At 44.9% G+C, this 143,167-nt stretch overlaps 5 protein-coding genes, 1 long non-coding RNA gene, 1 other non-coding gene and 1 pseudogene across 9 annotated transcripts in view; 3 read left to right on the top strand and 5 right to left on the bottom strand.

The window, feature by feature from the left end:
• The window catches only part of SLC20A1 (solute carrier family 20 member 1), a 15,619-nt gene extending 15,450 nt beyond the window's left edge, over positions 1-169 (bottom strand). The window contains exon 1 of the mRNA XM_057558063.1: positions 30-169. The gene's annotated coding sequence lies outside the window, so the exon portion shown is untranslated. The remainder of the gene's footprint in view (positions 1-29) is intronic.
• A 13,448-nt stretch (positions 170-13,617) lies between these two features.
• Positions 13,618-13,689, top strand: TRNAA-CGC (transfer RNA alanine (anticodon CGC)). The gene has a single exon. It is a non-coding gene; the product is annotated as a tRNA-Ala (tRNA).
• Positions 13,690-27,578: 13,889 nt separating this feature from the next.
• Positions 27,579-31,188, top strand: LOC103018843 (cleavage and polyadenylation specificity factor subunit 5-like; annotated as a pseudogene).
• A 15,223-nt stretch (positions 31,189-46,411) lies between these two features.
• On the bottom strand, positions 46,412-50,816 carry LOC103018576 (axin interactor, dorsalization-associated protein-like). The gene is given in 4 exon segments (XM_057558676.1): positions 46,412-49,813; positions 49,858-49,982; positions 50,196-50,315; positions 50,798-50,816. Coding segments are annotated over 4 exon segments (1,215 nt in total). The 3' UTR covers positions 46,412-48,862.
• A 2,558-nt stretch (positions 50,817-53,374) lies between these two features.
• CHCHD5 (coiled-coil-helix-coiled-coil-helix domain containing 5) lies at positions 53,375-58,275 on the bottom strand. The gene is made up of 4 exons (XM_007197388.3): positions 57,984-58,275; positions 56,642-56,782; positions 56,380-56,545; positions 53,375-53,549 (listed from the first exon to the last, which is right to left on the bottom strand). Coding segments are annotated over exons 1-4 (333 nt in total). The 5' UTR covers positions 57,986-58,275; the 3' UTR covers positions 53,375-53,525.
• Positions 58,276-58,278: 3 nt separating this feature from the next.
• On the top strand, positions 58,279-81,827 carry LOC130709366 (uncharacterized). Its single transcript, XR_009009893.1, has 2 exons — positions 58,279-58,797; positions 81,219-81,827. It is a non-coding gene; the product is annotated as an uncharacterized LOC130709366 (long non-coding RNA).
• On the bottom strand, positions 70,330-95,062 carry POLR1B (RNA polymerase I subunit B). The gene is made up of 15 exons (XM_007197390.2): positions 94,808-95,062; positions 92,667-92,834; positions 91,926-92,072; positions 90,260-90,392; positions 87,580-87,716; positions 86,455-86,678; positions 85,707-85,878; positions 82,542-82,713; positions 81,506-81,787; positions 80,258-80,391; positions 75,985-76,155; positions 75,256-75,412; positions 73,046-73,242; positions 72,371-72,624; positions 70,330-71,756 (listed from the first exon to the last, which is right to left on the bottom strand). The coding sequence occupies exons 1-15, from the start codon at positions 94,982-94,984 to the stop codon at positions 70,874-70,876; spliced, it is 3,408 nt and encodes a 1,135-aa protein (XP_007197452.2). The 5' UTR covers positions 94,985-95,062; the 3' UTR covers positions 70,330-70,873.
• An 8,868-nt stretch (positions 95,063-103,930) lies between these two features.
• Positions 103,931-142,597, bottom strand: TTL (tubulin tyrosine ligase). Of its 3 annotated transcripts, none has more exons than XM_057558313.1 (7): positions 142,203-142,594; positions 138,736-138,814; positions 132,494-132,726; positions 122,341-122,476; positions 121,060-121,329; positions 113,754-113,897; positions 103,931-107,382 (listed from the first exon to the last, which is right to left on the bottom strand). In XM_057558313.1, exons 1-7 carry the CDS (start codon positions 142,357-142,359, stop codon positions 107,268-107,270), a joined length of 1,134 nt encoding a protein of 377 aa, XP_057414296.1. In that variant the 5' UTR covers positions 142,360-142,594; the 3' UTR covers positions 103,931-107,267. The 3 variants fall into 3 exon arrangements, with proteins under 3 accessions (XP_057414296.1, XP_057414297.1, XP_057414298.1); XM_057558315.1 differs by lacking the exon at positions 103,931-107,382 and adding an exon at positions 114,573-114,645 and having other exon boundaries at positions 113,767-113,897; positions 142,203-142,597; XM_057558314.1 differs by lacking the exon at positions 113,754-113,897 and having other exon boundaries at positions 142,203-142,597.
• Between the last annotated feature and the right edge of the window lie 570 nt (positions 142,598-143,167).

The raw sequence follows: 143,167 nt of genomic DNA, 5'->3' as shown, positions 1-143,167 counted from the left end.
AGCCTTTCCAAGGTGGCGCCGCCACTCACCAAAGAAAACGAGGGGCCGAGCGGGAGACGAGGTCCAGGCTGCGGCGGCGGGCTAGGGCCACGGACGCACGCACCTGCTGTCAGCGAGCACACGGCCTGGGGCGGAGGCTCTAGGGATGGCTCGGCGGGGCTGGCGACCCACCCAGGAAGCAGCCGCGGACGCCTCAGCAGCCGAGAAGGAAAAGCACTCAGCGCGCACCGGCAGCCATCACTCCAGCAGCGAGCCCCACCGGCCTCTACTTATAGCCGGCGCCGCGCACCGCGTGACCGGCCGCGCCTCGCGCCGCCCAGGAGCCCCGCCCCCGGGCTGACGCAGCCCCAGCCAACCCGGAGGGCCGGCCGGATGAGCCCGACCGCGGCGATCATTGGCCCGCCCAGCGCCGGCGGCCACGCCCCCAGCGGGGAGCCTGTCCACGTGGGGAGGGCCAGCCCCCTCCCTGCGGCCTTGCCCTGGCGTCCTGGCACCTTCTGGCCGCGCCTGCTGGTGAGCGGCGGAGGCCGCGGGGCGCCCTCACCCTGCCGCTGGAGGTCGTCAAGCGGGGATTGTAGAGGCCGCGACCAAGGTCATAGTTCCTCCCGCGCGAGCCCAGTTTTAAGGAGCTGGCCGCGCCTTACGCCGCACTTTCAGCGCACTTGTGACCTGCCGCATCCGGAGGCCACACCTGGCCGAGTTCCCTCCCTCCCGTCCTCCCGGTGACGCTGCAGGAGAGCTCGCGCCCCGGGGCTCCGAATCCAGTCCCGGCACGTTGTCGCACCTGTGACTTGCCCTTGGCCAGACAGGCACTGTCCCTCGCCGGGGGAGGGAAAGGGCTCACGTGGTCGCTTTACTCCCGCAGTCATGCACTTGGGTGAAAACAGACTGAGCAGTCACGAGAACCAGGTTGTCTCCCAGTTATGGCGCAGAGCCCCAGGACGGCTGCGAGTCATCAGTTTCCCCGCGGCAGACCTGCGTTTTCTGCGCCGCAGCTGTGGCGCGTGGGGAAGGACGCTGCTCCGGATTCAAATCCTGACTCCTGCTTGCTGCAGTGTGTCACCTTGAGCGACTTCCAGATCTCTCTGACTACGTTCTCAGGAATGTAAATTGTTAACAATCCCTACCTACCTGGTAGCGGGGATTAAGTGAGTTAACGTGTGTGAATGTGACTAGAACTCAGTAGGAGTTCAGTGAATGCTAATTTCCATCTTGCTCTTTCCGTGAATATTCCTGTTTTAGAATGTAGAAAAGGTTGTAAGGGTGTTCTCTTTGCATCCCGGAAGCTTTCCTATTTTGAGATAGATTGATTTCTGGCTCCCCTACATGGTATATAATGTAGTTTTGACATTAGTAAGATTTGCTCTGCACATTTAGGGGCATTTCACTCTTTGGCTTAAGTTCAAGACGAACCAATCATGCCAAGGGAGATTAAGGTCATCGTCTCTTGTCAGGGTTGTAGTGAGATTAAAGAATTCCCAACAGAAATATTTACCAGGCTTAGAATGTTCTGGAGCCCTCCCCGCCGTTTGCCATCTCTAGCAGCTGGGCACTGAATAGCAGGAACGAAGACGTTGTAAATCATTGCTATGTCCGGGTCATCTATAGAGGGTTAAACTCCACCGGAGTATCCTCTGACCTGCCTAGAAAATCTGGTGGAGTTATATGAGTAACTTACAAAGCTCTAAGTCCCAAGGTCATGTCCAAAAAAAAGAAAATGCATGTCCGGGAGCACTGACCCTGGGGTGCAAATCTGATGTAATTCTGACATCTTAAATTGTACTCCTCCCTCCACCTTTACTTCATTTCCAGGTTATGAAAAAAAAATAAAGGACTGGTCTGTTAAAGGTCCTTAGTGTTCTGCCATTGAAAACAATAATTTTCAAAGCAGTTATTAAGGCAATTGCCTGGAACTTTTCCCAGTATGTGTTTTTTTTCATTCTGTCTGTTCTGTCTACTTTTGCTGGTCTGTGGTACTAGCTCTTTAAGTTGGCAAACACTTGCTGGACAGTGTCTGTTGAAGGCCGTGGGGCAGCCATGGTGCATATCTGTCAAGGCAAGGGCACAGTCCAGGCCTGCGGGGGTGGGTCTGAGGAGAGGGCTGGGGCAGAGATTCAGGAAATTCCCCTTGCGACACACATGAATGCTGTGAACATCTTCAGGCTCTAGAGGGGTTCTACCCTTTCTCCTTAGGACGACACTCAGAGTGAACTGGGCTGTAAAGGGACGTGGGGGGTTGCATTGGGTCCTGGCCGCCTCACCTGGGGAGAGAGGATCAGTGGGGTACAGCCCTTAGAGACCTGGACTTACCATGGTTGGGACGCCTCATCCTCCCACTGGGGAGGAGAGCTAGGGCTCTGCCTATGGAGAGAAGTTACAGTGCCTTGGAAATGGAAAAAGATGGAAAAAATGAGGACCACCAATTCACACACAAACGGCGCTGGTTCTGACCTTACGGCTGAACACAGGAAAGAGGGCAGAGATCCCGAGGATGGTGTTTCTCTGTTAGAATCAAGGTGTTGGACACACTCTTTTGGACCCTAGCAAAGCCAGTTGGTCTAGTGGTTAAACGTATGGACAATAAAGCTGAACTACCTGCTCTGCTACTCACTAGTCACATAACCATGGGCAAGTACCTTCTATGCCTCAGTTTCCTCATCTGTAAAGGGGAGAGATTAAGAGTTGCTACTTCCTAGGGCTGTTGTGAGGACTCAATTAATGTACGTAAAGTCCTTTGAAAGGATGTCTACTCCGCGGCTGGTGTGATCTCGGCGCTCTTACTGAATTCCATGTCTAGCTGAAGGCCTACTGTGCAGCGCTCATGTTTAAAAGGAACTGTGTGTCACATGTCCGAGTTGCCATCCAGGCCAAGCTCTTTCAGACTTCTCCCATTGCTGGTAAAGAATGGGGGGCCACGAGAAACTAGGGTCCACTGCTGGGGCCCTGGCGGGGTAGGATGGGGTATGGTGTGTGCCTCAGGGCACATGAGTGGGCTTGCTGACCTAGGAGTGAGAGGCCTGGCCTGGCTCAGACCCTGACTGCCCCCAGGATCTTTGGTGAGTCCCTGCCACAGAGCCCGGGAGCTTAAGGGTCCCTTACCCACCCTCACCTCAAAGAGAATTGAACAGGGAATTCCCTGGCAGTCCAGTAGTTAGGATTCTGTGCTCTCACTGCCGAGGACCCAGGTTCGATCCCTGGTCGGGGAGCTAAGATCCCACAAGCCAGGCAGTGCAGCCAAAAAATTAAAAAAGAATTGAACAAGACAGCCTGCCGTGTGCCGCTGAACACCAACCTGGGCACTATGGGTTTGGAGTTTTCTTGGAGATGCTTCCATCTCTCACTGACTCCATGGGTGGAGTTAAATTGTAGAGAGCTGGGAAAGCTGACCCACCAGCCCCTCCAGACCTGCAGAAGCATGGACAAAAGGAAGAGGCAGTACCACTTCTGCACTTTCTGAGCTCAGAGACCCTTGCAGTCAGAGAAATGCATCTGAGGTCACCATTCACTGAGCAGGAAGGAAGCATCCTGGAAAGGGTCTGCTTGGAGGAGGGGGCACTGCAGTGGGGAATGGAAACATTGTGGAGCCAGACCAGGATCCAAGGCAGTTTCAGAGGCCATCCATTCGGACTTGGATGGGAGATGGGAGAGGAACATTCAGGGAGAAGAAGGTGGGAGCCTTTGAGTAAAGGAAAACCACCTCTTCTCTACCCACCACTCCCCTCCGCTTGACTGCAGTCACAAATGAATGAAGTAGTGGTAATATCGACCATGTTTACTCTGCGCCAGACACTGTTTCAGATGCTCTACATGCATTAGCTCACGTGATGCTCTAATAAACCTCTCTTGACGTACTTTTACCTTATTTTACAGACGAAGAAACTGAGGCACAGAGAATGAAGCAACAGTTAAACCAGTGAAGAACCCCACAAACTTCGAGTCTGTAAGTGCTTTTTCCCTGGCTGTCAGTAAGTGCAGAGGCAAATAGGATGCCCTTAGGTGGTAACTATTCTTTGCACTTAACCCGTTTACTTCCCCCTTCTTTCCTCTTTATTTTTGTTAACTCTGTTGCCTTTACAGCCAGTATTTTAAGCCTCTTCCAACCCTGTCAGAATAGAAAAGGGCATTTCTAGGAGACCTGACTTCACGATTGCCCTCCCTTTCTCCAGAGTAAGAAGAGGCAGGAAGTCAGAGCACATGTTCTTCCCAAAAAGAAAGTTGATGCAATGGCCTGACCATGTCTTAGAGTTGCTGAAAACTCTGTTCTCTTCAGACTTCTCAAGAAAGGAAACGTGGGGGAGTTCCCTGGTGGCCTAGTTGTTCGGATTCTGGGCTTTCACTGCTGTGGCCTGGGTGCAATCCCTGATCGGGAAACTGAGATCTCATGCAAGCTGCGTGGCGCAGCCAAAAAAAAAAAAAGAGAGAAAAGAAAGAAAGGGAACCTGTCTTGTACCCAGCTGTAGTCAATGCCTACAGAAATAGGTTCAAAATAACGATTCAAGTAAGGACCACACATCACCATCCCACCACCACACTCCCACCTGCTCTGGATGTGGCTGGCTTCCATCGTCAAATATTTCCTCACTCCCCATCAAACAGGACTGGCCACCCAGTATCCGTGGCTCTGCCCCCACAAGGTCCAGGGACAGTTCCGGAGAGAGAGGGAATGTAGGGGAGGGACGCTTTCAAGCACCCACACAGCCAAGCTCTGATGTGGAGAGCTGCCTCAGGCTAGCATCCCACAGCCATAAAGAGCTGGATTTTGTTTGTGCCAGACAAACGGGTCAGTCTGTTCTTCTGCCAACACAAGGGGTGGGGGACTAGCCCACCCACTCTGGACTTTATGTGCCTCCTTCCGACTGCTCATCCCTGGTCTCTTCCCTTTGGTTTTGAGTTCACACACTTGGGCGTGATGTGGCATAGGACCCAGACAGAGGGGGCAGCACCGAAGACCCAACGCAGCCAAAAAAAAAAAACCAAAACGAAACAAAAAAAGAAAGAATTCATATTTATCAGATTTGCATTCTGACTATTTAGTTCACAAACTGTGGTCACTAAAAAAACGATCAAGCCCGTTGTTCCTGGGCACTTCTTCAGAAAGGCCTCTCCGGAGACCTCAACCAGGACTCCATTTTCCCCAAGGCCCAACTTTCTCAGCTCTTACCAGGGAAGCACGGAAGAAAGGCAGCTCGCTGGCAACTCAGGAACCGTGTGTGATGACACTCCTGTGGCAGAAGGGACAAGGGGTCAACTCGCCGTCCCCGTGCCCCTGGACACTTGGCTTTAGGCCAAGAAAGTGAGTGGGCAGCAGGATATGAGTCATCCACACGGCCCTCCCACGGGCTGGGTAGAGGGTAATGGCCTCAGGCACTCTATTGCTTTCCCAGCTCTTCATTCTTTCACTTGTTGAACGAAAGTCTAGTATGGATCTGGCAGAGCAACAAGATTGACCAGCCCTCGCCCTCACAAAACACAAACTCCTTACACCCAGAATTTCACACCGAGAACCAGCCCTGAGCACAACAGCCAAGAAGGCAAAGTCAACCTTCCACCCTCCTCAGACCTGCCACTCCTGTTCCGGCCCACACAGTTCATCATCCAGGTCACTCTGATTCATCGTTCTTCTCTCAGCAAACATTTCCAGAGCACAGGAGGCTGCCCCCTGCTCTCCGTGGGCGTCCCCCCAGCTGGCTCAGGGTCCCTCACTCATCTGATCCCCTCAGCAAGAGAAAGCTCTCCAAGAAGAGCCCGCCAGGGCTCAGTGGGTAAAGCTGGAGAAAAAGCTGTCTGTTAGGGGGGCGACCGGCCCCCGCAGGCCCAGAAATTCAGATGTTTGGGGGCTCAGAGGGGCTTCAGCTGTTGGGAACTGCCTCACGGGAGACTGAGGTTCTAACAGAGCCCAGTTTCTTCATTTTCAGTGGGGAAATCCATTTCCAATTTCCCTCTTGCCCTCTGCCTAGAGCCTTGCTCCTGCTAGTGTGGTCTGCAGAGCAGCAACAAGGGAGCTGGCAGAACCCCAGGCCCACCCCAGACCTGCAGAATCAGAATCTGCATTTTTAAAAATGTGTTATTGAAGTATAGTTGATTTACAATGTGTTGATTTCTGCTGAACAGCAAAGTGATTCATTTATACATACACATACATTTTTCATATTCTTTTCTATTATGGTTTATCACAAGTTATTGAATATAGTTCCCTGTGCTATACAGAAGGACCCTGTTGTTTATCCATCCTATATAATAGTTTGCATCTATTAATCCCAAACTCCCAATCCTCCCACCCTGCTTGGCAACCACAAGTCTGTTCTCTATGTAGAATCTGCACTTTTTTTTTTTTTTTAATTTATTTATTTTTGGCTGTGTTGGGTCTTCGTTTCTGTGTGAGGGCTTTCTCTAGTTGCAGCAAGCGGGGGCCACTCTTCATCGCGGTGCGCGGGCCTCTCACTGTCGCGGCCTCTCGTTGCGGAGCACAGGCTCCAGACGCGCAGGCTCAGTAGTTGTGGCACACGGGCTTAGTTGCTCCGCAGCATGTGGGATCTTCCCAGACCAGGGCTCGAACCCGTGTCCCCTGCATTGGCAGGCAGATTCTCAACCACTGCACCACCAGAGAAGCCCGAATCTGCATTTTTAACAAGGTCCACATGGGACTCATAGGCACGTTACAGTTTGAGAAGCAATTACAAGAAGAATAATGATTCTTGTTATCTGGAAAGTTTAGAAACAATATGTTAATACCTTCTTTTTCAGTCGGATGTTGAAAAGCCACCACTATTTTCTATTTTAAATCTGATCTTCCTGAGCAAGCACTCCAAGCATTTTAGCTAAGGGGTAGTTCAGCACCTAGGCTGACTATCTGCAATGAGAATCCTGCTCTACCATTTCCCTGCTATGACCTTAGGCAAATTACCTCACTTCCCTGTGCCTCACATTCCTCCTTTGTAAAGTGGAGATAATAGGGTTGTTATAAGGATTAAATAAGTAAAGTGCTTGGCTCATACCTGGCATTTAGCGAACACTCAATACACTTGGATACTAATTGGATTTGGGTGTCCCCCAATTTTCTGTATACTGCACTTACCATCTGTTAAGATGAAATGCTTCTGGAGTTGGTGGTCTCATCCACTATGCACAGATGCTTCCCAGTTTTCTTTCTTTTTTTAAAAAAATATTTATTTATTTATTTATTTTGGCTGCACTGGGTCTTTGTCGCGGCTCGCGGGATCTTAATTGCAGCCTGCAGGATCTTTTAGTTGCAACCTGCGGACTCAGTTGCGGCATGCATGCGGAATCTAGTTCCCCGACCAGAGATCGAACCCGGGACCCCTGCATCAGGAGCACGGAGTCTTACCCATTGGACCACCAGGAAAGTCCCTGCTTCCCAGTTTTCTTTTCTAAAAGTGACTTTATTCCTGGGGGCAACCTACTGTTACCCCCGAATAGATTCATTTCAGGACTGTCCATTTAATTTATTCCATACCCGCCATCTGCAGGGAATTGAACTTTTTCACTGTGACCTTGGATAATGCCTCTGACGATGATTTCTGAAAACCTTGAATATTTGTGTAGGGCTCTTACCCTCCAGGTACCTTCAAAAGCATTGTTTCATCTTCACAACTGTGTGATGTAGACAGAACAAGTATTATTACCCTGCTGTACAGGGAAATGAGAATCTGAGAGCCCATGGCCACACGGTAAGTGGCGGAGCAGGGCATGGAATGCTGTCTGGTACAGGATGCCCTGGCAGGCCTTGGATGAATGACTCAAAACCCAGCGTTCTTCCCACCACCCAGGGTTGCCTCCAGTGTAAACCAGAGGAGCGACTTTCAGGGGTGAGGCTTTCAGGCCAGATAAGGGAGAGAGAGCAAAAGGAGAGACCTCAATTTCAAATACTCTGTTCCATTGTCCCCATAAGAATTCATATTTGGACTTCCCTTGTGGCTCAGTGGTTAAGAATCCACCTGCCAATGCAGGGGACACGGGTTCGAGCCCTGGTCCAGGAAGATCCCACATGCCGCGGAGCAAGTAACCCCGTGCACCACAACTACTGAAGCCTGCACGCCACAACTACTGAAGCCCGTGTGCCACAACTACTGAAGCCCGCGTGCCTAGAGCCCGTGCTCCACAACAAGAGAAGCCACCGCAGTGAGAAGCCCGCGCGCCGCAACGAAGAGTAGCCCCCGCTCGCCGCAACTAGAGAAAGCCCCCGCGTAGCAACGAAGACCCAACGCAGCTAAAAAAAAAGAATTCATGTTCGTATTTATCAGATTTGCATTCTGACTATTTAGTTCACAAACTGTGGTCACTAAAAAATCTATCAAGCTAAATAATACGGGCAGATGTTAAAAACTACACCATACATGGTGGGAGTGTAAATTGGTGCAGCCACTATGGAGAACAGTATGGAGGTTCCTTAACAAACTAAAAATAGAGCTACCGTATGATCCAGCAATCCCACTCCTAGGCATATATCCAGAGAAAACCATGGTTCGAAAGGATACATGCACCCCAATGTTCATTGAAGCACTGTTTACAACAGCCAAGACATGGAAGCAGCTTAAATGTCCATGACAGATGAATAGATAAAGAAGATGTAGTACATGTATACAATAGGATATTACTCAACCACTAAAAAGAATGAAATAATGCCATTTGCAGCAACATGGATACCTGAGATTATCATACTGAGAGAAGTCAGACAGAGAAAGACAGATATATGATTTCACTTATATTCGGAATCTAAAAAAAAAAAAAGTACAAATAAACTTATTTACAAAACAGAAACAGACTCACAGACCTAGAGATGAACTTATGGTTACCAAGGGGGAAGGATGGGGCGAAGGGATAGATTGGGAGGTTGGGATTGACATACACACATTGCTATATTTAAAATAGATAACCAACAAGGACCTACTGTATAGCACAGGGAACTCTACTCAATATTCTGTAATAACCTAAATGGGAAAAGAACTTGAAAAAGAATAGATACACGTATATGTATAACTGAATCACTTTGCTGTACCAATACAACATTGTTAATAGACTATATTCCAATATAAAATAATTTTTTTAATTTTTAAAAATTAAATTAAAAAAATATACACCATACAAAAGAGTTTCAAGTTAAAAGTGCCCCTACTTAGAACCCCAATTTTCTAATCTAACCCCCAAAATAACTGCTATTAACAGTTCCTTGTGAACTCATGACATCATTTAATATAATTAAATATGTACAGATTTTTGTATGTCAATCATACCTCAACAAAGTGGTTTCTTAAAAAATTCCTGTGATACACACATAGAAAGTATTTATGTTTTTCTATAATATAAAATACATACTGGGCTTCCCTGGTGGCGCAGTGGTTGAGAGTCTGCCTGCCAATGCAGGGGATACGGGTTCGAGCCCTGGTCTGGGAAGATCCCACATGCCGCGGAGCAACTCAGCCCGTGAGCCACAACTACTGAGCCTGCGCGTCTGGAGCCTGTGCTCCGCAACAACAGAGACCGTGACAGTGAGAGGCCCGCGCACCGCGATGAAGAGTGGCCCCCGCTCGCCACAACTAGAGAAAGCCCTCGCACAGAAACGAAGACCCAACACAGCCAAAAATAAAAAATAAATAAAATAAATAAATAAATTTTAAAAAAAAAACCCACTTTTAAAAAAAAATACATACCATGTTTCTTTTTTTAATCAAGTGAAATCCTACCACGCAGTTATACAACTGGTTGTTTTCACTTAACATTTTTAGATACCTTTGCATATAGAGCTCCCTGATTCTTTTCTCTTAACATTTTTAGATACCTTTGCATATAGAGCTCCCTGATTCTTTTCTCTTAAAATCTGCATAATAGTCCATCATAAGGTGTATGTGTCCGTGCATGTGTGTCCGTGCATGAGTGGCGTAGCTGGATCATAGGCTATGTGAATGTTCTCATTTATAGGGTATTGCCAAACGACGAGTTAGGTGCCCACCTGTAAGCCTATAAGAGAAAATGCCAGTTTCAAGGCTCAGGATGTTTTACATCTCCTTCGGGTCACACGTGGTCAGTGGCCTAATGGCCCACCTACGTCTCCTTCATCAATATCAACCTCCCTCTTTAGCATCTCTGAACTCTCTGTCAGAATGAGACCTTTTTTTGGGGGGTTGGGGGGGCGGTTCCCAGTGCACATAGAAGTTATATTTACGCTGTACTGTAGTCCATTAAGTGTGCCGTAGCACTGTGTCTAAAAAACAATGTACATACTTTAATTAAAAAAATACTTTATTGCTAAAAAATTCTAGCCATCATCTGACCCTTCAGCAAGTCATAATCCTTTTGCTGGTAGAGGGCCGTGCCTTGACGTTGGGGGCTGCTGACTGATCAGGGTGGTGGCTACTGAAGGTTGGGGTCGCCGCGGCAGTTTCTTAAAATAAGAAGACAATGAAGTTGGCTGCATCAATCAACTCTTCAAGAACAATTTCTCTGTAGCGTGCCGTACTGTTTGATAACATTTTACCCACAGTCAGAACTTCTTTGAGAATGAGACCTTTGGACCCTCATCCCCAGCAGTAGGCTTTTTTTTTTCTCCTTCCAGCTCTTTACTTGTCATTTGTCAGACTTGACAAATCTGTCTTCCCCTTCACACGGTGCCTCGCAGTGTAGACCAAGACCACTCTCCTTCCTCCGTCCGTCTTCCCTTCCTGCCCTGCACTCTCTAGAGCAGCCTTCCCAGCCCAGCTGTGGTCATGCACCTCCTTCCCCCCTGGGGGTGTATGTTTGCTTTTCCAGTGAGGTCATCCTGGAAGTCACCTCCTTGCTTGTTGATGTTCCTATATCCACAGGGCCTGTTGGCCTGGTGCTCGTTAGGGGGTCAGCGTGGGTAACCAGATCCTGAAGAGACACGCTCTGCCACTGAGAGGACTTTAAATCTGTAGTTACTCGCCACCTCAGCAAAGGCTGGCTGAGAACTTGCTGCCAAGAACTCTGATGATTAACCCCGGCCTCACCCCGCCCCCACTTCCTCGTGGTTACCCACTTCTACTTCCTGTCTGTCTGCTTGTGCCTGGGGAGCCTAAAATGGGGGCCAATCAGAGGGCTTCACGGACGTTTCCAACCCTCTGGACAACAGCTACCAGTTCTAATGGGGGCCTCTGCTAGAGAAAGGAGAGTGGAATCCAGGGCAAGAGGGAAAAGGAATTGATGCTGGTGCTCCGGGCCCCAATGCTGAGCTAAGAACACCCTCGCCTTTCCCCAAAAGTGCCTCCCCTGGCCAGCCGCCCGACTTCCCTCTGCTGCCCAAGCCCAGGAGTGAGGAGCACAGACAGTGGGGGGACCCAGGAGCGGGCCCGAGATGAGGGGTGAGGGCGTGCACCCTGTTGTGAAATCCAAGCTTAGCATCTCCATCCACCGCCTCCACCACGTCTGAGCCCTTTCTTCATTTTATCATCTCTCCGTAGCAGATTCAGTACTTTTCTCACCACTATCTCCTTCTGCCTTCAAACTTCCGGGAATCTCCTTTTGTTCTTACTGTCACTGAAACCGAGCAGGACCCTACGGGGCTCTCCCAGATACAAAAGCCCCTCCGTGTCCCCCCTTTCTTGTTTGTAGAAAAAGGCTTTAGTCTCCTAGAACTTCCCTGAGTTCCAGAGCAGGAACAAGGAGTTACTTAGCAGGGAAGTGAGGGAATGCAGAAACAAAGGAAAAGCAGTTAAACAAGAAAAGTAATGACAATAGTTCAGCGGAAAAACAGAGTCCTGGTTCTATATCCCAGTCCTAGCCCTATATCCCAGAGTCCTCAAGGGATACACATCACAATGTGACACTATCTTAAAGTTTTCTGCCCAAACTAAGACCTCCACCGCCACCCCCCCACCCCCCACCCCACTCCCCCTGCCACCCAGGTACTGGCGCCCTGCAGATGAATGCTGTACCTTCCTTCACCACAACCCGGTGTCGGTATCGGTGACATCACTTGTATCTACCACGCGCTCCTTGAGATAAGGAGCCTCTTCTCCACCCGTGGCTGTCTCTCTGATTGTGAAATACGTGGCCTTCTTCTCCACACCTGCCAAAACCTCTGCCACTCCCTGGCTCCAAGCCCCAGCCTTTGCTCTGCTCTGCTTTTCCTGAATCCTCTGCACCTGATGATGTCAGTGGACCTCTTTCTTAAGGTTGTCCTCTCTGCTGACATCTGTGTGCTCTCCCTCTCCGATTCCACGCCCGTCTTCTTCCCCAATGCCTCTCTCTCTCTCTTCTCTTTTTTTTTTTTTTCCCCTCCACATTTCCCTTGGGATTCTTGCTCTAATCCACTGCCGCCCTAAATCACCACCTCCATCTCTGGGCCCACAGTTCTAAATGCCTGCTACCTATTTCATCCATCAAATGTAACACATTTCAACCAAAATTTCTCAACTTCTCGCCCCACCCCAGGCAGCTGCCTTCTCACGACTTCCCCATCTCCATGATTCAAGAGCTTTGTCTCTGTGCTGCTCTGAAGCTTCAAGCTTAGTGTCCTTGGATCCTTCAGCTTCCACACTGCCCAGTCTTTACATCCTTCAAACTTCCTCCCAAATTGGTACCTCTTTCCGGCTCCCACCCACATCCCCGCCCCTGCTACCTTCCCTGGATTGTTCTGTGCCTTCCTCATTGCTCCCTTATGCAAACACCTCCGAGGTGCCCCCCTGCTGCGTGTGGAATGAAGCCCAGCCGGGTGAAACTTCTCCAGGCGTCCCGGTCCCCTCCTGGCCTTCCCCTTCCTGGAACATTCCTCCCTAGCCTCCATCCCAACATTCCTCTTCCGGGGAGGCTCAGTGTGCAACTCACCTCTGTACATTCCTCTATCATGACCTCCGTGGGAGATCTCTCGTCTAAACTCCAAAAATAGGATGTCTGTCCCACACACTGGGTCTGGCACGCTCAGTCCTCTTGGCCTGTATGTTTGTCTTATTTTCCCAGCCATGTCAGAAGCTCCTGGAGCATCTTTGTGTTTCTTAGGGTGGGGTTGGTAAATTCATAAGCTCAGGGGCGAGACAAGGAAGGCAAATACAGGAGGCAGAGAGGGGACAAGGGAGATGTGTAAGAGAGTGAGAGGGCCTGTGTGGGCCAAACAGAAGCCATCTGCGGGGGGGATGGCCCTGTGGGCCACCAGTTTGACACCCTCACCCAGGTACCTTGCCCTGGCCAGCTAGTCCGTGAATATGTCTTTGATGCCCCAGAGGCAGCAGTCAGTGCCTCAGCATCTAGCAGAGGGAAGAGGGGCAGGGTGACCTGATTTCCTTGGCCCTGAGTGGAAGGAGCCACCGGCCTCAGCAGCCCAGAGGTGTCACCTCCCCTTCTCACCCAGCCGGCTGTGCCGCACCTGACGTCAGGTGCTACCCTTTGGCTCTAGCTTCCTGTGAGGTGTAACCAGCACGAGCTTTTCTCACTCAGACTAAAGAAAGGGTGGCATGCCCCTCCTGCTCATGACCCAGTCAGAGCCAGCCCGACCCCCCTGCACCCAGGGAGCACCCACTGGGCAGCAGCTGCGTTGTCTGAAGCACTGGCTGAGCCTCACGTACGCACTGACCTGGGCGGCAGAAGGACACACAGGGCGGATGTGGGGAGTAGGGGTGGCGTGGAGACAGAAGGACCCTGAGGAGGACTTCCCTGGTGGTCCAGTGGTTAAGACTCTGCACTCGCAATGCAGGGGGCTGGGTTCGATCCCTGGTCAGGGAACTAGATCCCGCATGCCGCAGCTAAAAGATCCTACATGCCACAACTAAAGATCCTGCATGCCGCAACTAAGACCCGGTGCAGCCAAATAAATAAATAAATGAATAGTTAAAAAAAGAAGGACCTGGAGGAGAAAGGCAAAGACAGAAAGCAAGACTTGGGGGCGGGAGGGGGGAGGGGGCTGACAAAGAGCACAGGGAAGCCCAGTTTTGAGTCCTCCCGTGGCCACCCTCTCACACCTGCCCCTCCCCTCACTCTCTCCTCCCTCAGTGCAGCCACTCGCCCCTACTCCCCAGCCCGCAGCCTCACCCCACTTCCAACCGAGCTACACAGGTGCCCAGACTAATCTGTTAGGCCATGACTTTCACGAAGGCTCCCCGCACGACCAATGCCAGGACACACTCCGGACGGTTCTGGCTGGCCGGGGCCCTTCTCTGTCCATCCAGCTCTCTTTTCCACTGATTCACCACGGGAAAAATCCAGTTGGCCCAGTCTGGCTCTTCGCTACCACCTTCCTTCCGCACGCGGAAGGCAACGGGCTCCAACGTCACCCGAGAAAGTTACCAACTTCTCACAAACCTCAGTTGCTGCCAGCTATATCCCCTCGTTTCCCTCCTCCCAGCAGGCCTGGGTGCAGGACAGTCATCCTAATTCCAAGGATGAGAAGAAGCTGGGGCTCAGAAGGTGTCAGTCACTTCCGGAAACCACAGGGCTGAGACCCCTCTGTGCTTCTCCCCTGGAGGCCTTCCCACTTTACCTGTCTTTTTTTTTTCTTTTTTTTTTAAAATTTTATATACTTATTTATCTTTGGCTGTGTTGGGTCTTCGTTGCTGCGCGCGGGCTTTCTCTAGTTGCAGCGAGCGGGGGCTACTCTTCGTTGCGGTGCACGGGCTTCTCATTGCAGTGGCTTCTCTTGGTGCAGAGCACGGGCTCTAGGCACGTGGGCTTCAGTAGTTGTGGCTCGCGGGCTCAGTAGTTGTGGCGCACGGGCTTAGTTGCTCCACGGCATGTGGGATCTTCCCGGACCAGGGCTCAAACCCGTGTCCCCTGCATTGGCAGGCGGAGTCTTAACCACTGTGCCACCTGGGAAGCCCTTTACCTGTCTTAAACGAATGCCATGAGCTCCTGAGGAACAAGGGCCAGGTTCTCTTTTTTATGTGACAAACAAGGCAAAAACGAGAGGACGGAGCTAGGTAAACAGTTAAGAGGAACAGTCATTAGTTCTGTGTCTGTTTTTAATCTATCCTGTTGCTGAAATTCATTTTAAAAAAAACTGAACTTCGTCCCCCTTGGCAGACGGCGCGATGCTCTCCTCCTAAAAGGCACTGAAAGAGCAAAGACACAAAGCGATTGGGGCCCAGACACAGGCAGCAGCCAGCTGGAATGTTCTGGGATGTTCTCACCCCGGTTCCTTCCTGAGGTGGCGAACCCTCTACGGAGCGGAGCTCTGTGTTTGTTGTTTCTTTCTGCGTGGAAGATGTGTGGTTACCACCAGCACAGGACCAGCAGAACCGTGACTTACATTTTCCGACATAATGTGATGTATGTACTATTTATGTTTCATGATCTGGGTCATTCCTGACCGTTCCAAAAACACTTTCTACCCGGAATATTGGTACATTGGCATGGGAGGTGGAGACACTGCACTGACTGCCCTCCCGCACAGTTTTATACTCATCATCTGCTCAGAGCGAGGCACAGCAAGAGACAAGAGGAAGCTCCAAGGCCCCGGGGGTTGACTTTACCAGCAGCGAGTGACCTGGGTCACATTCAGACTCTCAGTGCCAGGCCCTGAGTCGGTGGTCATCCACCATTGTAATCAGGGCTCCAGGAACCCCAGTCCTCAGAGCCTGCCTCAGCACCAAAGTTCACCCTAAGCTCAGATTGATCGTCTTGATTTCTTCAGTTGTGAGGTTTCTGGACAAAGTGAAGAGATAACCGAGTTTTGGAAATTCACTGTTGAATTCCAGCCACTGCCCCTGGGCAGCTCCTGCCACCCTGCTCATAGCAGCCTGCGCTGGCCTGCCGTTCCTGCGGCAGCTCGGAGCCTTCGGCCACTCCCGACCCAGCAACCATGAGGAAGAGGTGACACCCGCGGACTCCCTGAGAGCAGTCCTTCATCTCTCCTCATTCACACGAGGCAATCCTGTTGGGTGGCTTTCCCAGGCCAGGAGGCCTCCAGGCACCCAGGTGAGCGGCCAGCCGCGTGAAGAGGAATTGCATCACAGGCCAGTGTGATAAGACCAATCACAGAGGTATGCACAAAATATAGGTGATGCCCCAAGCCGCGTGAGAGGAAGTCTTTGTGAGGTGGAGGTGGCCCTGTTAAAGGAATGAAGGAAAGATAGAAAAGACTGAACGAGAAAGCTGCAAAGCGCACGCCCAGGCCCAGGTACTGCCCGGAGTGTGACGTCCAGCATGTATCCACTAACCCTACCTGGGCCTCTGCTTCATAATGAGGCCAAGACCCTTGTCTGCACATCAGAGCTGGCTGAGGCCCTCATTTGTTTACACTTTAATCCTAATCTGATCCTGGCTGGAAGGGAAGCTCTTCTCCTTTCATGCTTTCGGACAGTGGCTTTCCACCTGCCAAGTCCCAACAAAGCATTTAGGAATAAAACGAAATAAAAGAGAAAATAACAGAGCGCATCTAACATAGTAAGGATTATTTCTTGAAACTCTTGTTTCAGTTATATACATGTGTGGATGAGTGTGTAAATTGGATCATAATGTAAACAATATTTCTTACTGAGGTTGTGGTTTTAAGAAACATTGCTTTAAGGGAAAACATCCATCAGCTATTAAATACTCTCAAAAACTGTATCTTGTTCTAGGGTAGAGAAAAAAGCAAGACTTGGTTCCTGCACTTAAACTCTGGATCCGGGGTTGAAAAGACAAACACACCACTAGGACAGGATGTGAAAAACCACACTGACAGAGGGGTGTGCCCAGCGCCTGGCGAGCCACCGCCTTGCCCAGGGTCCCAGTGCTCCCAACTGGGCATTAGGATGTGAATACAGAGCTGCAGGGGTTGGTGTGGCCACCCCGGGGCCAGGGGCTTCTCAGCAGGTGCTGGGGAAGGACGCAGGGGCAATGGTGCCAGGCAGGAGTGGAAAGATCAGAAGCGGCCAGCTGAGGATGTTCCCCTGGGGGAGATGTGGGATTATTCCTATTGTTTCAAAAAGGGGATGACATGGGGCAGGGGCCGGGGCGGGGTTGGGGGAGGGCAGGCAGCAGCTTGAGAACCAGATGTTGCGTTGGTCCCTGGTTCAAGGATTCTTCAGGTTTGAACGTTGGTCCTGATGCAAACTTAGAAATCCAGTGAACTGTTCATAAGTCTGATAGGAATATCCATATTTTGCTTTTCTTCACGTTTCTGCCTTGCTGTCCAGCTAGACCCAGTGTTGGTGTCTGCCCACCAGGCTCATTACCAGCCTGCTTTCCTCTCATTATCCCTGCTGAGCACCAGTGCCTTCCCCTGATACCTCTCCTTACACCCCTGGAGGGCTGCCTGCAAGCTGGCTGAGAAAGACACAGCAGGGCTGACAGTCTGATTTTCAGCTCAGCAAACAGGGAGTGACCTCTCTTTCTGCTTGTAAAAGTAGAAATGGAAGAGAAAAGCAAAAGCAACCAAAAGAGCTAAGATTTTATTTCCCCTTTATGCAAAAACAGTTTTTGTCTGAATATAGTGTCTGCCTTTTCCTAGTAATCTCTCTGAGCCCAGTAATTGGAAAGCAACTAGGCAAATATCGATATGCAGCTAACCAAAGGGCTAACTTTTTTTTTTTTTTCCTTGGAGTATAGTTGATTAACAATGCAGAGGGCTAACTTTTAGAGGCTGGGAATCTGCTTTCTTTCCATGATATTCACCTTGACTTTGAACTCTTTTATTTATTTATTTATTTTTTGGCTGCAACACTTGGCATGCGGGATCTTAGTTCCCTGACCAGGCATTGAACCCGCGCCCCCTGCAGTGGAAGCACGGAGTCTTAACCACTGGATGGCCAGGGAAGTCCCTGAACTCTTTTTAAGATGTACCCAGGAGAGTTATAATGTGTCCTTCTGTGTTGTCCATTCTTCTGCAAAGGCTCGTCTCCTTGGCTCTCCACACATCAAGCCCCTCTCTACACCTCTGCTACCAGTGTGTTCTGCTGCCTGGAATTCCTTTGCCCATGTACTACACCTACCTGAATCCTACCTACAAGATGTGGTTCAAATCTCATCGCCTCCAGGTTGCCAACCCACAGGGAGGACTTAGAATTCCTAAAATCTTTATCCTTTTAAATTGTTATGAATAAGGGACTCATTCATTTCCCTATTTTTATAGCCTCATCGTGTTAAGTGTTTATCACTGAGACTGTAGATTCCTGGAACCCAGAGACACTAACTCATACTTCTGTGCCTGGCACGGAGCTGAGTACATAATAGGATCTCAGGATTGATCTAATGCAAATATGATACAAAATATGAGTTCAAGTCTCTGGGACCTTGGGAGCTTCCTTAATGCCGCTGGGCTGTAACTTCCTCTCTTGTAAAACTAGGATAGTAATAGTACCTACAATTTAGAGATGTCGCAGGAGTTAAATGAAACTATAGGAAAATGTTTAACACACAGCACAGGGGTCTATTATTTACTAGAAATTGGTAAGACAGAAGTCAAAGGACATTCTCTTTTATTTGCTTATTTCTATATCTAATTTTAGGGTTTTCCGCATCTTTGGGAGTTTTATTATATTTTTATTTATTTTTGAAATTTGAAATGTTACAGTGGTTCCAAAGGCAAGTCAGAACAAAAAGCTATTTCAGAGAAGTGTCATTCCCCTCATTTCCTTTATTCTTTCAATCCTGTTCCCACTATGCAGTGCAGGTAACTAATCTCATTAGGGTTTTTTTGTTTGTTTGTTCCTTTTTCTGGTTCTTTTTCCTTGAATAAATAGGTTATTGAAAGTTATTTGAGTGAAGGTTATTTCCTCCACTCAAATGATATTCTTAAGACCATGTTCTTTTGAGACCAGATTCTCAGGACCCTAGTCATCTTTGCACTTCAGTTTGGGAGATGTTGCAAGCAGGAGCTCCATGACAATGGGGTCAGTTGGTGCTAATCCTCAAGGGATTAGTCACGGTGAGAATGAGCTGGCGTAAATCCTTGCCCTGCTGCTCGGAGGCTGAAGCGAAAGTTTTGTGCCCTAATGAAGCATCCCCACCGAGCCCACCGTGGCCTGCCGATTCTCCTGAGAGGGCAGCAATGCCAGGTTGCCTGAATAAAAAAATATAAGACTGGATTTTTAGAAAACCGTAGGACCTCATGTCAAGGAGTAAAACCGGAGTAAATAAAAGTGCACAGCCAGGGGGAGATGGCCAGAGGAAGCGAACGCCACAGCTGGAGGTATTCATTGGAAAAAGCAGTAGGAGGAGAGGATCCTCACTCGGAGTCAGGCTGTCTGCAAGTCAGCTCCGAGGCTGTGACTCACCGCGAGGAAAAGGACTGCCCTGTATTCCCGGCGAGACTGCTTGCTCCAAACAGGGGATCGGTGGCCAAGGAAGGAAATGAAGCAATCCAAGACTAATCAGCAGCCGCGGGGCAGGGCAAGCTGGAAGCCCAAGTCATCCCCAGCTACTGGAGCTTGATATTGACCCTGTGCCTCCAAGTGACAAACAACACGAAAGAGACGGGATTCGGGTGAGAAAGGGAGTCGGACCCTATCCTGGGCAAGTAGTTCCCCCCGCCCTTTGCGCCCCTTAGTTTCTCACTGTAAGATGAAGGGGCGGACCTGGCAGTCAGGGCCCCAACTCAGCCCAGGGCCATGTTTTATTTTTTCCCAATTAGAAAAACAAGTGAACGGAGGTGCTTTTGCACAAGGCTGGGCTTCCGGTTCACCATCGCCACTGTAATTCCCCACCGTCTCTCGCCCTAAATCGGCATCACAAATTGAGGCTCACCGCCTGCCTCTGAAGTTATTTGAAATGGCAACTCCTGGACAAGCAGCCCCCCGAGGTTTTTTTTTTTTTTTTCCAGCTCTGGGGCTCTAGGATTCTATGCCCTGGAAAAAAACAGATTTTTGAATAGTGAGTAGAAACGGGGCAAGCAGGCTGCCCTGGGATGAGAAGAAAATGATCCTTCGCCCCAGCATGCTAGAGAGGGCGAGCGTGGCAGGGCGCCAGGGCTGAGCATACGCCAGGCAGAAGCGACACAGCTTAGAGAGAATTCAAAACAGCATTTTTTTACAGCCTCCTGGTGCATCCTGTTTCTCTAGGGCTGCCACCGCCGCCAGCAAGTGGGCATCACGCCCAAACTGCAGTGGGCAGTGAGGGATAGGTACCCATCTGTCCGGTTTCCTGAGCAGGTGGCTGGGATCCTGGTGCCCAGGCTCCGGCTGCCCTCTGCTGGGCAAGCACAGAAGCTGCTTCCCAAGGGAAGGAGGCGCCCCTCTCCTGGAGTCCCCGCCTCTGGGAGGTGGGAAAGGTCTTCCGCTTTTCTGCCACCTTCCCAGGAAGGCTGGGGAAAGTATCAGTGCCTCCTACAAAGTCTCCAGTAAGACAGTCTCAGGTCTCTTAAGTCTTCTGCATTTAATGAGAATGATTTTTCTGACCTAGGCTCTGACCCAATGATGTACCCAATAAATATTAATGGAATAAATAACTAGCTCAGCAGTTACCCAAGGTAGAAACCGCTCCTGGCTTTGTTCGGGAGAACAGTTCCAGTTTATTGTCCCTCTTTTTGGAAATTCCTGTCTCTAGTAGGTCCTTCTCCCTGGCTCTCCCAGTTCCAAGCTGCTTCTACTGGAGATCCAACCTGGCCTTCTTCCTTCGGGATCCTGGAGGCTTCTCTCTTCTAACCCCTCAACCCAGCTCCCGGTTCCCAGTGGAGATGCTTACAAATCACGTCGGATCTCGTTCACAGCTTCTCCCCTTTCTCTCTCTCTTTAAATGTTTCCTTCTGTGTCCCTTTTGGACACCGGGATTCTCATCTGGCCTATAGTTCCTTGGACTTAGAGATTTTCTCTTTTTCCCCCGAAGCAACCCCAGGCCGTGTTCTCTTTCCCTCATTAATTATTAACTGTTGTTACTTGACACTTGCAAATAATGTGGGCCTGGAGAAGGGGCTGGAAAGGACCTGTGGGACCCCCTGGAGTGAACCTGGGAGAGGGCCTGGGGTAGGGCCTCAGGTCCAGGCCACTTATGGGTATGATCAGTGAACACAACTTTTCTTCAAGCCTGTCTCAGGTGTTAACTAACCAAACCATACTTAAGTGTGTGTGTGTGTGTGTGTGTGTGTGTGTGTGAGTGTGTGTGTGAGTGTGCTCCTTACGTTTTTTCCTATTATGCCTACTTCTCTTACAACTTGTTCTTCCTAATCAATAATAGGGATCTAACTTTTTTTTAAGCTAGGTGACATATGTGGTGTTAAAAAATAAACTGAGGCATATTACAATTTTTAAGAATTTATTTGAGCAAAAATCGATTCAAATCAGGCAGCACCCAATCTGGCAGATAGAAAGGAGCCCCAAGTAGCTGTACAAAATGAAAAACTTGTATAGGCACAAAGGAGCAGGAACAAGAAGTTATATCGGGCAAAAAAGTAGATTGGTTATTGCAAGGTTACTTCCCTTTAGGGGTTGGCAGAGGTCTACTAGGCAGCTGACCTCCCTAGTGCTGGTCAGGCAATTCCTGATTGGCTGGGCTAAGATTCCACTTCAGGGAGAGCCAAAAGTATAAATAAGTTTCAGTATGGTGACGTAGGGTTTAGCATGAGCAACTCCATCTTGGGCATGTCATCTTGTTTGTTTGTTTGTTTTTAATTTATTTTATTTATTTGTTTTTGGCTGCATTGGGTCTTCATTGTGGTGCGTGGGCTTCTCATTGCAGTGGCTTCTCTTGTTGGGGAGCACGGACTCTAGGCACATGGGCTTCAGTAGTTGTGGCATGCGGGCTCAGTAGTTGTGGCTCACAGGCTCCAGAGCACAGGCTCAGTAGTTGTGGTGCACGGGCTTAGTTGCTCCGCTGCATGTGGGATCTTCCCAGACCAGGGCTTGAACCCGTGTCCCCTGCGTTGGCAGGCGGATTCTTAACCACTGTGCCACCAGGGAAGCCCCTGTCATCTTGTTTTTAACAATTGGTAGGAAAAATTCAAAGGACTGAACAGAGTCAGTAGAAAGTTGTGCTCACTGCCACTCCTTTCCCCATGTCCCTTGCCCACAGAAAGCCTGCTGCCATTTTCTTGTGCGTCCTTATAGAAATAGTACTATGAACATACAGACATATGGGTATAGTCAGTCAATATTTACTGAGTACCTGCTATGATCCAAACACTGTTGTTGCCCAAAGTATACCAAAATTCTTGCTCTAGGGAACTTGCATTCTGATGAGAGGTGAGGGGATCAGGCAACAAATGCGATAAACCAGTCAAATCTATGATATGTTATATGTTGATAAGTGCAATAGAAAAAACGTAAGCAGGGTCAGAGAGCTGGGATGTGGTCCTGACTGCCCTTCCCCTCTGCTGCCCCGGCCACACCCTGAGAACCTGGGGCTGCCCTGGGCGGGTCATGCCTTCACCACACTCCTCGGTGCTGGGGGGTGTGCCCTGCATGACCAGGTGGGGCTGTAGCAGGTCCTGGGGGGTCAGCTGGAGAGCCTCCAAAGCAGGCTGGGGGCTGCTCATCTTCATTTATCCTGGGTCACAGTTTACGAATATTTTTCTGGCTTTAAGTAAATGTTACCAGAATTCTCTACATCAGTAGTTCTCAAAGTGTGGTCTATGGTCCAGCAGCTTCAGGACCAGCATCATCTGGGAACTTGTCAGAAATGCAGATTCTTCAGCCCCCTCCCCCAGTCCCACTGGATCATATACTCTAAAGTTGCAGTCCCGAAATCTGTGGGGTTTTTGTTGTTGTTGTTTTGTTTTGTTTTTTGGCCGCATCACACGGCTTGTGGGATCTTAGTTACCCGACCAGGGACTGAACCCAGGTCCTCAGCAGTGAGAGCTCGGAGTCCTAACCACTGGACCACCAGGGAATTCCCACTGAAATCTGTTTTAAATAGCCATAACATCTGCTCTACAGAAATGCTTTACCAATTCACATTCCTAACAGCTATGGTCATAAGCACACATTTTCTAGAGTTCTGCATTTTTTAAAAAATCTTTTCCAAATTAAATCCTAGGGATAGAGATTATATATTAACAAGTAAAAGATAAATCTACTTTAAATGGAGTATAATCTATAAAAGTTTTGAATCATAAACATAGAAGTAAAAGATAAATCTTATAGCTCAATTATTTGAAAATAAGGATCAATTCATGTGATTCTCGAGGACTTAATCTATCCAATCTGTCATGTAAGAATATTCCTTCAACTTGATGGGTGACCTAATCCTAAATTCCTATCCCTAAATTCTATGTTATTAAAAAACAACAGAAGTTGGAAATAAATGAGGAATAATTAAAAACTGACAATGTGGGTTGTTAAAATACAAATAAATGTAATATACATTTCTATTCCTCTTTACACTTTCCAGAAGAAGAATCGAATGGTATTGATGGTCGTTAGGCTGTATTCTAGGCAGTGTGGAAAGCACTTGGTAGGTAATTTTATCACAGCAGCACAAACAAGAAACTATCAGAAGAATATTTTTGGCTTTAATTTACAGATGAGCAAACAGGCTCAGGAAGCTTAAGGATCTTGCCTGGTATACACCTAGCAAGTGAGAGGATCTGGAATTGGATTCTTTAATCTCAGTCTGTGCTCATTTTACTGAAAGCCACATTTGTAGATAATGGTGCTTATCTGAGCCTAATCCCTGGAGTACTAGGATTCTTTGGACAGAGAGGCTTAGGCAGGTCAGGAGGAAGATAAGTCTTGGCCAGAGTCCATCTCACAGAAGGTCAAGTGGGATCCCAGACACACCTTGTGGCTATTTTGCCAGTCTTGCTTCCCTTACCAGAGGAATAATGTCTATTATGGCAGGAATGGCCAGTTGGAGTCCTGGAAAGGGCCTCCTACAGCCAAGATAATAACCTAAGAACAATTCTGTGCCCCGGAGGACATTGCAGAAATTAGTTCCATAAAGATTTGAAAGATGCAGGGCTAGTGATTTCTACAGCATCTGCATTTACCTTACCTGTCTGGTCAGTGTCACAGGCCAGCGGTGGTGGGGAATAAAGGTAAGTCAACACAGACATCCTATGGGTGTGGGATTGCCTACTCCGCCCACAGCACTTCTGCCAGGAGAGAGGGCACCCACACTCAAGGGGAGGGAGTTACACAGGGAAGGCATGTACAGCAGGGGGTGGACTCTTGGGGGCCCCCTTGGAATTCTGCCTGCCACCCCTCCTCCCGCTTAGAGCACGGCTGCCAGCTCTAAGCTGTTTAGCTGCGTCACAGCCTGGGCACCAGACATCATCCGTGGTACCACGCTGGACCCCTTTTGTCTTGGTGTCACCCTGCACAAGGACCACAAGGATCTGGCACCTCTGACTTTTCACTTTCACTCTCTGTGTGAGTCATAAACTGCCTAATCTGAAAATGGGCTCGTTCTTTCTTTTTTTAAATTCTTATTGGCCAGAGGCCATCTCACAGAGGGTCAAGTGGGATCCCAGATACACCTTATGGCTAACATTTACAATGTTGTGTTAGTTTCTGCTGCAGAGCAAAGTGAATCAGTTATGCATATACATATATCCCCCCTTTTTTAGATTCTTTTCCCATATAGGTTATTACAGAGTCTTGAGTAGACTTCCCTGTGCTATACAGTAGGTCCTTATTAGTGGCTTGTTCTTTCAGCCAGGCCTGATACTTCACAGCTGCTTAGGGACGGCTTGCCACTTGACAAGAAAATACTGGGCCTGCCGAGGGGGGAAGGAATTGCCCACCAAAGGAACTGCAGGTCATAGCCAAAGTGTCCAGCAGGAGCTGGGGAACAGACACGGGACTGGATTCGTCTTGTGCTGCATCAGGTGTGACAAAACATAAAGCTGGATAAAGAAGAGCTCATTGATTTGGGAGCACTACCGTATGGTACAGAACTTACCACCCTAGCAAGGAGCTGGAGAGGGTGCTGACACTCTATTTCATTGGTTCATGGAAGCTTAGAAAAGCCATGGCTCCCAGTAAGTGAAATAGAACTGCCAGAACCACCATGGCAAATAACAGGTGAAGGGCTCAAAGGCTCCGAGAAGTGGGCATGCTGGAGTAGATATACTACTGAGGACAGAAAACCCACAGGAGGACCTGGAGAACATCCTGTTTACCCAAGCGAAAAGGATGCGCTAGTGAGAAGGGCCACCAGCATCGGGGAGTAGCTCAGAGGTGGCTTCTCTAGGCAGGGGCTGGTAGTGGGAGATGCTGTTACAGACGGAACTGCGCTTCTCTGCTAGTGGGGGTGATGGAATCCTGAAATAGAGGCCAGGCGACAACACTCCACTGCCCCAAGCAAGGTGGTGAGGTGACTGAAACACATGACAAGAACAGACATAATACATGGCAGCCAGAGGAGTCTCTTCCCAGAGAGAATTGCAGAGATGGTAATAGAGCATAGTATTCCCACGGGGCAGGATAGAGCCTACTTTACACAACTAAAGGGAATCAGGGTAGATGATAAAGGCTCAAAGCAGCTGTCCCAATAAGAAAATGTGATCTCCTGCCCAGTTTTCAGACCTTTGATTGAAAGGGAGGCCGGACTGCTTATGGAAGGATCCTACAGTATCATGGCAAATACATCTAGTAATGATCCCCTGGTCCTTCTCCAAAGGGACCTGGGGGTCATGTGCTTAAGTCACTAGAAACTGAGGATAGGGGCATAACCAGATATTTCAAGGACCGTTGGATACAGGATCTGAGTTAACACTGAAATCCTGAGGTTTGGGATTTTACGATTGTATTGTGGTTATCTAGGAGAATGTCTTTGTTCTTACTATACATATACTGAAGTATTCAGGAGTGATGATTCATGATATCATCAACTCACTCTCAAATGGTTCTGAAAAAGTCATGATTACATTAATATGTGCATATTTATGGAGAGAGAGAAATTATATGCGTAAAACGTTAACAATTATTGAATCTAGATGAAACATATATAGGTATTCATTGCCTTATTCTGTTTTTTTTGTACTTAAAAAAATTTCAAAATAAAACACTAAACTATAAAAGAAAGAAAGAAAGAAATCCCGAGGTTTAGGAGTTCCCTGGCGGTCCAATCATTAGGACTTGGCGCTTTCACTGCCATGGGCCCAGGTTCAATCCCTGGTTGGGGAACTAAGATCCCACAAGCCTCGAGTTGCAGCCAAAAAAAAAAAAAAAAATCCAGAGGCTTGAAACGTCCTCATTACAGGGGCCAGGTAATAATGGAGTCCTGGACCAGGCCTCCTTAGTGAGCCTACCATGTCCGTGGATCCACCTGATGGTCATTTCCCCAATCCACAAATACAGAATTGCAATGGACATGCTTGACAGTTGGAAGAACCCCTACATGGTCCTTAGCCTGTGGGGAAGAGCTATGGCAGTGGGCAAGGTCAAGTGGAAATCTCTGAACCTGCTTCCCCTGACCAAAATCATAACTCACAAATAATCCCACATCCTGGGCGGGGGGAGAGGAGTTGTGCCACCCATAAAGATGAAGGAATGCAGAGGTGGAGGTGCCTCTCAGACCCCTCTTTAATCACATCCACTTCAAGCACAAACCAGATGTATCCTAGCATAAGACGGTGGACAACCGCAAAGGCGGCCAAAGAACAGCCCCAGTGTTTACAGCTGCCTCACAAGAAGAGGTACCCAGGTGTCTTCCTTAGGCAGACGAACAGCATATCAGGTATGCAGTATGGGTCAGTGACCTGGCAAATTGCTCTATTTGCATCCTTATCAGAGCCATCTGTAGTCTTGCCCCAAGGCATAAATCTCCCACCTTCTGGTTCTGGTCAAAGAGGGCTTGGGGTGGAATTAGGATCCCTGAGAGCACATCAGGGTTAGGTTAAAAAAAACTATCATGCAGTGTCACAAGGAGGGGTAGCAACCAAAAGTGTTTACAAGGAACTGCATTCACGTGCAACCCTTTTGGAACGCAAACTCTGGGGATTTGTGTTCACTTCTGTTACCCCTTCTCCTCCCTCAGGACGGACTGGGCAAGAGACCGTGACAACAATGAAAGGGGTTAATTCTGCAGGCCTTTCAGTCTATCTCCCAAGACCCAGCTTTCTCTCCTGCCCTGGGGCCTGATCACATCCTGTAGATATTTGCATTTATAATGTAAAACTTCCTCCCCAGCCTTTCTAAACAGGAAACCTGTTCCTTGCAGCCTAAAATTAAGCTGGGACCTCCAGCCTTTTCCCGTCTCCCCACCTGTTGGCCCTTAAGCTCCCCTCCCACCACCGCCAGCATTCCAGGCGTCCTTGACCCTCAGCCTCTAAGGCTCAGCCTGTGCCTCCCACATTGAACCTGCCCTGAGGCATTACTGTGAGTCCTGCAGACACAGGCAGATGCTTCAGAGCTGCCCAATTTCCTCTAAAGAATATTTTAACCTTTCTTCCTGAAGACAGCTTCTTGCTCATTTTCAGGCGTGAGTAATCTTTCAGGCAGTCGGGTCATGAGTCATAATAAGCAGGAAAGTCTCTGGTTATTTAACAACCTAAGGTCTCCTCTTACTGTGTATTCTCTTTCTCCGTCGTTTGTGCACAAGTACTTCGATCGGCAGTTAAGTCTGCCCACACGGGAGTCGACTGTATTCACTGTACTACACCATTTTATATAAGGGACTTGAGCATCCCCAGGGGCTCCTAGAACCAGTCCCCCAAGGACACGGAGGAAGGACTGCAGAGGGTGTGTCCCCAACAGAACTTCAGGAAATTCTAAAGAATGTACTTTGGACAGAAGGAAAGCAATCCAGAAAAAAGATCGGAGATGCAGGAAAGAATGAAGAACATTGACAGTGTAAAACAATAATACTGTCCGCTGGGCTTAAAACAGCAAGATGAACATGTAAGAGGGAGAGGAAGTGAGGTTCATATATTCAAATATCCTTGTGTGGTTTGGAGGACCGTAAAGCTATTCATTTTAGATTTTACTAAGTTAAATATGAATGTCAAAATATCAGGGTAAAAATTATTAAGCTAAAAATATGTCCCATACTTGTAAAAATTAAGAAAGTAATTAGAAAAAATATTTAATTGATCCCAAAAAAGCCAGAGAGGAATAAAAATAGAAAAGAAAGCAATATAAAGCCCAAAATAAGATGGAAAAAATAATCCAAAGAAAGCGCTGATTACCATATAAATTGTAAAAGAGTATATAAAATACAAATAACTAAAAATATTAATTTAAAAAGGACAAAGAGGGAACTCCCTGGTGGTCCCGTGGTTAGGACTCGGTGCTGTCACTGCAGGGACCGGGTTCGATCCCTGGTCAGGCAACTAAGATCCCACAAGCCACTCAGCCAAAAAACAAACAAACAAACAAAAAACAGATTGTCAGAATGGATTATAGAAAATACAGCGTTATATTGCTGACAAGAAATATCTAAAGGTTTAATTTTCAGAAAGATCTAAAGTAGAGGAATGCAAAAGGATATACTTGTATTTAGACAAGCTACAGGAAAGAAAGCAGATGTAGCCATGTTATTATCAGGCAAAATAGAATTTAATGCAAAAAGCATTACTAGAGATAAAGAGGATCACTCCATTATGATAAAAGGTTTATTACGCCAGGAACATAAAACAAATACAAACTTGTGTGAACCTAACTAAATAGTCAAAATACTGTATATAAATGAAAATGGACAGAACTACACAGAGAAATTCACAATGCTACTCTCCATGGATTTTTTTTTTTTTTTTTTTTTTTAATAATTTGGCTGCCCTGCGTGGCTTGTGAGATCTTAGTTCCCCGACCAGGGATTGAACCCATGCCCTGGGCAGTGAAAGCGGGAGTCCTAACCATTGGACTTCCAGGGAATTCCCTCCATGAGGTATTTTACACATTACTTTCTGCAATATTCAGATCAAGACGTTACTCTATTGACTAATCTCTGCAACCAAGAAGCTTAACTTTTGGGCAGAAATAGAACAGCAGTGAATCTCATAGGGAACTTTTATGAAAAAAGATCCCACAAGGTTATTTTCATCAGATCTTTTTTTTTTTAATTTTTTTTCTTTTGTTTATTTATTTATTTTTATTAATTTATTTATTTTTGGCTGTGTTGGGTCTTCGTTTCTGTGCAAGGGCTTTCTCTAGTTGCGGCGAGCGGGGTCCACTCTTCATCGCGGTGCGCGGGCCTTTCACTGTCGCGGCCTCTCTTGTTGCGGAGCACAGGCTCCAGACGCGCAGGCTCAGTAGTTGTGGCTCACGGGCCCAGCTGCTCCGCGGCATGTGGGATCTTCCCAGACCAGGGCTCGAACCCATGTCCCCTGCATTGGCAGGCAGACTCTCAACCACTGCGCCACCAGGGAAGCCCCATCAGATCTTTTGAGATCTCAAAAGACTGATTCACTCTCTGGTTCAGTTAAATTAGAAAGTATTAACCAGCTCTTGCGCTCTCCTGTTAGTGAAGGGCGGCGGCTGTTCAGTGGAATGCAGATAACCTCTGCCGGCACAGGGAACATCTCCCAGCCTCTCCCTTTCCCCTTGCCTCCAGTGCCCGAGCTCGCCAGCATATCTGTGGTGCCACAAATCACTCGCAGACCCGCTGGCCCCGGTGTGGGGGGGGGGGGCGGGGGGGGTCAACCAGGTCAGCAACAAGTACATCCAGCAGACCAAGCCCCTCACCCTAGAGCACACCATCAACCTGTACCCTCTCACCAATTACATTTTGGTACAAAAGAGCCCCTTTATGAGAAGGACAGCTCAGGCCTTTTGGTCGGAACCACCATCTTCCAGTAATTCGCCAAAATGACCAACACAAAGGGAAAGAGGAGGAGCACCTGCTGCGTGTTCTCTAGGCCTTTTAGAAAACATGGAGTTAGTTGTTCCTTTGGCCACATACATGCAAATCTACAAGAAAGGTGATGTCGGGACTTCCCTGGTGGTGCAGTGGTTAAGAATCCGCCTGCCAATGCAGGGGACACGGGTTCGAGCCCTGGTCCGGGAGGATCCCACATGCCACGGAGCAACTAAGCCCGTGCGCCACAACTACTGAGCCTGCGCTCTAGATCCCGCGAGCCACAACTACTGAGCCCGTGCGCCACAACTACTAAAGCCCGCGTGCCTAGAGCCCGCGCTCCGCAACAAGGGAAGCCACCGCAATGAGAAGCCCATGCAGCACAACGAAGAGTAGCCCCCGCTCACCGCAACTAGAGAAAGCCCCTGTGCAGCAACGAAGACCCAACACAGCCAAAAATAATTAAATAAAATAAATTTAAAAAAAAAAGAAAGGTGATGTCGACATCAAGGGACTGGGCACTGTTCAAAAAGGAATATCCCACAAGTGTTACCATGGCAAAACTGGAAGAGTCTACAGCGTTACCCAGCATGCTGTTGGCATCGTTGTACACGAACAAGGGCAAGATTCTTGCCAAGAGAAGTAATGTGCCTATCAAGCATATTAAGCATGCTAAGAGCCGGATTGCTTCCTGAAATGTGTGAAGGAAAATGATCAGAAAAAAGAAGGAAGCCAAAGAGAAGGGTACTTGGGTTCACCTGAAGCGCCAGCCTGCTCCGCCCAGAGAAGCACACTTCGTGAGAACCAATGAAAATGAGTCTGAACTGTTGGAGCCCATTCCCTATGAATTCATGGCATGATGGGTGTAAAGAAAATAAAAGACTTGGACTCTACAATGCTTCTCTTAATTGACTGGAAATGTCGTGTCCCCTCCCCCAAAGAAATATTTCAAGCACATTTTAATTGTGTTCAAATTCAGTGGGTGACGTCTTTACTTTCCAAATGTAGTGGTTTTGCTTCCTGAAAAATGTGAGGTAGTTTGTTGTGCAATACACTCCATTGGTTAATAAACGGCCAGATATTACTTATAAAATAAAATAATAATAATAAAAAAAAGAAGTACAGCTCTGTTGCAGCCAGATTTCAGCGCATGAGGGAGGAACTTGATAAAATTGGCAAGAGGAGGACTGTAGAAGGGGTTTTGACTGTCCCTGAGCACCGGCTACCCCATGTGTTGCTGCTACAGCTAGAATTTCTTCAAATTACCTGGTGGTAGCTTAACCCAGGAGAAGATGAAGTCGACGGACAAAAATGCTTAATGACAGAGCTATTGGGTCGTCAAGATGGAGTCCTGCAAGACGGGGACATTGATGACCGCACTAGTAACTGGTGGAGACCAAATTCTGAGCCTCCTCAGTATCCATAGATTCCTGCACATATTACAAAACCTAAGGAACATAAGAAGTTGATTTTGGTTCAACTTCAAGAGAAAGCCTTGTTTGCAGTCCCTAAAAATTACGAGCTAGTAGCTGCACCACTGTTTGACCTGTATGACAATACACCCAGATATCCAGATATGGACCCATCATATCTAGCCTCCCCCAGCTTTTGAGCAGGTTCAATTTTATACACAACTGAATTCCTGCGCAGCAGAAAAGTAAGAGAAGCCGTCTTGGTGGGGAGGGATAAACTGGGAGATTGAGATTGATATATACACATTATTATATATAAAATAGATAACTGGGTTTCCCTGGTGGCGCAGTGGTTAAGAATCCGCCTGCCAACGCAGGGGACACGGGTTTGATCCCTGGTCCGGGAAGATCCCACATGCCGCAGAGCAACTAAGCCTGTGTGCCACAACTACTGAGCCTGTGCGCCACAACTACTGAAACCCACACACCTAGAGCCTGTGCTCTGCAACAGGACAAGCCACCACAATGAGAAGCCTACACACCACAACGAAGACCCAAAGCAGCCAAAACAAAAAAAGATAACTAATAAGGACCTACTGTATAGCACAGGGAACTTATATATTTATTTATTTATTTGTTTGTTTGTTTGTTTGCACTGGGTCTTAGTTGTGGCAGGTGGGCTCCTTAGGGAACTCTTCTCAATACTCTGTAATAACCTATATGGGAAAAGAATCTAAAGAAGAGTAGATATATGTATATGTATAACTGATTCACTTTGCTGTACAGCAGAAACTAACACAACATTGTAAATCAACTATACTCCAATAAAAAAAATAAAATAAATTTTTTAAAAAAAAGGAGATGCTGTCTTTGTGAGCACAGCTATACACAGTGTAGAATAAACATGCTAGAAAAGTCTTTTTGGTTTTATGTCTTTCCCAATCCCTAAATTACCACCTACTTTCTGTTGTTTGAATAGTAAAGTTAATATGAAAAACTAGATTGTGGTGTAAACAAATGTGATAATGTTTATTTTTGGTTCTACACATACTTTCTGTACAACATTAAAGAAAGTAGACTTCTTTCTTAATAAAGAAGAGAAAAGAAAAGAATTAACCAAAAGAAAATCAGAAAAATACCATATTTGGAAACTCATGAAATAACTTCTAAATAACTGATGTGTTAAAGAAGAAACTCTTGTGGAAATCACTTAGTATGCAGAAATGAAAAATAATGACAATATACTACCATATCACAAACACTCTTTAGATATTTATAGCCTTAAATGCTCGTGTTAGAGAGAAATAAAGGCTGAAGATTCAAGATCCATGTAAGTATCCTACTTAAGAAGTTGCAAAAAGGACAAAAGAAATCCAAAGAAGCTGAAACCTTACTTCATCCGCTGGAACAAGCATTCATTTTCCGTGAACCAGGCCCTTGGATCCAGTAGAGCCTCAAGTTGCAAGCTGGCAACCTACTCATTGTGAGTCAATGTGAGAAAAGGCACTCTTCATTCTACCCCTTGATTCCAGAACCTGTATATTCTGGTTATTGGTACAATGCGTAGACTGCATCCCCGGAGGAAGAAGAATGTCCTATCCCTGAATGTTGTTCCCAAGATGGTACCAGGGCTGAGGTTTCCATGGGGCATTCCAAACATTTACCTGGCTGACTACTTTTGGATGGTCTGGTATATGGTAGAACTAGTGGGTTCCGTCATTAGGTACCCATGGTTATGTGTCATTCAAACTCAACGAAAATCAGGCATTCAGTGAGCCTTCACAGTGGTGCTGGCAGAGACCCTTCAGGCAGTGAATTACAACCACGTGTGGAGTTAGGCTTAAACTTTAGTAAGAATGAATCACTGTCCCCTCCAGAATAGAAGAGATCAGATGTAATCAATTTGCCACCAAGAGGCTGGCTGTTTTCCTCCAAGGGATGGTACCACGTGGCACAGTTGGTGACATGGTAAATGTTAAGTTAGATCAGCCTTGGACAGACGGAGCCCATACTGTGAATCACACAAGCAATGGAGTTATAAGAGACAGAGCCTAGCTGATATCCACCAGATATGTCATTCCTGTCCACACGGCTGCTGAGTGCATCTTCTGATGTGGATGCTTTTGGTGGGGCCTGACTTGAAACACAAAGATACACACATCTTGTGCTCATGCACACAGGTTCATCCTCCTCCTCAGGCCCCTTTGTCTCTAATCTTCCCATCTTACTCCTTCTAGGTCCCTGACCTACTAGACAAACTACTCATCACAGCTCACGAGTCCATACACATACCTACTTCAGACCTCTTCTCTTGAAATACAAAGTATATGTGGACAAAACTTGTTTCCTGCCATTCCAGTAAACTAAGAACGTTGCCTGCCATCAGGCCATCACCCTCTGCACAGTGCTCCCTGAGGGGAATTCTTCAGGATGGAGCAGAATAGACACTGGCTTTAGATAGTTAAGATGCATATCAAACGAATGATTTCAATGATGCAGACTCTTACATCTTCCCATACATAGAAAAGCACTAAATTCATTAAGTTGTCTGTTTTTTTGTGATTAGCAGTAATTTTTTGATGTTCAGCTACATGGGTTTGGTTTTCTTTTTTTTTTTTTCTCCAACAAAAACTCCTAAATATCCTGGCTCCTCTCTTACCTCATTGGAACAGTTGCTCAGAGCTATCTGCGAGGCTGTCTCCTGTGTTATAGTCCTCAGTATGGCCCCCGAATAAAACATAATTTCAGGTTGTATGTTTTGGTTTTTGTTGTTTTTCAGTGAATATACACTACTCACAGCTCTGATTGCTGGGAAGATTTCTCCTCATTGCTTTTTTTTTTTTTTTTTTTTTTTTAAAGAAGTTCAAAGGTGTAAGCGAGATGGAAGTTGTCTTTTTTTTTTAAACTTTGGGTTTATTTATTTATTTATTTATTTATTTATTTATTTATTTATGGCTGTGTTGGGTCTTCGTTTCTGTGCGAGGGCTTTCTCTAGTTGCGGCAAGTGGGGGCCACTCTTCATCACGATGCGCGGGCCTCTCATTATCGCGGCCTCTCTTGTTGCAGAGCACAGGCTCCAGACGCGCAGGCTCAGTAGTTGTGGCTCACGGGCCCAGTTGCTCCGCGGCATGTGGGATCCTCCCAGACCAGGGCTCGAACCCATGTCCCCTGCATCAGCAGGCAGATTCTCAACCACTGCGCCACGAGGGAAGCCCCTCATTGCTATTTTTAAGGCCACCTTGAGTAGAGCTGTAATGTGGTAGCTGTCCATTTCAGCTCACACTAAGAAGGCCCAAGATTTTCTTTTGTCAGTGGATCATACAGATCCCCTGAGGTTATATGCATGAGCTGAGAGAATGGTGTCAGTGCAACAGAGGTGGATGACATAGGGATCTGGACCATTTATCCATTTAACTTACTTGTGTTCTCTGGACCTGTTCATTTCCCTTATATGATGAACTGTTGCTGCAACTTGAAAGGCAGCTCCAGTTGCAAAGTCATCGGATGCCCCATGATCAATTTCAAAGTCCCTTTTAGGGCTCAGCGGCATTACAGGAGCTGCTTCTCAAATGAATGGCAAATAGTTCTTTGTTACAGAAGGTAGAACTTCATTCCAGATCCCTAGAGGTCTGTGCTGTAGACCTCCTACTGGACCTTCCTGAGACTCTGCATGGCATCTTTACCTATCAAGGATACCTGGGCACCACAGGTCCTGCTAAGTTGCAGTGGCCAAGGAGCAGGCAATTTGCCCAATGTTCTGGCTCTACTGCAAATCTCCTCTGGCTCTGGACATTATTTGAACTAGGAAATAAATGAATCAGTGCCGTATTGCCAACGTGGTGTATAATGCCTCAAATCCAAAGAGCTCCAAAAAAATACTATTTTCTGTTTTATACTATTTGCCCCTTTCATAGTGATAGGGGGTACATAAGGTGCAGCATCTTGTCCCAAACCAGTGGACCTCTAAAGATTTCACCAATGTGACAAAGACTTTGAATTCTGAGGGAGTCTTTTTTTCCCACTAGTTGGCATCTGGGCATCCAGAATACTTACCATATTTTGTTCAACAAAGTTCAGTTAGTATCATGTTCTGTAGAATATCAAGATGATCAAGGTCTCTGTGGATAATATTGTAACAGAAAGCAGGAGAGTTAATATAGCACTGGGGCAAGACAGTCAATGTATTCTGCTGGCCTTCCCACATATAAACAAAATGCCTTTGAGCCTTTTTAATGATGGAGATTGAAAAGAATGCATTTACCAGAGCAATAGCTTCATACCAAGTGCCAAAATCTGTATTGATCTGTTCAGGTAAAGATCCAGCTCAGTGGGACTTCCCTGGTGGTCCAGTGGCTAAGACTCTGCGCTCCCAATGCAGGTGGCCTGGGTTTGATCCCTAGTCAGGGAACTAGATCCCACATGCTGCAACTAAGAGTTCACATGACACAACTAAAGACCCTGCATGCCGCAGCTAAGACCCAGCGCAGCCAAATAAATAAATAAAAAAAGAAAAGATCCAGCTCAGCAACTACAATTGGGACTGTCACTTGGTTAAGTGGATGGAAATCCACAGCCATCCACCATAATCTATCTGTTTTTTTATATTCATGAGAACCAAATAGGTATATGATAGGGAGTCCTGCATCTTTTAGTCTGATATAGGTGCTACTCTCTGCAATTCCACCCCTGATAGGATATTATTCTTTATGTACTGTCTTGTCACTACACCCTAGGCTTTCCCTAACATAATTGGTGAGGGAACCAATATGTGAGTTCTGCTAGCTGTTAATCCATTACAGTTAGGAGATGTAACAGCAGGATGGATCTGTGGGCCCACTAGACCCACAGTGAGACAAACATGAGTCAGGATTTCATTTATTACCTTTCATCTCTCAGCCTCATTCCAGCCACTGGAACCACAATGGCATTTCAGATCCCCTGGTATTGGTGTCACCTCAGAACCCAGTATTTCACAGCCCTCGAGAAATCTAGGAATTCCCTTTTCCGTAGTGGACAGTTTCTCTAGAAAATTGCCATGAGTCCCTTTAAGGAGGAACTAGAGGAATATTGTGCATATTTGCAGTGGCCTTTCCAAGTCCTTCCCCACAGGGAACTGGACTGCCCATCTGTCAGTCTGAGAACTGACTCAGATCTAGAAACTGGGTGAGAACTTGTGATTTTCCACTGTAGTGAAGGCCATCAGGCTTCAGCTCCCCAGTTCTCCATGTTTTCTGGTTATACAACCAAACAATACTCTATTCAGATGCCGTCATATCTCTTTCCCTAAGACACTATGGATCATTAGTCATTGCCACAGATCTCTGTGTATCAAGATACCCTGGTTGCTACCTCAAGCTTGCTGCCCATTCCAGTAATTATGTCCACATTTCTGACAGTTAAGTAACCCCACCTGCCTCTGCTTTTTCAGAATCCTGTTATTCCCAGTAACACAAGACAGTCCAGTTCAGTGGTACCATGTCTTACCATCATCCCAGCCTATGGAGGACCCCACCACTGAATTTCTCATTACTACCAGAAGCTCCCTCACCAGTGCGCTTTGTATTACACCAGGAGTTAAAGGCCATGATGTTTGCAACTTATTCTCAAATTGTTCAGGGGAAAAAAAAGTTAAGAACATACAGAGAGAGAGAGAGAGAGAGAACAAGCAATAAAGCAAATGAGGCAAAATGTTAGCAATAAGTAAATCTGAGTAAAGGGTATATGGGTGTTTGTTTTGTTTTGTTTTACTTTTTGGTATGCAGGATCTTAGTTCCCCGACCAGGGCTCGAACCCATGTCCCCTGCATTGGCAGGCGGATTCTTAACCACTGTGCAACCAGGGAAGCCCAGGAAATTTTTGTAATAGAGTGGCACACAGTAGTTTCCAGACAATTTCTGGTTACATTTCCTTTCTAATTTTTAATGCATCTCTTTTAACTTTTTACTTTCTTTTTCCTTAATCAGGCTCCTGAAGAAGTAACTTGGAATTCATCCTTTTAAGCCTTTTTTTTTTTTTGCTTTTTTATTTCCTGTTTCATTAACATCAGATTTTAATTTTATTTATTCCTCCTTTCTGCTTTTTGTACCTCAAGAGCTCAGACTTGGACCAAGCAAAATCTTTTTTCCATAATACTGTCATCACTATTCTATGCGTGGCCTGCTTTATTTATTTTGTTATTTAAAATATAATAGAATAAACCCATGCACACAGCCTGTGTCCAACTTCAGAACTAGAAAGAATAAACTATATCTCTATGATCTTGAGCCGTTTAAGTTAAGGTGTTATAAACTGGATTGTACTTTAAATCATTAAGTTGTGTCTCAGATGTTTTTTTTTTTAGAAAAGTTAATCTTTTTTTAAAAAGTTCATTTATTTAATTCATTTATCTTTGGCCGCGTTAGGTCTTTGTTGCTGCACGTGGGATTTCTCTAGTTGGAGTGAGCAAGGAGGGTGACTCTTTGTTGCCGTGCGTGAGCTTCTCATTGCGGTGGTTTCTGTTGTGGCAGAGCACGGGCTCTAGGCTCGTGGGCTTCAGTAGTTGTGGCACTTGGGCTTCAGTAGTTGTGGCTCTCTGGCTCTACAGCTCAGGCTCAGTAGTTGTGGTGCATGGGCTTAGTTGCTCCGCGGCATGTGGGATCTTCCCGGACCAGGGCTCAAACCCGTGTCCCCTGCATTGGCAGGCGGATTCTTAATCATTGCACCACCAGGGAAGCCCAGAAAAGTCAATCTTTTTGGACTGTAGATGAAAACAAAAGGATGACAACATGGCCTGAATGACTGTTATCAAGAAGTTCTTCCCCAAAGCTTTTTATACTTTACATGTTCACTGATTTTCCTCCAATTTTTTATTTTGGAAAACTTCAAACCTACAAAATGTTGCAAAAATAATACAGTATATCCCTTACCTTGATGTATCAATTATTAACCTTTTGACACATTTGTTCTCTCTAGATAGATAGATATAGATATATGTTTATATATAGTATGTATATATGTGTACATATGTATAAATATACATATGTGAATGATAGGTATAGATGTATATGTAATACTTATAGTTATAGGTATATACATATATACACTCACATTTCTTTTCTGAACTGTTTGAGAATAAGTTGCATTTATTATGAGACTTCACCCCTAGACACTTTAACGTGTATCTCCTAAAGAATTCTTATATATTATATAATTCTCATATATTAAGCAACTTTTTTTTTTTTTTGGCCACACCACACGGCTTGTGGGATCCTAGTTCCCCAACCAGGGATCAAACCCGGGCCCAAGGCAGTGAGAGCTTGGAGTCCTAACCACTGGACTGCCAGGGAATTCACTATAATTCTCATATATTAACTCAATATCATTATCAAACCCAAGGCACTTAACATTTATTGTCTAATATACAGTCCATATTCAAATATCCCCAATTATCCCAAAAATGGCTTAGAGATGGATGGCCCAAGTAATGTCTCTCTAGCACCAGTCCCTGGACTTTTTCTGTCTTTCATGACACTGATTTTTTTTTAAATTAATTAATTAATTTATTTTTGGCTGTGTTGGGTCTTCGTTTCTGTGCGAGGGCTTTCTCTAGTTGCAGCAAGCGGGGTCCACTCTTCATCGCGGTGCGCGGGCCTCTCACTGTCGCGGCGGCCTCTCCCGTTGCGGAGCACAGGCTCCAGACGCGCAGGCTCAGTAGTTGTGGCTCACGGGCTTAGTTGCTCCGCGGCATGTGGGATCTTCCCAGACCAGGGCTCGAACCCGTGTCCCTTGCATTGGCAGGCGGATTCTCAACCACTGCGCCACCAGGGAAGCCCGACACTGATGTTTTTGAAGAGTCCAAGACACTCATTCTGCAGACTGTCTCTCCATGTGGATCGTCCTGAGGTTCCCTCTTTCAAGTGGGGCCACAAGTGAGATGCTTATGGCACTGCTGTGAAAACATACAGAAGTGGAATCTGGCCTCTGAGGAGGGCAAGGACAGAGCAGACCCCCTAAGGGACTCTGGGCTGAGCTCAGGTCTGAATGATGAGAAGGAATTAACTAAGCACACTGGCTGTGGCGAGCAAGAGCCCTCCAGGCCCAGGAGCAATGACATGGCTGTGAGAAAGAGCGAGGGGGCCAAAGGAAATGACAGACAAGCTTGGGAAGATGATGCCTTTAGTTCTGGATGGTGAGTGTTCCCTTGGAAAATCTGAGAAAAATCCATGTAGTCGGCGGGAAGCCTGTGGCAGAGGCCTGGGCTGAAGGAAACCATCTGTGACCCAATGAATTGTTTGCAATTCTCTATAAGAAATTATATCACTGCAGAGAGTAGAGAATAGAAGAGGCCTGGTTCAAGCCTTGAAGAATACCGCCAGGGGTGGGAGTGGGTGGAGGGATGGCCAGAGAGGCAGGAGGAGGCCTGAAAAGTGTGTACAGAAAGACAAGGGAAGAGGAGTTTCAGGGAATGGTTAAAAGAGCAAGGTTAAAGCTTAATACTGACACTTGTTAAAATGGTAAAAAAAAAAAAGGCTTTCCTCAGGACTGTTGCAATAGGAGTACTGCAGTAGGGCAGAGAGATCTGACTCAACACTGAATACAACAAGGACAAGGGAGATTTAGAGCCAAGGGCAGCGTGAAGGGCTCAGTGGATGGAAACTGACTAAGAGGAGACTTCAAGGAATTCTTGCGAAACTGACCTAACAGAATTCTTGCTCAGGCAGGTGGAGGACTTAGACGTCAAAGGTGGGGCATGAGGAACTTGATCAGATGTCAAAGATGAGGGAATTCTTCCTAAACCAACTTAGCAGAATTCTTTGCTGAGACTGGGTTGTGCAGGCCAGACACAGGATGGCAGCCAAGGTTGAGACCTAATCAGAAAGAGGGCCTGGGGAAAACTGACTCAAGTTTGATCAAGCAGAGTCTTTGTCAGAAGGCAACCCATCAAGAGCGGCCAAGAGGAGGACTGAAAAGTGCTCACTGCATGTGGAGGTCACTGTGGCCTTAGCAAGAGCTGTGAAGAGTTTGAGGATATTTTGCATATAGTTCTATGTATATATGGGCTGGAAACACTTAATTTTAAATATAACTCATTTTTTATATCCATAAAAGGAAATATTATGTAGCCATAAAAAGAACGAGAGAATTATTTAGGTACTCATAATGGAATGATCAAGAAGTTAAATTTTTAGGTGAAAAAAGACCTAGAGATGATCATACTAAGTGAAGTAAGTCAGACAGAGAAAGACAAACATCACATATCACTTATATGTGGAATCTAAAAAAAAATGATACAAATGAACTTATTTACAAAACAGAAATAGACTCACAGACATAGAAAACCAATTTATGGTTACCAAAGGGAAAGTTGGGGGGAGGGATAAACTAAGAGTTTGGGATTAACATACACACACTACTATGTATAAAATGGATAAACAACAAGGACCTACTGTGTGGCACTGGGAACTATATTCAGTATCTTGTAATACCTGAAATGGAAAAGAATCTGAAATACTCTTATATAACTGAATCACTTTGCTGTACACCTGAAACTAATACAACATTGTAAGTCTATACTTCAGTAAAATATTGTTTTGAAAAAACATATGTATCGTAAGTTAGTATTTGCATAAAAAAGGAGGATCAAGATACACATACATATGTGTGGGAATGTGCCCACATATGTATGCCTTTGCTGGTGTATACATAAGATGCTCCTAGAAGGATATACAAGAAACTGGTAGCATAGGTTGCCTGTAAGGAGATGAACTTGATGACCCGGAGCAGGGGTGACAGGGAGATTTTTCAGTGGATAGCCTTTTCTACCTTTCGAATTTTTGTACCATGTGCAAATACTATGTATTTTAAAAATGAATGTATAAATATTCTTCCTGAGATCACACTATAATTACAGTACAATTTGCATTTTATTGGACATCAGTTCAGATGACAATATAAGAAGATCTGTCTTTGTTTATTTGTTTTTGGCCATGCCACGTGGCATGTGGGATGTGAGTTCCCCAACCAGGGATCGAACCCGTGCCCCCTGCAATGGAAGTGCAGAGTCTTAACCACTGGACTGCCGACGAAATCCCTGTCTTCGTTTTTAAATGACCTGTAACCCATTTTTTTGTCCAATGTTTCCAATTTTTATTACTGTGAACTGCATTGCTGGATGCGTTCTTGTACACTTACATCTGTACACTCATGATTCTGTAGCATAAATTCCTACAAAGGGAACAAGATTCTTCCACATTGCCTTCCAGAAAGGCTGTTCCAGGCCACACACCTCTCCCATCCACACCAGTGTGTGCCTGGTACTCTACTTATTCTACAGCCCTGAGTATTGTCCCCGGATTATGCAGGGTACCTATGTGGCAAAGACAGTGCTGAGAGCTTACTTGCTTTGCCTCCGGAGCACACAAGTAGGCTACATCTCTCAGCATCCCTTGCCGTGAGGTGGGGCCGAGTTCTGGGTGGTGGCAGTAGTGATGTACACCAGCACTTCCAGAACTGGCCCCTAAAAAACCTCTCCATGATCCTCGAGCTCTCTCTCTTCCTTCATCTGCTTGACGTGTGCAGAAGGTCAAGTGGAGGTCTCTGAGCCCTAGAGCATTACTAGGTTGAGCGGAGAAACAAATTTTTACCATATCTTGTTGCTGCCCCCTCCCCTCTCTCTACACTGAGATTCGATCCCGTGCCCTGGACCTGGTAGCAAGTCTTTGCTCAAATGTCATCTTCTCAGAGGGCATTCCCTACCACCTGATTTAGCACAGCCTGCCTACAGATCTGAGCAACTTGGAGGGATCTGGCTGTCTTTCAAAATAAGATGATACTTGCATTTCCAGTGAAACTTCTTCCCCAGACGATGATGCAACCTTGATAAACAGGCTAGAGCCACTTCGGGCAGAGGTGAGGGAGCGCAACGGTGAACCCCTGGGCCCTGAGGCCTCAGCCTACCTTTTCACCACCACTCTGGGGCCCCAGACCTCACCACGACAGCTCCAGCCACACTTCCCAGGCCGTGACCTGAAGAGAGCATGGTGATCACCTCCTTCGTTCATTCCAAAATATATATTGAGGGAGTTCCTGCTGGTCCAGTGGTTAGGGCTCTGAGCTTCCACTGCAGGGGGCACTGGTTCGATCCCTGGTGGGGGAATTAGGATCCCGCAGGCCACGCAGCACGGCCAAAAATAAAATAAAATAAAAAAATAAAATATTTATTGAGCACCTATCAGACACTATCCTCAAGGCTTTGGTTATACCAATGAACAGATGAGACAAAGATTCCTGCCTATTCGAGTGGGAGAGACAGACCGTAAGCAATAATACTAATAAATAAGGTAGGCGAAGAGGTGATAAAAGGAAAAGAGCAGGTTATCCGAAGCGCAGGGCAAGAGGTAGGTATCTGTGCTAAGTAGGGTGGCAGGAAGGTGACATTTGAGAAAAGACTTAGAGGTGACAGTCACATGTTTCTCTGGGAGAAGAAGGTTCCCAGCAGAATTAAGCAAAGGCCCTGAGGCAGGGCCACTCCTGGAGTGTTCGAAGAGCAGGAATGAGACCACGTGGCTGGGAACTTGGAAGGAAATGAGGTCAGAAGGAATGAGGAGGAGGGTGCCCAAAGGGCGCAGGGCGTCACAGGCTACCCTACGGACTTTGGCTTTTGCTCTGAGATGATATACCTTTGCACAGTTTCAGATGGAGAAGTGACAGATATTCTGACTTACATATTTAAAAGGATCCCTCTAGCTTTTGTATTGAGAACACACTCAGGGTGGGAGGAAGGAGACGCTTGGAGAGCAGGGACGAGGCTGTGCAGAAACCCAGGTGTGAGGGATGGTGGTTCCTGCTGGATTTGGTAACAGGAGGTACTGAGAGGTAGAGGGATTGTGGATATATTTTGAAGAAGGAGCCAATGGGATTTCCAAATGCACTGGATATTGGGTGTGAAAGAAAAGCGGGGTTAAGGAGGCTCCCAAGGTCTTTGGCCTGAGCAGCAGGCAGAAGGGATCTGCCTGAGTTAGGGAAGGCAGGGGTGGAACAGTTTTAGGAGGAGAATCAGAAGCTCAGCTCTGAACACGGTAATATTGAGATGTTTCAAGACATCAAAATAGAAATGTTGGGACTTCCCTGGTGGCGCAGGGGTTAAGAATCCACCTGCCAATGCAGGGGACACGGGTTCGAGCCCTGGTCTGGGAAGATGCCACGTGCCACGGAGCAACTAAACCCATGTGCCACAACTACTGAGCCTGCGCTCTAGAGCCCGCGAGCCACAACTACTGAGCCCGTGTGCCACAACTACTGAAGCCCATGTGCCACAACTACTGAAGCCCGTGTGCTACAAGCCCACACGCCTAGAGCCCGTGCTCCGCAACAAGAGAAGCCACTGCAATGAGAAGCCTCAGAACCTCAATGAAGAGTAGCCCCTGCTCACCACAACTAGAGAAAGCCTGTGGGCAGCAACAAAGACCCACTGCAGCCAAAAAATAAATAACTAAATAAAATAAAGTAAGTGTAGTAATTAAAAAAAAAAAGAAACGTTGGGTAGGCAATTGATATGCAAGTCTGGAGTTTGGCAGAGAAGTGTGAGTGGAGATTAAATTTCAGAAGTTGACCACCTGCCTTTTTTTTTTTTGGCCGCGCAGCACGGCTTGCGGAATCACAGTTCCCTGACCAGGGATCGAACCCGGGCCCCCTGCAGAGGAAGCGCGGAGTCTTAACCACTGGACCGCCAGGGAATTCCCTGCCATTGCTGTTGTTGTTTTTCTCCCAATCTATAATTTGACTCAGAGTATTGAATCCTCCATCGCTGCATCACTCTGAATGATGCAACTTAAATGTGTAACAAGTACATTGTAGTTGTATGTTAATACTCTGTCTCTGTGGATTAACTGTTGTACTTTGGACTGGGACAGTGATAGTTTAATATTTAACATTGTGAATATCGTGACTTTGTTTTCTAGGAGTTCAGATAATGAAAATGAGAATAATTATAGTATCAATGCCAGCATGATCCAGATAACACATAAAACACAGACTAAATGTTTATGTTATTTTAATGACAAATGGAAGGACATATATAACTGGATTAGGAACGTAAGTAACCAAAATAGATCATACTGCACACTATGCAGAAAAAAATTGGGGATTGCACATGGTGGAAAAGAGTATATGAAAGCACATGTGGAGATTGAATCTCACAAGTTCAGGATGAGACAGGCAAGTACTTCTAAATCTATCAAAAGCCAGTGTGTTGGGACTTCCCTGGCTGCGCAGTGGTTAAGAATCCGCCTGCCAATGCAGGGGACACAGGTTCGAGCCACGGTCCGGGAAGATCCCACATGCGGCGGAGCAACTAAGCCAGCGCGCCACAACTACTGAGCCTGCGCTCTAGAGCCCGCGAGCCACTACTACTGAGCCTGCGTGCCACAACTACTGAAGCCCGTGCGCCTAGAGCCAGTGCTCTGCAACAAGTGAAACCACTGCAACGAGAAGCCCGCGCACCACAACGAAGAGTAGCCCCCGCTCACGGCAACTAGAGAAAGCCCACGCACAGTAACAAAGACCCAACGCAGCCAAACATAAATAAATAAATAATAAAATAAATTTATATATATATAAAAAAAAGCCAGTGTGTTTGTTTGCTTGTTTGTCTCCCCAAAAGACACCAAAGCTCAGCTGAAAACAGCAGCCATTGAATTGACACAAACATGTAGGATTAGCGTATTGTTCCCTTGACTGCTCTATGAGACTGAGTAGAATTACATTTCCTCATTCAGATATTGCAACTAAAATGTCTTGTGGGCCAACAAAAGGGTAATCTCTAGAGCATAACAGATGTGTTGGCCCCTTAGAGTGCAAAACTGACTCCGTCGGATCTCACCAATGATCATACGTTCTACAGTGACTCAACTGAGGCGTGGCAGCCAGAACAAATGTTTCCCTTAGCTCTTAGGTACTTTTTTTATGAAAACTGGAGTTTCAAATCATTTCTTAATTTCTATGAAGGTTGCCTTGAAGTTGCAGAAAACATAAAACAAAAAATTGCTGATCTCTTATACAAATACAAACTAGACTTTGCTTATTTATCTGCATATTCGGCAGAGAGTGCACATGTAAATTGTGGCAAATCCCATTCAGTATATAAGCTCCTTACCAAAGAAAATGAAAAGTTCTTACTTGCTAAGTGTCCTGTACACATTTTGCTAAAAAGAGATGTGATTTACTTACCTGTGATATTGAGGCTTTCATAATGTGAATTTTGGTCACTTTTCCTTTTCTCGAAATGTAAAGAAGAATTAAATGAGGATTTTTTTGTTTGTTTTTTGTTTGTTTGTTTTATTTTACTTTGTCACTTTTACTCTATTACGTAAAATTCACTTTGCCTTGAAGTTCACTCTCAGAAGGCACACATCACACTGATTCCTGGTGTCAGGCCAATGTGATGACATCAAGCTAAACATTCTCTCAACAAAAGCATTGAACACGGAATCATTAGGATTCCCAGTTTTACCACTAAATGAAAGAAAATAAGACATCCTAAAGACTGCAGGCAGTTTAGAGAATTATTACTGGAAAAGGAAACAGAAAAAGCAAAACTATTTTACTGTATCATCAGACAGGAAGAAACATGTCATTGTCATTTTTATTCTGTACAGGTTATATCCATTTAAATTAGTACCATTTTATTTGCCGTCTTCTTTTTTAAAGTCTTGCCTTTACGTGTCTTAAGAACATATGTAAACATGCTTCCCTGGACTTGGTTCCCTGGGGCTCACGCTCTGCTGGGTACAGAATCTTTGGAGTTGTTCTCTTTCTCCATTTTTCCGATCTGCATTTCCCCCCTTTTTCTCGCCAGCACCTCACACTGCTGTATCGAGGTCACCGTGTTATCTTCAATGTCTTCTCCTGGGAAGTAAGAGATTTGACTTTGGACATGCTCCGCAGCCAGCACAGTCCCAGCGGCAGTGTCCAGGCCTCTGGCCTTGGAAAACTCAGGAGGGCAGGTCCCCTTATTGCACAAACTTGTCCATGTCCTTGACATTTTTGCTGCTTAATGCTTTTTAGAGTGACACCCTTTCCTTCTGTCCAGTTGAACTGACACACCTTGCATCCCATAATTTCTGGCCCATCAGAGAAGGAGGAAAGGATGTAAATTACTTGGATCTGACCTTGTTTCATATGTCACCACCTCACTGGTAAATATTCATTGGGTTAGAAAGAAATACTATTGTGACACTCATAGGCTCCCAGACTCTGTAAATTCTAGATCATCAGGGGCTTCAGAAATAGGGTCAACAACTTTCAGAACTTTATTTCCAAACAAGTTAATATTACAAAACGCAGTCAACCAAAAATGAGGAATTCTGCCAGGGCAGTGGTTCTTTGTTGCATATTGAAATAAAATTAAAAGTCGGTATTTTATATTTATTTATTTATTTATTTATTTATTTTTGGCTGTGTTGGGTCTTCGTTTCTGTGCGAGGGCTTTCTCTAGTTGCGGCAAGCGGGGGCCACTCTTCATCGCGGTGCGTGGGCCTCTCACTATCGTGGCCTCTCGTTGCGGAGCACAGGCTCCAGATGCGTAGGCTCAGTAGTTGTGGCTCACGGGCCTAGTTGCTCCGCGGCATGTGGGATCTTCCCAGACCAGGGTTTGAACCCGTGTCCCCTGCATTAGCAAGCAGATTCTCAACCACTGCACCACCAGGGAAGCCCCCTAAAATCGGTATTTAAAAAAAAATACCCATGCTGGGTCTTACCCCAGGAGATTCTGATTTAACTGGTCTAGGGTGTGGCAGCAGGACTTTTGAAAAGCAGCACACTTTATGGTAAAAGCTAGCTTACTTTCTTTCAAGATTATTAATTTCTTTAGAGATCTGGCTTCTATTTGCACACATTCTGCCTGAAAGTTTCTGATGGTATAAATGAGGTGCTTACCCTTTGAAGGTAAGTGCTGACTGAAATATTTATTACCATTAATATAGTGATTATCTTTATCATCCAAGTCAGTATGTTCAGTGACAAGCACAAAATCCTCAGTTCAACCATCAAAGGTGAAAATGATGACCCTCGAAGACTCTGCTTTCTGGTTCACATATCCCCGCTCCTCACCTCCACACACCTTTGACTGGCTTTTTTTTTTTTTTTTTTTCTTCCAGTTTTGCTACATTTTAATGGTAGGTTTTTTAAGGGATTAGTTTTAGGTCTTGTCAGCAACATCAAACAGAAGGTACCGAGTACTCCACAAGGTACAGAGTGCTGCCAAGCACCTCAGAAAATGTACGTGACATGGCGAACATGTGGTTCTTACCCCCTGAGGAGCTTACAGTCCGGGGGTTAGCAGGTGGGCTGGCAACTCACAGTCTAAGAGTTGAGTGAACAACAAAGTAATTTATTAAGGCAAATTCTTCATCCCCTCAAGCTACTGTGGATGGAATCATTTTGGAATTAAACTAATCAAGAGAGAGGCAAGACTAAATTTGGTTGAGAATTCTTCAGGCTCATATAGTTTTTTAACATCCATCGTAGTAAACAGAACTGACCTAACAGACAACTGAAAGTGGAGACTAGACCTCTTGAAGTGCAAGGGCTAGAACTTAACTGTGGTTACTTACTTTAAAAAGCAAACATACTGAACTGTATGACTAGGCTTATTACACTAGTTTAAAAATAGGCCAAGTACTGGCACTGCGTTCCCCTCATGCTAGCATTGGTCATTTAAAATAGTGAATATTAAATATGTGGGCCCCACATCTAACCCACAGAATGCCCACCCCAAATCTTAATGTTCTGTGTATCAAATATCCACCTCGTGTGTACTATGAAAGTTTTATTTATGCCCCATTATTAAGTCGAAAGAATGTAAATAGTCAAATTTTAAAAAGCTAATGACCTGCATATTTCCATATGGATTAATGGCAGTATATCTACATAGGAAATAAATGGCAATCCTATCTACCTATATAAAAAAAAAATAGAATATCTCCAGATTTGCATACTCACCACTATAAGAAGAGGTAGGCGGGTTTTAAGGTTTCACAGTCAGTTGTCAGAAAAACAGCAGTTATCCCTGCGGTATCTTGTTAGCATCTGACTCAAATTATTTTTAGATTACATGATTTAGAAGACATTATAAACCCACCAAGAATTCGTAATTATTCTGAGATGGTTCCGTCACTAACCCCAGAATCACTATCAGAAAGAGTGATGTACGATGTGATGTAGAAAGAAGCTAATCAACATGACTAAAAATACGCTCACTTTCAGAAAAACAATCTGGTCATCTGGAAAAATCACAGCTACAACCTGCGAACACGCCCATATGGGATACTGATTTGGCCAAGGCACACTATTTCTAAGCAGGAGAACCATGAGATCAGGGTGAATCAAGGCCGTCTCCAAGGAGCAGCCTATAAATTTCCAGGCTGACCTTGGGCAGCATAATTGGTCCAATTCCTCTCAAAGGCAGTTTCATACTATCCTACCCACATCAACCCAAAGTCTGACATTAACTCGAAAAACCGAAAAGCATGTTGGAGCAGAAGTGGACAGGTGTGCAAACTCTAGCACACTCTTATTGCTGTATTAAGTGTGAAGGTGAGCACATTCCACCCACAACAGTGTCGTTCCAGGAAGCAGGGCAGGGGTAGTGGCAAATTAGAAAAGAGGCTATTCATTGCACAATTAATAGAAAAGTGAAAACGTTTCAAGATCTACAATAAGCCTGTATCCAAAGGAGTCTTTTACATCAGTGACGTGCTGGACTTTGAATTCTGTGCTACAGCTCTGTAATGGACTCACTCTGGCCTGCTGGCCTGGGTACGGCTTGCTTCCTGCCTGTTGAAGGGTGAATAGGCTACACAGAGCTAGGATGGTTTCTACTGAGTGGTAAGATTCACAGAAGTTCCAGGGTATTCATGTCACGATCATTCCTTGTGCAAAGTTTGATGCAGATGAAGATAAAGTGGTTTCCTGGTCAGCAATTGCAATTTGTTTCTTTTAAAGTCAGTGGGTTTCTTGTATAGTTCTATTACAATTGGCCCAGGTTTAATTTCATCCATCTCCATGAAAGCAAAACACTTGGTGCTGGTAAACCTTTTTTTAGGCTTGTAGTGTTTGAATTCAAAGAAAATAGCTGCACCTTTGGTTAATTTTTCAACATGCTTCTGGAGCTCCATGTCCACATTAAAATGAACATACATATCTTCTTCTCTTGAAGTCACCGGAGTATCTTGCACAGGAGTTAAATCTATGCCATTCAGATCTTTTACACTAACTGTGATATAGGGATCAATGCATTGCCCAGCATCTTTCAGGCCAATTGTCTCAATTCTGATAGTGAGTAACGTCACTCCTGGTTCTGATGGCAACCTTGGTCATAAAGTACGGGGAACTCTAGCAGGAAAGGCATCAGGAGACCCTGCTCTAGCACCACCCTCTTCTTCATCTTCTTCAAATTCCAAATTCTCTTCTTCACCAGGTGCTAAAATTCTTCTTAAGGGGACAGGCTGAACATCAAATGGGAATTCTTTATTATATGTAAGAATATTCTTTAGGATTGGTTCTAGCTTCTTCAGACCCTCCAGTTTAAATTCTTCTTGGGACCGTGTGGATTGTAAAGCTGCACTTTGTAATTCCAAGCATGTTGCCATTTTGCCCATGATTCTCTTTTGTTCTTCGGTGAATTCAGAATTACTGTGCTGAGCTTGGGCCTCTTTTTGTAGGTGTCTTGCTAACATCTGGTACTCCTCTATCGCCTCCACCAGCTGGCCCCAAGAGTCGAAGTCGGAGCCTCTCCTAAAACTGGCACCCCAGCGCTGCAGCAGACCTCGGGTCACCTCCGACGTGGCCGGTCCCCACCCCGTCCCCTCCCGCCCCTACCCCAGCGAGGCTGGGCTCTAGAGCGCCATCCTCCCCGGACCTGGCCCCCGATGTTCACAGGGCCAGGAGGAACCGCTAGGCCACCGCTACCACCCGCCAAGGAGCTGCCCAAGCCCCTTTGCCGCCAGAGCCGAACTTTGCGGCTCCGAAGCCTTGACTGGAATTCTGCCTCCTCAGAATCCTGACGTTATCAGCTCACTCAACCCCTTCAGCACCCACACACGTCCCCCCAACACTGCCGTCTGGCCCTCCCCACACTCTTCCCAATGCTTCCCCCGCCTTCATGCCCACCACTTCTCATCGGCCTCCCGGGTTGAATGTAGCCATTCCTTGCGCACGGAGTCAAGCATTTTGAAGGCATTCTTGTTATTTTAATACCTCCACCAATGGTGGCTACGGTGGGAGGTGGTGATGGCATCAGTAGCGACAGGCAGCAGAGGTGGCCAGGATGACGCTGGCTGCTGCTGAGGCAGCCGTGACAGAGGGCAGCAATGGCAGCTGTGGGCACAGGCGGCGGCCACAGAAGTGAACCCAGTGGGTGAAGCAGGCAAGGCAGCTGATCTTTGCTGGAGAGCTTCCTCTCCACCGGAGCCCACTCTGCCTGGTGTGTGGCAAGCGGGAAGTGGCAGGGAATTAAAAATCCATCCCCTTGGGACTCCCCTGGCGGTCCAGCGGTTAACACTCTGCGCTTCCACTGCAGGGGACACGGGTTCGATCCCTGGTCAGGGAACCAAACTCCCACAGGCCAAACTAAAAAAAAACAAAAGACCCCACAAAAAACAAAAAAACCCATCCCCTTAAGTAGCCCTCAACCAAATGAAGGGTGTACAAATGCCCTCACCACGAGAGTGGGAAGCCTATTTCCACTGCTTCCCAGAGTTGCCCAGAGAATGAAGCTGTTTCCCACAGTGATACCTTGTTTGCAAATGCACCTCTGATGTGCTGCCTTCCCTTCCCTGCCTCACTTCCCACAGCTCTACCAGTGCTTTCTGGGATCATCTCCCAAACCCTTGTCTCAAAGTCTGTTTCTGGGGGAATCCAAGCTAAGATGATGCATCATGAGCCAAGGATTCAAGCACATATGGTACATTAACAAAAACTGACCATATGCCAAGCCAGAAAGTCTCAACAGATTTCAGAAGAATGAAATCATATAAAATATGTTCTCAACCCAATTGCAATTAGGCAAGATAACTAGAAAAATCCCCATATGTTTAGAAATTTAAAAATACAGTTTTAAACGTCTAAATAATCTGAGATCAATGAAAAAAGCAAAACAGCCATGCTTTGGGGAAAAAGTGCATATATTAGAAAAGGGAAAAGGCTGAAAGTCAGTGAGCTAAACATTCAAAAAGGTAGAAAACAGAAAATTAAATCCAAGAAAAGAAGGTAATAATAAAGAAGAGATTTAAATTAAAAACAAATATAGGAAATAGAGAGCACCAACAAAGCCAAAAGCAGATTCTGTGAAAAGATGAATAATATTGATAAACTCCTGTCAAGACTCATCAAGAAAAAAAGGAAGAAGACACAAATAACCAATGTCAGAAATGAAAAAGGGGGCAATTCCCTGGCGGTCCAGTGGTTAGGACGCCACACGCTCACTGCCGAGGGGCCGGGTAGGAACTAAGATCCCACAAGCCACATGGCTCAGCCAGAAGAAAAAAAGAGAAATGAAAAAGGGGCCTTTGTTACAGGTTTGACAGACCTTAAGATAATATGAGGATATTAAGAACAAATTGATGACAATTTAAAAATTCAGATCATGTGAAAAATTCTTAGAAAAATACATTTTACCCAAACAGACGCAAGAATAGAAACTATGAAGTTTTTATGGGTAAATATGGGCAAAAATTCTTTGCAGGCAAACGCCATCAAGAGGTGGAGTCCCTTCCCCGCCAAAAAAGAGGCAGAGTCTCCAGGGCCTTTAATCTGGGTTGGCCTCATGACTTACTTCAACTAGTAGAATGTGGTAAATGCGGTGACGTTGTTTCCATTTTTGCTCTCGTGGACCCCTGAGACCCACCATATAAGGAAGCTGGTCTAGCCTAGTGGAAGACAGGCCTGTTAGAGATGTTCTAAAACATAGTCTCCACCTCCATTTTGTCTGCTCTTATCACTTCTTTCAGTCACATGGAGAGAACCCCACCCTAGCTTACTCAAGTAAAGACAGGTTGGCTGAAAACATACACAGAAGTCTGAGGACTCAATCCACAGCCCAAGGAAACTGGAGCTGGGAACAGAAAGCCACCAGGACCCAAGCAGCCCTTCCAGGGACCACAGGAACTGATGACAATCCTCTCTCCACAACCTGGGTTTTCTTGTTTGGGCCACATGGCATCCAAGGGCCCCTGCAACCCTGACTGCATAGGACTCCCACCCTGGCTGCTGAGCCAACCAACAACTTCCTTTGTTTTAGGTGTCAAATCCCCAGGAGAGACTCCCAGCTCATTTTTCCAAGCCAGAGCACAAGCCTTAGATTTCAAATGGCCAGTCCGGTCGGCGCTGACCAGTCACTTCCAGTTTCTGTAAGTCTGGATTACGCTCCAGGGCAGAGCAACTTATCTGAAGGGTGAAGCTGGGTGCAGGGCTCTGGGCTCTCTCTCTCTGCATACTTGCCTGTCTACCCTCCGCCCTTTAGGACCTGCCCCTGCAGGAAGACAGCTCAACCAGCTACGCCCACGGAGCCTGTAATCCTGCAGAGAAACATTAAGAAGCTGCAGCAGCCACTGCTGGTACCTACCCGATCCACTCAGCACCCTCTCCTGTGTGCTGAAGGCTGCTCACTTGACTTCCCACTGCTCTCTGCTCAGGGCCCTCTCTTGATGGCAGGAGGGCACTTGACCACGCATAGGGCAGTCAACGCCCATGAAAACATCCCTCAATGTCAGATGGGGAGTTGGTGTACATACACCCCAACTTCCTTGCCCCTGGGATGGGAGAACTGAGGTATGTTCTGTGCCGTCTCCCAGAAGTCCCAGGTGGGACTGAGCCTCAGTTGCCCACAGCAGTGACCGGCTTGGTAATGCACCTTTTACTGGCTGCCTTCCTCTCTGTCACACCTCTCCACTTCCCTACGAGTGCTCCTGGAACCATGCCCCCAGATACTACCTGTACTCAAATTCTCCGGGTTGGACTCTGGAAGGATGCAAACCAAGACAGAAGAGAAGCCCAGTGCAGCAAACTCTAAGCCACATCCGTCAGTGCAGCTCTTTTCAACACAAAAGCCAGTGTTTTCACCTGCACTGCCTCATGCCCATGCCTATTGCTCAACTGGTTCTGAACTCAGGAGGGAAGGAGGTGTGTTATTTATTGCCCCCTAAGCCTCCAGGAAACACTCAACGAAGACTTGTAAATGCTAGAGTTAAAGTGAGAAGGAGCCCTTCTCCGTATCCGTGCGGCAAGAGACAGGAGATTGATGTTGGCAGAGCTGAGGGGGGAAGAGGGGTCGCCTTAACCCTGGTGAACAGACAGAGCAGCTTGCCCCATGCCCCAGGCCCCTCCTTGGCACACTGGTGAAGGTAGGGCCCCGCAGGTGCTGAAGGCAGGAACCAAAGCCTGGTATAGTCTTTATTTATTGTGAGTCTTGATGTCCAGGGAAGCCAGGCCCATGTCCACAGCCCTCAGGACGCCACCTGGCCATTCTTCAGGGGTGGAGGCATCAAGTGCAGTCACTCATGTCCAGTTCTCCTACGGTCTGAAGGGTCCTCAGGAGGCAGGAAGTGGCTGTGCCTGCAGAAAAAAGCCACATGGACATCTACTAGCACCTCTTGTGTGCCTGGCACACACAAGAAAAATTAAAAACAAATCTATGAAATAAAGAGCACCAACAAAGCCAAAAGCAGATTCTGTGAAAAGATTAATAATATTGATAAACTCCTGTCAAGACTCATCAAGAAAAAAAGGAAGAAGACACAAATAACCCATGTCAGAAATGAAAAAGGGGGGGCTTCCCTGGTGGCGCAGTGGTTAAGAATCCGCCTGCTAATGCAGGGCACACGGGTTCGAGCCCTGGTCCGGGAAGATCCCACATGCCGCGGAGCAACTAAGCCCGTGTGCCACAACTACTGAGCCTGTGTGACACAACTACTGAAGCTCACGTGCCTAGAGCCTGCGCTCCGCAACAAGAGAAGCCACCGCAATGAGAAGCCCGCCCACCACAAGGAAGAGTAGCCCCCGCTCGCCACAACTAGAGAAAGCCCGGGCGCAGCAAAAAAAAAGAGCCAACGCAGCCAAAAATAAATAAATAAATAAGATAAATTAAAAAAAAAAAGAAATGAAAAAGGGGGGAATTCCCTGGCGGTCCAGTGGTTAGGACTCCACACGCTCACTGCCGAGGGCCCAGGTGGGAACTAAGATCCCACAAGCCACATGGCTCAGCCAAAAGAAAAAAAAGAGAGAAATGAAAAAGGGGCCTTTGTTACAGGTTTGACAGACCTTAAGATAATATGAGGATATTAAGAACAAATTGATGACAATTTAAAAATTCAGATCATGTGAAAAATTCTTAGAATTTCCTGGCAGTGGATGCAGCAGACACACATCTCTGACTCTAGGGAGGGACAGACAACCAGTGAACAAAAACGTGTCAGCGGGTGAATCCTATGAAGAAAACTACATCAGGGTAAAGAGCAGAGGTGTGCAGAGCGGGAGGTACGAGCAGCACTTCACGCTGTCAGCTGCGTCAACGTGAGACGTCTTTATACCATGTTTTATGAGATGAGCCTGTGTGCTTGCTATCGTGGAGACTAGAGAAGAGAGGAGGCCTGAATCTCACGGCCCCCAGTCAGAGAGGGAAAGCTGCGGCTGGGATGCCGTCACCGGGAAGGAGAAGACAGTGAGGAGGAGCCGGGTGTGGGCTTAATGACTCCGAGGGCACTGGAAAACCACAGGCTTTGAAGGGGACAGATGTGACCCAATTTCCCTTTTTAAAAGTTCCTTTGGCTACCAGCGGGGAGACAGAGAGTAGCAGGGGGGCAGGGCAGGGGTGACCCCAGGAAGACCAGGGAGAGCCTTGGTTGCTCATTCTAGGAGGGAGGGAGCAACTGGCCCTAAGATAGGAAGGTGGGGTCTTTGTTCAGATGCTCAAAAAACTTGCAAGAAGTATCACCAAAATAGAATTAATAAACTAGCGTGAACAGTATGCAATCATTACTGCATATTTTCTGAAAAGAATTAAAAGTCCATCTCACTGGTGTCTGCTCTTGGAACCTGAACCTTTCACTTATCTGTGCCTTATTAAAAAAAAAAAAACAACCCAATGTCTACAGGGCCTGGTAGAAGGGCATTTCCCCAGTCTTTAGCCAAGAACGCCTCTGAAACAGGCGATGGGAGGGAAGCAGTTACAAGGCAGTAAAATATAAGCCATAGTGAAGGGAGCACAGGCATCTTGGAGGATGGAGATGGGCCATGACGGGATTTTCTGAGGGAGGTGACATCGAAGCTGGAATAAGAACTAGCCAGATGGAATAGGAAGGGCAGTCCCGGCAGAGGGAAACAGTGAGATAAAAGCCTGGCAGCAGGAGAGACCGGCATTCGAGTAATTGCATGTTCACTGGGGCAGGAAACACAGAGCTTGAGGTGGATGTTGGGTAGAGGCAGGGCCAGAGGCCATATCCTGCAGGGCCCGAGAGGCTGTGCCGGAGTGTAGACTTGGCCTGGTCAACGCGAGCCATGAAGCAGTACGCAGTCAGAGTTCCTTTGGGATCACTCTGGGACCTTCACGGAGAATGGACTGAATGAGGTAAGACAGACAGCATGGAGGTCCAAGAGAAGGCTTCCCTTCTGGGTGCGAACAGAGAAGATGGGGCCCCAGGAACCGAGAGAGGGGCAAATGAGAGGGGGTTGAGAGGGAGCTGGTGAAAGATGTGACTTTTGCCTTTGGAGCCTGCAGGACAGTGGGGGAGACAGTAAACATCTAAACCAGCATTTCTCAACCTTTTTTAAAAAAAATTATTGCCCCCCCAAGGAGTCTTTTTAGACATTTTTTAAAAATTGCACCCATCCATAACATTTTAATACCATAGATATACTGTGTATCTGTTTAGGTACTGTATACATTAAAAACAGTTAAGACTTTTTTGCCCCATCCTTACCCCCATTGCCCATACAGCTGAGAGGCAGTGAGGAAGAGAAACGGAGAGTGGGTAAGGGAGGAGGGGGATCAGGTCAGCCTGGGGAAGAACACAGAGAACCAGCAGGAACCTGGGATTCTGTTCTCAGTGTGGATGAGAAGTCACTGAAGAGCCTTAAGCAAAGGTGTAATATGACTAGTTTTCAGTTCCTAAATGTTCTCTCTGGCCACCGCACGGAGGCAAGGTAAGAGGGGATTCAGGGAGACCAGGGAGAAGGCTGGGGCAGGTATCTTGGCTGTGGAGGGGTGGAGGAGATGGCTGGACTAAAGCAGGGACTATGGAATGGGTAAGAGGGGAACACGTTCTGATGTTCTGGAAGCGGGATGCATGGTAAAGGTCTGCGTGGGGCTGAGGCTGACCCCAAGGTCTTTACTCTGAGCAGCTAGAAAGATGAAGGGGTGGGATGAGATGCTGAGCCGCTGTCTTACCTCTGCGGTAGAGGGTGTGTGTGTCGGCTGCACCTGCTCAGCACACTGCAGGAAGCGGCGCACATGTTCTGCGCAGTTGCCCACGGCTGCCTCGTTCTGTCTAAGACATTCCTCAAAGGCCTCAAAAGGCTCCGCACAGGCCTGGCGGATCTGCCGGATGACTGGGCTGCAGGGGCAGGGCATTTCAGGCCCAGGGAGACTTCCACCCCATTGCCCACCAAACCCCCCCTCCCCAACCTGCCCCGTACTTGCCCACACTCACTGGGCGGACGTGCACTGAGCAATGCTCATCTTAAGGTGGTGACAGTCTCGTTGCCATGACTCAGGCTTGGCTGCCACACACTGGCCATACTGCTCCAGCTCCCGGCCACAGTAGCGAGCAGTGATCTCCAGGGCTGCCTGCCTGTGGGACGTGACAGTCTGAGGATAATTCCAGGCAGTAGGCAAGAAAGGGAGTTCTGATCCGAGTCTGGGGTGTAGACTCACCCCAGAGTGAGTATACAGTATATATACTTTTAATGTATACAGTACCTAAACAGATATACAGTATACCTATGGGGTCTTGGGCAAATCTCAGAGTCTGAAGGGTCCTGGGATAAGGCCAGGGAGGTAGAGAGGTAAGGCATGAGCCTTGGGGGTTGTGGAGCAGGCTGGAAGCTTCTGGGGAGATAGTGGAGGTCCTGAAAAAAAGGTCTGATTATTCCAAGGCAGGCTGTGGAGGTCCTGGAAGAAGGGTCTGGGACTCAGGGCATCCCCCAGTTTAGGCTTGGGAATCATGCAGAGAAGGCTTAGGGCCTTAGAAGTAACACCTAGAGTTTTCCGAGAGAACCTGGGAGCCCTAAATGAGTTCGAAGGCCCTAAAAATGAGGGTTAGAGGTCCAAGGGGTGAGGTCTTCGGTCCTGGGGAAGGGTCTCTTGACCAGAGGGTCTTAGAGATGAGACCTGAAGACAGGGGTACTGAAAGTGAGACTTGAGGCCCTGGGGCAGGTTTGGGGGTCCTGGGGTGGGTCTCAGGGTCCTAGGGGCATGATCTGGAAGCCCTGGGTGAGGCTGGGGCTGTGGGGTAAATCTGGAGGGTCCTACAGATAAGCTCTTCAAGTTCTTGGGAACAAGGTCTGGAACTCCAGCGTGAGATCAGTGGTGTCTAAGAACAAGTCTGTGGGCCCTATAGGTGAGGTCTGAGATACTCGACAGACCCGGAAGTTTCAAAAGGTAAAGTCAGATGATCCAGGGGGAAGAACCTGGAGCTCTAAAAGGACGGCTCTAGGAGTCCTAGAGGTCCTGGGAGAAGTCTGGAGTCGTAGGGTTGCAGGGTCAGGGACGAGACCCGGGGTTTTGGGTGGCAAGTCTTCGGGTGTTGAGAGCCTGGACCTGAAAGTCCTTCCTTATCACCCGAAAGAGGGGCGGAGCCTAAACGCTCAGAGGGCGGGGCCTGAACACGCGGAGAATTGGGGCTCGTGAAGGACAGCGCTGAATCCTAAGGCTCGGATCTCCAGGGAACAGAGAGGCCAATCCTTCTTCCCGGAGTCCTGGCCTAAGTCCAGATCACTGGGGAAGAGAAAGAATACGGGGGCAGGTACGGGGTAGGGGCTCCCGCTACTCACATCTTGAGGCCGATGCCGGAGGAGGATCAATGAGGGAGAATAGCCCCGCCTTTTCCGGTATCAGGTTGTCATGGCGGCGCCCAGCCCAGCCCTCCTTGCCTCGTATTTTCCCGGTCGCAGAGCAGACAGGCAGCCCCGTTCCCTTTAGGCTCAACCCGTCATGGCGGCGCCCTACTTCTCCTTCCGGCCCCGACCTCTAATGGTGGCGCCTTGCGTAGCCACTTTCCGGCCCCAGCCGGCTCGGTACTTTGTCCCCTTCCATTTCCGGCTGGCCCTGGCGGCACCAGGAATTCACCGGAAGTGCTAGGAAGAATCGCGGTACCTCCGCTCTAAGGGGAGTCCGGCGCCGCCGTGCGCCGCTGCTGTACTTGGCCGCAGTCGCACGCGCCTTTAGCCGCCTTACTGGAGCTGGTGGCCAGCGGCCGCCGCTGCTGCGACCCCTCGACATGCTGCCGTTCGCGGCTTGGTTGGGCGCTCTGGCTGCGGGCTGCTGGGCGCCCGGACACGGAACCTGATACCTGATGCCCCTCTGCACGTTCTGCTCTGCGCGTGCGCTCACTAGCCCCTGGGGACGCTGGTTGTACGCGAGGCGGAGCGGGCGGGAAGCGGGTCACCCCGGGAGCAGGAGAAGGAGGCCTGGACCTCTCGTCTACTCAGCCTGGGTCACCCAGACCGTGTCCCCTACCCCTTGGCATAAATTATGAAGCCAGGACGGACGTGAGTTTTAGTCTTGGCTCCCTGCCACCTTGGGGAAGTTAGTTCTCTGTAATTCTTCATCATATGACAGCGTTTCCGCCTCCTCGGCTGTCTTCAGGTATGAGGCTCCGTGTGAGTATCCCTTGGTCAGATAACTGAGCGTCAGTCCTGCTGTCTTGTGTGCAGAGGTTTTTCCAGACCCAGGGTGAGCCAAAGTGAACATAAAATGTAGTTAATCATAGTGGCTTAGAGGAACAAGAGCCATTTGTGAGCAAGTGACAGTTGCTTGGAGTCTCCGTATGTTACCGAACTGAAACAGCACAGCTCAGATGGGACTGGACCCCATGGGCTTGGACTCGAACCCACTGTCTTTTAATGGAGATCGCACACCTGGTCTCAGGACTTAAGGAAGCTCAGGTTTTTTCTGTCTGGTTGCCGAAAGAATTCAGTGAGACACAAAGTGATAGGAAAGAAGTGGATTTATTTAGAGAGATACACTCCGTAAGCAGAATGCAATCCATCTCAAAAGGGGAGAGTGGCCCGGAAATATGGGGTGGTTAGTTTTTATCTACTGGGTAATTTCTTAGGCAAGTGGGAGGAGCATTCTAACTGCTTAGGGGAAGGGGCGGGGATTTCCAGGAATTGGGTCCCTGCCCACTTTTTGGCCTCCTGTGGTCAGCCTCAGAACTGTCCTGGCACCTGTGGGCGTGTCATTTGCATATGCTTGTGTATAATGAGGTTCAAGGTCTCCTGCAAGTTGAATCTTCCTCCATCTTGGGCCTAATCTGTTCTAGCCAGTTTTTTTCATACCTGCAACGGCTCTGTCATTCTTTTATTTTTTTATTTATTTGTTTTGGCCACGACACACAGCTTGAGGGATCTTAGTTCCCTGACCAGGGATTGAACCCGGGCCCAGGGCAGTGAAAGCACCAAGTCCTAACAACTGGACCGCCAGGGAGTTCCCAGGGAAAGGTTTTTAAAGACAGGGTGAGGGAGCGGGGTTGTGGCGTGTGTGATCAACTCCAGACATTCTTCTCATTGGCTGGTGGGAGTCAGCATCGTCAGCTTTCTGGTTCCAACCAGTCTGGGGTCTACGTGCCTCCATCTGGTGAGGGTCTCAGTATGTGCAAAACAGCTCAAAGGACACGGCTCAGAATATTATCTGTAGCCCCTGAGAAGCAGCTAAAGGGCCTTGACTTTGTTTAATGGCTAAACTATTATTATTTTGTCTTGTTTGAGTGTTTTCCTTTCTGCATTTTCTCATTTCTCTGATTAAATTTACTCTTTGGAACTCGGGGAAGGCCCAGGAGGCTAAAGTGTTTCTACAGACAGAAGGTAGGCAGAGGACATGGGGAGGAGGTTTGTTCTGGGAGGGCCCCAAAGGGTCCTGCTTGGTTGCAAGTGTGCTCGTCTGTAAAATGGGGAAGATAGCAGTGAAATTCTTCACATAAGACACAGTGTATGTGAGCGTTTTAGCATGGAGCCTGGAAGAGAGGAAGGAACAGCGTCAGCATCTCTTCTCTTTGGCTTCAAATGTAGACTAAATTCTCAGGTTTTCCCTTCCTGGGAGAGTGAAATCTTAACCTGTCCTATGCCCTCCCCCTGAGTCTTATCCCAAAATCCAGGTAATATGCTTCCTCCAGGGAAGGGTTTCAAACGTCTGACACTCATGCCTCCAGACTTCTAGTTGCCTTTTGGCCTGTGGCTCAAGAGTGTAACTAACTTCCTCTCTAGGAATCAAAGGTAAGGGAGACCCAAGTGACCCTAGGGTTTGGAGTGAAGCAGATCTGAGTTTGAACCTGAGAGCTCGGACAGAGTACTTCTCTCTGTGTTTCAGTTTCCTTGTAACAGATGTTTCAGGATTTCCTTGTGAGTAGAAACTGAGATGACATATGCAAAGCACCTGGTATGGAGCACTTTGTATTTTCTTTCTAGCCTTATCAGAGTTTGTTATGTTGACCTAAAACAAATAGGCTGCCAGTTGTCTCTCCAGCAAAAGTGGGTTTATTCGAGATCAGTAAAGAAATACAGTTAACAGGTCTGCAACCATAGCAAGCCAGGTGCAGGTCCCAGCCTAGCAAGGAGAGGAGAGCTCTTTTAAAGAGGGGAAAAGGAGATTGGGAGGACTGTAGTAAATAAACAAAGAGTCCATTGGAGGGATTGGGAGTTTGAAGTTTAGCGGCTTTTTATTGGCGAAGTCCTGACAGTCTCGTCGACTGAGTTCTTGCTAGGGAAGAAGAGTCTCTTCCTGTTGGGTTCAGTTATGTGTTAGGGTGTGAGTGCGCCCCCTTCTGACCTCCCGACTCTGTTTTAATTTTGGTTCTGTTTATTACTTGTTACAATTATTATTGTATATATGCGTTGGCTTATTTTCTGCCTACTTCAAAGCCCTGTGAAGCCCAGGAGAGAAGGGGCTGTGTATCTGTATCATGGTCACTGCTGGCTACCCCACAGCATGGGGCCTGGCAGAGTAGTAGTGGAATGAATGAAACAGCGTGCTCATAGGATTGCATGAGGATAATGATGAAATAAAATTGTTTTTAAGGCAGGACAAGAAAATATTTAAACATAAAATTCTCAAAATAAAAAAAGGAAAACAAAATTCTCTCTCTGCCCATTTAAGCCACTACCCCCTCCCTTTTATTGTGCATTGGGCATCTGCATTATACATCAACTAGATCCCGTAAGAAGACACAGAAATGCCTACTTGACAAAGATTAAAAAAAAGCTATTTCCTCCTGGCACCAGCAAAGTAACTCCTAGGAGATAACATTCGTTTCTCAATCCTGTAAGCAATCACAATGACCCACTACTCTCCTTGTTGGACTGTGTAAACTGTCAATATGTTACTTTGATGCATAAGCCTTTGTCTCAAAAAACTTATATAACTGTGCCTTGACCTCTAACAAGCAGAACAGTCCTCAGAAATTCCTGAAAGACTGTCTCCTGTTTTATAACCCTCAGGTTGGCTTGAGTAAAATTTTCCATGTCTTAGATTGACCACTGATTAATTTTTTGTTGACAGTAACATGAGATCCAGTTATTCACTGTTGACAAAAAACTGATCAGTTGATCTAAGAGAGAATTGGACATTTTTATTTTATTCTTAAAAAATATTTATTTATTTATTTAGGTTGTGCCAGGTCTTAGTTGCGGCAGGCGGGCTCCTTAGTTGTGGCATGTGGACTCTGAGTTGCGGCATGCAGGAGGGATCTAGTTCCCTGACCAGGTATCGAACCCGGGCCCCCTGCATTGGGAGCGTGGAGTCTTACCCACTGTGCCAGCAGGGAAGTCCCTGGAAAATTTTATTCGAGCCAAATTTGAGGATAATAACCTGGGAGGAGCATCTCAGAAAGTTCTGAGAACTGTTCCACCCTTTAGAAGTCAAGACACAGTTTATGTAAGTTTTTTGAGACAGAGGGCTGTACATTAAATGATGTATTATTGACAGTTTACATAATTCCAGATTTGAGCACCATCACAGTGGGTCATGTGACCCTTTATAAGATCAAGAAGGAACGTAATTTTTTAAGGAGTTGTCTGTTTATGCTAGGAGAATGTTGCTGTTTATGGTTGAGTAGGTATTTCTGCTGAGCGGGGAGGTTTGGTCAATGTATAACGCAGATACACAATGCACAGTACAGTGGGGAGAGGGGAGGCCAAAGGGCAGAGAAGAATTTTTATGTTCACATTTTTCTTGGGCTTCCCTGGTGGCGCAGTGGTTAGAATCCGCCTGCCAGTGCAGGGGACCTGGGTTCTATCCCTGGTCCAGGAAGATCCCACATGTCACGGAGCAACTAAGCCCATGAGCCACAACTACTGAAGCCCACAAGCCACAACTACTGAGCCCACATGCTGCAGCTACTGAAGCCCGCATGCCTAGAGCCTGTGCTCTGTGACGAGAAGCCACCGCAATGAGAAGCCCGCGCACCACAATGAAGAGTAGCCCCCACTCACCGCAACTAGAGGAAGCCCGTGCACAGCAACAAAGACCCAACACAGCCAAAAAAAAAATTTTTTTTTCTTGTCATAAATATGAGTTTTATTTCGCACACTAATATGATACTTATTAAGTGCCATATATGTGCTGGGAACTGTTCTGCCAGCTGGGGAGGCAGCAGTGACTAAAACAGACAAACATTTATACTGATACAAAGTTAAAGGAGACAATTCAGGTGATACAAATTTTAACACTTAGTGAAGCAGACAGTCTCCAGAGAACCACAAAATGGGGTGGAAGGCAGGAGGCTTTTATAGGATGAAGAATAAAGAACAAGGAAGAGAGAAACAAAATATCTGATAGGCTCGGGCCACATATTCAACCTTGTTTGAGGTGAGAAGGAAGAAGGAAATAAGCCCAGAGTTGGCTTGGCATTTGGGGATTGGCTAACTGGACATACTGTGCTTCTGGTCAAGTGGAGCATTACAGGGATATGAAAGTTACCTAAGTTTCGGTTTGCAGGCCTGGCACCCAGGGCTGCATTGGCTCTATCTTGAGCCTGTAAAGTTTGATTTCAACAGTACCAGCGTGGAACTTAACATTCTAGTGGGAGAAACAGTCATCACAGTAAATAAGAAAAGCAAATACTGGGCTTCCCTGGTGGCGCAGTGGTTGAGAGTCTGCCTGCCAATGCAGGGGACGCGAGTTCGAGCCCTGGTCTGGGAAGATCCCACATGCCGTGGAGCGGCTGGGCCCGTGAGCCACAATTACTGAGCCTGCGCGTCTGGAGCCTGTGCTCCGCAACAAGAGAGGCCGCGATAGTGAGAGGCCCGCGCACCGCGATGAAGGGTGGCCCCAGCTTGCCGCAACTAGAGTAAGCCCTCGCACAGAAACGAAGACCCAACACGGCCATAAATTAAAAAAAAAAAAAATCATTTCTCAGTTTGAAATCAAAATAACTGATTAACTTGTCTCTCTCTCACTCTCTGCATAACTCAATCCACCACACTGCTGCCAAACTTATAAAAAAAAATTAAAAAAATAAAAGAAAAGCATATACGAAATGAGTGATGAATGCTAAAGAGGATGATCAAACTGGGAAGGGAATGAGAAGTGTTGAGAGGGTGACAACTTTCTCGGTAGAATGTCCAGGGAAGGTGTGATGATATGATTATAATAAACATATATTTGGTCTTCATCCACTGTTCAGCACAGAGCGCCTGAAATCCTTGGAATTTCCTACGAAATGAGAGCAACAAAGGTGTCTTTTGTTATGTTAATGAGGTGACTTTGGGGCCACACCTAAGGATGGGGGCTGGTTGCTAGGAGAAACAACCCTGTGATTAGATGGTTGGAGCTTTCAGTCTCACCCTCCTGACTTCTGGGGAGAGGGAAGGGGCCAGAGGTTTAATCAATTATATATGGCCAGTGATTTAATTACTCATGCCTATGTAATGAAGCCTCCATAAAAACCCAAAAGGAAGGGGTTTGGAGAACTTCCAGGTTGATGAACACGTGCAGATGCGGGAGAGTGGCCTGTCGCAGAACTTGGAAGCTTCATTCAAGCCCTTTCCCCATACCTTGCCCTATGCACCTCTTCCATCTGGCTGTTCTGAGTTATATCCTCAGTTATATCCTTGGTCATATAGCAAGTAAAATGTTTTTTTCTGAGTTCTGTGAGCCGCTCTAGCAATTTAATTGATCAAAAGGAGGGGACTGTTGAAACCTCCCATCTGTAGCCATTTGGTCAGAAGCACAGGTGACGACCTGGACTCAGGATTGCCCTCTGAAGTGTGTGTGCGTACGGGGGGCAAGGGAAGGCAGTCTTGTAGGACTGAGCCCTTAAGCTGTGGAATCTGATGCTATCTCTCGGTAGATAGGGAAACTCTGCCCCAGTGGGTTAACAGAAACTGGTGACTAACAGAAATTCTTGAGCTTGTCTTACAGAACAGCAGGTAAGGAAACAGCTTTTTAAAAAAGTTTGCGTGGGGCTTCCCTGGTGGCGCAGTGGTTAAGAATCCACCTGCCAATGCAGGGGACACGGGTTTGAGCCCTGCTCCGGGAAGATCCCATATGCCGCAGAGCAACTAGGCCTGTGAGCCACAACTACTGAGCCTGCGCTCTAGAGCCTGCGAGCCACAACTACTGAAGCCCGTGTGCCTAGAGCCCGTGCTCCTCAACAAGAGAAGCCACCGCAATGAGAAGCCTGCGCACCGCAACAAAGAGTAGCCCCCACTCTCAGCAACTAGAGAAAACCCGCGTGCAGCAAGAGACCCAACATAGCCAAAAATAAGTAAATAAAGTAAATAAATTTAAAAAAGTTTGTGTGCCCAACACACAGTGAGGCTAAATGAACTGAAACATCGAAGTTCAGAGCAAAGAAAGGTTTACTGCAGGAACAAGCAAGGAGCACGGTGCCTTGTGCTCAAAAACCCCTAACTCCCCAATGGTTTGGGGGGAAAAGTTTTTATATTGAAAATTTGGGTTGAGGGCTGCAGGGTGTGTGACTTCCTTCTGATGGAACTTTTAGTTCCTGCTTTTGCCCCTTCTTTTTTGCTTGCTTGTTTGTTTGCTGCACTGTGTGGCTTGTGGGATCTTAGTTCCCTGACTAGGGATCAAACCCAGGCCATGGCACGAGTCTCAACCGCTGGACCGCCAGGGAATTCCCCTGCTTTTGCCCCTTCTTAAGTGATTAATTGCTTGAGTCTCTTTTCTGAAACTTGAGAAACTAAGACGGAGGTGGGGGAACATGGAGGGGCCTGCAACTGGGACGGCCCTGCAGGGCTCCGCTCAATTTCATTAAGACTGGTTGAGACCACTGACCCTAAAACTGGGCCTGCACAAGTGTCGGATGAATGACTTTTTGATATCAGAGCTCTGGAAACTCCACCCTTAGATCATGCTAATGATCTGCACTATCTTTGGAACATGGATCTCATGAAGAAGCATGTAATTCAGATATGCCTGAGCAGAACACCTCACTTTTCCCTACCTGCAGCCACCCCTTCCCCATGCCTAAGGCCACCCTGCTTCTTTTCTTTTTTTTAAATTAATTTATTTAGTTAGTTATTTTTGGCTGTGTTGGGTCTTTGTTGCTGCGTGCGGGCTTTCTAGTTGCGGCGAGCAGGGGCTACTCTTTGTTGCGGTGTACAGGCTTCTCATTGTAGTGGCTTCTCTTGTTCTGGAGCATGGGCTCCAGTCGCGCAGGCTCAGTAGTTGTGGTTCGCGGGTTCTAGAGCGCAGGCTCAGTAGTTTTGGTGCACAGACTTAGTTGCTCCGTGGCATGTGGGATCTTCCCGGACCAGGGCTCAAACCCATGTCCCCTGCATTAGCAGGCGGATTCTCAGCCACTGCACCACCAGGGAAAACCCTTTTTTTAAAAAATTTATTTACTTTATTTTATTTATTTTTGGCTATGTTGGGTCTTTGTTGCTGCGCGTGGGCTTTCTCTGGTTGTGGCAAGTGGGGGCTACTCTTTCATTGTGGTGCGCGGGCTTCTCATTGCGGTGGCTTCTCTTGTTGCAGAGCACGGGCTCTAGGCGCACAGGCCCCAGTAGTTGCAGCACATGGGCTCAGTAGTTGTGGCTCGCAGGCTCTAGAGCACAAGTTCAGTAGTTGTGGCACGTGGGCTTAGTTGCTCCATGGCATGTGGGATCTTCCCGGACCAGGGATTGAACCCGTGTCCCCTGCATTGGCAGGCGGATTCTTAACCACTGCACCACCAGGGGAGTCCCACCCTGCTTCTTTATCCCATAAATATCCCTTTGAGGAGGCAGATCTGAGACTTGTTCTGCCATCTCCTCGCTTGGCTGCCTTGTGAGTAAACTCTTTGCTGCAAACCTCGGCATCTCAGTGCTTGGCTTGCTGCGTGTTGGGAAAATGAACCGAGCTTGGTAACAATAGGATCAGAATTCAATTGAATCATAGGACACCCAGCTGGTATCTGGAGAATTGCTTGGTGGTGGGGAACACTCCACCCTTTGGAATTGGGTGCAGAACTTTAGAAGACCTCCCTGAGAGGGTACCATTGAGCAAAGGCCTAAGAGGGTGAGGGAGGGAGCCGCAGGGACAAGTGTCCCAGGCAGAGAGAACAGCCAATGCAAAGGCCCTTACCTGAGGTGGGAACATGCAGGATACATTCAAGGAACACGAGGACAGGCCAGTTTAGCTGGAGTAGAGGAAGCCACGTGGCGAATGATTAGGGAGATAGGGCAGCAGCAGGAGGCTGGATGGGTGAGACCTTACAGGCAATTATAAGGACTCTGGCTTATACACTGAGTGAGATGGTGAGTGGGGCCCTGGATTCTGCTTTTAGTGCACTTCCCAAGGTAAGTCTACCCATAATAGTGTTTGAGGCTTCAGTGAGAAGCCAGAGAGGCAGAAAGGAAGCCCCTCCTTTAGGCCAGTTCATCTAGAACGGAGGTCCTAGTATTGCTGCCCTCTGAGGAGTGTCCTAGAAGCAGAAACACTCAAAAACAGATATACAAAAACACAACTCACCCTTGAATTAAAGATTCATTTAGGTTGGGCTTCCCTGGTGGCGCAGTGGTTAAGAATCTGCCTGCCAATGCAGGGGACATGGGTTCGAGCCCTGGTCCGGGATGATCCCACATGCTGTAGAGCAGCTAAGCTGGTGCACCACAACTGCTGAGCCCGTGTGATGCAACTACTGAAGCCCGCGTGCCTAGAGCCCGTGCTCCACAACAAGAGAAGCCACCACAACGAAGAGTAGCCCCTGCTTGCCGCAATTAGAGAAAGCCCACGCGCAGCAACGAGGACCCAACGCAGCCAAAAATAAATAATAACAAGAGAGAAGCCCGAGCGCCGCAACAGAAAGATCCCGCATGCCACAACGAAGAGCCGATGCAGACAAAAAAAAAAATTCCATCCTCGACTCCAGCTTCTGGATTCCAGCCGTTTGCCAGTCTAGGCAGGGCCGGGAGGCCTGGAGGAGGCTATACCTGTAGGTTCCTGCCGTGCTCTCAAGCCTGTATTAAGGTGCTGGGCAGGGGAGGATTTGGGGAAGAGGTGGAAGCTGTGGCTGTGTCCTAGAGAAGCTACAGAAACAGCCTTCCTGAGTGATGGCGGACACGCTGCAGGTGAAAGGAGGACGCGGTGCCCTCGTGAGGCCGGACTCGGACTCTTCTGCCCCCTGGGAGCAGGGGAGCAGCTCCCTCCTGGGGACCAGTCTTAGACAAGACCTTGGCCACCCACCCAGGGCAACTCCTTTCCTCACGCACTGGGCTGGGAGCTGCTGGGGCTCCCGTGGGCCTGACCCCCTCCTCAGCACTTCCCGGGCCTTCGTTACCCGCTGCAGGTTCACGGGGTGCGAGGCTTAGAAGAGGTGCAGTTTCACAAGCTGCAGCTGATGAATGGGTCCCAGTGCCCAACTCCTTTCTCCAGGTCCTCCAGAGCTGTGGGCCAAAAGGAGGCCAAAGGAGGCGCACAGAAACCGGTCACAGATGCAGGGCATTGCCCTTTTTTTTTTTTTTTTTTTCTTTTTTTTTGGCCGTGCTGCAAGGCTTGCAAGATCTTAGTTCCCTAACCAGGGATTGAACCTGGGCCCTTGCCGGTGAAAGTGCAGAGTCCTAACCACTGGACCGCCAGGGAATTCCCTCTGCTTTGCCTTTAAAGTGCATTCGATGTTTCAAACAGAACTTGGCACCTCATGGGAAGGAAAAAGGAAGCATGGGAAGGGTTAATTAGGTTGTTTGGTTCTCTGACAGCCAGTCTGGGCCCCTTCACCTGCCCCTCACTGATCCCAAGGGAGGTACCTAAATTTCACATTTACAGCCCATGCTATTCAACGGTGTGCTCCACCAGGCACTGCGCTTCGGCTGGGTAAGTTTCCTGAGGTTGTTGAACAGTCTACCACAAACTAGGTAGGCAGAAATGTGTTCTCTCACAGTTCAGGCCAGAAGTCCAGAATCAAGGTGCTGGCAGGTTGATTCCTTCAGGAGACTGGGAGAATCTGTTCCAGGCCTGTTTCCAGCTTCTGGTGGTTGCCGGCAGTCCTTGGCCCTCCTCGGCTAGTAGACACATCATTGCAATCCTGTGACGTGGCCTCTTTTACCACAAGACAGATGGGAAGGAGTCACAAGTGGCTTCTCATTAGGAACGTAGATAAAAGCAAGCTCGTATCTTGACTGCCAGAGGGATTGAGTGCTGTGAATCTACCCCATAGATTTGTCTTTGTCTCCGAGTGGGCTGGGCCTGGAGGTCTGACTTCTGGCAGGACCCAGGGATGGGTACTGCCAGGAACCAAAATCTGTCATTCAATTGTGTATTTACTTCTTTCATTTAAGGTACTCATAATAAATTCTTTAATTATGCAGCACTTTATTCATGATTATAAGTAACTTATTCAGTTTTACGTTTAGCTCTATCTTCCCATTGAAGATATTTTTCTACGCTTTTCATAGAGTTGCATAACATTAATTCAATCTTTTGAGTATATTTTTCCTTTTAGATTTTTTGCTTGTTCTCCTATTCTTCATTTGAGATTATATATCTATATATATTTACACATGAATTTCACACACACACACACAGATCTTGTATATACCATTCTTACTTGAGTAAATACATTCATTTGGGTTCACCAACACTCCATTCACAGAGATACAAATCATCATTCAGTGCTGCATATGGCAGTTTGTTTCAGCAGACACCCATTTGTTCTGCCAGCAATCCATGCACAGGGGAAAACCTTTCAGGCTCATTTCTAAATCCTTCCTTTTAATAGGTACAATTGCTCATATTCTCATACTCCAGATACATCATTTGTGTTCACAAACACTTCACTTATAGATAAAAACACATCACTCATTAGATACTCGTTGTTGTTATACCAACATTCAACTCAGAGATAAGTAACCTATCATTCAGTGTTGTGTACACCACTTTTCTTTGAGTAGATATATTCCTTTCCATTCTAACCACATTTTATTCCAGGGATTCACAATATGCATTGTATATAGGTGTTTTCTTTCTGTAGACACCTTCTTTGGTTTCTGTTTTCTACCAACATTCCATGTATAGATATATTTTGCATCATTCTCTTTTGTGTATAAATCCTTCCTTTCAGTAGTTACATTCATTTAGATTCATAAACTCTTCATTCAGGGAGATATAAAAGTATAATTCAATTATGTACATGGAAATGTCTTATGTTAATATATTATTGTTCTGCCGACATTCCATTCATAGAGATACACAGCATATAATTGTGTGTATAGTTTTTCCCATTCTACAATAGTTTATTCTAAAAAATACCATTCATTCTTATGTTCAGGTATTTCCTTTGAGTAGATAATTTTGTTTTATACAAACTGTCCATTCATAGATATACTTCGTATCATTCCGTGTTGAGTATAGCTCTTTGTAGATACATTTTTGTTCTAGTCACATATAGAATTCAGTCTTGAGTTGTATTTTTCTATGTGTTTTAGCAGCCATTCACTCATAGACATGTTGCACATACCACTCAGTTTTATTGCTCTTTCCTTCAATAAATAATACATTATTTTTTGTTATACCAAGACCCAGTTTCTAGAGACACATATCAATCTTTTGAACAGCTGTTTTTATGGGGCGATATATTCATCTGTGTTCTATCCATAGTCCATAGGGTAGATATCAAGTTCAGTGTTCTTACCATAAAAACACCAAGAAACAAAACAGAAACAACAACCCAAAGGAGCACAAGGAAACTTTTGGAGGTGACATTTATTACCATGATTGTGGTGATCATTCACAAGTGTATGCATATGTTCAAACCCACCAAATTATATACATTAAATATGTGCATTTTTTGGTATAACCATTACACTTCAAAAAAGCTGTTAAAAAATTTTCTACCTTTGTTTTTACTTCAAGAAAATACAAAATTACATATGTATGGCTTACATTGTTTATTTATATTGGACTGCTCTGCTCTACATGGACAAATAAATGTTTGACAGTCACTGCCTGCTGAAAGCAGGATATGAAGAACCTGGGGGTGGAAAGACTTTTCCCTGAATATCCTATTTATCAGTGTATCATTTTTAAAGAACAACAAATATACTGAAAATCATCTTCAGTAGTTACTATACCAGAGCAACTCATAAACTCTGCATTCTTAGTTGCCAGGTTTTGGTTGAGAACTCTTAACCTTGAAAAACTCCAGAGTAACTATTAACAGCTTCAGTGAACTAAAGTTACATTTTGTTTTAATCTGATAGCAATCTTGACCCAAAAGGCCAGCCTCAAGTTAAACGATATCCAGTTTCACTTTGATGTTCATAGCTGCCAGTTCAGCTACAAAATACCGAAAGACGTAAGGCACAGAAACAGTGTCGATGGTGTCACTGCGATTACACAGAGTACAGTTGTACTTCCTGTTGCGCATGGCGGACCACGATGGGGGCGGCTTCTCCAACAGCGGGGAGAGCAAACTACCACACTTCACACACACGTGGGCTACAGACCGATCCGAGCAGTTGAAGAGCCGGTCGTGAAGGAGAAAAGACGTACCATGAGCTAAAAGAGCATCCCGCTCCATCTCCCCAAAACGGATTCCACCCTGGACATTTCTTCCCCCGATAGGCTGGTTAGTGACTTTGTCTCTGGCTCCTGTTGTCCTAACTTGGAATTTGTCTGAGACCATGTGGCGTAAGCGTTGGTAATAAACCACACCTATGAAGATGTCTGCATCCAGCTCTAGCCCACTGATGCCACTGTACAACCTCTCAGTGCCATAGTAGTTGTAGCCAGCAGCCTTCAACATCCCACCAAAGTATTCCAGGGCCGAGTTCTCCTCTGAGAAGATGAAGGGCGTAGCATCATGGCAGAGGCCATGTAGAGCTGCAGACTTCCCTGCCATACTCTCAATCAACATACCGATGGTCATGCGGGATGGAAAACCATGAGGATTGAACAGAATGTCTGGAACCATCCCGCTCTCAGTGAATGGCATGTCCTCAACTGGCCACAGTCTGCTCAAGATGCCCTTCTGCCCATGACGACTGGCAAATTTATCCCCGATAGTTGGGTTCCGAGGGACTCTCATCGTGATGCAAACGCACTTGAATTTGCCATTTCCAGTGTCATTACTGCACACTTTGATGTTATCCACAATACAATTTTCTTTACTCCTAGGAAAAAATAAACCAGACAAAATGTCAAAATGTATAGAGATACTAAGTTTTACTGATATATTTAGTGCTTCATGAAGGATATTTGCAAAACTTATTCTCACCTCTATTCTCCAAATACAAATAGAGCTGGTATCCCTAAAAGTATTTATGAATAGGGCTACTGATTATGTTCACTATAGAAGTGTGTTCATCTGAAAGAATACTAGCAAGAAAGGCAGCTGAAGACCTACTACTGAAACCAATTTTACAGTTGTAAAATAAGCTTAAAAATTTTATTTTTAGTAAGAGGTATAATGAACTCAACATTTTAGCTAGGAAACACTACTAACAACATGTCTGAGAGAGATGCTCAAGTTTGAATAATATAGTTTTAAAATAAATCACAGATAACTGATCAATTTTAGTAGACTGACAAGAAAAGTAGAAAAACAAAGGCAGTACAACAGACCACAGAACTTTGTCTCATTTAAGAAATGTCCATTCAGTTAATAACTAAGCTACCACTTACATTTCCTCCAAAAATTCTCCTGTTGAAAAATAACTTTCATTGACCTCCAGCAATCTCACTGAGAAACAGCCTTTAACAAATAGCACTGGTTACACGAACTTACTTATAGTACGTCACAAAGCTTTCCCCAGTGTTGAGGTTCAGGTAGCTGTAATATGGATCTCCATACTGCAGCTGTGCTCCAATAAATGGCAATCCGTCATCATCCAACTTCTGCAGAATCCGTGGGTCACCAGGTTTGACTCCAAACACCAGACTATCATCTCCTTGTTTGATTTTTTCAGACAGATCTATACACTCAGACTTGTAGACACTTCCATGGGCAAAGCCTCGTTCCCAAGAGGCCTTATTCACAATCTGTGAAGTCAATCATTAAGAGACTGAGACCAAATGAGAGTTTTCAAAATAAAGCCGGTTAGAATTACAACTGGTTTAGGCATTCGATTTTAAAACTATCCACATTTCCTAAATCACCTATGCTAACTATTAAAATCCAGACACATATAAAGGTAGATATTTCCAAGACTACTTTACATTCATTTGACATCTACTTATACTATGCACTCAAATAGGCAGGCTATATGCATATGAATATTTAGTGATACCCCTCAAGGCTTGTCACTTTTAACTTAGACCAGGAATTAACTATTTAACAGAATAGTCACGCACCAAATACTAGGCACTTGGGCACGCAAGAAATACTCCTTCAGTGATCTGATGGTAAACAAAAAAGTTAAAAACGAAAAAGGATGGAACTACATCTCTTGGTAAAACTTACCATGGCATCTTCCATATCATAGCCAGTGTAAGAAATAACAGCAACAATGGCATTTGTCCCAATTGGATAGTTATCCATGTCATAATAATCATACATGTATGGTCTCACTAAAGGGCTTTGTGGAGTCTGAAGACGATACAGTTTATTATCTGACCGGGCTTGAAAAGTGAGGAGTGGAAAGCCCATAGTCTGCTTACCTACAAAGGGAAAAAAATTAGCATTTCGGTTTTTCCTCCTTGATTATAAAGGTGACATATAAAATTGGAAACTAAATATTCATCATAGGGGAATGAATAAATAAATTAATCATGCTGGTTATGTTTACTACAGACTAATACTTGGGGTGAAAATGAAGTAGACAAATGCGTATCAACGTGACCCATGAAAACAATGCTGAATGAGAAAAAGTACAGAATGACATTTAATATGATGCATTCATGTACATTTGCCACACAGCCCAAACAATTCTAGACCTAGTTTATGGACGCACATGTAATATAATAAAAGCATAAAAAGGGGATGTAAAGGATATATACAAACTACAGGATATTACTACTACTGGGGGGAGAGATGGAGTGACAGAAACTATTATCTAATTAGATTACTTTCTTACACACAGACACACAGACACAGTAAGATGTTGGTATTTGTAAATTGTGCATAGTGAGGTAGGTACAGGGGGCAGGTAAGACGCTTCTTTGTACTATTACCTTACAGTACAGGGAATCAATTCAAAACAAAATGATTTTAAAAACTAAAATAATATATACACAGGGGAATTTTTTTAAAAAAGGGAGACTTCCAGTTTCCAGTATAGAGAGCTACTCCTACAATATCACCCCCAACATGTAAGTATAAAATCCAGAAAAGAAAATCAACTGCATACATATACACACTACCTGAAAGCACTGAAATGTAATAAAAAATAGAAATTAGAGAGGGATTAACATTTGGACAAAAGGAACTTCAGAGTGAATTTCCAGTTTTTTCAGTTTTTAATGTCTTGTTTCTTGTTTTTAATTTTTTGCCTGATGGCTCAGTCAGTGTAGTGGCTAAAGCTCGAAACCCACAGTCTTATTGGCTTGAAGAATCAAGGAACAGAGTTCAGAGCATGACAGCAATTGGAAATGTAAGGGGGGAAATTTCAGAAAGGAGAGAACCATAAAGGGGGAGGCTTACATTCTGCATATAAACTTGAGTCCAAATCTTTGGTGGACTCCATCCAGCACTATGTGTGGTGGGACAGACATGAGCAGCCTACCTAAGGCTAAAGCGTGCACTTCAACAGCTGCTCAGCTAGCTGCCAGTAATCTAAAAACCAGCCCTCTTCCGAGGAACAGAATAGAATCTAGTCTTTACAACATATTTTCCGTCCACAATCCAGTCCAATATTATTAGACGTACAAAGAAACAGGAAAACATGCCCAAGACTCAAGAAAAATGCAATCAATCAATGGAGACTGATCCTGAGATGACCCAAATGTTGGAATTGGCAGACAATGATTTAAAAATACCTGTTATAACTATGCTCATGTAATGGAAAATATGTTCACGATGAATGAAGATAAGACTCTCAGATAAAACAGAAACTATAAAATTGAAACAAATGGAAGCTCTAAGCTAAAAAATTAAGTTTCTGAAATAAAAATGCACTAGATGACAGTGAACATGATAGATCAATAAAAATGATCCAATCTGAAGAAGAAAAAAAGATTGAAAAAAGAGAACAAAAATCCAGTGGCTTATGGGACAATACTAAAAGGCATAACATATATGATGCATAACTGAAGTCTCAGGAGATGAGAGAATGAGGCAGAAGCAATAGTTTTAGAAATAATGGCAGAAAACCATACAGATTTAATTTTTTAAAACAGATTTAAGGGACTTCCCTGGTGGCACGGTGGTTAAGAATCTGCCTCCCAATGCAGGGGACACGGGTTTAAGCCCTGGTCCGGGAAGATCCCACATGCTGTGGAGCAACTAAGCCCATGCGCCACAACTACTGAGCCCATAAGCCTAGAGCCTGTGCTCCACAACAAGAGAAGCCACCACAATGAGAAACCTGCGCATTGCAACGAAGAGTAGCCCCCACTCGCTGCAACTAGAGAAAGCCTGCGCGCAGCAATGAAGACCCAACGCAGCCAAAAAAAAAAAAAAAAAATACAATCCCTTTTCTTCTGTGACTACCACCACCTTCCCCTCCACCTTACCCATCTGGCACTGGTACATGTTTCTCGGACTCTGGTTGTGATCAGAGAAAGGGATGAAGCTGGCGATTACACTCAGCAGGCTGTGAGGGAAGAGCTCCTGGTGGGTGGTAACTCCAGCCAAAACCTCATCCTCAAAGACAGCAACGTTCATGAAGATCTGGAAAAGAGGAAGGACGAGGAAGTTCAGGGCACAAAATAACTGTGACTGCTGACACGTATTAGCTCTCTCTCTCAGAGTTCAGTTCTCACAGGCTTGAAAGAAAAACTTCTCACCCAGCATCATGAACACTGAAGGGATCCACAGTTAGAAATACCACACGCCTTACACACTTCATTCTAAATCTACCCTTGTCCAATTGTGAAGGGAGATAGGAAGGAGGAAATTTTTTTTAAAGTAGCACAAAGCCCAGAGTTTTGCAACTGCAGAAATGTAGGCAAAGATTGAGAGTGATTCTAACGGAATGTTTCAGTCTCACCACCCGAGGCAGAGCTGGCTGCCAAGGAACGTGTTGAGCGGGATGGGAAAGGCAAGTAATGCGACTGCCAACCCTCTCTCAAGTTTGATGAGCATGAAAACTGCTTCATGCTGGTCACAGAAGAGGCAGAAAATAAGCTTTGACTTTCTCTCAAATGCCCCAACTGTAATTATAACAGTAATACTTTTAAAAAAGAAATAGTTACTAAGTCTCTGAAAGTTGCATACTATACAATCACACATAGTCTATGTACCTGTTCCATAGTTCCAATTAGTTCTTCTTTGCCCAATTCCAAGTTCTGCACAGGCCGCACCAGTCTACAAGGAGTGGTAAAAAGGTACAATCCTGGGTACAGACTTGGTTTTCCTGTCATTGGGATCAGGACCACCTCCATCCAGGGAGGAATTCTTTTTTCTCTCAAAACCTGTTTTCAATTAAAAAAAAAAAGAGTTCAATTAAGAAGAAATGAAGTGGGCTTCCCTGGTGGCGCAGTGGTTGAGAATCTACCCGCCAATGCAGGGGACACGGGTTCGAGCCCTGGTCTGGGAAGATCCCACATGCCGCGGAGCAACTAGGCCCGTGAGCCACAACTACTGAGCCTGCGCGACTGGAGCCTGTGCTCTGCAACAAGAGAGGCCGCGGTGGTGAGAGGCCCGCACACTGCGATGAAGAGTGGTCCCCACTTGCCACAAGTAGAGAAAGCCCTTGCACAGAAACGAAGACCCAACACAGCCAAAAATAAATAAATAAATAAAAATTAAAAAAAAAAAAGAATAAATGAAGTATTTTACATCTATCTCCCCTACCACCCAGGAGGTGGGTATAGTGGAGAAGCAGATCAAATATGAAAAGCAACATCTTTAGAATTAAATCAGTTTTGCAGGTAACAAACCTAGTGCCCTGCCAGTCTCAACCCCACACAGATGGCCATTCGCCCCATATCCAGAGTTGGCAAAAGCCCTACTTTCTTGGGGGCTCAGTCCCAGCATCAGGCAAACTGCGTACAACTGAGACTGGGGAAAAGATAAACCAAGAATGTGTGTGTAGACATACTAAATGAAATTCTATCCTCTGATGTCTAAAACATAGATTACTGGGGACTTCCCTGGTGGTCCAGTGGCTAAGACTCTGTGCTCCCACTGCAGAGGGCCCAGGTTCAATCCCTGGTCAGGGAACTAGATTCCACATGCCCCAAGTAAGAGGTCACATGCCGCAAAAGGTCACATGCCGCAACGAAGATCCCGTGTGCCTCGACTAAGACCCGGCGCAGCCAAATAAATAAATACCAAAACAATAAATAAATAAATAAATAAATAATATACAGATTACTGGTGTTATTTTAAAATGTATTCAGTGAAAAGGTCCTTCCACCTGGGAATTAAAAAACAAAAAACAAGCAAAGAAACCTTCTATGAACTCCTGGGTGAAAAGAGATATACGAACTAAAATTACAGAAATGTGAAAAAATAACAAAACCAGTACAGCAGAACTTATGGCGATTCACAGTTAAATTATCAATAAAATGAAAGAATGAAAATAAATGAATTAATTCTTAGCTCAAAAGCAAACAACAAAACAAAAAAAGTACAAGAAATCAAACAAAGTAAAATCTGAAATTAATGAGGCAGAGTACAGAAAAACGTTCAAATTAATAAATCAAAAAATTCTCAGTTCTGGGCTTCCCTGGTGGTGCAGTGGTTGAGAATCCGCCTGCCAATGCAGAGGACACGGGTTCGAGCCCTGGTCTGGGAAGATCCCACATGCCGCGGAGCAACTAGGCCCGTGAGCCACAACTACTGAGCCTGTGCGTCTGGAGCCTGTGCTCCGCAACAAGAGAGGCTGTGATAGTGAGAGGCCCGCGCACCACAATGAAGAGTGGCCCCCGCTTGCCACAACTAGAGAAAGCCCTCACACAGAAACGAAAACCCAACACAGCCAATAAATAAATAAATAAAAATTAAAATTACTCCCAGTCCATCTAACTTCCTAAGAGTTTGGGGTGTTCTCAAACCTTAAAAAAAAAAAAAAAAAAAAAAAATCTCAGTTCTTAAATTAACAGTACCCACTACTTGATCTAATCAAAAGGAGGGGATGAATATATTGAGTAAAAAATGGCAAAGGGGGAAAAAAACTATTGGAACAAAATTTTAAAACCATGGGTCGCTTTGCATATCTCTCTGAAACCAAGATGAAATGAATAAAATCCAGGTTACCAGAACAGGCCTCAACAGAGATGAAAAGATTAAAGACCAACTTCTATATTAGAAATAAAGGTATCAAGGAGCTATCCCCAAAGAAAGCACTAGAGCTGGATGATTTCACGGGTGAATTCTAGAAGACCTAAGACCAGATGACCCAATGCTGCACAAACTGTTTCAGAGCACTGAAAACTAAGGAAAACTTTCTAATTCTTTTTATAAAGCAGAAATTTGTAAATGTTGATTATAAAAAATCTTAAATAAAATATTAGTCTTTAAGGAAGTAGTAGTATTTATTAAGTATTAAAATAATGACCAAGTGGGATTTATTCCAGGAATTTAAGGCTCATTACTCATCATTATTATTAGAGAATGATCATTGTTAGGGAATGAATTAATATAATACACTTAATACGTCTAAGGGGAAAAACAATTTTTTCCTCCATGGATGCCAAAAAATTAAACAGAGAATTACCATATGATTCAGCAATTCCACTTCTAAGTATACAACCAAAAGAACTGTGTGTGACACACACACACACACACACACACAGGACTATTATTCAGCCATAAAAAGGAATGAAATTCCAACACGTTACAAAACAGATGAACTCTGAAAACATTATGCTAAGTGAAATAAGCCAGACACTAAAGGACAAATATTGTATGGTTTATTATGTACCACTTACACGAGGTACCTAGCAAAGTTAAATTCATGAACAAAGTAGAATAGTGGTTACTAGAAACTGGGGAAAGAGGGAATGGGGAGTTACTGTTGAATGGGTACAGAGGTTCAGTTCGGGATGATGAAAAAGTTTGGAAGATGGATAATGGTGATAGTTGCACAACAATACAAATGTACTTAATGTCACTGAACTGTACACTTGAAAACTGTTAAAATGATAAATTTTGTTCTATATATTTACAAAACAACCCAGGGACCAGTCCAGAGTAATTCCCACTAGCCAAATCTGATACAATTTGAGCATCAAAATAAGTGATAGTAAGAGAACACTCATGAAATAAAATAAGCATCTATAAATCCATGCTAATAAATGAACACATAAATAAATGGAAACAGGAAAACTCTACCTTACATGATAGGAACTAATAAACATAGAACAAATGATGGCATTAGAAAACAACCATTTGGCAACCATTACAGTAATAACTAACTCAGCAAAGAATCATCAATGGAATGGTAATAAATTTGCAAAGAATTCATCAACTAGTGGGTGAAAATTTGATGAGGAAAAGGGCTTTCACAGAGCTTCCAAATCTCTCTCTACATATTACTTATTATTACAGAAAAAAATTGTAATAGTACAGTGGACTTAATCTAAAGAAGAGAATCTTAAAGTGATCAAAGTTAATGTCACCAGCCAAAATACCAGCCAACATCAAGTGCCTCCTGAAAAGATATCCTGAATCTCATCATAAAAAAGCTACATAAAACAAGAGTGTCTACAAAACTGGCCTGTACTCTTCAAAAAAAAAAAAAAGTCAGACATTAAAGGCTGAGGAACTGTTCCAGATTAAAGGAGAAGAAACGGCCAACTACATGTAACACATGATTCTGGACTTGGTCCCAGACAAGGAAGAAAAAAACTAGCTATAAAGGACATTATTCAAGACATAATGGAATAATCTGAATATCAGCTGTGGATTCCACCAACCTGACCTTCCCTAATTTTGGTAAGTGCACTGTGGTTAATGAAGAGAACATCCTTGTTCTTAGAATATATACACGAAAATCTTCATGGAAAAGGGGACATATCTGTACACTGCTCTCAAACGTTCAGAACTAAGATGTACACAGTATTTAGAAAAAGCATACAAATGATAAAGCACATGGGGCAAAAACAACTAAACAGGACAGAGTGTATACTACAAATTCGTCCTACTGCCAAACTAATGGCCATTATCTAAGCAACAAAGACTCTTATTAGGAAGAAATTTTAAAGATTAGTTTATTCAAAGAATGTCATTCTACTTGACTTTTAAAAAATGTATTTCAAGGGACTTCCCTGGTGGTCCAGTGGTTAAGACTCTGTGCTCCCAATGAAGGGAGCACGGGTTCGATCCCTGGTTGGGGAACTAAGATCCCACATGACGCATGGAGCAAATACCTGTCACTGACCATAACTGATGAGGTCAGTACAAGGCAAGACGCTGCCACCAGAGGGAATGTATGGGCACTTTTGTAATTAGCTTCTGACCTCCAGACCCCTTGACACTCGAGAATGCCCTGGGGCTCCCTCAACAACTAGAAAATGACTGAAAACCTAAGACGGAAGGACAGAACAATTCACAGAGACTCAAGATCACCTTAAAATGTCGGAGAGAATCGGCAATGCCAGGAACAAGCTCCTTATCCACCCAGCCAACCATGACACCGTCCAGCAGGACAGGGTAGCACTCGCTGTACGGCCTCTGTGGAGCTCCATCAACTGGAGTGACACCTGGTGAAGTAAGGAAACGGAATGATCACATCGGGATGCTTTTCCCAACACTTAACTTTCCCTCCAGATTCAACAAGTGCTTCATCATTTTAGCTATCTAGTCATCTTGTCTCTAAAGCGGAATGTTTTTGTATTGCCTGAGTAAATATCTAAATCATTTCAGCAAGGACCCCGCAAATCTACTGTCTTTAATTGCCAGTGAGGAGAGTAGCAGGGGGACAGGGGTTTAAGGGAGGCTTTTCCCTGTACACCTTTTGTATTTTGATTTCTGAGCCATGTAAACATATTAACTTTTTCCCAAAAATCTAATTACATTTGATCCTCATTGTTCACATATCACAAATTCGCCTACTTGCTAAGATTTATTTGTAACCCCGATATCAATACTAGTGGCGCTTTTTTGATCATTTGAGGACACGCAGTGAAAATTCTGAATCGCCGGATACACGTGTTCCCAGCTGAGGTCAAATCAGGTGACGCGCTGTTTCAGCTCATACTGTAAACAAGGTCCTTCCCGCACTCTGTTCAGTGCCATGTTTTTTGCATCTTTTGCTTTTGTTGGTGATTCTGCTGTTTATAATGGCCTTCAAGCACAGTGTGAAAGTGCTGGTTCCTAAGCACGAGGCCGTGCTGAGCCTTATGGAAACACGTGTTAGATAAGCTTATCGTTACAGTGCTGTTGGCTGAGAGCTCAATATTAATGAATCAACAATATACATTAAATAAGGCGTCTTTAAACAGAAACACACATAAAGCAAGACTATGTACCAGCTGATGAAAACGCTGTGACAAGAGGCTCACAGGAACCTAATCTTTTGTTTCCCCAGGAACAACGGCTCAGTATCTGCTAATTCAGTGCCAGTGGTGACTTTACAGAAGTACTGCAAATACCAAGAATCGACTCTAATAAAATAAAGAACACTCTTCCATGAGCCATCAACACCTTCTGAAGACAGCAAGTGCTTTACAAAATGTCACAGGTTATCCACAGTGTTTCCACCCATCACCCTTACAAGAATTCTCTGCTCAACCCCCAAAGAAGCACAACTTAATAGCTTTGCACCTGTTAAAACCCACACAAGCAAACAAGACAAGACTGCTGTACACCACCTACCCAAGTTGCAGAGCAAAGCTGGAATAGATGCTGTATACACAAACTGTGTGACAACCTCACATATGGCGGTTAAGTGGTTCATCAGACCACAGGGCTCCCCGTCGGGGGTGTGCACGGGGCAGAGGAAACCCCAGGACTCCGGCAGCAGCCTGCGTACTGTGGTGGTCCGCATCTTGGCAAAATCTGCCCCTCGGTGCACACAGCGGAAATGGGAGAGATAGCGTATGAAGTTCAGCTTGTCAGCCACAACACAAAGTCCGGAGTCTTGCAGGAAGCCAAGACCTTAATAAAACAAATGTCACTGAAAATGGGCTAAACTTAAGGGGAAAAAAAAAGCCTATTTTTTACTGGAGGCTCTGATAAGATAAAACCTCAGAGTACACTAGAGATCACAGAGTGGGTTATCACAAAGTTTTCTCAGCTCTGGTGAGGGGAAGGGTTTAAAAACATAGTAAAAATCCCCAGATTTCACAAATTGTATTAGCCTCGACTGTTTCTCCATCTCCTCTACACTATCTCCTTTGTGGGAAAACATTAAATGAGTAATAAAATAGCAAGTAATTAAATGGGATTCATCCAAGAGGGCTGGATAACACACAAGTATTTGTTAGCCCTTAAGGAATCTGCACCAGTATCATCTGTTTAAAAAAAAAAAAAAAAAAAGATCTCTGGGCCCTCAATAACCACTTTTTAAAGTTTTCCAGTCATTCTAATACAACTGGTTTAGGGAGGGGCATGTCTAACAACCCTCCCAGACAACCCATCTAGTTAACCTTTCCTCAGAGATCTAAGCTTTCTTTAGTTTTCTAGAAAGAGGCACAAGAAATGCATTTGATCATTAAAATTAGCTTTCAACTATACAGACAGCCTGTCTACAGCCCAATATACACCCGTCAAAATTTACAACGTGAAATCTGTCTTTAACGAGAGTAAGAAGTTCACTTTTGAAAAGAATCTCTCTCAGCAATATATAAATCTACATTAAGCAAATAATTTGAAAATCATAACTAAATGAAGCCTCTCTATTTAATTTCACCTGTTTTAGAACGTAGATTCCCAGTAGCAAGAAGATATTCAAATGGTTTTGTAAGGTCTGTTCCCAGATTAAAAATCTTCAGCAAATTTTCAGTGTTTAAGGACACGTTGGTCTTCTGAGCCTTCTTGTCTATAGCTATTTTAATAGATACTAACCAAGCTTCCAATTTTTCCTGAAATAAGAAAAAAATTTTAATTTTTAGGTATTTTAATTACCACAAGTTGGATATTTACTCCTACATAACCTGCACATCCATAACAGAAGCCCACTAATTCATACATTTGACACGGAAAACTTCTAAACTATAAACCTGAAAAAACAGCTTTTCAAAGTACTATTACAGCTCAGACATTTCTTAAGGCAGAAGATAGACTTCTGCAGTGCTGAGTGTCGCCTCGGCACTGTGGGCCTCTGGCTGGACAGTTCTTCGTGACAAGGGGCTGTTCTGTGAGCTGTGGGACGGTACAGCAGCACCCCTGGCCCTTACCCACAAAAATGCCTCCAGACACTGTCAGAGGTCCCTTGGGGTGGAACAAAATCGCACCCAGTCGAGATTATCCACACTAATGGAAAAGAACCAAAGCTGGTTTGCTTGGGCCTTAGAAAAGTTTTTAATTCAAATGCTCTTACCAAACAATCAAAAGACCTTCAACCCCAGAAACAGGCAACAACAACAAAGCCCTGAGACAAAGCAGCAGCCCGCTGTCCCAAGAACAAAACAACTAAGAAGAGCCTGAAGTCCCCAAATGACACCCAACACACAGGACCCCTGACAAGCCAGTAGGAAAGACCGACACGTTCTTCTCATATAAAAGTTGAAACACAATGGAAAAGGAAGAGAAAACAAAAGAGAAAAGAGGAAAGAAGTCAGAGATGAGAAACAGAGATGTGGGTAAAATGCTCTGGAACTGGAGACGGGGAGGCGGAAAGAGTGAGCTCAACTTTCCGCCTGGGTCAGAGGCCTGCCCGTGGTCTCTTCGAGGTCAGCTAGCATTTACTGGGCACGTACAACAAGCTGGTGCTCTGCATGTTTACTTCAGCCTCACAACAAACTTTTTCTCAGGAAGCACTGCATTACAGGACCTCTGAAAACCCATGGGCCAAATGCATTTCAGTATTAAGAATTTTTTAGGGTTCAGAAAGGTGACAGGCACACAGACCTTTTATTACCTAACACCCATGATGGAGACTGAGACACTGGCTCATAATCAAACACACTTCTACCCTGAAACACAAACTGTCATACTAAGTATAGCAAATGAAAGTCATAAACAGCCTCCTGTCGGTTCCGATCAGGTTTTGCTGCCAACTCTCATGTTTTTTTTTGGTTCTCATACTTTCTGGATCTGGAATTGCAGGTGAGCGACTGTGGACCTGTCTGTGCAGTCTGCACACTCAGTACAAGCAGAAGCAAGCGAGAGCCCTCCAGCAAGCCTTCCCATGAGGCTCACCAGCCTCTCCGGTAAGAGGGCTAATCCGAAGAGATGGGCGGACAAGCCTGTGGAGAGCGAGCCAGCGCTGAGAAGGAAGAACAGCAGCTCCCCATCTGCTCTCACAGTTCAGAGGGGAATCGCTTCAGCGTCCCTCAGTCCCCAACCCTGTTAAGCAGCCTCGGACCCAATCACAGGGACCTCAGTCTCTGTGGCAACACTCACTGAGATGGTTATGCAAGCCTGTCATTCATATCAGGTCACTCTCGTGTACCTTCTGAAGATTGCTTTCATGTCCCCAATTCAGAGGTTTAAAAGCTTGAGTATAACGGAGGCAAAGGTAAGGAAATCAGATACTTTTAAGCAATGAATTCTCTGAAAAAGTCCCAAGTTTCCTTTCCTCTGTTGCTGAAACAGGTCACACCTTGGTAATGTCGTGCAACTGAAGATACTTCTAACATGGCCGGCTCCCAACGAACCCACATGCTTCAGTTTAAGGAGGAAGGAAATGTAAATCAGTCTTTAAAGGTGACTGAAACTTCTGCCTGATTTCAATTTTTATCAGGGAAATTCTAGGCTACCAAAATTTTTCAATCTAATTTTACAGACAGAGCAGACAGAAACAAAAGTTATTACCTTCAAGTAAGAATTTAATTATTGACTAGATTAGAAACTTGGGAGATTTTTACTTCAGTCCTCTCCATCTTCCCTGCCATTGTTCTGTTATCTCTTAGATTAAATCTTTTTTAGGGATGATATTCAAAATATAAAATGCCACCAAATCAACTTGCTTATAAAATGATTTTTGTGTCAGGCCAACATTCTCTCCCAACACACACAGAGTTCTCACTATTTACAGTAATCATGTCCTGTCCTGTCTCTGTGAACACTGCACTGGCGAGCACAGAAACACTGCTCCTAGGGGAAATGCAGGGTTAGACTTCAGGGAGTCTCTGGTCATTGACAACATTTTCGTCAACTGATCAATACATGACCTCGTTTTTTGTGTTTGTTGAGAGACACCTTAGTTTATACTGTTGACTCATTGCCACTGAGCTCAGAGCAAACAGCACCGTAACTCATGCCTGAACAAAGCCCGTCTAATACAAGTGTTTCCTCCATAAGGAACGTCACAGCCTTCTTGCACTTAGGAACACTAGACGGTACTTCAGCACTGAGCCTAGGGGTCACTTTAAACAGCAAAATCACCAACAGAAAGCACAGAACTGAAAAACATGGTAGCAGAGACCCTTGTTTACAGCTCATCAGACCTCGGCCGGGACCGTGAACATCAGGAAGCCCCACTTCTCTAGCACTCTGTGCGTGTCTGCAAATGAGCATGAGAGTGCTGATACCGCTGGTGTTCCAAAGAAATTTTAGCGAGTAGGTGAATTCACAAGTACAGGCTCTGTGAATAATGGGGACGGACTGTATGTGTGTATATAGGCCACTTACACTTTATCATTAATGTTATGACCAAGATTTGATATTGTCTTTAGTTAGCTTCTATAAAAACATTAAAGAAATTTCTGAACCTGGCCAAGCTAAGATCTGTAAGTCCCTTACTGCTAAACAATCAAACAAACAAAAAATAGGAAAAAAAAAAAAAAAAAAAAGGACTACATAAAATGCCCAAACTAGAAATTTTAAACATGCAGGAAACAATACTGCTGGAAATGGCCACATCATCCCACAAGAGGTACGACTGCTCCGGGATGAAGCAGCCTGCATTTACCTTCAGAAACATGAGGAAGAGCTGCCCGGGGGTCAGGACCTCTTGATTCACTAAACTGTCAGGATTCTCCTCCATGCATTCTCCTTTGGCTAAAGCAAAGAGCTTCCGGGTCATGAGACAAAGCACATAAAACTTTTCAGTGTTGGATTTCAAGTGGATGCAGATGCACTGGCTGCCAAAAGAGAAAGAAAAAGCTTGAAGCGACTCAGCTGCTGCTACTACTCGATGTCCTACTGAATTCAGCTTCTCTGCTGCACTGGCCATTCAAATGCTCAGCACGTGGCTCGCGGATACAGATCGGACAGCGCTGGTATAGAGCAGGGCTCCCTTAATAATTACACAGTGGTTACAGAAGACAAAGTCCTAGCCTTGGGGAAATAAAGGGACATGATGCCTGCAACTTTCAGTGATGCAGAAAGAAAAACGTTGATGATATGCAGAGGAAGCAACAAAGCAAAGTGGTAAAAATGTTAACTACTAGTGAACGAGAGTGTCCAGTGTACTATTTTTGCAGCAATTCTGGAAGTCTGAAGTTATTTCAAAAGTTTTAAAGTACAACAGAAGGTATGAAGCTACCAGAAAAAAGAAAGGCGAGGATGGCTGCAGAAACAAAGCTAGGCCCTATTTTGCTAAGCCAGAACCCCACCCCCAGGGCCACTGTGATTCCCAGATGGCTCACCAGCCCCAGGTGCATCAACACAAGGAAGCATGGACACCCTCCACACCCAATAAATAAAAGCACACATACCTGAAGAGAAACTCTGCAGCGTGTTCATTTGGGTACCAGTCAGGAAGACTGAGTTTTACTCTGAAGCGTTCACCCAGGTAGCTAAGGACCTGTTTTTGTGTGGAACATCCCTCTTCCATTACAATCCTTAACATCTGAGAAACAGAGTTCCTAAAGAAAGAGTCATCTTCCTTTCCTTTGATGAGCTCCTGAAAAATCTGATAATCGGAAAAGCTGACAAGTGCCTAAAAAAGAAAAAAAGCTTCTTTTTTAAAATTGCTAATAACTAAACCATCTTAATCATTTAGTAACCATTCTTTTTTTTTTTTTTTTTTTAATACTCAAGAAAAATTAGCACTCCACTATCGCTGAATCTAAGTGAGCTCTTCAAAATCAGGGCAATGCTTGTATGATAGACACCAAGATGGTCCAATGATCCTCACCTCCTGGTATCCACAACCTTGGTCTCCTCCACACTGAGCCAGGGCTGGCCTGTGTGACCGATGGAATACGGTGGAGAAGTTGAAGCATGACTCTCAAGGCTGGGTCGTAAAGGGCACTCCAGCTCCTGCCTTGTTCTCTTGGCTAACTCTCTGGGGAAGACAGCTGCCTCAAAGCAGCCTGTGGAAAGGCCCACGTGGAGAGGAACTGAGACCTCCTGCCAACAGCCCACAGTGACTTGCCAGCCATGAGGGAACCGCCTCGGAAGGGGATCCTCCAGCCCCGGGCAAGGCTTCTAAACCACAGCAGCCCCCGCTGACGTCTCACAGCACCCTCCGGAGACCCCGGCCAGAACCGCCCAAATCTGGAGCCACTTCCAAACTCCTGACCACAGAAACGGTGAGGGAAATGTTTAGCGATGTTTTAGCCACTGCCTTCTGAGTTAACTTTTTTTGTTGTTGGCTGCGCCATGTGGCTTGCAGGATCTTAGTTCCCCAACCAATGATCGAACCCCGGCCCTCGGCAATGAAAGCGAGGAGTCCTAACCACTGGACCACCGGGAAATTCCCTGAGGTAACTAATTATGGAGCAGTAGTAGATGCCAGCACAGCATGAACTCTATGAGGACAACCCATCCATCCCGCACAGGACACCACTTCCAGTGACTCACTCCCCAACAAAAGAAGTATACGCAGTAAGTCACACCTTAAGTGCAAATCCCAAAGGAAAAAAAAACAGTTCTTTCCGGTAAATAAAGTTCAACATAACCGTGCCATTTTCCAAGTAGTGAAGGTTCATATTGACAGCGGAATGTTCTTCTCTCACACAGTGCACTGAAACTCCTATTTAAACAAACAGAGCAAATAGTCAGAAACTCAGCAAAACTACCAGTAAGTATAGTATGCGTGGCTACAATTAGAGACTGATTTTTAGCTCAGTTATAAGAATAAACTGTTTAACTATAGGGCTCATGAATGCAAAATGCTATCTTGTGAAGCCAGGCACTGTCACGGAGAGTGATCAAACGGAGGCCGGGTCACTGTGAGCCAGAGACCGAGGGGAGTGCCACATACCCTGAACCAGAACACTTCCGAGGCCTGTACCTACACCTGGCCAAGTCAGCCGTCCTTCAGCACCATAAGCAGTAACATAAATACATGTGTTCATTCAGTTTGAAAAAAAATTGAACACAGTAGAAAGGTTTTTTTTCCACTATGAAATTATAACGCAGAAATGCTTAACAGAGAAACAAAAAATTATACATATATGGGAGAAAAATATCAAAGACTGTTTGGATGCATCTACTTTTTAGTATCAGGTGGGCCAAAACGTGCCTTCGGTTTTAAGTAAAAATAAAAGATATGTTTTTCATTTTCACCAAGAACTTTATTGAACAATGTATTCACCCTTTTGCTCCACCACCTTCTGCCATTTTTCAGGCAACTTCATAATTCCATCTTCCCAAAACTTATCTTTTTGAGCAAAGAACTGTTCCAGGTGCCTTTTATAGTCTTCCAGGGAATTGAAATTTTTTTCCATTAAGAGAATTTTGGGGCTTCCCTGGTGGCACAGTGGTTAAGAATCCACCTGCCAATGCAGGGGACACAGGTTTGAGCCCTGGTCCAGGAAGATCCCACATGCCGCGGAGCAACTAAGCCCCTGCGCCACAACTACCAAGCCTACGCTCTGGAGCCCACAAGCCACAACTACTGAGCCCATGTGCTACAACTACTGAAGGCCACGTGCCTAGAGACGGTGCTCCACAACAAGAGAAGCCACCGCAATGAGAAGCCTGTGCGCTGCAACGAAGAGTAGCCCCCGCTTGCCACAACTAGAGAAAGCCCGCGCACAGCAACAAAGACCCAACGCAGCCAAAAATAAATAAATAAAATAAAATAAATTTATAAAAAAAAAAAAAAAGAGAGAATTTTGTAAAGACCAAAATAAACGGAAATCCAAAGGAGCAATGTCTGGTGAATATGGAGGGCGAATCAGAACTTCCCAGCCAAGCTGTAACAGTATTGCGTGGTCATCAAAGAAACATGCAGTCTTGCATTATCCTGATGGAAGACTATGTGTTTTCTGTTGACTAATTCCAGACGCTTTTTGTCGAGTGCCACTTTCAGTTGGTCTAACTGGGAGCAGTACTTGTTGGAATCAATCGTTTGGTTTTCTGGAAGGAGCTCATAATAGAGGACTCCCTTCCAATCCCACCATATACACAACATCACCTTTTTTGGATGAAGACCGGCCTTTGGTGTGGTTGGTGGTGGTTGATTTCGCTTGCCCCACGATCTCTTCTGTTCCACATTATTGTACAGTATCCACTTTTCATCGCCCGTCACAATTTGTTTTAAAAATGGAACGTTTTCATTACATTTCAGTAGAGAATCGCATGCAGAAATAAGGTCAAGAAAGTTTTTTTTGCTTAACTTACGTGGAACCCAAACATCAAACCGATTCACATAACCAAGCTTATGCAAATGATTTTCAATGCTTGATTTGAATATTTTGAGTATGTCAGCTATCTCCCGTGTGGTATAACGTTGATTTTTAAAAATTTATTTTTTAATTTTTGGCTGCCTTGGGTCTTCGTTGCTGTGCGCAGGCTTTCTCTAGTTGCAGCGAGCAGGAGCTACTCTTCATTGTGGTGCAAGTGCTTCTTATTACGGTGGCTTCTCTTGTTGCAGAGCACGGACTAGGTGCGCGGGCTTCAGTAGTTGTGGCACGTGGGCTCGGTAGTTGTGGCTCGCAGCGTCCAGAGCACAGGCTCAGTAGTTGTGGCGCACAGGCTTAGTTGCTCCATGGCATGTGGGATCTTCCTGGACCAGGGCTCGAACCCGTGTCCCCTGCATTGGCAGGTGGATTCTTAACCACTGCACCACCAGGGAAGTCCTATAACGTTGATTTTTCTCAATTAATGTCTCGATTTGATCGCTATCGACTTCAACTGGTCTACCCGACCGTGGAGCATCGTCCAGAGAAATCTCCAGCACGAAACTTTGCAAACCACTTCTGACACGTTCGATCAGTCATGGCACCTTTTCCACACACTGCACAAAATTTTTTTTGCATTTCAGTTGCGTTTTTACCTTTCTTGAAATAATAAAACATAACATGCTGAAAACTGTTGCTTTTTTTCTTTCATCTTCAATATTAAAATGGCTACACAAAAATTCACTAATTTTGAAAAGTCTTTTCTTAAATGCACGCTGATATGACAGCTGTCACATACAATCTAACAAAATTGTTTTGAATGAAGTTAAAGACAACTAAGTGCTATTAGAGCCATCTTACGGAAAAAAACGAACGAACCTTTTGGCCAACCCGATAAAATAACTTAAACTTTTCTAAAAGGACATTCCAAAAAATCACTACAACTTACCATACTGAGTATAGCCAGGCCCTCTGCTTTTCCATTTTGGTCTTACCATTGCGATGGGGAAATTTCTGCGAGGCATAATCAACATTCGGATGACTTTTTCGATGCCATTGATTATAAAATAGCCTCCCATTTCCTGCCAAAGAGATGAATTAAAATTTGTTAAACAAAGATATATAACTACCCGTAAACATGAAACTGACCAACTGCAATCACCACCCTCATTCCTAAACAGATGTGCAGAAGAGGTGCACTCGGGCAAGAGGAACTGTGGATCCCTTGGAAACTGCAGACTTAATTTTAAGTCTTCTTAAGCACATTAAAAAGACTGTAGAGGGCTTCCCTGGTGGCGCAGTGGTTGAGAATCTGCCTGCTAATGCAGGAAACACGGGTTCGAGCCCTGGTCTGGGAAGATCCCACATGCCGCGGAGCAACTAGGCCCGTGAGCCACAACTACTGAGCCTGCGCGTCTGGAGCCTGTGCTCCGCAACAAGAGAGGCCACAATAGTGAGAGGCCCGCGCACCGCGATGAAGAGTGGCCCCCACTTGCCACAACTGGAGAAAGCCATAGCACAAAAACGAAGACCCAACATAGCAATCAATCAGTCAATAAAGAAATCTTAAAAAAAAAAAAAAAAAAAAAGACTGTAGAGACTTGGGAGAAAACTATGGAAGAAAATCATAGCACTTTCTTCTACCAGACAGGCTGAACCTAACCTGCCTTTCTGTCCCTAAAATGACTGCAGTCTTCAAATGATGTTAAAAAACAAAAACAAGTTACTCCAAAGAGAAGTCTAAAGATGAAAACAGTAATCGTTCAGCTTCCAGACAAGTATGGTTTCTTGAATAAGTTAAAAAACTTCTGACTGTATGAAAGCTCTGGAAACCAGAAATTTGGATTAGCCAAATAGGAAAATATTTTTAATATTTAATTTTTAATAAGTTAATAGAACATTTCTGTAATAAATAAGGAGCTACTATGAAGCAGGCATATCACACTGAGTGCTCTATGTCAGCATAACATTTAATCGCATAATAATGAGAGAGCGCTATATGCCCATTTTCAGAAGAGGAAACTGAGGCTCGGGGAGATTAAATTTCCCAAAGGTGCAGGACTGGTAAGCGGAACAGCTGGGTGTCAAACCCAGATCAGCCACCAAAACCCTCTTCCCAACACACGACACAGCCCCCCTGTTGTAAGCAGAGTCTGCATGTCTTGATTACTTCAACTTAATACTGCAAAGCCACCTAACAGGGATTGAATGGAAGGTATATGAAGCATTTAATACGTCCACAGAATCTGACTGTGGGTAAAGCAGACATTTTAGACAGAGATGTGGGTTAAGACAGCTTTAAAAAAAAACCAAATACATATCTAAATATGTATCAATAGGTAGGAAAAACCTACCAATTCTTTCCCCATAATAATAATATTCTCTAACTGGAGTGTTTGTTTTTCATACATTGTCTCATCTGAGACTCATTATGAGGCCTATGCAGTGTGCAGACAAAACATCAATGCCCCACGTTACCTATCCGGAGACTGAAGCAGAGAAGGAAATCCGGACACCCCTCCCCCACTCCCGACAAGCTTCCGGTCCTCTCACTCCCAGCTCAGGCGCTTGCTACTGTCACCTGGCCTTTCACTGTATGGGACCCCGGCAGGTACCTCTGCTTCCTCGTGGTGCTGGATGAGGGCTTTTGGAGGAAGGTTGTATAAGTTGCAAAGCTTGGATTTCACCATGATGGGAACATAGCCAAGAAACTGTTTAATGATTCCTTTTGAGATTCCATTCACTGCCCAGCTGATATCGGCCTAAATGAAAATGAGAAAAAAAAATTATTTAGTAAAAAAGGAAATATCCTGGGCTTCCCTGGTGGCACAGTGGATAAGAATCTGCCTGCCAATGCAGGGGACATGAGTTCGATCCCTGGTCCGGGAAGATCCCACATGCCATGAAGCAATTAAGCCCGTGTGCCACAACTACTGAGCCTGCGCTCTAGAGCCCATGATCCACAACTACTGAAGTCTGTGCTCTGCAACAAGAGAAGGCACTGCAATGAGAAGCCCGCACACCGCAACAAAGAGTAGCCCCTGCTCACCACAACTAGAGAAAGCCCACGTGCAGCAACGAAGACCCAACACAGCCAAAAAATAAAAAAATAAATAAAAATTAAATTAAATAAAAATTTTTAAAAAAAGGAAATATCCAGATCTACAAGAATGAGTATTTGAAAAGATTAAGGCAGAAGACCATAAACTAAATGATTTTATGCTTTAGATTTAAAAGATGGGATCTCTTGGATGACAGCACTAAGAAAGTAGAATTCTGGTATAAACTATATTAGGCACCAGGCTTATTCTCAAAAATGTACAGTGTGCAAGTCATACACTGTCTTTTGTACTCACTGTCAGCTTTCCCCGGTAGGTGCTCCTTCGGCCCCGGCATTCTGCTGGATAAACATTGAGCTCTTTACAGATGCTCCCTTTTGGAACTGTGGGTGGACTGATGACAGCATCCACAATAGTAAGAGAGATCCGCTCATCTTTGAAAGCAAATTCAAAGGGAGGGATGGCCTGAAATACAATTCACACTGTTAACTGCTTGCATTTCCAAGGTACTTTTTCTCTAAGACTCTTTCAAATCCCATGTGTTCTATAAGCATTGATGGCTATAATGCTAATGTGACATATCTGAAAAACAGCTAAAGCTACATCCAGTCTACTCATATCCTCACTAAGTACCTAAAACTGTAATGCATTAACAAGATTTTTTTTGACTATCTACTACATGTCCGATTCTGTAGTAGGTTCCAGGGATACAGCTGTGTACAGAACAAAGCTGTTCTCTGAACCAAGTGCTTGACTTCTCTATTCTTATATATAATACACACACACACACATCTATTCTTTTTCAGATTCTTTTCCATTATAGTTTATCATAAGATATTGAGTATAGTTAGTTCCCTGTGCTATACAGTAGGTCCTTGTTGTTTACCTATTTTATATATAGTAGTGTGTATATGTTAATCTCAAACTCCTAATTTCTCCCCCACCCCTCCCATTCTTACCTTGTACCCTCTGCATGCATAGCAAGACCAATGGGACTCCTGCTCACAGAGCAAGGATATGGACACACCCTCCTGATTCAGCAACAGACACTAATAAATGCCATTCTTTAGGCTGATCTTTGTACATTTCATTCCACGGTGGCCTCATACTGAAGCCAGAGCCACGCAAGGGGTTGGTGGTGGTCATGGTGGCTCTTCCCCTTCCACAGCAGTTGCTTCTTTGTACCACTCCCTGGGGGGAGCGCTGCTGAACTGAGGAAGGGGCATCACTGAGCTCTCCTACGTATTAACTCTGAACAACCTCCTGGCCTTAGTGCTAAAATAGCAAGAATGCCAAAAATGGGGCTAAGAAGCGATTATACTCCAATAAAGACGTTGATCATCTCAACACTGGGCTCTTTTTCATTGTTTTCATAAACCCCAGGGCCAATTAACTTTTAAGTAGATATAATTACATCTACTTAAAAGTATAATTTTTCTCATAGACATGATACAATGAGTCCAGGCATGATAGAAATTATTATTTCCCATCAGACAAAAATATCTTGTCTTCTGCAAACAGGTCAAGGAATAATTAAACTTCAAAGAAGCTTCAATGGCTCCATATTATTCGCGGAATAGAGTTCAAGCATCAGAGACTGGCACAGCTCTCCACATTCTCTCCACCCCTCCCCCAATGCAAGCCCTACCCAACAAAAGCGCAGGGTAGAGTCCCCTTGAGCTCTGCTCCTTCACTTCCCCTGGAGGGAACGCACTTTCCTCTTCAATTCGTGTAATCCTGCCCTTTCTCACACAGCTGGACTAGCTAGACCTCCTCTGTGCTCCCGGAGTACCACGCGGCCGCCCCTTGTCAGAGCAGTGCTTAAGTGTACCGGCGCCGACTGCCTTCACAGCTCCGCCTCCTCCACCCAAAACATGATGCCAAGCAAGAACTGTCTCTTACAGGCGTGCCTCTCCCTCACCCTTAGAGCCCAGTGCCTGGAGACATGGCGATGCTTACTAAATAAGACCCTCCCCCACCATCTTCACCTGAACTCTGGTACCATCACCCTCTAGACCAATCACCTTAATGTGGACCAAATGTTACGTAATGATGGTACCAATCACTTCCTGTGGACCAAATGGTTCCTACTGAACCTCGTTTTTATGCCTCACTGATACTTTCCTCAACACAGACCCGCGCTGAGCCTAGCACGGTCAAGGAGTTACAACTATTTGAAATTATACGGCGACCTCCCAGCCCTCTCTCTGGGACCCCTGCCCGCGGCCTGTGTCCCATTCCCCCCGCCTCCTGGATCTCCCCCTCCCAGGCCCCGCGCCTCAATCACCTCTCCCCCGGCCCTCCTCCAACGCCTCACACGCCCCCCACCCCTACCCTCGCCGGGCCCCTCTCCTCCGCCCGCCTGGAGCAGGGGCTAGGGGCGCAGGCGAACCCAGAGCTGAGGGGAGCCTGGGTTCGCCTGAGGACGCCGCGCTCACCTGCACCGCGTGGCTGAGCCCCTCGCGCACAGCGTAGTTGAAGGACTCGACATGCGCCCGCGTCAGCTCCTGCAACGCTGGCTTTTGCTGCTCCCGCGGGATCCCGTAAGAGGGGTCGGTCAAGTGTTTTAGGCTGGGCCCGCTGGGTAGGTGCCGCCACCGGCCGCCGGGATCCATGAGTCCGCCTGCACACCGGATGCCAGCAACGGCTCCACACGCGCCGGAAAGCACGGCCGGCGCCGGGCGCCTACGGCTTGCTGGGAAATGTAGTTCCTCTTGTTCCTCCGGCCCTGGGTCCTCCGATTTTACGGGGTCGACTTGAAACCAATACCGTGGAGCGAATGGGCCAGTTTAAACCTGTGCGGAGTCGGAGCGTGGCGGACTCGCCCGGCCTCCTCTCTTCCACCGTCCCCTCCCATATCCCCCTCCCGCTAGACGCCAAAGGCGGGAATCCGCTCCACGGGCAATTCCGCGTGTGACCGCTTTGGCTCTCATTCGTGCTATTAGGGCCGGCCGAGAGCGGTGTTCAAAGATTTCCCTCTCTTCCCTTGACCGCTTTGCGATCCAGTGCTGATGCAGACCCTTGGGGTGACACCCAGCCGGAGTCTTGGCTTCAAGGAAAAAGCAGTCGGGCACCAAACTGACTGCTCTCTACCCAACTCTGAAGTCGAAGGCTCATCACTGGGACGGTCAAGCGGTGGTCCGCCCTCTCTACCCACTCCCCGCGTCGTCTGGACTGGAGTCTTGAGCCGGGCAGGGCCGGGGCGGGCCGGCGGGGTGGGAAGGCGGGTGTCCGAGGGGCCTTCCAGCCTTAAGATCCTTTGAGGATCTGTGAGTCTTATGAAGTACTTATCTCCCCAGAGTACGGATTTTATCAGGGACTGCCTGCAGCTATCTTTCAACTTCATCTTTGGTGTGTATGTGTGTCACAGCTCTATTCTGTATTGAGGTATAATTGACATGCAATAAACTACACACATTTAAAGTGTGCACGTTGATAAGTTTTGACCTATTTATACACCCATGAAGCCATCACCACAATTAATGAATTAATTCACCACTCCCAAAAGTGTCCTCCTTCCCCAGTTTCACCTTTACCTGGGTCAGCTGGTAATTTTCACTCCTCTATCGCTCCCCCACCCGCATCCTATGTGTGGCTTGCAGGATCTCAGTTCCCGGACCAGGAATTGAAACGGCCTGGCAGTGAAAGCCCTGAGTCCTAACCACTGGACCGCCAGGGAATTCCTCTTATATCACTTTTAAAAGGTTATCTTCTGTTTCTGTCTTTTGTCGACATCATCAAATCTCCCAAGATGCGTGCAGCTGTGACCTAAATTCTGCCTTCTCTCCCTTTACAACGTCTAATTCTTTTAAGGAAAACTCCTCCTTCATTCCCTCTCCCTTGGTCAGGGTCTCCTGGAGGGCAGGAGAATGCAAGGATGATGGCAGGAGCAGTCATTTCCATCAGCATACAAACTTGCTGGAAAAGCTGTTAAAACAAAAAAACAGCTCACTGATCTCTTGTCCCTCTTCAGCTGCCACAGGAATTCTCCCCTTCAGAACACAAAAAGCGTCCACCATCCTTACTATCTCTCCACTGCTTTTAAGGTTCATCCATGTTTTAGCATGTATCAGTACTTCATTCCTTTCACTGCTGAACAAGAATCCATTGTATGGATACATATTTTATCTATTCACTGGTTGATGGACATTTCGGTTGTTTCCACCTTTGGCTATTATGAGTAATGCTGCTAGAAATATCCATGCACAAGTTTTTGTATGGACATATGTTTTCAATTCTCCTAGGTATTACAGCTAGGAGTGGAATTTCTGGGACATATGGTAACTCCATGTTTAACTTTTTGAGGTACTGCCAAATTTTTCCAAAAGCAGCTGTACAAGTTTACATTCCCTCTAGCAATGTATGAGGATTCCAGTCTCTCTATGTCCTCACCAGTATTTGTTATTCTCTGTTTTTTAAAAATTATATCCACCCTAGTACATGTGAAGTAGTATCTAATTGTGATTTCTGTATTTCTCTAATGACTAGTGATATTGAGCATATTTTCATGGGTTTATTGACCATTTGTATATTTTCATTGGAGAAATGTCTCCAATGAATACTTGGTCCATTTTAAAATTGGGTTGTCTTTTTTATTGTTGAGTTGTCATACTTCTTTGTATTATATCTATACTACTTATCAGATATATGATTTGCAAATATTTTTTCCCATTTTGTGGGTTATCTTTTACTTCCCTGGTTGTGTCCTTTGAAACCTAAAAGTTTTTTTTTTTTTAAGAATTTTTTTTTTTAATACATGGCTTTAAATTTATTTATTTATTTATTTATTTATTTATTTATTTAGGCTGTGGTGGGTCTTCGTTTCTGTGCGAGGGCTTTCTCCAGTTGCAGCGAGCGGGGGCCACTCTTCATCGCGGTGCGCGGGCCTCTCCCGTTGCGGAGCACAGGCTCCAGACACACAGGCTCAGCAGTTGTGGCTCACGGGCCTAGCCGCTCCGTGGCATGTGGGATCTTCCCGGACCAGGGCACGAACCCGTGTCCCCTGCATTGGCAGGTGGACTCTTAACCACTGCGCCACCAGGGAAGCCCCTAAAAGTTTTTAATATTGATGAAGTCTAGTTTATTTTTTTTCCTTTGTTGCTTGTGCTTTTGATATATCTAAGAAATCATTGCCTAATCCAAGATCATGAAGGTTTACAGCTATGCTGTCTTCTGAGTTGTGTTTTGTTTCTGTTTTTGTTTTTGTTCTTTTAGCTGCAACTCTTACATTTAGGCCTTTGACCCATCTTGAGTTAATTTTTGTATATGGTGTGAGAAAGACATCCAACTTCATTCCTTTGCATGTGGATATTTAGTTCTAGCATCATTCGTTGAAAAGACTATTCTTTCTCCCATTGAACTGTCTTAGCAACTTGTCAAAAATCAATTGATCATAAATATGATGGTTCATTTCTGGACTCTCAGTTCTATTGCCTTGATGTGTATGTCTTTTCTTATACCAGTACCATACAATCTTGGTTAATATAGCTTTGTAATAAATTTTGAAATCAGGAAGTGTAAGTCTTCCAACTCTGTTCTTCTTTTTCTAGGTTGATTTGGCTATTCCTGATCCTTTGTATTTCCATATGAATTTTAGGGTTGGCTTGTCAATTTCTGCAAAAAAGGCAGCTGAGCTATTTGATAGGGATTATATTCAATCTGTAGATCAATCTAGGGTCTATATTCATCTTAGCTATAATTATCTTCCAACCTATGAACACAGGACGTCTTGCCATTTATTTGGGTGTTCTTTAATTTCTTTCAAAGATGTTTTGTAGTTTTTGGTGTACAAATGAACTTCTTTTGTTGAATTTACTCCTAAGTATTTAATTCTTTTTGATGTTGATGTAAATGGAATTGTTTTCTTCATTTAATTTTCAAATTGCTCATTTGTAGGGTCTAGAAATACAATTGAGTTTTGTTTTTTTTTTAATTATTATTATTATTATTATTATTATTTTTGGCTGTGTTGGGTCTTCGTTTCTGTGCGAGGGCTTTTCTCTAGTTGCGGCAAGTGGGGGCCACTCTTCATCGTGGTGCGCAGGCCTCTCACTATTGCGGCCTCTCTTGTTGCAGAGCACAGGCTCCAGACACGCAGGCTCAGTAGTTGTGGCTCACGGGCCTAGTTGCTCCGCGGCATGTGGGATCTTCCCAGACCAGGGCTCGAACCCGTGTCCCCTGTATTGGCAGGCAGATTCTCAACCACTGCGCCACCAGGGAAGCCCTACAATTGAGTTTTGTATATTGATCTTGTTTCTGGCAATCTTGTGTGGACTCATTTATTAGATCTAATAGGTTTTGTGGATTTCTTAGGATTTTCTGTATGTTAGGTCTTGTCATATGCAAAAAGAGATAGTTATATTTCTTCCTTTCCAATCTAGATGCCCTTCCTTCTTTCCTTTCTTCCTCCCTTTCTCCCCTCCTTCGTTCCTTTTGAACCCTCAATCCAATGTTGAATAGAGTGGCAAGAATAGATCTTTGTTTTATGCTTGATTTTAGGGAGAAAGCTTTCAGTCTTCCACCACTAAATATGATGTAGGCTGTGGGTTTTTCCAAAGATGCCTTTTATCAAATTGAGGAAGTTCCCATTTCATTCCTAGTTTTTTGAGTGTTTTTACAAAGAAAGTGTTGTTTTGTCAAATGCTTTTTCTGTGTATATTGATATGATCATGTGGCTTTTATCTTTTGTTCTATAAAAAATGATTATATTGATTGAATTTTGTGTGTTAAATGAATGTAGACTTTTTAGGATAGATTCTACTTGATCATGGTGTATACAATAGTATATACAGACAGTCCCCAACTTACAATGGTTCGACTTATGATTTTTCAACTTTACAGTGGTGCAAAAGCGATACACATTCATGAGAAAACTTACTTCAAATTTTGAATTTTGATCTTTTCTCGGGATAGCGATATGAAGTATGGTACTCTCTCATGATACCGGGGAGCAGTAGTGAGCTGAAGCTCTCAGTCAGCCAAGCGATCACAAGGGTAAACAACCAATACCCTTATAACCATTCTATACCCAGACAGCCATTCCATTTTTCACTCTCACTACAGTATTGAATAAATTACATGAGATAGTCAGCACTTTATTATAAAATAGGCTTTGTGTTAGATGATTTTGCCCAACTGTAGGCCAATGTAAGTGTTCTGAGTGCATTTAAAGTAGACTAGGCTAAGCTATGATGTTTGGTAGGTAAGGTGTATTAAATGCATTTTTGACTTATGGTATTTTCAACTTACAGTGGGTTTACTGGGACATAACCCATCATAAGTCAAGGAAGATCTATAATCCTTTTTATATGTTGCTGGATTTGGTTTGTTAGTATTTTGTTGAAGATTTTTTCATTTCTATTCCTAAGAGATATTGGTCTGTTGCTTGCTTTTCTTGTGATGTCTTTGTCTGGTTTTGGTATTAAAGTATTAATAGTGACCTTATAGGATGAGTTGGAAAGTGTCCCCTCCTCTTCTATATTTTGGAAGAGTTTGTGAACGATTGGTGTTAATTCCTCTTTAAACATTTGGTAGAATTTACCAGTGAAGCTATCTGGTCCTGGGCTTTTCCCTGTGAAAATATTATTTATTATTAATTCAATCTCCTGTTAGGTCTATTCAGAATTTATCTTCTTGAGTTAGTTTCATCAGTTTTGTGTCTTTCTAGGAATGTGCCCCTTTCATATGTTACCTAATTTGTTGGCATATTATTGTTCATCGGATTCCCCCATAATCCTTTCTATTTGTGCTGTAGTAATGTCCCTCTTTCATTCCTTATTTTTTCTTGGTCAGTCTAGCTAAAGGTTAGTCAATTTAGTTGATCTTTCAAAGCGCCAGCTTTTGGTCTCATTGATCTTATCTATTGTTTTTCTATTCTCTATTTCATTTATTTCCACTCTAATCTGTATTATTTCTTTCTACTTACTTTGGATTTAGCTTGTTCTTTTTCTAGTTTCTTAAGGTGGAAGGTTAGGTTACCGATTTGAGATCTTTTCACAATATAGTCATTTAAAGATATAAATTTTCCTTTAGGCATGGCTTTAACTGCTTTCCGTAAGTTTTGGTATGTTGTGTTTTCTTTCTTTTTTATTTATTTATTTATTTATTGGCTGTGTTAGGTCTTCATTGCTGCGTGTGGGCTTTCTCTAGTTGCGGTGAGCGGGGGCTACTCTTCGTTGCAGTGGGTGGGCTTCTCATTGCAATGTCTTCTCTTGTTGCACAGCACGGGCTCTAGGCACACGGGCTTTAGTAGTTGCAGCACGCAGGCTCAGTAGTTATGGCTTGCAGGCTTTAGGGTGCAGGCTCAGTAGTTGTGGCACACGGGCTTAGTTGCTCCACAGCATGTGGGATCTTCCCAGACCGGGGCTTGAACCCGTGTCCCCTGCATTGGCAGATGGATTCTTAACCACTGTGCCACCAGGGAAGCTGTGTTGTGTTTTCATTTTCATTTCTCTCAAAGTACTTTCTAATTTCCCTTGTGACTTCTTTCCTTTGGCATTTTTAACTTCTACATACTTGTGATTTTCCCAGATTTGTTAATGATTTCTAGTTTTATTTCATTTTGTTCACAGAACATATGTAGTTTGATTCCAATCATTTTTAATTCACTGAGGCTTTATGGTGTAGCATATGGTTTATTCCTGAGAAAGTTCCATGTGCAGTTCAGAAAAATGTATATTTTGCTATTGTTGGGTGGAGTGTTCTATAGATACTTGTTAGGTCTAGTTGGTTTACACTGTTTTCTATGTTCTTGTTGATCATCTATCCATTATTGAAAATGGAAAATTGAAAGCTCCAATTATTACTGTTGAATTGTCTATTTCTCTCTTTAGTTCTGCCAGTTTTTGCTTCATGTATCTTGGGACTCCGTTGCTAGGTGCATTTGTTTATAATTGTTATATCTCCTGATGGATTGATCTTTTTATCATTATAAAGTGTCTTTCTTTGCCTGTAATAATTTTTTTTCTTAAAGCCTATTTTGTCTAATATTAGTATGGCCACCTAAGCTCTCTTTTGAGTTACTGCTTGCATGGTATGTATATTTTTTCCCATCCTTTTACTTTCACCTGTTTGTGTCTTTGAATCAAAGTATGTCTCTTGTAGATAGCACAGAGTTTGATCATGGTTTTTTGCTTTTGTTTTTTTTTTTTTTTTTGATCCATGTTGCCAATCTCTGCCTTTTGATTGGAGTGTTTAATTCATTTACATTTAATGAAATTACTGATGTTAGGATTTGTGTCTGCATTGTGCTATTTGCTTTCTAAATGCCTCTTACCTCCCCATCCCTTCACTACTGCCTTTTCTTGTTAAATATATATTTTCTAGTGTAATATTTTAGTTCCCTTGTCCTTTTTACTATATATTTAAAGTTATTTTCTTAGTGGTTAATGTGTCTTGGTGTGGATCTCTTTGAATGTATCCTACTTAGTTTATTGAACCTCTTGGATGCATTTTAATGGTTTTCATCAAAGTGGGAAAGTTTTTGACCACTACTCCTTCCAATTTGTTTTCTGCCCCCTTCTCTCTCCCTCCTTTCTTTTAGGATTCCTGTTACGTATATGTTGGTGTACATACATGTTTGTGGAGTTCTGTTCATTTTTTTATTCATTCATTTTTCTTTCTGTTCCTCAGACTGGATGATCTCAATTGAATTCAGATTCACTGATTCCTTCTTTTGCCAGCTCAAACCTGCTTTTGAACACCTCTACTGAATTTTTCATTTGCATTATCATACTTTTCAATGCCAAAATTTCTACTTTGTTCTATTTTAAAAACAATTTCTCTCTTTAATGATATTGTCTCTCTGGTGACACATCATTCTGTCTCCTTTAGTTCTTTTTTTTTTTTTTGTAATTTTTTTCAATTTATTTATTTATTTTTATTTTTTGGCTGTGTTGGGTCTTCGTTTCTGTGCAAGGGCTTTCTCTAGTTGTGGCAAGTGGGGGCCACTCTTCATCGCGGTGCGCAGGCGTCTCACTATCACGGCCTCTGTTGTTGCGGAGCACAGGCTCCAAACGCGCAGGCTCCAAACGCGCAGGTTCAGTAGTTATGGCTCACGGGCCTAGTTGCTCCGCGGCATGTGGGATCTTCCCAGACCAGGGCTGGAACCCATGTCCCCTGCATTAGCAGGCAGATTCTCAACCACTGCGCCACCAGGGAAGCCCCTCTCCTTTAGTTCTTTAAACATATTTTAAATAGCTGAATTAAAGTCTTTATGTATTAAGTCCAATGCCTGGGCTTCTTCAGGTATGGTTTCTATTGACTGTTCCTTCTATGGGCCATACTTTCTTTTTTCTTTGCATGTCCCGATAATTTGTGTAGAAAATTGGAAATTTTAAATAATACGATGGGACAACTTTGGAAACCAGACACTCTTCCCTCTCCAGGGTTTCTTGTTGTTGTTCTTTATTTAGTGACTTTTCTGAACTAATTCTGTAAAGCTTGTATTCTTTAGTGTGTGGCCACTGAAGTCTCTGCTCAGTTAGCTTAGTGGTCAACTAATGATTGAACAGAGCTTTCCTCATATGCTTAGAACCAGTACATCTCCCAGTCTTTGTCACAGGACTGTGTGCATGTCTGTGTGTGTGTGTGTGTTGGGCATGCTTTCATGCTCAGGCAGGCAGTTTACAGCTCTGCCTTAGTCTTCACTTCCTGCTTGTGCAGATCCTCCTAGTCAGACAGAGGTGAAAGCTGAGGGAATTCAGGTCTCCCCTGGGCATGTACACAGCCCTACACCTGTGTGTGGCCTTCCGTATTTTTAGGAATATGTTGAAACTTCAAAACGTTTTATGGACATCTCATTCCCCATCTTTCCCTTCTAAATTTTTTGGTCAGCAGCTTCTTTGTTCCAGCTGCTAAAGCCATCTCAGTAAGTTGAGATGTTAAACAATTGCTGCTGATTATTTTTAACAAATGCACCTAGGGAAAAGGCTGCTCACACTGGGCACACTCTGAGACAGGTCACATAAAATAAGCCCTAAGATGGGGACTTACATAGAAGTCCTTAGTGAAGTCTTAGTAAGGACTTCTTGAATTTCTAGCTATTTGGGGAAGGAAGCTCACTTCAGAAGCCCCTCTACCTCCATGTTTAAAGCACACATAACTCCTTCACAACCAGGGGTCTCACCTCACAATCTGCAGCATGATTCAGACAATACACATGACATGTGAGACATGATGGACTGGATTTTGGCAGCTGAAATTGTTTCAATGCTTCACCCTGGAGCAGCTCATCACAGTTTCAAAGGACAATCTGTTGGCTTACGTATTGAGTAGCATTCTGGGGTCAGCAAACAATGGCCACATACGTGCTTGTTTTCATATGGCCTGTGTGCTAAGTTTTTTTGGCTTTGTTTTAATATTTTTTAAGAGTCGGGGGAAAAAAAGAAGAATATGCAAAGGAGAACCAGTTTGGCTTGCAAAGCCTAGAATATTTACTACCTGGTCCTTTATAGAAAAAGTATGCCTACCTCTGGGTAACAGAATCATGCATTCAAATAACCAGTGATATCCTAGGACAGTCAACACTCACAATAAGATGACAGAACCAAAGGGCAAAGAAACGCTTGAAATATGATTCCTTTAATGCTCCAGGCATTTTAAACATTCATAAAATCGCCACGTTTCAGAAGTCATTTCCTCTTAGGTACAGATTCTGTGTCCAGGATCAAGGATAGTTTTCTCCATGGCACCCATGTGCTGTGGGGACCCACTCTGGCATCTAGTCTTCTCTGGCAGAGTCCCCACCACCCACAGCAGGGCTGGATGCACCCCTGCTTGACACGACTTCAATTCTTAATGGCAACACCCTCTGTAGCATCCCTGCTGCTTGCGGGTCCTGTGGATCCCATCCATTTCCAGCACTACCAGATGTCCCAAGTCTGGGATGATCACCCTGAGGCACTCGTGAAACATCACGTCAGCTGGTAAGTTCACCAGCACCTGCTCCACTGCATCAGACAGACACTGAGGCACTTCCACGTCCTGGGGAAGTGGAGTTTATAGTTACCACGGGAGTCCAGAGGGAGGGGAGGGGATTTTTCTCTCAATAATTCATTTATAATCTTAACACATATTTAGCAGATTTATAAATTCATGTCTGTTTATATTTGCTGACAAGGCTTCACGAACTGTTTAAGTAGATGAAAGCACAGCTGAGTTTCCAAAGGCTGTGACGGGGAGCAAAGAAAAACCTGCTTGGACGGCACTCGCTGTATCACGTCAGCATCCGGTCATTCTTAAAGGAATGCCTAGCCTTCTAAAACGAATTTTTTAAAAAGCCCTAAACCTTATCTGTTTCTTCCAAGGTAATAATGTGTTTGTCCTTCCTTCTCAAGCAGTGGTTCAAGGCATCTCAAAGCATGCTGATGCCTGAGGTTCTGACTTAATGGGTCAGGGGTGTGGGAGGGGGAAGGTGTGGACACCAACATTCTTTAAAAGCTTCCCAAGTGATTCCAGCAAATAGCCAGCATTGAGAACCTTGGTACTAGAGGTTCTCCAGCCTTCCTAATCTCATGTGTCCTCACTAAATGCCCTTGAGGTAGTCGCTGGGTCAGGCAACGAGCTCTTCCGTGAGATAAGAAACTAAGGCACAGAGAGGTTCACGGGCTCCTCTGATGCTGTGCAGCCAACGACAGAGTCCAGATCAGAATCGACACCTCCAAAAAACACCACCTCCTTCCCCAGCAACTGGAGACACGAACACAGACTACAGGTATGAAGACTGACTGGGGGCGAGGCACGACCACCTGTGTCACGGATATCATGGAAGGATACGGAACAGTTCTGAGTCAACCATTCCACCTGATCAGAAATAAATGCATAAAATAGATACTTATTTGAAACCATGCGAGGAATGAAGCAGAATTTTCTCTTTAAAGCCTTCCTTCCCTCACATATATTGCTATTGATTCAGGTTTCTTAGAAAATCCATCAAGATCCACAGACTTCCTACACCTGGATTCTTAGCTCTGTCACCGTAAGAGACACCGTAAGAGAAAATTCTCGAATGTCCCTGCAATTCAGGTCCAAAAGATCATTACAAATCTGCGTTCGCACGTGATAGCACTACAAACACCTCCAGGCTTTCCCCATCACCCTACACCTTCTACGTAGGTGTGCACCTCACCACGATCTGCTCAGAAGCCCCCAGCACTAACCCATCAGCTGTGCTGGGCCTTCACAGTTCCCTTTAACACTGTCTTATTTTGCTCTGGATGGAAACTTCATTATCTATATATTCTGGGTAACCGCCCGCACGTTTATTTTGTAATTCCAAACACCCGGGAGGGCCGAGCCAGCTGGCCCTTCCTCCACTTCAGCCCGGACATAACACTTTCACATCCCACACGCACTGCTGCATCCATTGAATCATTTCCATCCTGATTCCTTTTTTCACTGTAAGCTCGCACATCTCATCATGTTTGAGGTGTTGCTTTTTCTTCTCTATGTAAAAAAAGTCGTCTCCCCTTGCTGCAGAACTGTTTTCTCGTGCCAAGTAGAGACGAATAACGGAGCACACACGTGCCAGAGGGAAGACCCTGCCGCGTCCTGGGGAGGAGGGAGCCTGTTCAGTGGGTCTGCTGTGATTCCCAGCACACCGTTCACTCATCTTACACTGGACACAGATGGCATATGGGGCTTCCTCTCGCTAGTGACATGGCCTCCTGGAAAGTCTGCAGAAAATTCGTCGATCCCGTGCATAGAAACTACATCTAACAGGACACCGTTAACCTCTGCTGACTTAAGAGATGCTGAGTGCGGCTCTGAAACCGCATCTTCCCCATTTTAAGAGACTCTCCCACTCAGGCGAGACGCACACTGATTCAGAGCCTCTCTGTGATGTCGAGAGGCACAGCAGACGGAGAATCTTCCCTGGAACAAAACCTGCCTGTCCAGCTCCCACAGAAGGTGCTAGAAGAGCAAGAAAAACAAAATGGGGAGGAGCCCCCTGGGGTGGAGGGGAGGGGAATTCTACCCTCTCCTGACCCCTGGAAGGGTTTTTACAAAAGTTAAATCCCCCCAAAAAAACAGAATGAAAGGGAACTTGGCCAAAGGGCATGTAGAATTCTGGTTAAAACAAAGAGAACTGAGAATCATATTTCAAAGACTCCCCGCCCACGCAACTATTAAGTAAAGCAGGACATTATGTTTTTTCCTCTCTCATGCTTATTGGATGCTTACGGGTTTGCAGCAAACTTGCTGCTTGGTTTCTAAAACATGCAGAGAGCAGACTGAGAGCAGCGTTTGCTGTTCGGTGCCCAGCCCACGCCAACCCTGGCCAGTGACCAGCCAGATGCCATCAGGACCAGGACGAGCAAGCCCCCTGATGGCGAGGCAGCATCCGCAGAGCCCAGTGCCCAGGACAGTTGGTGCGCGCTTGTCCAGATGCCTGTGGGACTAGTGGGGGACACATTGGCAACCTCCCAAGTGCTCTCACATCCCGCCCCTGCCCCAGACAGGAGGCTGTAGCTGGGCACAGAGCTAAGGCACTAATGCAGCAGGTGGACAGACCCCAACCAGATCCAACGGCTGCCACCCCGGGCAGGAGAGGCGCTGCTCACAGCACTACCTTAGGATATAAATCAGATTTTTCAAAGGATGAGAGCGTAAAATAACCACATCCCTGTTTTTGCCCCTCAGAAGAATATTCTGCTCTCCCATTGGCGAAATTTGCTGCAGTTTTCGAATCTCAGTAGCAGTGCCAAGAGCTCCACCTGGGAACCCCTGGGCAACCAACCACTCCTCGGGGAAGCTGCCTTTTCTTCTTCCAGCATGTCTCTGCGGGTTGTCTCTCTTCCTCCTGTTTGGCGTGATGACGAGCAATTCGGACACTTCTCCTTCCCCCGGGGCAGGGCCCCCTCGTGCTTCCTCCGAGGCAGCTTCGAGCACCTCCCTCGGTCACAGCTTGATGAAGGCGGCCGGCTGGGACGGCTGCTGCTCCGAGTCGGGGGGCGGGAAGAGGCTGGCGATGGCTATGTCCACAATGCCCTGGCACAGCTCGGCATAGAGCTTCCTGAAACGGGTTCAGAGAGCTATTACTGAGGAGGCTCATCAAAGCGCAAGCGAAAAGTCAACGCTTTTTTCACCAGGATCTGCCCTAGAAATTCCACCTCACGTTTCTAAGACTGGTGTCTGCTGATCATACAAATCCTGCAGGAGGTACTGCAGGAAGAGAAAGCAGCCACTCAACAGATATTTCTGGAAGGTCTTGCAGGTGAACAGACAAGACGACTCCTGCTCCGACTTGAACTGCAGGGAAGACAGGCAATTCCAAAGAGAACGGGGGCCGTCTTGCCTGTCTGGGGGGGGACACCTGGAGGCGCAGGCTCTCCCCAGGGAAAGCGCCCACGCAGTGTGGCTGACGGGCCTTCAGGAAAGACTCCCCGCAGTGACAGCTCAGCCGAGACCCGCAGAGGGAATCACGTCGGACAGAGAATGGATGATGGGATAGGAAACAGGATGAAGGAGGGGGAGCCGGACACAAACAACGAGGGAGAGATGCGGACAGAAAGGAGGGGAGGGAGAAAGAGAAACTTGGGCGGGAGAGAAGAGGGGCAGTGCAAATGGAAGGAGTGGTACCCACTGAGGAGAGAGAACTCAGGGCATCTGGGGAACTGGACCATTGCAGTGCGAGGCTAGGGACAAGGCAGGGGCCAGGCCGTGCAGGGTTCTGACGCCACGTGCAGGGGTCTGGACTTCAGCCAGAGGCAATGGAACCACCATAGCAGAAAAGCTAAGGAGGAAAACCTCCCATCCAGCCTCTTCAGAGGAGTGATGAGGCCCTCTAGCTCCCCACTCACTTATTGCCTATAGGATTTTCACCCGTTTCACATGGCAGCACATGAGGCCCCAGAGCCAGCTCTCTCAGGACTGTCTCTAACACAGGGAAAAACCAGAGACATATGGTCCAAAGAGAAAACCCACATTTGGGATGATGCTCTAGACCTGATGTGCCTTCCCAACTCACTCAAGACACACTTGGAATCCAGGTGGCTGGAGCCAAGGGTAGGAGCCCCGGCCAGCTCGACCTAGAGGAACAGAGGTCTTTACTGCCCTGATTTCCAGAAGATGCTATGTCCCAATCTCCATCAGGTAGGAAATCTTCACAACCGAATTCCCATCCCTCCTGATGCAATGGCAAATCTCTGCTATCATCCTCCCCATCACAGAAACTTTCTCCCACCCCCCATCCCCTTCTACTGCCCTTGAAGCTGGAACTTGTATGTTCTAACCTCTTGTAAGGCCCTCTGGGAAGAAAGCACATGCAAAGCCATGCTTCCATTGTCTGTCTCAGGATGTCCTAACTGCCAGCTGACCTTCATCTTTCCTGCTGGATGTCTGTTCTTCCCTCTCTCCCCTCTCCACAGTCCCCCAGCCTCTGCCCCTTCTGTCTATGAATCAAGTCCCATTTTCAACAGTTTGGTGTGGCCACACCACTCAGCCTCCCACTTCTGAAGGGATAGTGACCAGGAGGCCTGCAAGGGAGTGATAGCGGCTACTAAACTGGGGACTCGGCAAGTCACCAAGAGCCACAACCGTCAAAATACAAATACACCGTGTTTGGTGTTTCATGATGCTTGTCATTAGCCACCTCGGGAAGGCATTTCCCAAAGGGGATGCTGGGGTGAGGGGAGGACGCAGCTTCAACCTGGTCAACTCATATCTTCGGTATTCCTGGTGTAGGAGGTACCTGACATACAGGCAAGAGTGGGCCTTTGAACATCCTGCTCGTTTTCATACGGCAAGATGAGTAAGTCCTATTTTAACATGTACACAACAATGGAAACTGTGGCTCCTGAATAAAGACTTTCCGGGACTTCCCCGGTGGTGTAGTGGTTAAGAATCTGCCTGCCAATGCAGGGGACACGGGTTCGAGCCCTGGTCCAGGAGGATCCCACATGCCGCGGAGCAACTAAGCCCATGTGCCACAACTACTGAGCCTGAGCTCTAGAGCCCGCGAGCCACAACTACTGAGCCCACGTGCCACAACTACTGAAGCCCATGCACCTAGAGCCCGTGCTCCGCAACAAGAGAAGCCACTGCAATGAGAAGCCCGCGCACTGCAACGAAGACCCAACACAGCCAAAAATAAATAAATAAATATATTTATTTATTTATTAAAAAAAAAAAGACTTTCCTTTGACTACGCCATCATGTCATCGTCTCCATCGACCCTCTCCCCCCGTTCATCCTTTAGGAAGCAAGGACCCAAGAACACTCCCCACTCAAAATCATGCACCTAAAAGATAGAATCTGAGGGCCTTTCCCAGTGGTCCAGTGGTTGGGACTCCACGCTTTCACTGCCGAGGGCCTGGGTTCAATCCCTGGTCGGGGAACTAAGATCCCACAATCCATGAGGCTCGGCCAAAAAAAAAAAAAAAGATGGAATCTGTTTCTTTTCTATTACAGCAACTGTAACACAGTATGATTCATATAATAATTAACTGGGCAGTGTCTGTCTCCCTCCTCCAGTCGACTCCTTGAGGACACTCATTTTTACATGTTCCTAAAATCCCCGCTCTTTCCCTGGACCCCACTGCTCGCATCAGGACCCTGAACCAAGGGAATCCAACAGGCAGTGAGTGGCTGTGTGGGAGCTGGTGAGATGGAGCCCAGAGAGGACAGTGAACCCTGATGCCCAGGGGTTTATCACCAGAGGCCTCTGCTGGGCTCCAGCATGACCTGATCCTGCAAAGCACCTCAGAAAGCAGGTGAGTTTCCACCAGGTGGGTGGGTGCTACTGTTGGGGAAAGAGGTCAAAGCCATTACTCGACACTCCAAATGAACTAAGAAGTTGCTGTTTCTCTGCCCTCCCTAGCCTTCAATCCTTACGCGGAACAAAAGAGGCAAATTCACCTTTTCCAATCCAGAGACGGAGGTCCACCCTTGAGCCAAAGCCCTTAAGACCAATGGTAAATAAAGGGTCCAACCTCTACGGAAAGTGTTCAGTTATGAGGACCTGCACCAGATTACCTGTATCTTGACCTAGGATAATTTATGCTTGGAATCAAAGAGCTACCCTGGAGAAAAAATGCTTAGTGAACATCTCATAAGCTTCAGGAATAAACTGAAACAGAATCACTTTCGCCCGCAAGACAGTGGGATTATTTTATTACTTTCTTACCTTGTATCCTTGAATGCCTGACTGCATTTTAGATTCTGGTCCTTGATTCACCATCAAGACATGATGGCATCCTTGTCTTTAAACACTTAAAGCTGCCATTTAAACATTCCCAAAGCTCTTCACAGTAAGCAAACAGAACCTCCCTGCTCCCTGAAACCCCATCCTGGCTGATGTGTAAGTTTGGGCCTACTGATAAATAAACTCTATGCATTGAAGCACCAATGTCATTAGGGAGTATTAGGACGATAGAAAGATGTCTCTGTAAATAAAACCTAAGCAAGTACTGAGTCAGGTGAGTAAGAGTGTTAACCAGGAACACACACTATGTCCATCCAACGACTATTTGCAGACTAGGAAGTGCCAGGCACGGTGCGAGGTGCTGGGACTCCAAGGAGAACAAGAAAAACAAGGCTACTGCCCTCACGGTGCATACATTCTGTAAAGAAAACACACATGGGTTGATTTGACGGCAATTAGTGTAACGAAGTAAACTACAAAGGCTCTGGCTGGAGAAAATCAAAGATAGGATTGTTCAAGACTTGTGGTTGCCAAGGGGAGGGGGGGAGGGAGGGATGGATTGGGAGTTTGGGGTTAGCAGATGCAAACTGGTATATATAGAATGCATAAACAACAAGGTCCTACTGTAGAGCACAGGGAACTATATTCAATATCCTGGGATAAGCCATAATGGAAAATAATATGAAAAAGAATGTCTATATATGTATAACTGGATCACTTTGCTGCACAGCAGAAATTAACATAACATTGTAAATCAACTATACTTCAATAAAATAAATTATTTAAAAAAGATGGGATTATTCAGGGAAGGCTTCCTGGAGATGCTGTTTTGACAGAGTAGGAGCAGCCCTGGTAAGACTGGGTCGGGGGGGAGGGTAAGAGCAAGCCAAAGGCCCCACAGCAGGTAAGCGTCATCAGGGAAACAACGCTCTGGGTGAGGCTGGAGAGGCAGGCGGGGGGCAGTAGCCGTGCAGGCGGAGGGGAGGCAGGTTTCCGTCCCAGGCGCAAGGGGAAGGCTAGAGAACAGCAGGGCCTGGTTTCCGTTTATCTGGCTGCTCAGGGGAGAACGGACTCCACTGGGGCAAGAGCACGAGCGGGGACCCAGTCAGCAGGCTCTCTGCAAAAGCGAAGGTGGAGGACGGTGTTTGGGAGAGCAAGGGCAGCGGGCAGGGGGCGCAGAGGGCTGGCGAGGCTGGAAGCAGAACTGACCGGGACAGAACCTGAGGGTAATGGAAAGGCGGGGGCAGGGTCTCGGGCTCAGCACCTGGAAAGAGGGGGGCTGGACATTCAGTGAGATGGGCGACTCGGGGCTGGGGGGGGGTTGCCTACTGGACATCCACACACATCCTTGCAGGACGCCGGGAAGACAGGTGCAGATACTGGCCGGGAACTCCGGGTTGCAACGTCATTTGCTGGTTTTAAAATCCTGGAGTGCAATATGGACTTGGCTGGGGACCTGGAAAGAACAGTTTCTGTGCAGCGGCTGGGATGGAAGCCAGCCTGGAGTGGATCAGAGCGTGGATGCGGACAGAGGACAAGGAGACAGCGTGTGCACATGTGGCTTCTCCAGAAGTGTGGCTGTGAAGGGAATGGGGAGGGGGTGGTCACAGGAGCAGGACGTGGCATCAGAGGAGGGTTTTTCTCAATCGCTGGGGAAATCTGCTGAGCACCACATGCTGGTGGGAACGATGCAGCAAAGAGGGAGAAAGCAGATGAGGAAGGCATCCTCATCCCATCCTCTTGCCTGGAGGGAGGGGATCGGGTCCAGAGCACAAGGAAGGGACAAACCTCCGACAAGACGGACAAGAGAAGACGGACACCCCTGTGGACTTGGTGAAGAGAGGATGTGAAACTTTCTGCTCTCCTCCACCCCGGTCTCCTTAACTTTCCTTTCTCCTTCAGATCTCGGTTCCAAACATCACCTCCCAAGGGGACTTTCTGCTCAATTATATTACCTTCTAACATCTTTTACCCTACGAAAGGGTGTGTCCCAGTTTGTAATCTATATTTGTCTCGTCCTTTGTCTCAGCCAGTCTCCCTCCACTAAGGGCGGGGCCTGGGTCTCTCTGCTCACGACAGTGACCCAGAGCCCAATCTGGGGCCTGGCGGGTTAGGGGTATCTAACAAGTATTCGTTAGCTGCAGGCACGGATGAATGAGACGGAATCCCACCTGCCAGGTCGCAGCCACGAAGCAGGAGGCAAATGACAGAACTGCTTACGTGTTAACACCACCCCTTGGAGGTGCAGGCCTTTTGCCTACGCCGTCGGAAGATCACCTCAATTTCTCCAAGACGTGGACGTGGGGAACCGTGAAAGGGTCTTGACACTAATGAATGTGGATCCTCAGAAGAACCAACAGCCTTTGAGGACGAAGTCCAAATGACTCCCTTACACGTAAGGCCTCCCACAGTGGGGCCCCAACTCACCTTTTCACCCTCCCCTTTCCTTACCCCCCGACACTCGTGCCACGCTGCAGCCAGGCTCCTCCCAGGAGGAACAGAAGTTCCCCGAGGGCAGGGTCTGTTCATCAGTGCGTCTCCCCTAGAGCCTGGCCCAGAGCAAGGTCCCACTGGATTCTGGGCTCCCTCCCCCTTAGCGCACATGACACTCTCCTCTTACACCCCAGCCTCAGCTCCACCATGTCCATGGTACCTTCTCAGACCACTTGCTGCCCAGGGAGCCTCTGAACTGCTTGGTCATCACTTTCTCCCTGACTCACAGGACGCGGCTGACTCATCACCTTGTCACAAGAGAGGGTCTCTGCTGGTATTACTAGCTTTGTTTAGAACTCTCACAGCATCCACCACCCACACGTGCTAAGTGCTCAACACATACAGGGAGGAAAAGGGATAAGAAATGACTCAGCAAAGCCCCCTGCTGGCCGGGGTCCCCCCCAAAGCCCTCCCGTCGTTGGTACAGCCTCCTTGACGGCACTCAAAGGGTCAGTGGTTGGACACCCAGGTAACAGGAGCTCACCACCTTGCCAAGACAGACTATTCCCCCTGCAGAACTAACTTCCCACGTGTTTTAACCCAAACCCTTCTCTTCCAGGGACTCAAGGAGACTAGAACTTTGTGTATTTGCCTCCCACCCCCCCCATTTTAAATTTTATTTTTAAATGCATTAAAAATTGTGCTAGTCTCCTCTGCTGCATGGACTTCAAACTGCATGAAATGCAGTAAATCTCATTTTAGATTAAAAACAAACAAACAGACAAAAACCCAGTGGTGTTCAGGCTTACTGAGCACAAGCAGGGGCGCCGTTGACCTCAATGAGCCAGACCTTCAGCTCCTCATCCACCATGAAGTCGAAGCCGAAGAGCTGGAAGCTCTGGTAAGGGAGGTGTCGGGTGCTGATGGCGGGCTCCACGCTCATGAGGCAGCTCCTGCAGGGCAGAGGGGGAGCTCACTGAGGGTGGGGTGGTCCAGGGAGAAGGACCAGTGGGAGAGGTGCTTGGATGATTTTACATCGAATGTGCTGATGAAAATTAGGCTTTGGCTTAATTCTCTTTTTTAAAATGTATTACCAATAGATTATTCAAGATGATGTGACTTATTTGTTAGAAAACTCTGCCATCACTCTTGTTCTTACAAGTAGTGGCTGCTTTCCCAGCAAGTGCTGAGTCACCGTGGTCCCTACAAATGTGGACTCCTCCAACATTTGTTTATAATAAGCAAAACATTTCTACGTATTTTTGCCATATTAAAAAAATGGACCACCATTTAGTGATGAGCAGAATTTGCAAAAAGAATGCTGACTTCATTCATTTCTTTCACTAGCTCCAGTTCAAGTGCCAAATAGTTGCTTTTAAAGCTTTATATAATGAAACAAGACATCGAAATACAGAATAGCATGATTATTAGGATCAACTACTGTTTGCAAAAATTGGAGGATTTTAGTGACACAGAAAAGTTGAAAGTGAATCTCAGAGACATAATGAAAAAGTACATGATGCCTGAGGTCAGGCTGCTGAAGCCAGAAGCTCGGACAACTTTTTTAACCTCTTTAAGCCAAGTGTTGACTTCACTGTCTGTAAAGTTGGGGTAAAAATAATACTTACTCCCAGTGCTGAGATGGTTCAATGACATAATTACATAAGGAACTTGGCATGACTTCTGGTAGCTAGGAAGCATCTAATAAATGTAAGCATATTTTATGAATTTATCATTAATTATGATAATCATGAATCTATTGTTTATGAATAATAAAGAACTGTTATCTAGTACAACCATCCCAGAAAAAACCTACGCCATTTCTGTTTTATGAAGCTCTTCACTGATTTTTCCCTCAACTAGATGTTGGGGCAAAATATTTACCTTAGTAAATGCAATATATGTTATGATGACTCTAAGATTACCAGAGATAGCTGTCCTTCTACACAGCTGTATACTTAGAAGGAAAAAGATGTGTCCTTAAAAAAAAAAAAAAAAAAAAAAAAAAAAAAGAAGAAGAAGAAGAAATAGAAGGGGAGTTCGCTGGCGGTCCAGTGGTTAAGACTCCGCACTTCCAATGCAGAGGGCGCGGGTTTGATCCCTGGTCGGGGAACTAAGATCCCACGTGCCGTGTGGCCAAAAAGAAAAAAAAAAAGATGTGTCCTTATAAGTAGCTTTTTTTTTTTAAATTAATTAATTAATTTTTGGCTGTGTTGGGTCTTCGTTTCTGTGCGAGGGCTTTCTCTAGTTGCGGCAAGTGGGGGCCACTCCTCATCGCGGTGCGCGGGCCTCTCACTATCGCGGCCTCTCTTGTTGCGGAGCACAGGCTCCAGACACGCAGGCTCAGTAGTTGTGGCTCATGGGCCTAGTTGCTCCGTGGCATGGGGGATCTTCCCAGACCAGGGCTCGAACCCGTGTCCCCTGCATTGGCAGGCAGATTCTCAACCACTGTGCCACCAGGGAAGCCCTATAAGTAGCTTTTGGCTTATGACTTTAAAAGAAAAACTGAGGCTTCTGTGAACTTGGCACCAGGGTCTTGCTCCCCTCAACCTCCCTCCACCCCAAGCATCAGTTTCCTTCCTTTTTTCTCAAAGAGGAAAAATTTTCTATAGATGTGTTTAAACCTTTAAAAATCACTTTGGACAGTTAGTCACTTAAGAACCAATTGGAATAAAAATTTCTTCTCCCATTCATCTCTAACCTGCAAGCCACATATCACATTTTTTTTCTATATTTCATCTCTATTCTACGAGAGAATACCCTTAACTTTTGTTTTTATTAAAATGCCCTTTAAAATATAATTAAGAAAAAAATTTTAATTTAATAGGTGCTCATGATAAAAAAAAAAAAAACCAACAATACTGAAGGATAAAAATTGAAAGAAACATTACACTCCAACACTTATAGGAAAAACTGAAAGCCAGAACCAAATCAAAACGAAATATTTTTTTATCTGCTGGGAGTTAATAATTCACTTTAAAGAATTTTTTTTCATCATCAGAGACTTTATATAGTACATCTTTTTTTTTCAGCTGGAGTGGGAAGTTTGGGGGAAGCTAGCTGGGGAAAAAAAGAACATGAGAGCCGTGAGGTGCGTTAATAGCACCAAAGTAGCAACACTCTCTGAAGTGCACAGAACAATGAGGAGGAGGGGGTATAGCAAATATCAAATAAATCTTTTGCCTAAAATATGAATTCTTTCTTCAGTATACTTGACTTATCTGGTGTCAGAATTCTAACCACATATAATCCCTGAAGAAATGGAACTCTGAGCCCCGTAATTATTCTGCTAGACTCTGTGTAAGAATACATTAAGGAAAAAGGCTCAGTCATCATGACAGGGTGGTAACGACAGGGCAGATAAACAGACCACGGAACAGAATAGAGATCCCAGGAAGAGACTCTCACATAAACGGCCACCTGATTTATAACAAAGGCACACCAAAACGCAGTGGGGAAAGGACAGTCATATGTACTAGTGACCTGGGGTCAATAGGATATACTTGTGGAAAAACATGACACTTGACATATAACAATTCAGATAGATTACAGGTCTAAAATATAAGAGGAAAACCCAGAGGTCCATCAACTCCAGAAGGGATAAACTGCGGAACATTCACACAATGGAATACGACATAGAAACGATATTGAAAAAAGCTGAACACAAAACAAGAAATATAGTATAGTTCCATTTACATAAAGTTTAAGAACAAGCAAAAGGAATCTATGGCATTAAAAGTCAGAAGAGTGGCTATCTTTGTCAGGGAGTATATATTTGAGGGAGCTCAAGGGTGTCTTTTGGGATGCTGTAAATGTTTTATATACTGATTTACATTATGATTAGGTGAATGTATGCATAATTAAAAACTCATTATGCTATGCATTTAAGATTTGTGAACTTTACTGTTTGCATGTGATACCTCAAAAAAGAAATCTTTACTATTGCTATATACCTGAAACTAACACAACATTGTAAATCAACTATACTTCAATTAAAAAAATAAAATTTAATTTAATTTAATTTAAAAATATTTACTAGATTTAATATGCTGTAATAAATGAATAATAACATTACAAAATTATTTCCAGGCATATTAAGAAACAGGACCAAGAGGGAAAAACAGACAACAGAAACAGACTTGTAAGTCAGGGGTTGGCAGAATTTTTCTACAAATGGCCAGATAGAATTATTTTAGGTTTTGCAGGCTATATACAGTCTCTGTTGCAAATTCTTCTATTTTTTTCACAACTGTTAAAAAATGTAAAAACCATTTTTAGTTCATGAGCTAAACAAAAACAGGCTGTGGGCCACATTTGGCCCGCAGGGTATAGTTTGCTGACCTCTGCTATAGGTAATCCAGGATTTGGAGTTATCAGACAAGGACATTAAAGAATTGCCATTAATATGTTCAAGAAAATATAAACCATAAGTAGGAGAATTTCACAGAGAATTGTAATCTTAAAAAAAAGAGTCAAATGGAAATTCTAGAATGAAAATGCACAATAACTAAAATCAAGAACTCAGATGTGTTTAACAGCTTTTAACTTTTTAAAAGCTATTAAAAACAGGTTTTAATAGCTGAAAAAAGAGATTAAAATGGCATACAAAATCCATAGGAGAAACGTGAGACAGTGAAAAGGATTAATATCCATGTAATTAGAGACTCATAAGGAAAGAAGGACCAGGACAAAAGCCATAACTGAAAAGATAATGGCATGAATATTCCAAAACTGATCAAAGATATCAAGCCACAGATTCAAGAAGCACCATGAAAACTGTGCAGGAATAAGTACCAGAAAAACTATACCCATCTTATAGTAGAATTTATAAAATCAACAAGAAAGAATCTTAAAAACAAAGAAAAGATACATTAAGAGCAATACTAAGATTTCAGCTGACCTAACAAACGATGGAAGCCACAAGATAATGGTATGACACCTTCAAAGTGCTAAGAAAGTTAATTGCTGATCTTTCTTTTCAGAGCAAATGTCTTTAAAAAATGATAAATATATTATCAAATAAATAAAAACTGAGATAAATCATCACCAGCAGACCTTACTTTAGAAGCACTAAAAATTAGTTTTGTAAGAATAAGGAAAATGATTCTAGACAAAAGCAAGGAAATGCAAGAAAAAAAGAGAAGCAACATAAAGGGTTAAAATGTATGGGGAAATCTAACAGGATATTAACTATACAAATAATAAAAATAATGACTTGTGATTTTAAAATATATGTAGCACTAATGACTACCCATATACTTACAATTCAATACCTTTAAACCCCCTCCTTGGGTCCCTCCTGCTTCCCCTCCAGAGTTAACCACTATTTTGAATTTTGTGTTTATCATTACTTTGTTTCTCTCTAGATTTTTACCACATATGTACATTCCTCCAAATAATGTATTACTTAGTTTTGCTTGTTTTTCAATTTATATGAACAGGACCAATTTGTAATTTTTTGCTTGACATTACATTTGTATAACTCCAGTGAAAAAAATCCTTCAGGAATAAGGTAAAATAAAGACATTCTCAGATGATGGAAAATTAAGAGGACTTATCACCAGCAGAAGTGCTCTAAAAGAAATGCTGAAGTCTGAAGGGAAATGAAACTTGGAACTTTAGGACTGAAGGAAGAGCAAAGGAAATTGCAAATATCTGGGTAAATGTAAAAGAATATTTTTCTCCCTTTATATTTAAAGTGGGTTTCTTGTAGAGAGCATACAGTTTGGTCTTTTTTTTTTTAATCCAACCTGACAATCTATCGTATATTAAGTATGTATATAATAAACCCTGGAGTAACCACTAAAACAAACAAACAAACAAAAATACAAAGAGATATAGCCAAATACTCAATGGAAAAATTAAAATGGAACTCTAAAAAAGTTCAAATAATTCAAAAGAAGGCAGGAAACAGGGAAATGAAAAACAAACAAACAAAAAAGAAGGGACAGACAACGAATAATAAAATGGTAGACGTAAATCCCATCAAGTCAGTAACTACTTTAAATGTAAATGGTATAAACATAACAATTAAAAAACAGAGATGATGATGAATTGGGCAATTGGGATTGACATGTATACACTGATGTGTATAAAACTGATGACTAATAAGAACCTGCTGTATAAAAAAATAAATAAAATAAAATACAAAAATTCAAAAAAAAAAACAAAACCAGAGATGATATATTGGATTAAAAGCAAAAGAAAACAAAATCCAGTGATACGATGTCTACCAAAAGCCCATTTTAAATATAGAATAGAATAGAGAAGAAGGGTTAAGGGATGGAAAGAGACATACCATTAATCAAAAGAAAGCTGGAGTGGCTATATTAATATCAGAGAAAATATACTTCAAAATAAGAAATATTACCAGAGATAAAGACAGAAACTACAAAATGATAAAGAGGTCAATTCCCCTCAAAGAGATAACAATTCTAAATGTATATGCACCTGACAACAGATCTTCAAAATGTACAAAGCAAAAACCTAATAAAACTAAAAGGAGGGACTTCCCTGGTGGCGCAGTGGTTAAAAATCCACCTGCCAATGAAGGGGACACGGGTTCGAGCCCTGGTCCAGGAAGATCCCACATGCTGCGGAGCAACTAAGCCCGTGCGCCACAACTACAGAGCCTGCGTGCCACAACTACTGAAGCCCGTGCACCTAGAGCCTGTGCTCCACAACAAGAGAAGCCACCACAATGAGAAGCCCACACACCGCAATGAAGAGCAGCCCCCGCTCACGACAACTAGAGAAAGGCCATGTGCAGCAACACAGACCCAACGCAGCCAAAAAATAAATAAATAAATTTATTAAAAAAAAAAATTAAAAGGAGACATAGATAAATCCATAATTATACTTGGAGACTTCAATATTTTACCTTTCAATAATGTACAGAACAAGTAGAACAGAAAATGATCAAGGATGTGAAAGACTTGAACAACACTACCAACCACCCTTGCCTAAAGCACATTTATAGAACACGCTGCCCAGCTATAGCAGAATAAACATTATTTTTAGTGCATGTGGAACATTCATTAAGATGGACCATATTCTGGGCCATGAAATAAACTTTAACAAATTTTAAGGATGTAAAACCATACAAAGTATTTTCTTTGACCATAATGAAATTAAAATTCCTGGAAAATCCCCAAATATTTGGCAATTAAGCAAAAATTTCTAAATAACACCAGTCAAAGATGAAGTCACAAGGGAAACTAGAAAATATTTTAATAAAATGAAAACAGGCTTCCCTGGTGGCGCGGTGGTTAAGAATCCACCTGCCAATGCAGGGGACACGGGTTCGAGCCCTGGTCCGGGAAGATCCCACATGCTGCAGAGCAACTAAGCCCGTGCGCCCCAACTACTGAGCCTGTGCTCTAGAGCCCAAGAGCCACAACTACTGAAGCCCACGCGCCTAGAGCCCATGCTCCACAACAAGAGGAGCCACCACAATGAGAAGCCCGCGCACCGCAAAGAAGAGTAGCCCCCGCTCGCCGCAACTAGAGAAAGCCCATGTGCAGCAACAAAGACCCAACACAGCCAAAAATAAAAATTTTTTAAAATAAAAGTAAAAATAAAATGAAAACAAAAACATGACATAGCAAAATCTGTGGGATGCAGCTAATGAGTACTTATAAGAAAACTGATGGCCTTAATTGCTTATATTTTTTAAAAAACTAAATCTCTCCAATCAATGATCTAACCTTGCACTTTAAGGAAACTAGAAAAAGAAAAGCAAATCAAACCTCCCAAAAGCAGAAGGATGAAAATAATTAAGAACATAAATCAAAGAAACTGAAAACAGAAACAACAAAGAAAATCTATAAAGCCAAAAGCTGACTTTTAGAAGAGATGAATAAAATTGATAAGCGTCTAACCAATCTGTCCAAGTGAAAGACAGAAGATATAAATTACCAACATGAGGTAATTACCAACAGAAGGATTTAAAAAAGTGACAGCATTACAGATCCCATAGATATTAAAAGGATAATAAAGGGATATAACAAATAATTTTTGTTCTTAGACAATGTAAATGGAATAATTCCTTGAAAGGCACAAACTCCCAAAGCTCCTTTAAGACACATTTAACCAAAAGAGATATGAATAAGTTACCTTATTATATGTTTGATTTGTAGTAAGATACTACTTTCCAGGGTGATGTTCAAAGCACTTGTTAGGTACCGATTGAACTCCTCAAAGAACATTTCATTCCCTTCTTCATACTTCCCATAGTTCTTTGAGTACTCCTTTTGAATGCAGTGATTAGTCAAATGGCAAGTTTTATCTTGGAAATTATCCACATGATACGGTTCTGAAGCAGTCCGAAGTACACCCTCTCTATAGAGGTAGATATTATACTGATGATCCACCAAGACCCAGCTTCTGCAAGTCAATAAAATATTCAAGTTACCCAAAGTTTCTGCATATTATATATATCATCCCCACACCTTGATTTTTCTGGGAGGAAACAGAGGAAGGAGGTATGTTCTAAAATTATACGAGGCAAGCCATAACAACATTGTAAAGCAACTATACTCCAAAAAAAATTAATAAAAAAAAATATACAAGGCAAGCCATGACAGTTAGCCAAGATAGTAGCTTATCACCATAACGAGGCAAAGAAAACATTTCACAACTGACAAGGAGACTTTGATCCATTCAAAAGATACAGCATTTCGAAGAGATCTGAGTGGCTTGGTTTTTACGGTTAATCTATGAAACCTCCAGTTGCCATGTTTGCTCTTTCAGTAATCTTAAGAAGACTTTCTGCTGAAGCTGATCTGACAGCACTGGTGTTCGAGAAGCAGCAAGTCAATGTGAAGGCACCTAAGTGACAAAGAGTCCTGGATGGGGAGACGACAGTAAGGCTCAGGGCAAGCTGGGGCAGGGCTTTTAGCTTTTGAAAGCACCATGCAACCTCCTTCTCCTTGCAGGTCCTTTGCTCGGAAAGGTAAAGTCCAAGCCCCTGAGGTGTGTTCATGAAAACCTGAAAAAGTGGGACACTGATAATAAAGTGAGGACATGCTCTTTGGCAGGATCCCATGATCTGCTGTGACTGTATTATGTGTTCTATGGATAACTCTCTGTTTCTTTCGTAAAGCAAGCCCCACACACTGATATCCTTTCTTTGGATCCACAGGTCATCTTCATTAAAGAGAATATTTAAAAAAAAAAAAAAAGAAAAGAAAATTCATCATCTCAATAACATTTTCTAGAAAGACAAGAGAAAGAGTGAAAGAAAAACAGAAGCTCGGTTCTGTTCAGCCACACTCAACTCGGGGAACATTAAACGAAGTCCAATACTTTCCTAGAGTCCATGTCACCCTCCTCATCACACACCACTGCAGTTTTTCCAGATTTGTAAAACAAAAACTCCAGACACGGAAGCATTACCGGATGTCAAACTTGCGATGACCTGGCTCCAGAAGCAGCGGGCGCTCGAGGTATTTCTGGATCACGTGCACCTGGCCCTGGTTGTCTATGAAATCCAGCAGCTCCGCAGCGTCCGAGGAGATGAGGATGCCTTCACCTAACAGGGCAAAAGCAAACCATAATCAGTCCAGTTCGTCCCAAGAGGAAAAGCTCTCTGCAAAGCCAGAAAGGAAATTCTGACAGCAGGTAAAAACCGACAGGAGGCTGTTACTGGCCGACTCGCTTTTCGTTCTCCATCCACTCCCTCCTTCCATCTCTCTCACTCTTCCCTCTCCCCACAAAAGCACAAGGGTTATCCAACCCTCTCTCCATGTAGGATTGTAAACACTGTCATGGCAGGCTCCATGAAATTTCGTTCTTATGGATATTCGAAGGGTCTAAGCACCATAAATAAAGGCCGCTCTACTTTTGGTCACTGGCTACCACAGTAAAGGCTGTATGCTGCTTATGACCAATAAACCGACTGGAAACACTATATCTAGTAGAAACATCAGGAGGTTAGGGCATAAAGACAAATGTACAAGAACATTCCTGCAGCGTTGTATTAGAAAAAACTGGTTACATTCAAAGTGTCCATCAACCTAGAGATTGTCATACTGAGTGAAGTAAGTCAGAGAAAGAGAAATATCATATGATATCGCTTGTATGTGGAATCTAAAAAAATGGTACAAATGAACTTATTTACAAAACAGAAACAGAGTCACAGATGTATAAAACAATCTTATGGTTACCAGGGGTGAAAGGGCAGGGGGAGGGATAAATTGGAAGATTGGGATTGAAATATACACACTGCTATATATAAAATAGATAACTAATAAGGACCTACTATATAGCACAGGGAACTCTACTCAGTACTCTGTAATGGCCTATATGGGAAAATAATCTAAAAAAGAGTGGATATATGTATATGCATAACTGATTCATTTTGCTGTACAGCAGAAACTAACACATTTTATTTATTTATTTTTTACTTTTTTTTTTTTTTTTTTTTTTACAATTTATTTTGGCTGCGCTGGGTCTTCGTTGCAGCACATGGGCTTAGTTCCCTGACCAGGGATCGAACCCGGGCCCCCTGCCTTGGGAGCTCGGACTCTTAACCACTGGACCACCAAGGAAGTCCTTAACACAGCATTTTAAACCAACTATACTCCAATAAAAATTTTTTAAAAAGAGTGGATATATGTATAACTGATTCACTTTGCTGTACACCTGAAACTAACACAACATTGTAAATCAACTATACTCTAATATAAAGTGTCCATCAATATTAGATAAATGATGTAATATCTTTTTAAACAGCTTTGAGATATTTTTTATATCCTACAAAATTCACCCTTTTAAAGTGTAAAATTCAATGGTGTTTGGTATATTCAAGAGGTTTGCAACCATCACTACAATCTAATTTTAGGACATTTTCTTCACCTCCCCCCAAACCCCATACCCACCAAGCAGTTACTCCCCATTCCTTCCTCACACTAGCTCCTGAGGACTACTAACCTACTTTCTGTCTCTATGGGTTTGCCTATTCTAGATGCTTCATATAAATGGAAACACACAATATGTGGCCCTTTCTGGTCTGGCTTCTTTCATTAACATAGCATTTTTAAGCTTCACCCATGTTATAGCATGTGTCAATATGCCATTCCACCTTCCTATGACTAAATATTCCATTGTATGGATATACCACATTTTGTTCAATCAACTGATGGACATCTGGGTTGTTTCCACTGTTGTTTGGCTCTTTTTTTAAAAATTTTATATTATAGTTGACCTACAATGTTGTGTTAGTTTCAGGTGTACAGCAAAGTTATTCAGTTATACATACACATATATCTTTGGCTCATGAATAATGCTGCAATGAAGATGTGCATTGCAGTTTTCGTGTGGATGTATGTTTTCAACTCTTTTGGAAATATACCTAGGAGTGGAATTGTTGGTCATATGGTAACTGTTTAACTTTTTAAGGAACTACCAAACTGTTTTCCAAAATAGTTTGGTAATGGCTGTACCATTTTACATTCCCATAAGCAAAGGGCAAGAGCTCCATTTCTTCACATCCTTGCCAACACATGTTGTATTCTGTCTTAACTATAGCCATCCTAGTGGCTGTGAGGGAGGTGGTATGTTATTATGGTTTTGATTTGCATTTCTCTAATGACTTGTAATGTTGAGCATGATTTCACATGCTTATTGGCTATTTATGTCATTTGTTTGTTTTGAGAAATGTCTATTTAGATTCTTTGCTCATTTCTTAATGGGTTATTTGTCTTTATTACTGAGTTATAAGAGGTCCTTATACATTCTGGATACAGGTACCTTAAAATATATGATTTGCAAATATCTTCTCCAATTCTGAACAGTTCCATTATTGCACAGAATCCTCATATCGCCCTTTCAAAGCCACAAGTACCTCCCCCCACCCCACTCCCTGACCCCTGGTAGCCGCTAATCCGTTTTTCATTTCTATAATTTTGTCATTTTAAAAATGTTACATAAATAGAATTATATGTGATCCTTGGAAGTTGTTTCCCTCACTGATACTCCCCTGGAAATTCATCCAAGGTGTTGTATTTATTAATGATTCATTCTCTTTTATTACTGGGTAGTATTCTACGGGATCAATTCATCGCAGTTTGTTTCATCATTCACCTACTGAAGGACAGTTGAGTTGTTCCCAGTTTGGGTTATTACAAATAAAGCTGCTATGAACAATCATGTACAAGTTTTTTGTGAATGTAAGTTTTCATTTCTCTGGACAAATGCCCACACGTGTGGAGTTGCTGGGTCATATAATTTCAGGTTTAGTTTTATAAGAACTTGCCAAACTGTTTTCCAGAGTGGCTCTACCAATTTAAATCCCCACTAGCACTGGAAGGGTGATCTAGTTTCTCCTGACCCTTGCCAGCATTTGCTGTTGTTACCGTTTCCTATTTTAGCCATTTTAATGGGAGTGCAGTGATAGCTCATTGTGGTTTTAATCTGCATTTCCCTAATGGTTAATAATATTGAAAATCTTTTCATTTGCTTATTTCTCATCTGTAGAACCTTTTCAATGGAATGTGTTTTCATGTCTTTTGCCCGTTTTCTAATTGGATTCCCCCCACCCCCTTTTTTAACTGTTGAGTTTTGAATATTGTTTGTATATTCTACATATGAGTCCTTTGTCAGATATAAGGCTTGGAAATATTTTCTCCCAGTCTGTAGCTTGTCTTTTCATCCTTGTGGCTGGGTCCTTTACAGACCAAAAGTTTTTCATTTTGACGAGGTTCAACTGATCAATTTTTACTATTATGGATTGTACTTTCGGTATCAAGTTTAAGAATTCTTTGCCTAGCTTTATCTCTTATTTTTTCTGAAAAATTATAACTTTATATTTAAGCCCACAATCCATTTTTTTTAAATTATTTTTTTTAATTTTTTAATTAATTAATTTAATTTATTTATAAATGGCTGTGTTGGGTCTTCGTTTCTGTGCGAGGGCTTTCTCTAGTTGCGGCAAGTGGGGGCCACTCTTCATTGCGGTGCGCGGGCCTCTCACTATCGCGGCCTCTCTTGTTGCGGAGCACAGGCTCCAGACGCGCAGGCTCAGTAATTGTGGCTCACGGGCCTAGTTGCTCCGCGGCATGTGGGATCTTCCCAGACCAGGGCTCGAACCCGTGTCCCCTGCATCGGCAGGCAGATTCTCAACCACTGTGCCACCAGGGAAGCCCCCACAATCCATTTTGAGTTTGGTTCTGTATAAGGGGTGTGGTTTATGTTGACGTTCATCTTTTTGGTCTATGGCTATCCACCTGCTCCAGCACCATTTGTTGAGAAGTCTATCCTTCCTCTATTGAATTGCTTTTGCACCTCTGTCAAAAATCAGATGGTCATTAATGTGTGGGTACATCTCTGTCCCACTGATTCATATTTCTATCCCCTCCACCAATACCACAGTGTACTGATTACTGTAGCTCTACAATATAGTTTGGGATCAGGGACAGCGTTTCCTCCCACTTTTCTTCTTCAATATTGTGTAAGCTATTCTAGGGCCTGTGCCTTTCCATATGAATTTTAGTAGAAGCTTTATGTTTACACAAGAACCTTGCTGAGGTCTTGACACCAATCACCTCAAACCTATAGAGCAATCTGGGGTGAAGTGACATCTTTACTATGTTGACTCTTGCAATCCATGAACATGATATGTCTACCTGTTTATTTAGGTCCTCTTTGACTTCTTTCATAGTTGTTTTGTAATTTTGAGCAGATAGGCCCTGTACGTGTTTTGGCAAGTTTATACCTAAGCATCTCATTTTCTTTGGGGTGACTGGAACTGGCATTGTATTTTTAACTTTGGCGTCCACATGTTCATTGTTAGCACGAAATGAAAAAGATATGAGATGAGTTCACTGTGATTGAAACTGTCTTTGCCCATACGTAAAAGAAACTAATATGAAAAAATAAAAATAATTATGTTAGGAAATGGGTAAGACTACGGGTAACTTTTCCATTCCCCTTTAATGTTAGGTTTTCTTTAATGATAATACTTTTTAAAAGGAAATGAAATTGGGTCATCTGTAGAGATGTGGATGGACCCAGAGTCTGTCATACAGAGTGAAGTCAGAAAGAGAAAAACAAATATCGTATATTAACACATATATGTGGAATCTAGAAAAATGGTACAGATGAACCTATTTGCAGGGCAGGAATAGAAACGCAGACGTAGAGAACGGACATGTGGACCCAGAGGGGAATGGGAGGGTGGAATGAATTGGGAGATTAGGGTTGACGTATACACACTACCATGCGTAAAATAGATAGTGGCAACCTGCTGTATAGCACAGGGAGCTCAGCTCGGTGCTCTGTGATGACCTAGATGGGTAGAATGGGGTGGGGGGGAGGAGGGAAGTCCAAGAAGGATGGGATATATGTATACATATAGCTGATTCACTTCATTGTACAGCAGAAACTAACACAACACTGTAAAGCAATTATACTCCAATTAAAAAAAAAGTTATAGGGCTTCCCTGGTGGCGCAGTGGTTAAGAATCCACCTGCCAATGCAGGGGACATGGGTTCGAGCCCTGATCTGGGAAGATCCCACATGCCGCGGAGCAACTAAGCCCGTGCACCACAACTACTGAGCCTGCACCCTAGAGCCCTTGAGCCACAATTGCTGAGCCCGCACACCTAGAGCCCGTGCTCTGCAACGGGAGAAGGCACTACAATGAGAAGCCAGCGTACCCCAACGAAGAGTAGCCCCCGCTCGCCACAACTAGAGAAAGCCCACATGCAGCAACAAAGACCCAACGCAGCCAAAAATAATAAATAAATAAGTTTATTTTAAAAAAGTACCTGTCTCCTTACTTTCTTCCCATTATTTTTCCACCTACTAGCATTAGAGATATTAATTTTCAATAGGAAATAGTCCATAAGGAAATTGCATAAAGAAAATAAGGTTGGAGCATACAAGATGGGATGTGGCCAGATTGTGGTGAGCAAGGCATAAATAGGTGACAGAGGTAGAAATGCAATTGATTTTTGTGTGTTGATCTCATATCCTGCGACCTTGTTGGACTCACTTTTTAGTTCTAGGACCTCCCACCTACACTTTTTTTTTTTTAATATTTATTTATTTATTTGGCTGCGTCAGGTCTTAGCTGAGGCATGTGGGATCTTCATTGAGGTGTGCAGGATCTTTTAGTTGCAGCGTGCAGGATTTTTAGTTGCGGAATGCGGACTCTTAGTTGCGTCACGCGGGATCTAGTTCCCTGAACAGGGATCAAACCGGAGCCCCCTGCATTGGGAGCACGGAGTCTTAGCCACTGGACCACCAGGGAAGTCACCCACCTACACTTTAGATTTACAGCCCATCTCTACTTGGGTCTCATGCTTTCAGTAAAAATTATTTTTTTTTCCAATATATTTTTAATTGAAGTATAGTTGATTTACAGTGTTGTGTTAATTTCTGCTGTACAGCAAATTAATTTAATGATTCATCTTTCCTAAAAGCCAACCCCTTTTTCAACTACCCCATTTCTATCACTCCCTCCACCACCTGGTTAGCCTCTTAAACAAGAAACAGCAAATCAACTTGGGAAACATCCCTTCCTCTCTTTTTGGATGAACATAATTCATTCTGTTTCATTTCCCTTAAGAACCGCACTCAGATTTCCTGGTTCCTCTTTATTCGCACTTGCCAGTTCTTCAGTACAGACTTTAGTCTCTCCTCCTCCACAGCACCTTGCATACTCTTTTTAGAATAATCATCCTAAAACACCATTTTCCTACTAATGCCCTGAAACTACCCATCATCTTATTTCCTAACATAATTCTTTTCATTTTTTCATATTACCTTCCTTTATGTAATATGGCAAAGACAGGTTCAATCACAGCAAACTCACCTCATATTCTTTTTTCACTTCATACAGTCAATATTTTCACTGTATCTGCATTAACTTCGCAATGTTAGTGGCCAAAGAAATATCCCATTGTGTGGATGTAAAAAATGACACGTTTACTGACTGCTGGACAATGGGGTTGTTCCTAAATAGAATTTTGCTATTACAGGTAACACAATGGTAAATGTCTTTGCTGTAGATCACCCTTGTTACTTTTTAACTATCTCCCTGGAGTAAATTTTCAGGAATGAGATGAGTGAGCCGAAAGCAAAGGAACTCTTTCTGACTCTTGCTCTGTGTGATCCTATTGCTGCTTCAAAGGGCTGTGTATCACCACTGGGAGGGAGCAGTTCACAACAAACTCAGCAACACAACCACTGAAGGGTTTTGTTTTCTTATTTTGTAGACGTAAAATATACATAAAATCCATATTTATTTTCTAAGTTTTGTATACCAGTGTAGCATGTTTCCATGTGTTTGTTAACTGTTTCTTTTTTTTTTTTAATCTTTTTTTTTTTTTAAGACTCCTTTTTTTTTTAAAAGGAATTCCTTTATTTTTATTATTTATTTATTTATTTATTTATTTTTGGCTGTGTTGGGTCTTCGTTTCTGTGCAAGGGCTTCCTCTAGTTGTGGCGAGCGGGGGCCGCTCTTCATCGCCGTGTGTGGGCCTCTCACTATCGCGGCCTCTCTTGTTGCGGAGCACAAGCTCCAGATGCGCAGGCTCAGTAGTTGTGGCTCACGGGCCCAGTTGCTCCGCGGCATGTGGGATCTTCCCAGACCAGGGCTTGAACCCGTGTCCCCTGCATTAGCAGGCAGATTCTCAACCACTGCACCACCAGGGAAGCCCATTAACTGTGTTTCTTATACCATTTGTTTCTATCCTCACTAACTAAACCTGGAGGATATTTGTTTATATCCTCACTAAGTTATGAAGTTGGGGTTCTTCTAGGAGCTTCAAGGTCGCAGTCACAATGGTTTTTCTGGTTCTTTGTTCCCATCTCAACATTTAGCTAATCTGGAAATAAATGCATCATTAGCCTTCTTTCTGACTAGACTATGGGTCCCTGAGGGCAAGAGAACCATGTCCGTCTCATTTATCTCTTTATCTCCCTCCAAACGTTCATTACTTCTCTTATTCATTCATCCATCCATTCATTCATTCACTCAATACATATATTGAACCTCTGCTGCATGCCAGATGCTGTCCTGGCCCCAGAGACAGTGCTGAGTACAGATGTGACATGGTCTGATTGTGCTCTAACAGGATCTCTGTCTGCTGTATTTTGTGTAGACGCTGGAGAATGGCCAAGAACAGGAGAACAGGGAGCAATGCTCCAGGTGACAGGTGAAGGTGACTCAGATCCCAGACGGGGGGTGGAGGAGGTGGTGAACAGTGGCTTGATCTGGATATAGTGTGAAGTTAAGCCAACTACACCCAGCATGTAGTAGGCACTAAGTATTTGTTTAACAAGAATAAAAGTCATTCATGCAGCCTATTGGTTTCATTTTGTAATTCCCAAACAAAACAAATCCATACCACTTATCTCCTCAACTCCTAAAGCAAAATGTCTTCTTTGTTTGGCATTTTATTCTCTCTTTACCTTCCTCTGCTGCTGAGCATTACTCCATATCTTGTGTTGGTAAGGGTCCAGGGACCACCTAGGTGGGATCACCGTCACAACTTCACAGATCCTTCTACCCAGGGCCCTGCCTCACTCATGCTTCTCGCGCCAGTCAAGTCCATGACACAAGGACACATGATAGCCTCATAATGGCCATCCTGATTCCAGCCCCGATCCAAAGGAGGAATCTGGAATACTGTGGATGACTATTTCCTCTTTCAATTCCCCCACTTACTATTAGAACAAAGCTAGGGAACTCTCCTGGAGAAGAAGTCCCAGGAGGGGAAGGAGAAGTAGGTGAGGTACCTGGCTTGTGGCAAGAGTCCAACTCTCCCACTTTCAGGAGATTCCAGGTGATGCCCTCCTGTCTCATGGTTGGTGGAAAAGAAGGTGAGGTCCACTGGACCAGGGACAGAAATGAGTACCAATGGCCAGATGGTCTTCCAAGGCAATAAAAGAAGAAGTAAGTTCAAAATGGAGTGGTTTTTAAGAGAGCATATGATGGTAGTTATAGAGAGGGACTGTGTCCATGTGATCATTACATTGGCAGCTGCCTACATTTTAAGCCTGAGTTAGTATGACGTACCTTATGCCTTCCCCGCATTCACTCAACACACATTTATTAAGTGCCTATGGGGAGGGTACAGAGATGAACAAGACAGAAAGTCTGTGTTTATATGGAGTGTGCAGGATTATGGGGGAGGTGAACAGATAAACTAATATGTAATAGAGTGCTGGGAAGAGGTTAGTGCAAGGATGGAAAATAAAGCAGGGGAAAGGATAGAAAGCAATGGGCACAGAGGTTATTTTAGATCAGAAAAGCCTCTCTAAAAAAAAAAAAAAAAGTAAAAAGAAAAGCCTCTCTGACAAGGCAACATCTGAGCTGAGAAATGAAAAATAGTCCATGAAAGCTCATTCCAGGTACAGAGATGAATTTAGAGTATTTCAAGGATGCTAGGCAGGTGTTATGGCTACAGTACAGGGAGCAAGGCCAAGAATAAGAGATGAGATCAGAGATACAGGCAAATATCAAGTGACGGAGACTTCCCACCAGGACTCGAGTTTATTCTAGTTGCCTTGGGAAGCCAGCTGGTAAGTCTTGAGCGGGGAGTAACATGATCACGCTTCTGTTTTTAAAACATCACTCTGTCCAAGAGCAGGAGAGCTGCTGTGAGCAGGTGCTGCACTTACACAGAACAGAGAGAAAAGGAGCTTTGATTTAAGTGAGAGCAGTGGAAACGGCAAGAAGAAGTCCACTGCAGACTTTATTTTGAAGGTACAGTTAGCAAGATCTACTGATGCGTTAGGTATAGATTGTAAAGCAAAGAGCAGCCAAAGAGGGCTCCTGGGTTTGGGGATTCAGAGGCTGGGTGAAAAGTGGAATCATATACTCCATGGGAAGGTGGAAAGAGGAGCAGGCTGGGGTGGGTGAAGTTGGGAAGGAAATAAAGAGTTCTAGGGCTTCCCTGGTGGCGCAGTGGTTGAGAATCTGCCTGCCGATGCAGGGGACACGGGTTCGAGCCCTGGTCTGGGAAGATCCCACATGCCGCGGAGCAACTGGGCCCGTGAGCCACAACTACTGAGCCTGCGCGTCTGGAGCCTGTGCTCCGCAACAAGAGAGGCCCGTGCACCTTGATGAAGGGTGGCCCCCGCTTGCCGCAACTGGAGAAAGCCCTCGCACAGAAACGAAGACCCAACACAGCCAGAAAAAATAAATAAATAAATAAATAAATAAATATTTTTAAAAAAGAGTTCTATATCAGACATGTTAAGTTGAAAATGCCTGCTGTTGGATGTGGAGCTTAAAGAGAAAGACCTCAGCTCGAGTTTATTCTATTTTCGAGATACTTCTATTTTTTTATTTTATTTTACTTTATTTCACTTTTTTATTTTATTTTATTTTATTCTATTTTAGTTGATCTGGAGATACACGTTTCTAAGTCACCAGCACACAGATATTTTAAACTATGTAATGAAACGAGGTCTCTACCCTGGAGGACTCAGATTAGAACAGCCACTCGTCTAAAGACATCGTTTGAATCTAACAAAACACAATGGGAACCTACGGGGAAGGGAGAAAAGGGAGAAGGGGCAGCAGTGCAGACTCACCTTTGGCTCCGGCTGATGACTTTGCAATCCAAACGTTGCCCTCTCCATCTTCTTTCTTTCTATTATAAGAAGCCAGGAAAAATTCTCTCTCATCTGTCCTTGAGCTATGGATTGGCGGGTGGATTCCATTCTGAGCTGGAGCAACTGGGGTCTTGAGGTTGGTTGGATAAATCACATAGGACTCAGGGAACCATATGCAGGACTCAGCCAGTTCTGGGCTGGTCTTGATGAGCCTGGCAGAGGACAGAGGGTCAGTCTCTCTTCTGAGTACCCTCTGTCCCTCTATTCAGAACAGCCAGTGCTTTGCCCCAGAGCTCTGGAAGGAAGCAGGGCACGACCAGGGCTAGGTCTCCTTCTTATCCCACTCACGGGGCAGACCTCCAAGGCACCACGGGGCAGCTCACAGCTGTTACACACAACTTTATAGACATGCTCCAGTGAATTCAAAAGGGGCTTAATGTCCAAAACTTTAGCTCCTTTTAAAATGCATCTTTAGGGAAACTTAACTTGAAGTAATCCTGAACCAACATCTTTTCACCAAACATGCTGTAGCTGAGCTAGACCCACCCTACAAAAACAAAGTGGAGAACTGAGGAAACTACTTGGATTACTAGCAAAAATACCACCTTGGCCCAACTCTGGAGAGAAAAGGCTAATACTCAGGAATCTGAATTATCTAAAGACATTTTCGTTCTTCATTTCTTGCTTTTAGTTCAGCCTGGCTTCAGTGACAGAATAAAGGAAGAATCTTTCTAATGGAACCTGGGACTCCAGTGGTCATAACTGAACACACCTCCTGCCCCCCCTCAAAAAAAAACCCCATAATATAATGGAAAATAAAGAAAGGCCCTGGGCAGGCACTTAATAAACACAAAGGCTTCACACTGTATCTCCTCTCCAATCAGACCCCTGGGGGGAGGCTCTAGCATCACATTTCACAGATGAGGCACTAGGTCACAGAGAAGTGAATTTCCCAAGATCACAAAGGTAGTAAGAAACAAGCAGGATGCAAGCCCTGAATCACTCCCATGTCCTAACTCTAAACGTATCCTTGGGAATTCCCTGGTGGCCCAGTGGTTAGGACTCCGTGCTCTCACTGCCGAGGGCCCAGGTTCAATCCCTGGTTGGGGAACTAAGATCCCTCAAACCGTGAGGTGCAGCCAAAAAAAAAAAAGAAAGAAAATAGAAAGAAAAAAACCTACCCTTGCTCCCCAGGAATCAGAGGAGGGAGAAACCTGCCCAAAGACATTCACAGGCCTCCCCTGAGCTGCACTCCCTCTTCTATCTAGAACAGCACTGTTAAAGCCTGGGTTATGATTCATCAGCAAAACCCAGCCTATGAGCCAATGGCAGAAATAATGAAAAGAAACTTTAAACTGAGATTGTAAATAAAGCTATTTTTAAGTTAGAGGCAATGGAATTTAACTTAAAGAACTCAAAGGAACAAAAAATCAATACATTTCTAACTCACTGACCATTCAGCTCTACCTGCATCGTCCAATACGGCGGCAACTAGCCACGTGGAGCTTCCAAGTGCTTCCGAGCTCTTGAAAAGTGGCCAATGCAACTCGGGAACTGAATTTTCCATTTTGTTTAGTTTTAATTTAAAAGCTGAAGCATTGTAAAATATATTTCCACCAAGCACAACATTACTGTTTCAGTAGATGACGTTTCACTTTAACCACCACGTGACCTCAGATGTTGTTGTTAGAGGGTGGCGTGCATGTCAGGCGTGTGTGCTGCTTCTGGTATTAGACATAAATGCATCACTGTTCTACTGGGGGACAACAGATGGATTCAGCTCATGTGAATTTTTTTCCAGGCACTGATGAAACATTATAATGTGTTTATTATGCACCCAGCCAAGTTACAGTAATAGCTAGGTAAATCATAATTATAATTAGTCTTCTAGTTAAAAAAATGAGTATGGACAAACTTTTAAGTTTAAAACAAAGGCATTCTACTGACACGGAATTGAGTGGGGATGCAGAAGCTAGAACTATGACCAGACAATAAAGAAAAAAATAAGCACTAGAAGAAGACGTGTCACAAATTTCCTAACAAATGGCAATTACAATTTGCTGTGGCAGGAAAAATGAAGTTTGTTGTATAAGGAGACATTTTCAGCAAATACATAATGAATTTGATAAGTGTTTTCCTCTCAGTAGCCTAAAGAGAAGCAATGGAATTAGTGGCTGAAATCAGAATTAAAAACTCAACAAAAAAACTTTAAACATACTTTTCTTAGGATCTGAGCTTGTAACTTTGGTCAGCTATAAAGTGGCTTGGATTCTTACACACACACGCAAAAGGAACATCCTTTTAGATGGAAATGTGGTAATAGAAATTATTTTGAGGAAAAGACTAAAAAGATATTTTATAAAAAGTGAACAATCTTTAGTTAAGCCATCAATAGTTGCCCATAGAGTACAAAGCATTTCTAACAATATTAAAGATTGATTCAATACTGGAAAATTTTGAAATATTTTTCCTTAGCTTTAGATGAGTTGGGTGACATAAGAAATGCTGCCCAATTAATACTTCGTATGTTTTGCCTCAAAAGATTTCCAAATACATGAAAAAAATATTGTCAAACTGCAGCCTAAAATATAAACTCGCGGTAAAGATATTTTCTCATCTTTTACATTTGTCCAAGAAGAATTTCATCTACATGTGAAAAGTCAGCTTCTATCATGACAGACATTACTTCAGCTAGGTTGGGTTAAAATCTGGATTTACTGGGATTTTAATAGACTGACATTTGCTTTGTTGCTTTACTTTGTTGTACCATACGTATTGGAAACATTTGCTTCATTGCATGATACATATTGAAAACATTTGCACTCAGTATGGATACAGTTGTTACAATGGTTCAGTATATGCTTGCAAATGCTACAATGGTTCCCAGGTATAGAACCATGAAAGAAACACAAGATGATGAATTTAATGATCCCGTGTTCTTTGCCAATGCTCACTGACTGAGAGATGCAAGAGTTTTACAAGGTTTCCCTGTACTGTAAACTCCAATTCACATTTTCTTAAAATAAGAGGAATGCTTGTCAAATCGTTCTTTTCATGCAACTATTACTTCATTCAATAATCAAAGATAAAAAATGCAGTGTGGTTTACATTTTTTCACCTATAACCACGCTGCATATGAACAAGCTAAATTTAAAGCTCCAAGGAAGTTGGAAAAAAAGATCTTATAATGTAGCCCAACAGGTGTGAGAATTTATGTTCCAACTTCATAATATAAGTCAATAATAACGATTTTACATAGTTTTATGACTCAGTATGCATAAGATTTTCCTTGTAATAGACAGCATTATGCAAACTGCCTGCAAAAACTAAAGAAATATTTGAAGAACACTTTGTTGATAATGACAAATTTAGAGTTTCTTTTCAATTTATTCAATACCTCCTCTGAATTCAATATTAATAATACTGAGTTGACACATGAGTTGGTGAATTTACTTAACTTGGACATAGTTTTAAAAATGATATGCTTTTGCTTCAAAGTCAAATCAATTCTTCTGATGTTATGAACCTGCTTTGTCAATGTACATGTGAATATTAAAGGAAAATTATATTTTGGTATTTAATACAGTTATTGAAAAACTTTTACTTACGTCAGAATGACTTGGGTATGTAAATCTACCTTTTCAACCATACATTTTTATGAAATCTAAATATAGGACTTCTAATGAAAATTTAATATCTGAGCTTAGTTGTGCTATAAATGTAAAATATACACACCAGATTTTGAAGACTCAGGAAAAAAAAAAGAATATATCTCATTAGTTGTTTTTAATATTAATTACATGACATTTTGGATTTATTTGGTTAAATAAAATATATTATTAAAATAAATTGCACCGGTTTCTTTGTACTCATTTTAATGGGGCTACTAAGCAATTTAAAATGACACATGTGGCCAGCATTCTATTTCTGCTGACCAGCGCTGGTCTGCAGAATGCCCTTCATCTGAAGCCCTCATTTCCTGTACAGAACTTAGTCCAGTTTCTACCGGAAGTCTCTAGCATTTGTTCCCTTTCCAAAAAAGGCCCATTTGGGAAGCAGCCACAAATGGAGGTTTAGTCACATCTCACATGAGATGTGAGAAACGCTCACAAGAGGAAAAGAAAGCTCCAACCAGGGCCAGGAGGACAGCCCTTGAGCGCTCTGAGACTATGGCCATGGGGCCCTGATGAATTTCTAAAGCTCCCCGAAGTGACAGGCGCTTGCTGTACAGGGTCCAGCATGAAACCCCATCAAGGCCCTGGGAAGCCTCGAGGGATGCCCAGGCACACTGCCCACGGGGCCCATTTGCACAGGTGAGAACCGTCCTGGCTCAACACTAACTGCTGCGGCCATGGGCAACCTGGCTGTCTTCTCTGACTGCCACCTGAGATGACATTTTTAACTTTCTGGAGCTCTTTTGAGCCATACGAACTATGGGAGAGAGACAAAATGACAAAGGTGATCATCCCCTCCTGGAATTACTACAGTCCCTTGCAGGACACCTGAGAGAACGAAGGAAGCTTATAGAATGATGACAACCTCTAGTCTGCATAAGTCATGTCGTCATTTATCAGGTGCCATGACAGACCACGCCGCATGCTGCGGAACGGCAAAAAGCAGGTGTGATCACCTCCGTCCCCACAGATTCTGAGTGTCACCGTCCAAGGTCACAGAGGTCCAGATACCTATTCAGACCTGCTCATGACTCCAGCTCTGTACTCTCTTCACCCTATTATAGCTGCCAAGTATGCAAGTATAGAGAACATTACTTTTTACAGCACCTTCTGCTTTCTACTTCAAAAACAGAATTCAACCTCTATCTTTAGGAAAAAAAATCATCATAGAATAAAGAATGAGTAAGCGTTTTATAAAAAGTTCTAAATGGACAATCTGGATAAATAATTGTGTCCTACTTCTAGCTCTGCTGAAACAACTTTTTGCACTCTAAATGTGTAAATATGTAAGAAGACTTCAGAAAGCCTCGTTCTCCTTCAGGAGTAGCTGGTAAATCATGAAAATCCATCACAGGAAGAAGTGGATACATAAGTTAGTGGGGGCAGTCAGTCTGAACAAAAAGGTGGAAATATTCCTATCAGCACTCAATCTAGTAAACAGCTAGAGCCCGGAAAGCTGTGTGATTGGGGAAAAGAGCATTTGCTTTGGGTCAAGTCTTCTAGTGTCTTCTTACCTAAATGATTCGTTTGGCTACACACACATGTTCACCAGCCACTGTGGAGGGAATACTGGAGACCTGATTTTAGGGGCCACACCCACCTTTCATTTATACAGCGTGAACTCTGACACGCGCATTATTCCGAGCCTTTATGTAAAGTAACTCAACGAATCCTCACAACAACCCTGAGGTAGTTGCTATTATTTTCCTCGTTTCACAGAAAAGGAAACTAAGGCACAGCGTCAAACGCTCACTCTGTGTCACTGTGTTACACGCTTTACATGCATCACAGCCTCTTTAGGAGGGATGCACCGAGGCTTAGAGGGATCAGAAAATGTGCCCAAGCTGCTAAGAGCTGAAATTAAAACCCACGCTGCTGATCCTAGATCTTAATCACTGTATAAGGCTGCTTCCTTCCACCTTATGACACGGTTCTTTCGGCACCTGGCTGTAAGTCCACTGCTCAGAGATGGGTGGTGCAGTAGACACCGGTATATTCTGCCCAGGTGTCCCTTCTGAGGGACCCCTGGCTGCTGAGCTTTGGCTGCCAAGGGCTTAGGCGCGCCTCTTCTCCAGGGACCAGCCCGTGCCTAGAAGCGCTGGGGAAGCTGTGTCCCGCCCGCAGCTGGTGGCTGAGCGACGCCAGAGTAGAGAACATCGAGGGGCTGTTCACTGCCAAGCTCCATGGAATCAGGCTGAGGCGAGACTTCAGCTGAACCCACCTCCTCGCTTCGCGTCTTCCCCAGGTGCCCTGCCCTTGGTTCTGAGCGCGTTTCTCCTGCAAGCCCTCCCCTTATACATCACTTGCGCCAGAAGCCCTGTCTCAGGCTCTGCTTCTAGGGAGCCTCAACTTAAGGGACAGACAGGCTTCACCGGGCACGTACAGCCAAGTTTGGACTGTGACGAAAAGCTGATCTTTGTTGGCTTTTTAAATAAAAGTGTTTTCTCCCTTTAAAAACGATCTCACACTTTTGCTTAAGTGCTTCAGGATGAAAGCTCAAAAGGTTCAGGTGAAAAATGGAAAACACGGGTCTTAAAGAACACTTACTTCACTAAAGAAGCTTTGCGACACAGTTTGTCAGCTCCCCTGTAGTAATTCACCAACTGCATCAGGCCAGGCTCATGACCTGTGAAGGGAAGAAGAGGCTCAGAAGGGAAACAGACAGTTTCTCAAGTGGGAAATGACAATGTCAGCACCAGCGCGCAGGAGGGAGAGCAGGGTCATGCTTAGTTCGTCTTTCTCCCCTTTCAGGACTGGGTGTTGGAAAGGGAGTGATTCAGTTGCCCGGCCCCTCTACGCCCTTTGCTCAGCATCTCACTGGCAATTCTCACCCTCCCCAGAGTGGCTATTATGATACCGCCATCGTAGGTCTGCCAAAGACCACTGCTGCCTCTGTTTTTTCTTCTTTGGGTGGGAGAGTATTTTCCACTTCGCCTCTCCTGGATCCCCATTGCACCGCACACTTGGCTTAACACATATGGATTTAGTCACCTCTGTACAGTAAGGACTTAAACAGTCAGGCTTTTGATGTTGCTACCCTTGCTTTCTACAGCCATCAAGGAAGGCCGTAGAACTACGATCCTGCTGTTCTCAAGCATGTCTCCCTGTGCAAGCTTCTAGGAGGGCCACTAGAAGCTGAGGGGAGGTAGTGGAGAGGCCGTGTCCGTAAATTCAGAAGCCCTGAGGATGTTCTGTGCGTCCTCTCACAGGGAAACCCATTTTCAATAGATTGTACTGCATGCCCCCTCCTCTTTAAAATTAGGGTAAAAGGATACAAATAAAAACAAAAGCCTCAATTAAAAAAAAAATTTTATTATAGTATAGTTGACTTACAATACTGTGTTAGTTTCAGATGTACAGCAAAGTGATTCAGTTATACATATATATATTTCAGATTCTTTTCCATTATAGGTTACCACAAGATATTGAATATAGTTCCCTGTGCTATACAGTAAATCCTTTTTGTTTATTTTTTATGTAGTAGTGTGCATCTGTTAGTCTTATACTCCTAATTTATCCCTCCCCCCCCCTTTGGTAACCATAAGTTTGTCTTCTATGTGTGTGTCTGTTTCTGTTTTGTAAATAAATTAATTTGTACTATTTTTTAGATTCAACATATAAGTGATATCATGTAATATTTATCTTTCTCTGTCTGACTTACTTCACTATGATAATCTCTATAAAAGCCTCAATTTATGTTTAACATCTTAAGAAAATGCAGTTTTCAGCAACACAAAAGTAGAACCCAACAATGGGAGCTTGAACTGAAGATGCCAGAGGTAAGACTAATTCATCTGAGAACAGCATACAATCAAATAAAAAGTTTCAGGCGCTAACTAGCTCTCACCATCTCCCTGGACAGATGGACTGGTTCACAACTGAACTACCCACCTTCACATCCCCAAGGCAGCAGCATTCCTTGGCCTTTATCCGCTGGGCCATCTCCTTGGGTTTCGAACTGTGTGAAAGGTAAATATCCTTAACAATGAAGGCATATTATAACCATCTGGTTGTGGGATGCTGGTTTTTTTGTTTTGTTTTTCTTTTTCTTTTCTTTTTCTTCTTTTTTTTTTAAGATGCTAACCTTTTTAAAAATGTTTATTTTATTGAAGTATGGGGGGTTTTTTTGGCTGACATTCTTTTCAGAATTTTTCTTTTTTTTAAATTTTATATTGGACTATAGTTGAGTTACAATGTTGTGTTAGTTTCTGGTATACAGCAAAGTGATCCAGTTATACATACGTAATAGTTTGCATCTGCTAATCCCAAACTCCCAATCGGATGCTGTTTTCTTTCCCATAAAAACCAAATGTTTCCTGAGCAGTTGCTGACTTCATGGTACCTGTTTGGTATTTGGACCTTCTAGGATTCTGCTCCTAACCCTAATCCTACACCCTAGTCCTGAGCCCCACAGCAATGCCCATCACCCCTGCAAAGAGCCATTTTTGCCAGTTTTTAATTTTAGGATTCCACCTAAGCTCTTTCAGCCAGGCACTGACCAGTCCAAAGAGGAAAGTCAGGCAGGCAGGGAAGCAGACAGAGCAAGGAGGAAATAAACATTCTCAACTATAAGCAGGTTTTCTTCTTTCAGGGAAGGTATTCTTCTCGCTGAGGGCTTCCTGGGGAGACAGTTTAACAAAAGGGAATCAATCTCCAGGCAAATTCTCTGTATTTGAAGATTTCTGGGGGTTGGAATCAGCCCTTCCATGGAGTCCCCAACATACATCATAAATTTGTATAACAATAAAAAGTTGTCCATGGTCTCATTTCAAAGAAAAAATATCAGGAAGGCTAGGCTGAAACCCTCTTCATTCCTCAAATCATTACAATTCTACTGGCTCCCTCCCACCCAACTGTGCTCTATCAGCTCACCAAGGGCTAGTCAGTTCCAAATGGCTATTTTCAATATTTGCGTATTCAACCTCTCCAACCCGCTGACCACACCTATTTCTAAAAACTGTCTCCTCTCGTGGACGTAGAACGCTGTTCTCGCTGGGATACCTTCCAAGGCAGAGATGACTTTTCCTCATTATTTTCTCCCCTTCTATCTTTGGCAGTACGATGGGGTGCCCAGCCCAGGGGAATTTTGGCAGGGCACACGGCGACCCCGAGTGAGGCTGCAATTCCGGATGACTGTGCAGGGAGGAGAGGCCGTGAGACTATGTGCAGGTCAGCGGGATGTAAATGGCAGTGATCTGCACAACTTCTGGATTACGTCATCTAAAGAGGAGCCGTTGGTCCTCTCCTTCCCCCTGCCTCTTCCTACAGGGGAAGATGTAGACATGGGGGTGCCAACTTCAACCGCGTGAATGAAGGGAACTCCCTCGGAGAGCGTAGGGCAGAGAAACCTGGGTCACGTAAAATCTGCATTCAATGCGCAACTGTGAAAACGCGTTCTTTGGTGAAACTAAGGGAAGGTCTAAAATCAGACACCCTTCCGCCCTTCCCCGGGCTGGGCTCACTGCTGAAGCTCCTGTTTTCGGAATCCAGAGGTCTTTTCCAAATCCCCTGACGCTTTATCTGAGCCTTCGGGGAGCTGAATCCTCAGGGTTTTCAACACACACAAGCTCCCCTCCCGAGCCAACACAGGCAGGGCGGAATCCCCGGTGGAGGAAATTTGCAAGATGACTCCAGCCTGATGTCAGCCGCCAGCTCCGCGGAGCGTCGCCCCTCCCGGCGATCTGCCCAGCCGACCTGCCCGATTTGGAGGCGTCGGGACCGGGGAATCCGGGGAACGCGCGGCATGGGCTCCCGGCGCCCGAGGCCGACGCCCCCGGGGCTGCAGGGCCGGGTCATTGTCAGGAGGCGGCCGCCGTCCCGGGGGCCCGCACCGCCACTCCCGCCCCGAATTCGATTTGGGACCCGAGAAGGCATGAAAAACGACGGGCTTGGCCCTTTAGGGATGCATTTTTTTTATCCGCCCGAGGAACGACAGAGGGGAAGGTTTCTGACCTTAAGACAAAAGCGCTCGTTCTACCGGGAGGAGCGGGAGGGCGCGAAACGGGGAAGCTCACCCAGTCTCCCGAAGGGCAGCCGGTTCCTTTCTCCCAGCATCAGGTTGAACCTGGGGTTGTCCCGCCGCAGCCTCTTCCAGTGGCCGGTGGCGAGCAGCAGCCGGGAGACCTCGGCGTAGACGCTGCTGTTCTCGTCGCGTACCACGAAGGTGTACATGGCGAAGGGCCGCGCGACCGGCCCGCCCCGGCAGCCGCCGCAGGAACCAGCCGGCCAGGCGGCGGCTCAGCGTAGGACCCGCCCGAGCGCCAGCCGGGATCCGGCCCCGCCGACCCCGCCGACCCCGCCCCGCACGCTCCGGCCGCGCCGCTGCGCCCGGCCCCCGCGCAGCTAGGGTTCCCCTGGCGGCCCGCGCCCGGGTGCCCGCGCGTCGGCCCGAGCGGCGAGCGCAGCCCGGACGCCGCGCCCACCGCCGGCGCAGCCCCGCCTCCGGCCCGTGATTCCGCGCGGCCAGCCCGGCCGGCGGGCGGGGGGAGCCTGTGCGCCTGGGGCGCGCCCCGCACCCTCCCTGAGCCGGCTGCCGGCGGCGGAGGGTGCGGGGGCTGGAGGAGGGGGGCGCGGCTTGAGCCGCAGCCTCGGGAGCCGGTCCCCAGAGGGACCGGAGAGTGGGGCAGTCCTCCCGAGCCCAGGGTCACTGCCGGGGGCGGAGGGGGGCGGCGGTGCCAGCGGAAGATCCCTTTCTAGGGGGCTTGCTCCGGTCGCTTCCCACGTACTATTTCAAAGGGACGTTTTATGGATAAAAACAAAAAGTTCTACGGCCCCATCCTGTGTCCAAGATGCGCTTCTTTGACTTTCCTGCTTAAAGACGGCGGAGAACCAGAAGCGTTCCGGTGGCTGTTGGCTTCGGATCCCGCCGGGCACTCGCATATAGGCCCTGGGGCGCCCTGGACTCCGCCCTGCGGTTTACCGGCGTTGGGTCACTCGCTTTCTCTTCTCCGGAGCGATTTCCCCTTCCGAGTGTGTGCGT

The sequence above is a fragment of the Balaenoptera acutorostrata genome, chromosome 12 (genome assembly GCF_949987535.1).
Source record: "Balaenoptera acutorostrata chromosome 12, mBalAcu1.1, whole genome shotgun sequence".
NCBI classification, from domain to species: Eukaryota; Metazoa; Chordata; class Mammalia; order Artiodactyla; family Balaenopteridae; genus Balaenoptera; species Balaenoptera acutorostrata.
This window is presented reverse-complemented; position numbering and strand designations above follow the sequence as displayed.

What these genes read in the sequence shown, in the direction of transcription:
- CHCHD5 (XM_007197388.3), bottom strand. An exon ending in GCTCAGTGCACGTCCGCCCA is followed by an intron (nt 56,546 to 56,641) that starts GTGAGTGTGGGC and finishes CTGCCCCTGCAG; the next exon opens with CCCAGTCATCCGGCAGATCC. An exon ending in ACACACCCTCTACCGCAGAG is followed by an intron (nt 53,550 to 56,379) that starts GTAAGACAGCGG and finishes TTTTTTCTGCAG; the next exon opens with GCACAGCCACTTCCTGCCTC.
- TTL (XM_057558313.1), bottom strand. Translation starts at nt 142,359, where the DNA reads ATGTACACCTTCGTGGTACGCGACGAGAACAGCAGCGTCTACGCCGAG. An exon ending in GTCATCAGCCGGAGCCAAAG is followed by an intron (nt 122,477 to 132,493) that starts GTGAGTCTGCAC and finishes TTGCCCTGTTAG; the next exon opens with GTGAAGGCATCCTCATCTCC. An exon ending in CATCGCAAGTTTGACATCCG is followed by an intron (nt 121,330 to 122,340) that starts GTAATGCTTCCG and finishes ATTGACTTGCAG; the next exon opens with AAGCTGGGTCTTGGTGGATC.
- POLR1B (XM_007197390.2), bottom strand. Translation starts at nt 94,984, where the DNA reads ATGGATCCCGGCGGCCGGTGGCGGCACCTACCCAGCGGGCCCAGCCTA. An exon ending in GCTGCAGAGTTTCTCTTCAG is followed by an intron (nt 85,879 to 86,454) that starts GTATGTGTGCTT and finishes CTCTTTTGGCAG; the next exon opens with CCAGTGCATCTGCATCCACT. An exon ending in ATGATATGGAAGATGCCATG is followed by an intron (nt 72,625 to 73,045) that starts GTAAGTTTTACC and finishes TTGACTTCACAG; the next exon opens with ATTGTGAATAAGGCCTCTTG.